General features: G+C 57.7%; 1 protein-coding gene across 1 annotated transcript; it reads left to right on the top strand.

Moving 5' to 3' along the window:
• Positions 1 to 47,484: 47,484 nt before the first annotated feature.
• On the top strand, positions 47,485 to 128,807 carry SNX29 (sorting nexin 29). The gene is made up of 20 exons (XM_056107415.1): positions 47,485 to 47,550; positions 48,530 to 48,582; positions 59,439 to 59,563; positions 63,965 to 64,145; positions 66,055 to 66,125; positions 66,913 to 67,161; positions 69,158 to 69,530; positions 73,724 to 73,839; positions 74,550 to 74,616; positions 75,832 to 75,914; positions 78,003 to 78,066; positions 78,182 to 78,310; positions 93,591 to 93,673; positions 103,167 to 103,273; positions 113,777 to 113,893; positions 114,511 to 114,566; positions 116,546 to 116,627; positions 126,372 to 126,512; positions 127,892 to 128,031; positions 128,656 to 128,807. The coding sequence occupies exons 4-20, from the start codon at positions 64,117 to 64,119 to the stop codon at positions 128,783 to 128,785; spliced, it is 2,037 nt and encodes a 678-aa protein (XP_055963390.1). The 5' UTR covers positions 47,485 to 47,550; positions 48,530 to 48,582; positions 59,439 to 59,563; positions 63,965 to 64,116; the 3' UTR covers positions 128,786 to 128,807.
• Positions 128,808 to 135,670: the final 6,863 nt, after the last annotated feature.

The raw sequence follows: 135,670 nt of genomic DNA, 5'->3' as shown, positions 1-135,670 counted from the left end.
TAACTTAACAAAATTTTTGTTTATTTAGGTTTTTTAAGCTACATCTGTGGTGTACAGGGCTTACTCCTGGCTCTGCATTCCTGGAGGGGTTTGGGGGAACCATATGGGATACCAGGAATTGAACCCAGGTCGCCCGCAAGGCAAACTCCCCACATGCTGTGCCATTGCTCCAGTCCATGATCTGAAATTCTTACTCATTCTCATCCTTGTTACTCATCCCCTCCTGCTGGAAAAGAATTCCTGGAGTCTGTGTTAGTCAAGGTTAGGTTCCAAACTCCTACCCTGTCTGAGACAGAACAATAGGCCAGTAAAGTTTGTCAGAGAAAGAGACACATGTATCTCTTTGAAATGGTAAAAAGGTTTTAAGAGCTTGGAGAGTTACATATTAAACAGTACATAGAAGTTGTATTTTGTAGGTGGGTTTGGATATAGAGTGTAGTTGCAATTTTTTTCTTTCTGTTTTCTCCTTGACAATAAACAAATTGTTCTTTTGTTAGTTCTAGGTCACAGCTGAGTGCTAGAGGACTTTTTTTTTTAAATTTTTTTTTGCTTTTTGAGTCACTCCCAGCGGTGCACAGGGGTTACTCCTGGCTCAGCACTCAGAAATTACTCCTTGCTTTGCTTGGGAGGCCAGACGGGGATGCTGGGAATCAACCCCGGTTAGCTGTGTTCAAGGCAAATGCCCTACCCGCTGTGCTATGGCTCCAGCCCGCCTAGAGGCTATTTTTGACGTGCAAAATTCCCCATTTTTAGCGACCTCTCTGATCCCAATAATAACCTTTCCATTTTTATTTTGGGGAAGAGTTGGACCACACTGGGAATGCTCAGGGGCGATTCTTGGTCTGTGCTTGGGAGGACTCTGTGTGTTGCTCGGGGGTTCAACCCAGGGTGAGGCCAGTGCAGCTGCTTGCAGGGATGGTATCGTGAAAATCAAATCCTGTGACGAGGTTGGGGAGAGAGCGCAACACAGCTGGAACTTTGGGACCTGAGCCATAGAACAGCGGGGAGGGCATCTGCTTTGCACGGGGGCGGATCTTGGTTCAATCCTCAGTGTCCCATATGCTCCCCGAGCATTGCCACGAGTTAATTCCTAACTGCAGAGCCGGGAGTAACCCCTGAGCAATGCTGGATGTGGCCCAAAAACCAAAAAGGGAAAAGGGAATAAAAAGACTGGAACTTCCTTACTGGAAACCTCAGGTTGGATCCCCAGCACCCGCACGGTCCCCAGGATGTCTCTGGAGTGACCCCCGCACCACACCACTTATTAGATGTAGCCGAAAAGGCAAAACCATAAGGTCAGGGTAAGGACAACGGACAGTTCTGTCCTAAGGAGTCCTGCCTCTTGGTGCCAGAGATGTCCTCTGCCTCTGTCCTGTCGCCTCCTCTGCGTCAACACTCTTCCCAGGGTTGCAGCTGGGAAAACCAGTTGTGTTACTTTTCCCGGGAACCAGAGATGCTTCCGGGAGTAAATCTGTCCCTTTGCAGCCTCTTCCAAGCGCCTGTCTGTGTCTGGAGAAAGTGCTGGGGTCCTCACAGGCACTCTGCTCTAAGATATAATGATCATGGCCCCCTGGGGGTTTCCCTCTCAGAGAATCGCCCCCTCCTCTGCCCCCCAAGAATAGAGCCTTGGGACCCCACTGACAGCAGCCCGGATTCCCAACTCAGTTCTCTGATTAGCATAGCTCTCCCCTTAGAGGGTATCTTAAGCAGGCCTGGGGGTCCGCTGCCTTATTTATTAATTTACATTTGGTGCCTTGGTGCTAGACATGGGCCCCCTCCACCCTCCTGTGAATGGGAAAGAGCCCTAGCGAAGGGCGCTGAGTTCCTTTGATGATAATCAGTTGACAAAAGCCATTCTCCAGGGGTGGAGTTATAGCACAGTGGCCATCTCTGGTTCGATTCCCAGCATCCCATAGGGTCCCTCGAGCACTTCCAGGAGTAATTCCTGAATGCATGAGCCAGGAGGAACCCCTGTGCATTGCCAGGTGTGACCCAAAAAGCTAAAAAAAAAAAAAAAAAAAAAAAAAAAAAAAAGAAAGACATTCTGCAAATTTCGGATTTATTATTCCCGAGAGATCAGCGTCCTGCTTACTAGGGTTTTCTTTCTTTTTTTTTTCTTCCTAGTTCTGGGCCACACCCAGCTGTGCTCAGGGTTTCACCTGGCCCTGTGCTCAAGGTCACCCCTGAGGGTGCTCAGGGAACTCTGTGTGGAACCAGGGATGGAAGAGAGGTCAGCCACGTGCAAGGCCACACCTCTTGGTGGCTCCTTCCTATCAACGCCTGGGGAAACCCCACCGGGATCTGGCAAAGCATATGTGCTCCAGGCCTTTGACTATCTCCAGCCCTACCCAGGTCAGCCGGTTTTGTTCGCTCTTTGAGTCTTGGGGCCACACTTGGCGGCACTCAGGGGTTACTTATGGCTCTGTGCCCAGGGATCACTTCTGGAAGTCCTCCTGGGGCGTCCAGGGATTTGAATCAGGATTTTAGCTACCACAAGGCAAGCGTTTGGCCTCCTGTACTATCTTTCCAGCCCCAACCCGGAGAGTTTTAGCTGAAAGGTCATCCTGTTAAATAATGCATGTAACGTATGAATATGTAATCACAGCATTTACATATACTAAGAAGCCATTGGGTTATCTTCACTTTTTTCCTTTTAGCCTGGGGATGTAATTCAGTGGTAGGACTCATGCTTCCCGTGTCTGATGCATCAAAGGATTATGAACCTTTCTTTTCTTTTCTTTTCTTTTCTTTTTTGGGTCATACCCAGCAATGCTTGGCAGTTACTCCTGGCTCTGCACTCAGGAATTACTCCTGGCAGTGCTTGGGGGATCCTATGGGATGCTGGGAATTGAACCCAGGTTGGCCGCGTGCAAGGCAAACGCCCTACCCGCTGTACTATCACTTTGGCCCTTTCTCTGGTAGAAAAATACACACCAGTTCACTTGTTCATTCATTTCAATGTACAGAGAACCATCAACCTTGGCGTTCACACAACCGGTGCGCGTGATTCACGACATTCTGGGGTCACATTCCCTCCCGGACTTCTCACCTCCCCAGATGTGAGGGGCTTCCATTACTGTATCCTCTCTGCAGAGGTTGTGACGAGCTCTGGAGCGGGTGAGGGAAAGAGGTGAGTTCTTTCCATCTGTCCTGCGTAATCCTCCATAAATCAGACAGAGGCAGTGGAGGGTTCCCCAGGAACCGGACGGCAGGCGGAGACAGAGGCAACACTGAGATGCCGCCTGATGACATCCCGTGGGTATTCATCAGCCGGCCAGCGCCCTGATACCTTTCTCAAGGGACTTCGCGTCCATAGATGACCCTCCTCTGTCCTGTCTTCATTCTAGAACACGGAGGAAAGAAAGGGATCAAGGACATGCCTTTGGCTGTCCATTTATATATTACTTGTCTCTACGCACTGTTATTTTGGGGGGTCTTTTTATTTTTTATTTATTTACTTTTCTGGTTTTTTTTTTTTTTGAGGGTTACATCGGCGATGCTCAGGGGTTACTCCTGGCTTTGCACTCAGGAGTTACTCCTGCCTGGCGGTGTTTGGGAGACTAAACGGGGTGCCGGCAATCGAACCGGGTTGTCCGCGTGCAAGGCAAATGCCCTTCCTGCTGTGTTATCACTCTGGCCTTTTAGGGGTCTTTTTGAAACCAGGGATCGAACCCAGGTGCTGCTGCATGCCACACATGTGCAGAAATGCTCTGAACTATTTCCCCAGCTCCTTGTACCCATTGGGTTGCTCGGGGCTGACTCAGTGTTCAGGGATCATTCCCGGTGGTCTTGGGGGACCATATGGGTTGTCCGGGATCGAATCCAGGTCAATCTTATGCAAGGCAAGTGCTCCCTTGTGGCCCCATTGCTGCAGCTCCTCTCTCTCTCTCTCTCTCTCTCTCTCTCTTTCTCTCTCTCTCCCCCCCCACCCCTATTTTTGCCTGTCTCTGTCTATTCACTCAGCCCCTTCCCATCTCTCTGGCGTTGTGATGAGCAGGGCTCACAGGACCTGGTGGGGGTGTTTACACACAGTGGGCTGCAGATGGAACATTCTGTCGTGCCACCAGGGTCCTGGGCTGCAGTGCCATGGGGATCGAACTTTGCATGCAAGGTGGCGGTGGCGGGGATTGAACTCTTGTCTGCAAGGTCTGCGAGAGATCTGCGAGAGATCACTGCTTTCACTGAGCGTTCCACAACACCTTTGAGAATTTGAATCCTGTCTTAGTGCTCAGGGGTTTCAATCCCACGGTGGGCCTGTTGGTGGGTGCTCTCCCCCCCCCCCCGGGTGTTTCCTAACATACCCATATCGCTGACCTAATTACAAAAGCAGTGTTGGCAGTGTTTAAATATAGTGTAGAGTGGAAAAAAGTTTTTTTTTGGGGGGGTCACACCTGGCGGTGTACAGGGGTTACTCTTTGCTTTGCATTTAGGAATTTCTCCTGGCAGTGCTTGGGGCATCATATGGGATGCTGGGAATCGAACCCGGGTCAGTACAAGGCAAACACGCTACCCTCTGTGCTATCACTCCAGTCCGGAAATTTTTTTTTTTTTTTTTGCTTTTTGGGTCACACCCGGCGATGCACAGGGGTTACTCCTGGCTCTGCGCTCAGGAATTACCCCTGGCGGTGCTCAGGGGGCCATATGGGATGCTGGGAATTGAACCCAGGTCGGTCACGTGCAAGGCAAACGCCCTACCCGCTGTGCTATTGCTCCAGCCCCCGGAAATTTTTTTTATGCATGGAGGCCTTACGTAATTTGTGTAAACTCTAAAAAGATCACAATTTTTTTAAATGCTTACTAATGACAGGTAAGGCATGATTATTACCATAATAAGATTCAAGTACAAAATAAAATTGAATGCCATAAAATTTAATGGGATATATTTTTAGATTCCAGAGTTGAAAGCTTACTTACGTAAATGAGAATAGGCTTTTCATTATATGGTTTATAGCACTGCCCTCCAGTTCATCGATTTGCTGGAGCGGGCACCAGTAACATCTCCATTGTGAGACTTGCTGTGACTGTTTTGGCAAATCGAATATGTCATGGGTAGCTTGCCAGGCTTTGCCATGTAGGCAGGATACTCTCAATAGCTTGCCGGCCTCTCCAAGAGGGGCAGAGGAATTGAACTTGGGTTGGCCCGGGTTGGCCGAGTGCAAGGCAAACGCCCTCCCCCCTGTGCTATTGCTCCAGCAATAAAAGTAAGTAAAGTAAAGGCCCTCCCGTTGGTCATCGATTTGCTCGAGCGGGCCCAGTAACGTCTCCATTGGAGACTTTGTTGTTACTGTGTCTGGCATCTCGAATACGGTATTGAAATATGGTATTGAATGGTTTTAATTGCCTTATTTACATAGGTGACCATCATATAGCAATCATAAGTTGGCTTTCACTGATTTACTTGAGGACCATTCTATTGGCCATTTCTTCAGGCTTGATTGGCGCAAACATTATCAAGTGAAGTTAGGAGAGAAACTAGAGACATTGGTGGCGAGAAGGTCACATTGGAGGTGTTGGAACACCAAATACCCGAAGCAAGAGTATGATCAACCACTTTGTAGATCATGGTGTTTTAATAAAAATTAAAAATTAATTCAAAAACCCCAGATAGGCAGAGTTGGCCTGGAGCGAGTGGGTGTCTTATTCCCACCAGGCGCTGCGTCTGTTCACAGCTCAGCAGCGAGACTGGCCACCTTCCAACCAGCAGCCCTGACAAACATTCATTTGCAATGTTTGTGTGTGTGAGCGAAACACTTAGCATTTCCCTCTTTCAGTTTCTAATGAAACATAAAATTGGGGGCTAAGAATTGGCCTGCTATTTTTGGACACTTCCTGGATAAATATTTGCAGGCTCGTTAATGATTGTTTTGAATGCCTTGCTGGGTTTGGTTACCAACCGCCCTGAGCGACCCACCACACTTTTATTTTTTTCTTTTTGATCACACTCAACGATGCGCAGGGGTTACTCCGGGCTCTACACTCAGGACTCACTCCTGGTGGTGCTCAGGGGACCAAATGGGATGCTGGGAATCAAACCTGGGTCGGCCGTGTGCAAGGCAAACGCCCTCCCCGCTGTGCTCTCGCTCCAGCCCTGACCTTCAACACTTGTATCTGGCCAGTTCTGTTTGGATGACAGTGGCTTTGTCCTGGTGGTTTAGTTCCGCGTAGTACTCGGGTCACCCTCTTGGAAGTGCGATCTAGGAAGATAGTATTTAAAACAACAACAACGACAACAAAAAAGCAGGGGGGTTAGAGATAATATTTTGCACTTCCCTAACCAGAGTACCCCCCTTTTTTTTTGCTACACCTGGTGGTGCTCAGGAATCGCTTCTGGCAGTCTTGGGGGACCATCCAGGCTACCAAGCACCAAACGCTGCATGCAAGGCAAATGCCTTTCTATAGCTCTGACCCCACCTTTTTTGGGGGGTGCCTTACCCATAGGTGCTCAGGGTTCAGGGATAACTTTTGGCAGGGCTTGGAGATCCAAAGGTGGTGTTGAGGATTGAACCCAGATGTCCCCCCTCGGCCCAGAGACGGGTCTCCCTGGGACAACTCAGCAACTGGACGTTCTTTCGAGTTCTGGCTCTGAGCCATTCCTATGCTGGCTGTGTGTTTGCTTGTTTTTGCTTTTTGGGTCACACTCGGCAGTGCTCAGGGGTTAGTCCTGGCTCTGCACTCAGGAATTACTGCTGGTGGTGTTTGGGGGACACTATGGGATGCCAGGAATCAAACCTGGGTCGGCCACATGCAAGACAAACACCTACCCACTGTACGATCACGCTGGTCTGGCTGTGGCTTTTTTTTTTTTTTAACTGCATGAATTTTAGTGGATCTCACTTTTTTTTTTTCTAGGCAACCTCGTGAAATCCACAACACCGAAGTGTTTTACCGAGGAGATAAAAGAAGCTCAGGGGCATGAGGAATGCTTTGGGGGAGAACAACACACATCTGGGTGGCTGCCTGGCTCGGACAAATATTCACTATATCACTGTCATCCCGTTGTTCCTTGATTTACTCGAGGGGGAGCCAGCAATGTCTCCATTCGTCCCAGCCCTGAGATTTTAGCAGCCTCTCCTTACTCCTCTTTCCCAATGATTGGACGCTCTTTCAGGGTCAGGGGAATGAGTATTTTGAATACGCCATGGGGAGCTTGCCAGGCTCTGCCTGTGAGGACAAATATTATCACGATCACAGCCATCCTGTTATTCGTCGATTGCCTCGAGCAGGCCCCAGTAACTTCTCCTTCATCCGGGCCCTGAGATTTTGAAGAAAGTGCCATATTCAAGGCTCTTTAGGAGAATGAGACCCATCATTGTTACTGGTATTTGGCATATTGGGGACGCCACGGGGAGTTTGCCAGACTCTGCCATGTGGGCAGGTTACATTCGGTAGCCTGCCAGGTTGTCCAAAGTAGGAATGAAATAATAAGACGCCATAATAAGATGTCATTATGGGAGCTGGTTTTTATAGTCTCTGAGTCTTGGCCGTTGATGGGATTACACGGCGCCAGGGGGCCAGTTGGTGGGTGTGACCCCCGCCTACTGGAATTTGGAGGATCTGGGTGGAAGATGCTCAGCCCCGATCCGAGCAGGCTTGGAGATCTCGGCCCCGGGACCCGCATGGCTTTGTCCCTCTGCCAGTACCTTCATGTGTGCGGAGAGTGGTCTCAGCATGGTGGTGGCTGGTCCTGGAGGTCTTCCGCTGCCAGAGCCCTGGTCGGGGCGGGGAGGAAAGCTCAACCCGCTCCCCTCCAACGGGCCCCAGCGAGGACAGCCAGGCGCAGGGGCAAGAGACTGCACTGGTCTCATCCGGGAGCTGGATTTTATAGTCTCTGAGTCTTGTCCACTGAGGGGATTACATGGCGCCAGGGGGCCAGTTGGTGGGTGTGACCCCCGCCTACTGGAATTTGGAGGATCTGGGTGGAGGATGCTCAGCCCCAATCCGAGTAGGCTTGGAGATCTCAGCCCCGGGACCCGCGTGCCATGACAAATATTAATTCCAAGGAAAACCTTTTGCCCGCATTCGCATCTTCTCCTGCAGCGTCTGCTATTCCCACAAACGAGCTATGTGGTCAGGAAGGACAGAGAAAGTTCCGAGAAAGTGGGAAGTGAGATCAAAGAAATGGCCCAGAGCGTCTTTGAAGAAAACTCCAGAATGACCTAGAGGGACCCGATAATTTGGCTCCTTCCCCGGCCGCCCTGCAAGACCTCCATGCAGTTCCCCAGAGTGACATTGGGTGTCACCTGCGAGTTGTCTGAAGTTCATCTTCCCTGAACCGGACAAGCCACAGCAGCTTCTGGTTCCTTACTGGAAGCTATTCCTGTGTTTTGGGTCACACCTGGCGATGCTCAGGGATCACTCCTGGCTCTGCACTCAGGAACTATTCCTGTGTCCAGTGAACCATATGGGATGCCGGGGATCGAACCCGGGTTGGTTGCGTGCAAGGCAAGCACTTACCCGCTATACTACCTTCCTTCCTTCCTTCCTTCCTTCCTTCCTTCCTTCCTTCCTTCCTTTCCCTTCCTTCCTTCCTTCCTTCCTTCCTTCCTTCCTCTCTTTCCCTTCCTTCCTTCCTTCCTTCCTTCCTTTCCCTTCCTTCCTTCCTTCCTTCCTTCCTTCCTTCCTTCCTTCCTTCCTTCCTTCCTTCCCCTTCCTTCCTTCCTTCCTTCCTTCCTTCCTTCCTTCCTTCCTTTCTTCCTTCGTTCTTTCCCCTTCCTTCCTTCCTTCCTTCCTTCCTTCCTTCCTTCCTTCCTTCCCTCCTTCCTTTTGTTAAGGCGCAGATCGTGATCTCCCTTTAACGACAAAGAGACTCCAGAGACTGCAAACAGCAAGCAAGGTTTATTGTGAGACTGGCTAGCCAGGGTCAAGCCGCCTACACAGACACGCAGGTCAGTTAGGTGAGGCAAGACCCCGAATTTCTTCAAAGGGGATCTTATATAGGCCTTCACTGGCCGTTACAGCAAAGCCCGCGCATTTCATAGCCAATAGATTTGTAACGACATATGCTTTCTTAACCAATCCAATTAAGGGTACATCACTTCTTAGCCTATAGTTTAAAGATCAGCATTTTGCGTCGGTGCTTAGGAACTGACAGGTTTTTAGGGCAGTCCTGGTCTTGCAACATGGGTCTTGTGAGAGACATCCGGTTATCTGGTCTGACCCCCACCCTTCGAGTACCTGTATCTGAATTCCTTGCTCAGGGGCAGAAAAACCAGTTATTTTGCAGTGCAGGCTCCTATAAAGCGGATCTGAAAAAGCTTATCTAGACCTGTTCCTCGAAAAACCAGTTATTTTGCAATGCAGGTTCCTATTAAGCTAAGCTAAATTAATTCTGGTGGTGGTCCGTTTTGGGCCTGTCCCTTACATTCCTCCCTTTCTCCTCTTCATACTGAGGAATCTTCCTCAGCAGGCTGTAAAATCTGATACTGTTGTTTTAGTACCAGTAGCTGGACAGTGTTATTTTGGTGCCTAACAAAGTTCACAAAGCAGTTGAGGACCCAGGGACCAACAGTCACCATGAGGGGATGACAACCAGTCTGCCTGGAAGCAGGATGGTGGCGGCCTGAGTGGGCCGGCTGGGCGTCTGGGTCACCGCAAAGCCATCTCTTCAGAACTGTCGGCAGCGTTGTCGGACAGCAGCTTTGGGCCACTCACCGTCTGCTGGGGGACTGCGGGTGCACAGCTCCTGCCCGGCCCAGCCGACCATGGCCTGCAGACTGGCCCCACTCGGCAGCCCGCTTGCTTGCTGCCTCTGGCTCCTGGAGCTCGGGCTGTTGATGTGCCCCTTTGCAGAGCCTGCCAACCACTCTTCTGCTCAGGACCGAGCCAGCAGAGATGAGCACGAGACCCTGCCCCCCAACCACCTGTCCGGGGTGAAGCTCGAGCTGGACGGGCACCTCAGCCAGGACTTCCATCAGGAGGTGTTCCTGGGGATGGACACGGACGAATTTGAGGAGGACACCGAGCCGTGCTGGAGCAGCGGGAGCTGATGGTCATCTTCTCCAAGGTGGACGCTGACACTGACAGGAGGGTAGCTAGCCAAGGAGACTGGTTAAACCAGGACTTGTGCCAGCTTTCCTGGGCCTCCCTTTCTCTTCGGCGCTGCTCAAGGCCCTCCCCGAGCTTGGCCGTGGAGACTCAGACCATCCCTGTGTGACCAGTATAGAGAAGCAGCATTTTTCTCCCAACACCACACATAAATCCCCATTCTTCATTGCCTTGGGAGGGGGCCTTCCCTGTCTACCTGCCTACATCCTATTGCCCCCCCCCCCCCCAGAGATTCCACCACCTTGAATCTTTAAGGGAGAATGGCAGAAGGTCCGTCTTCTGGAGCTGCTTCATGCTGACAATGGGGCGCTGGCCCTGTCTACACAAGGGGTGAAATCTCACGCTACTTCATCTTTTTAGTGGCCCTCAGCAATGAATTGGTTGGGTTCCTGAAAGAAAAAATCAGTTCGATTAGACTGAGGGATATCACTTTGAAAGGGTTAGACCCTGGAGGAGTAGAAGTTCCTTTCTGACCCAGTAAGGACAGAGTTCTCTACCCACAGGTTTGGCTGATAGAAAAATGACTTCCTGTGTCCAGATTTTTCTACTGGACACAGAAACACCAAGCCATTCTCTGACTTTCTCAGTGCAGATTGGAAAAGCTTCTGCCCATACACTGAAGCTATCAATAAGAACCAACAGATATTTATACCTTGAACATATGAGCATTTGATCATTTGCATAAAGCCAAGCTGAGATCCTCCTCTAAGTTCCTTGATGCTGAACAGGTGTTAGGAGAGGAGGATCAAGATTTCCACTAGGTTCACTAATGGCACAGAAAGCACAGTTCTGAGTTACTTCTACCTTACTTGCTACTGAGTCCCTTTAATAATATTCCACTGCATTGGTTCAGGAGTTAGCAACTTTGCTTGTTGGTAAATCATCCATCATCTTCCTTTTGGAAACCTCCAATGTCCATCGTTCCTCTTCTGCAGAGCATTCTGGCTTAGAGGAAATATTCTCTGGTGTTAACCCCACGATGCAACAAAAATTAAGAGCTGTTAATATCCTTGTTCTCTCCAAATGACTGTTCACAGAAAATGAGATGCAATACAGAAAGTATAGAAAGAAAATTCACAGTATTTTAGAACTAGATATTAAAAGGTAAAAGGTAAAGGCCCTCCCGTTGATCGTCGATTTGCTCGAGCGGGCCCAGTAACGTCTCCATTGGAGACTTTGTTGTTACTGTGTCTGGCATATCGAATACTCTCGGTAGCTTGCCGGGCTCTCCGAGAGGGGCGGAGGAATCAAACTCGGGTTGGCCATGTTGGCCGCTTGTAAGGCGAACGCCCTACCCGCTGTGCTATCGCTCCAGCCCTAGCTAGATATTAATCCATTCTAATTTAACTAGTTTAGATGCCCTTTCTTGACACTTTGGCCAATTCACAAACTGGGGGGAAGCAATTCTGCATTTTGAGATGAGCTTCACCCTAGTAAGGCTCTGGCTTCCAATGCTCAGATCAGACAAGTGACAGCATGTATAACATTGAATTCCTTTATAGATTAGGCTGTTTTCCTACAGTCAGTAAACCAAGTTTTATCTAAATTTCCCAAAAGAGGGGGTATCTTTCAGATCAAGATTAGGATACATTTATTCAATCACCTCTGTAGAATTAGAAGCTGGTTCTTACAAAAAAACGAGTTGCAGAAACATGGTTTTCTCTTCACCTTCTTTTTAAAACTTTGCAAGATAGTTTAACAAACCTGGCTTGTTCTTTTGCATAAACACAGTAAGATTAGAGAACTCTCCATTTGGGATACCCCATTATTTACTGAGAAGTCCTGGGGATCGGCTAAAGACAGGAGACACACCAAAAGTGGCATTAATCTCATTTGGCACGTCTGAGCTACCCAGGCCTGGCCAGATGTCCCGCAATGAACTGGATGGATGGCCTCAAGCCTTCAGGTTGAGCTGGATGTAGCTTTGGGCCTCATTTTCCACAGAGATGTCTTGGCAGAAAGGAGTCCATCCCATCCCTTCTTCAGGGGTGGGAGAAATCCAGGTTTCCAGGCTTTTCCTTGACACTGAGAGTAGGCCCAGTCTGAGTTAGTCATTGCAGAGTCCTAGATTCCTCATTCTCCATAGCAGTGATAATTTCCAGTCTTTTCTTGAGCCAGCCTTCCTCTAGGGTCGCCCTGAGGTTTGTAGGGTACTTGAAACAGTACCTGTTAAGTCCCTACTCCTGTCATTTAGACAGATCCCCTGACTGTTCCCTGAAAGAGGGCTTTGGGGTCCCACAGTTGTTTTTTTCCTGTCTGCATGAGGGGTAGACCCTATTACAGAGAGGAAAGACTTATCTGGATTTATGCAAACCAACATAGAGCCATGAAACATCAAAAACATACTGAAGGTGCAAAAGAAGAGAAAAGCAAGCATTTCACTTTACTCACAGAGATGTAATACACCTGTTTGCTGTGGGTCCTAGTCAAAAGAAGCTAAAATCTGTAGAGATAAAGCATACCATTTAACATGTTTTCAATCCCATGTCAAAACCCTTGATTGCCTGCAACTTTTGAAAAATTCAATTATCTAAGAGCACTGTAACAGGAGTCCGGATAATCCACCTATCGTCTTTTCCATAGATCTTACTGAAAAGGTACTAGAACAATTCTGCATGTGATTTAAAGAGTTTCTCATAACAAAACAATTTGATCAGTTCCTTTTCTTAAACCAACCTCAAACCTCAGAATGTTTCCTTTTACAAACATTCTGTAACTGGATTCCTTTCCTTTTCCCCACTGATATCTCCATCAATTATCTTTCCGACTTAAGACACACACCTATATTCCTAATAGTCATCCCACAAGTTTAAACTCTTATTTTACTGAACTTAGTACAACATGATCTCCCAAGTTTAGACACTAGTTACCAATCATCTCATTTAACATTGACAAAAATACTCTGAAGTACCATTTCAAAAGCATTACATCAGTTCTAGAGATATTTTAAAAGGCTTTAGAGATGCTCACAAAAGTTCTTACAACATATATTCACTAGGTAAAAGTTCACATTATAAATGAACCAAGAGACATCTTAGAATTCTGATTTCTAGGAAAACACAAATACAAAAAGATTAAAACACTCATAGATGACGATGAAACGGAAAACATTTCACACTTAGGTACAAAGTTCTGTGAAGGTCAGGACTAGGTTGATACCTGGAGACAAAGCTTGGCATGAAATAAAATTATCAAAATAATAGCATGCACTTTTAAGCAATAGACAGGCTGATTAACAACATAGTAAAATTTCCCACATTTTCGATGTAATTCTCCATTCTCAGAAACTATTACAGAAGGCTGACATCTGAGGTGAACCCATTTTATAACTCTTAGTAGTTCTAGAAATTTTAGTTACCAAGAGTCTCAGAGATCAGATAGAGCACTGGTAGGACAAACTTTGCAACCAATTTTTTAACTCTAGAAACTCATGATTAAACTAAACCATTACTTTTTGAACCTGTTTTCATGTGTCATAGTTTTTTTAACTCCTTCTAGGTCAAATATTCTAATCCAATGCAGATACAAATATGTACATTAACATAACAGCATAAGACCTATAAATAATCAATTTTTATAAAACATGATAAAACCTTCTTTGGCTTAATTTCAATAGTTCTTGTACCTTAATTATTTAAAATCATGAGCTTTCTACACCAGATACTTTTTAACAATTCCACAAAAATACAAACATGCTTTCAGACACAGAAAAAGCCCTTTGGATTTTTTTTTTTTACCAAACTTTGATATCAGCATAAGAAAATATTTGAATTGCTGTGTGAGCACAAAAAGGATGGCAACAATCTATCTTTCCCACCGCCAGCCTTCTGTAGTTTCCCCCACTCCAGGGAGGTAGATGGAGATGGGCAGGAAAAGGAAGGAAACCTTATGGCCAGGCTGCTTGATCTTAGTTGCAGTTTATTCCAATCCTCTCTCCACTCGTAACTCTCCTGCCTCTCCTAGCCGCCCATTCTTACAGTCTCATTATATCCCATAAAAGAAACTCAGGTTCTCTCAAGCTTGTTTTCCCCTGTTCTCTCAGACCTCCTAGTAGAGAGCCCCAAAATCTCATGGTACTTCTAAAGGGGCAATACAGTGATGTCATCAAAAGGAGAAAGAACATTGAGGCAGCAAAACATACATTGCTTCTTTACATCTGCAGGCCAGTACCAAAGACTAGCCTGGCTAGAGCTGGGAATCTACATCCCAAAGATCAGGCCTGGTTAGCACCTGAGATCTGCGCTGTGAGATAAGGGAAGCTGCCTCTTGCAGTATACTGAAATTATTTACTGAAGGCAGTTTGAAAGGGAAAAATGTTTAACCTCATCCAAACTAGTCAGGACATTCTTCTAGGACAGATTCTCACTTAGCAGATCGACTCACAATTTACAATACAAGTTCAGTGTCCTGGAAGGATCTGGTCTTACAAAATAACAGATTCTGACTAGGGTGAAAGCTGATTAACTGGTTGGGGAGGAGAGCATAGAGAAGTGGTTACAGAAAAACAAAGGAATGGAAGTGACTCAGGAGCACTGTGATGGGTGTAACATGATAAACCTTAGCTCCTTCTGTCAAGGGAGAATGGACAAATCCAATTGTTATCCTATAAATTGCCACTTTTTAGGAAAATAAGGAAACTTAATTTTAATGGATTCTGTACCTCTGTAGTTTGTAAAAGCGGCCTAATTTTTCATTAAAGTTAGCTGAGGCTTGTAAGATAAGGTCTTGCTTTCTCTGAACTCTTATTTCACTTTAGTTTCAGTCTCTAGTTCCATAGCTCTTCTAGAAAGAACAAGATTCTTAAGTTCAAAAGGATTTCACCTGTTAATCACATAATCATTAATGTTCTCCTACCAAGAAATCTAGATTGAGAATTCTACTCTCTCTGTTGGCTTAACCTTCTGATAAGGATTCTTCTTTTAACCCTTGTCTGACAGGTTCCAAAAACAACTGCATTTCTTAAATCACTGGGTTGCATATCACTAAGTTCTCTAAAATGTCTACTTCTGATTTCAGCCTGGTTCCAACACTCGAGTGTTCCACATAGACAGACAGACAGACAGACAATGAACTGACTAAAACACCACACATACATGTGCACACATCTGTAGTTGATCGATCAATCTGACCCTTCAAAAAAACGGCAGGGAGAAACTGATGGACTGAGAAAGGAAGGGACTGTCCCCAGGGCGAAGAAACCTTATCGCTGATTGGGAACTCTGCTCCCCATTTCCCAGCCTGACCAGCCAATCTCCCGCTTGTTAAAAATGGGTCAAGAAAGCGCTTTTGTTGATATAAGCCGGCAAAATAAACTATGACAAAGATGTTACCATATTTTGGTCAAGGCTAGTTCTGAGGCAGGGAGCTATTATGATCTTGCATTTTCCTGCCTCCTCTGCTTTGATAATCCTATTTCTTTTGTTACCTACAAAGATTTGACTGCAGAATGATCTGGTAATGCAAACTGCCATTCACTGTATATCCTTCCCAATATTCTAACTTATACTCAGGCCACGTCGTGTTACAGAGGTCAACAAGATACTCCTTATCTAAACCACCTACTTGGAAGCTCTTCTGGTGTTTTAACGAGCAACCCAAAGGAGAATATTTAGGTACTGATGTAGAATTTCCCATACCTCCTAAGTGTCAGCAATAACCTAAGAAAGGGAGGGAAAAGAAAAATCTAGGGTAGGATAATTCCTTAGCAAGCTCTCCTCCTAATAGTTTCTAGTGTTGTGGTTCTAGAGAGAGCACGGACATGACCACAACTGCATGCCAGCCCCATCAGAAAAATCTCTCTTTAAAGGATGTCTCCTTTAGAGATTCCTGAGTCACCCCAGGCGTTCCTGGGTCCTGCCTCCCGAGCGTCCACACAACCATGGCTTGCACATGTGGAGCCATACCTAGAGTGCCATGGGTTTCCAAGAAGCCTATTAAGGGGAGAAGAGAAAAGTTCTGCCTTTCTTAGCTTGCCACATATTCCAATGCTCCCTGCTGACGCTTTCTTCCACAAACTTCTTGCCTGTCTTTTTACCTCTTTTTTCTTTTTTTGCTTCACTTTGCCTAGGGCTAAACCTGCTGACTGCCTCCATTAGCATTTGAATTGACCTCTAGCTGATTCTGCTGGTTAGAACGCTTGGGGAAAGGAATTTCTACCTAGAAATTGATCTGCCTTAGTTTCCCAGGATCTTCTCACTAGTGGGCTCTCCTCCTATTCCTCCCATAGTGGACGGTGACGCGAGACAGACAAAGGAGGGGTGCCTCTTTGCAGAGACCATTCAGAAGTTTGCCTGGCCGGTGGAGAACTTAGCCTTAGTGGTTCAGCGTTGTGACTTGCGACCGGCAGCTATACCAGTGCCACCATTGACCGTATGTTCTCCGTGGAGTCGCAGGCAGCCCTCTCGAGCTCCGTGACTTTAGAGGGACTTTAAGAGTGCCAGGTCGTGGAGCTACAAAATCACGCCCGACAGGCGGACCTACCAGGGTGCTCAGACACACACGCATTCACACAGAGGTTATCACATTCCTCCCCCAGTCCCCCTAGAGATTTCCAAGGGAGCATACCTTCACAGCAGATCTTCCACAGATTGCCTCCTTTATCCGAGCCACAAGGTTTGGAGAGAAGGGACCTCCTGGGGGCCAATCCACACCAAAGGAAGGCCATTCTGATGAACAATAATTGGCAAACTTACCTTTCTTGGTCATCAAGCCCAGATTCTGAGCTTTCCTGTGGATCTCAGAGAAGTGATCAAGAATTAAAGCTTTGGGGGTCGATTGATTCTGACCCATATTAAACAATCTTAATAAACAGAACTAAGAGAAGGATAATAAGGCAAATACACACACTAAGGACACACGCACAGATCACACTCCTGCACTCGCTCGGACCGGTCCACTCTCTCACACGGGTGCGCACCACACTCACCAGTCACCCTGGGACTCCCGAATATGCCCAAAGGGCGTGCACGTGATTTTCACCTCCCGAGGGTTTAGTTCTTCCAGGTCTTCTCCCGGCGCCGGATTTTCCAGAACAGACGAGGCCTCCAGAACAGACAGACGAGGACCCGAGGAAACCCTATGTCCCCCCAAGTCCTCCCAGTCAGGGTTAGCTACTTTCCTGCCGCGGTCCAGAAGGGGACACCGTCCCCCCAGAAAACAGATGGAATATTCCCCAGAATTTTTTTAAGGCCTTTTCAAAACCCGCTCTCTGGGCCCGTTTGCCGTCGGGAGATCTCACTGGGGCCTCCAAATGTTAGGGCGCGGATTGTGATCTCCCTTTACACCTTTCATCCATCCCTCCCTCCTTTCTTCCCTCCCTCCCTTTCCTTCCTTCCTTCCTTCCTTCCTTCCTTCCTCCCTTTCTCTCTCTTTAGCCCTTCTGCTCTTCCTCCCTCCTTCCTTCTCTCCTTCCTTCCTACTTCCCTCCCTCTCCTTTTCTCTCTCTCCCTCTCTCTGCCTTTCTTTCATCTCTCCTCTTTCATCTCTCCCTTCCTTCCATCCTTCCATCCTTCCTTCCATCCTTCCTTCCTTCCTTCCATCCTTCCTTCCTTCCTTCCTTCCTTCCATCCTTCCTTCCTTCCTTCCTTCCTCTCTCTCTCTCTCTCTCTCTCTCTCTTGCTTTCCACTCTGGGCACCCACAAGGCATGCCATCCCCAGTTCAATCCCATCCCTGCATCCCTGACCCTACCGTTTGGATTGAGGCATAGAACCCTCAAATAAAATGAGTTCTTTGTGGGTCAGAGAGACAGTACAGCGGGTAAGAGGCTTGCCTCACACATGGTTGACCTGGGTTCAATGCCCGGCACTGTAGTTGGTGTCCTGAGCACTGCTGGAAGTAATCCCTGAGAGAAGAGCTAGGAGTAAGCCCTGAGTGTCTCTGGGTGTGGCCCCAAATCCACCCCTCCAAAATAGATTCCTCTGGGCTGGAGAGATAGTACAGGAGTTAAGTTCAATCTCTTGTGAGCCTGAGTTCCATGCTAGCATCATGTGGTCATCACATGGTCCCGAGCATCACCGGGCACAGCCTGGCGGCCTCCGAGCAGTGCCAGCCTTGCCTGGGTAACCCACACTCAGCAGCGTATCCTCAGAGCTGATCCAAGAATCACTGAGAGGCCCATGGGCTCCTGAGCACTGCTTGGGGGATTCCATGCCCCTCCCCTTGTAGCACTGTAGCACTGTCCTCCTGTTGTTCATTGATTTGCTCGAGTGGGCACCAGTAATGTCTCCATTGTGAGACATGCCGTTACTGTTTTGGGCACGTTGAATAGGCCACAGGGAACTTGCTAGGCTCTGCAGTGCGGGTGGGATACTCCCAGTAGCTTGCTGGGCTCTCTGAGAGAGGCGGAGGAATTGAACCCAGGTCGGCCACGTGCAAGGTAAACGCCCTACCCGCTGTGCTATCGCTTCAGCCCGGAGCCCTTGTCACAAATCACAAATCATCCTGTTAATCGTCGATTGCCTTGAGCAGGCCCCAGTAACGTCTCCTTCATCCTAGCCCTGAGATTTTAAAAAGTGCCATATTCAAGGATCTTTCAGGGTTAGGAGAATGAGACCCATCATTGTTACTGGTATTTGGCATATTGGGTATGACACAGGGAGTTTGCCAGACTCTGCCGTGTGGGCAGGTGACATTCGGTAGCCTGCCAGTTTGTCCAAAGTAGGAATGAGATAATAAGATGTCGTAATAGGATATCGCATGGCACGAATGCGGCCGCGTGGTTCCGGAAGCTGGTTTTTATAGTCTCTGAGTCTTGGCCGCTGATGGGATTACACGGCGCCAGGGGGCCAGGTGGTGGGTGTGACCCCCGCCTGCTGGAATTTGGAGGATCTGGGTGGAAGATGCTCGACTCCAATTCGAGTAGGCTTGGAGGTCTCGGCCCCGGAACCCGCGTGGCTTTGTTCCTCTGCCAGTACCTTCATGTGTGCGGAGAGTGGTCTCAGCATGGTGGTGGCTGGTCCTGGAGGTCTTCGGCTGCCGGAGCCCTGGTCGGGTCGGGGAGGAAAGCTCAACCCGCTCCCCTCCAAGGGGCCCTGGCGGCGAGGAGCCCTTGTAATACTAGAGAAAAACATTTGAAAAACCACGCATGCAGCTGGCTTGCCCTGTATTCGTGCAAAGGATGGGAAAGCAGAGCTCACCCAGGATTCCGTCCCGCTCAGGTTCCGCAGAAGTCTCGGTTTGGAAAGCACGAGTCTGCATTCCACTGCGCCCAGAGTGAAAATATGGAAGTGAGTCAACTAAAGGGGGCTCTCAGGTATCTTCCAACCCCTCATTTGTACCACAGAAATCATCTGAGCGGCGGAAGAGAAGGAGTTCATTTCCTTCACAGTTCTCAGAGCTTATGCCCTTGATTGCTGAGAACCTTTTAATTAGGCACATTTCCCCCAAACGCTTAACATGCAGAGTCGCACCGTTCAGAGCGATCACAAAACGTAATGGGCGCAGATTATTCACGGAGTCGTCATTCGATTTTAGCACGTGAGATTTGGCGGCGCAAGCACAGGGCAGAGGGAATAGCCATTAAGTGCTCAAGAGGAAAAAGGCCGAGAGTGCAGTGAATTGTAAAGTCCTTGCTCTTCTCCTTTGGATTCAGTTCTCACCCTGCCCCAGCTACTTAATATGAATGCAAGTGCTCCTGGATTCCGAAGGCTAAAGGACTGGGAAGCGCCTTTCAAAGAAGCTGCCTTTCAGAAGGCAGAATTGGATCAACGACCGGTCCTTGATATAGAATGGATCAGTTAATAGTGCCGGCCTGCAATGCTCCCTCTCTCTCTCTCTCTTTCTTTCTCTCTCTCCTTCTCTCTCTCATTTTCTTTCTCAACTTCCTTCCTTCCTCCCTTTCTTCCCTTCCTTCCACCCTCCCTTCCTCCTTCCCTCCTTCCCTCCCTCCCTCCCTCCTTCCCTCCTTCCCTCCCTCCCTCCCTCCCTCCCTCCCTCCTCCCTCCCTCCCGCTTTCTCTCTCCTTTTCTTGCTTTTGGGTCACACCCAGCGATGCTCAGGGCTCACTCCTGGCTCTGCACTCGGGAATTACTCCTGTCGGTTGCTCAGAGGTCATCTTGGGTTGGCTGCCTGCGAGGCAAGCGCCCTCCCTGCTACACAATTTCCCCTGGCCCCACAATTCTTTCCATCGAGGTTGTGAAAATGGGCCGACAAATGTGCCTCTGTAATATTTAGCTGGCCACGGAGAGCTCCCTGCAGAGTGAGTGTGCTGCTATTTACAATTTATTACAATTAGAAATTCTGGGGCCATAGGGCCGGGGACATAGCAGTGGGGAAAGTGCTTGTCTTACACACAACGCCCTGGGTTTGATCCCCGGCACCCCATCTGGTTCCCTGAGCCCACCAGGAGTGATTCCTGAGTGCAGAGGCAGGAGGAACCCCTGAGCATCGCTGAGTGTGGTCCAAAAGGGAAACAAAAAAAAAAAAGAAAAGAAGAAGAAATTAATTCTGGGTCCAGAGAGACAGTACGGGAGGTGACGTGTTTGTCCTGCACAAGGTCAGCTGGGTTTAATCCCAGGCACCACCCAGAGTTCCCCAGACTCTTGGGGGGTCACTCCTCAGCACAGACCCTGAAGCACCCCAAGGCCAGAGTGATAGGACAGCGGGTAGAGGACTTGCCCTGCACATGGTCAACCCAGGTTTGATTCCCTGACACCCTAGAGGGTCCCCCAGCTCCACCAGGAATGATGCTGAGTGACCTGAGCACTGCCTGGGGAGGGGCAAAACAAAATCAAATGAAAAAAGAAATAGTGCAAGGGCTGGAGCAGTAGTACAGCGGCGGGTAGGGCGTTTGCCTTGCACACGGCTGGCCCGGGTTCGATTCCCAGCATCCCATAGGGTCCCCCAGCACTGCCAGGAGTCATTCCTGAGTGCAGAGCCAGGAGTAAACCCTGAACATCTGGGGCTGGAGCAATAGCACAGCGGGTAGGGCGTTTGCCTTGCACGCGGCCAACCCGGGTTCGATTCCCAGCATCCCATATGGTTCCCCTGAGCACTGCCAGGGGTAATTCCTGAGCGCAGAGCCAGGAGTAACCCCTGTGCATTGCTGGGTGTGACCCAAAAAAAAGCAAAAAAAAAAAAAAAAAAAAAACAAACCCTGAACATCGCTGGGTGTGACCCAAAAAGCCAAAAAAAAAAAAAAAAGTGCAGCTCCCCCCCACCGCCTCCCAGTCACTGGGTGTGGCCCAACCCCCACCACTGGAAAAAAAAATTAGAAATTCTCCTTAAAATAGTAGAAGAAATGGATGAGCAAAACAGGTTTTGGCCAGCCCTGGCCGGATGGGACCGACTACCAGTTCCTGTGGGCCAACCCTCCTCCGCCTGTCTCGGGTTACTGACCTCCCCATCCTGCAACATTGTCGTTTTCTGGTCCCATCCCTGTCTTCGGCTTCCTTGAGTCACTGGGAGGAGGGCGTCTCTGGAAGGTTTCTGTTCGTTTATTTGGGGGCAAGACGATGGTCAGGGCTGACTCCTGGCTCTGTGCTCAGGGATCACGCCTGACGCTGCTCGGGAACCATTCAGGGTGGCGGGGATCGAACCTGGATCTGCCTGGACTCTCGTCCCAATTCTCTGGAGGTCCGATGCCTTTTGGGCTAAGGCTCTGACTCCAGGGTAAAGCACCTGCCTGGCATGTGTGAGACCAGAATTTGGTCCCTGGCACATGCAACAACCCGCAACAAACTTTCTGGGATGGGGGCCAGAGAGAGGAGACGGAGGGTGGGGCTCCTGACCTGGGATCAAGCCCCCAGCACCTGCCAGGAGGGATCCCTGAGCACAGAGCCAGGAGTAAGCCAGGTCTGACCCAAAACACCAAACCCAAAACCAAACCCCAGACCTTCTGAAATGTGCTGGTAGGTGAGAAACACCCCTGTACGCTGCCCCACAAGGAGTTCCCCCTCCTCCAAGCACAGCAGAAGCTGGGGGTGGCCTCTGAGCACCCCTGGATGAGTCCCCTACATAGAAGTGCGACAGGGGACTGGAGAGATAGCACAGTGGGTAGAGCGTTTGCCTTGCACTCGGCCGACCCGGGTTCGATTCCCAGCATCCCATAGGGTCCCCTGAGCACCACCAGGAGTAATTCCTGAGTGCAGAGCCAGGAGGAACCCCTGAGCATCGCCGCGTGGGACCCAAAAAGATAAAAAAAAAAAAAGAAGTGTGACAGCTTGGCATCCGCATCCCAAGAATGGGTCACCTTGAATCAAGGCAGAGGTCACTTTCCATGAAGCCTGGGGGGTTTCAGGGCTAAGAGGGGTGGTTTCCAGGAGCTCAGCTGATCCCGCTCAGAGCTCTGCGTTCCTCCCAACCTGGCTGTGCCTCAGTCACTATCCTGAGGAGGGAATTGTGAAAAATGAGAAAATGTGCTTTTCTGACGGGGCCGCAGAGGCTTTGCAGAGGTCACGACTCTGGTTTGTGCCTTGCTGACCCAGGCCGGGTCGCCAGCCTCCGGAGTCAGCCGTGAGTGCAGAGCACAGAGCCAGCATGCCGGAAACTCTGAGTGCGTACTGGGCAGGGGAGAGTTAGCCTCCAGACAAACAAAAGCCCTCATTTATTTGGGAAAGGGTCACAGCCAGCGATGCCCAGGGGTTGAATTACTCCTGGTGGTCCTTGGGATCCATATGGGATGCCAGGGTTTGAACCCGGGTCGGCCACATGCAAGGCAAATTCCCTCCCCGCTGTCCTATCACTCCGGCCCCACAAAAGCCCTCCCTGGAGCTGTTGGGTTCACAGCAGGACCGAGGGGGGCTTCATTCCCCACTCCATTCCCTGCTCCCCACAATCACGTCACCAAATCAGAAATGTTTACTTCCAATTTATCTATACTTTGTCACTGTCACTGTCCTCCTGTTGATCATCGATTTGCTCGAGCGGGCCCAGTAACGTCTCCATTGGAGACTTTGTTGTTACTGTGTCTGGCATACCGAATACTCTCGGTAGCTTGCCGGGCTCTCCGAGAGGGGCGGAGGAATCGAACTCGGGTCGGCCATGTTGGCTGCGTGCAAGGCAAACGCCCTACTGCTGTGCTATCGCTCCAGCCCATCTATACTTTAAGAAACTATTTTCCTGGACTGGAGAGATAAACAATAAGTTAAACCATCAGTCCATCTTCCACCAAACTAAGTGACAGGCTATTTATTTACTCATTTGTCTATTTAATTTTGGGGACACCACCCAAGTGGTGCTCAGGGATCACTCTGGGGAATTCAGGGGACTTTGTATGTTACTGGGGATTGAACCTGGGTCTGCTGCATGCCAGGTAAGCACCTTCCCCTGTGTATTATTTCTCTGGCCCAGAAACGAACTTTTCTAGAGCATATTTGAGAGCATATGTACAGTGAGCATTTATTTAAGCATAAGGAGAAGTATTAAAGAAAGTGCTCAGGGCTGGATTGATAGTACAGTGGGTAGTGCATTTGCCTTGCACACGGCTGACCCGGGTTTGGTCCCCGGCATCCCGTAGGGTCCCCCGAGCACCACCAGGAGTAATTCCTGAGTGCAGAGCCAGACTAACCGCTGAGCATTGCTGGGTGTGACCCAAAAAGTCAAAAAAAGAAAAAAAGCGCCCAATAGTACTGACCTGAGTACTGCTTCAGAATAACCCTCAAGCACCTCCACGAAAGTCACGAGCAGTAAAAATAAAGAGTTATCATGCTGGGGAGACGGCATAAAGCCCTCCTGCATCTAAAGCGTTGGTCCAGCTCTGGGAGCCATCTCCCTGGCCTGAATTTTAAGGGGTTTTTGTTTGTTTTGTTTTGGGGCCAACCTGGTGATGGTCGGGGTTAGTCCTGGCTCTGGGCTCAGGAATTACTCCTGGTGGGGCTCAGGGGATCCTGTTGGGTATCAGGGATGGAATCTGGGTGGCCACAAGCAAGGTGAGCATCCAACCTGCTGTGCTATTGCTCTGGCCCATTAAGTTCTTTTCGGTTTTTTTTTTTTTTGGCCACACCCACACGGCAGAGTCTGGCAAACTCCCCGTGGCGTACCCAGTGATGGGTCTCATTCTCCTAAAGAGCCTTGAATATGGCACTTTCTTCAAAATCTCAGGGCCAGGATGAAGGAGACGTTACCGGGGCCTGCTCGAGGCAATCGACGAACAACAGGATGGTCGTGATCGTGATCCTGATTTTGGCGTTTTGGGCCACACCCAGTGGTGCTCAGGAGTTACTCCTGGCTTTGCACTCAGGAATCACTCTTGGTGGGCTTGGGGGACCCTATGGGATGCCGGGGATTGAACCCAGGCCAGCCTTGTGCAAGGTAAAAGCCTTCACCGCTGTACTATCACTCTAGTGGTCCCGTCAAGTTCTTACATAAGGGGAAACTGATGCCATGACAGGCGGCGGAAATGAGAAAAAAATCAGCTAGGGTTAGGGTTCAGTTCCCGGAACTGAAACAGATTCAGTTTCCCCGCCATGAAACAACGCGTAACTAGACAACCTGAACCCACCTGGGAAAATTCCTGGGCCCAGCAAGTGGGCTCAATTAATCAATTCTCACAACACTCCAGAAGTTGCTTTTTGTTAACCCTAAAAGAACAAGAAGTCTATGTAATCACAAAATTGGTACTGATACTGGAAATTATTGTTTAATTGTTGCCTCCCCACTGTTACCCTAGACGCTTGCCAAAACACCTTTGTTTGGTGTTTAAGTAAGATTCTTTTCTGAAACAATAAGGCATATACTGCATATGCAATCAAACCCTATAGAAACTGCTTGCTGCCTGAAGTCGGGGTCGCTATCAAGAGACCACTCTGTGAGTGAGATGGTTGACCCCAGGATACTGGAACAAAACCCCTACTGCTTTTGCATTATTAAGTTAGTGTTTCTGTCCATCTCGTCGCTTGACAATCCAGGATCCCGGGCGGGCGTAACACTTAAAAACAACAACAACAAAACAAAGGCCTGCACTTATTTATTTTTATTTTTATTATTATTATTATTATTTTTAATGTAGGCGCCCGCTCGAGCAAATCGACGACTAACGGGAAGTTAAGTGATTAAGTGATTAAGTGAATGTAGGAGTAGGGCTGGAGCGATAGCACAGCGAGTAGGGCATTTGCCTTGCACGCAGCCAACCTCGCCGACCCGAGTTCGATTCCTCCGCCCCTCTCGGAGAGCCCGGCAAGCTACCGAGAGGATCTCGCCTGCACGACAGAGCCTGGCAAGCTCCCCGTGACGTACTCGATATGCCAAACACAGTAACAAGTCTCACCATGTTACTGGGCCTGCTCGAGCAAATCGATGAACAACGGGAGGACCGTGACCGTGAATGTAGGAGTACTGCTATTTATTCAGCCACTGATTAGGCTGATTGAATTGGGCATGAACTTCACCTTACTTTTTTTTTTCATTTTTTATAATTTTGTTTATTGAATCACCATGAGAGCAGTTACAAAGCTTTTGGGTTTAAGTCTTGGTCATACAATGAAACACCCGTCCCTTCACCGGTGCCCATTCTCCACCACCAAAAACCCCAGTATACCCCCATCCCACATCTGTGGGGCAGATGATTTCCACATTACTCTCTCTCTACTTTGATCACATTCAATATTTCGACACCAGACCCACCATTATTATCTGGGATTTTTACCCCAACACTCAGATCTGCTGAAAAGGCAACAGTAGACAATTTGTGTTCTCTTGCTGGTTATGAATAACATATGATGTTGCGTGGCTGCAGTAGTGGCTGCGAGATTTTGAAATTCCAAAATTTTAACAATTAAATCTGGAGGGATTTTTACCAAAACCTGCTGGGTTCCAAGATTTGTTTCTGAGTCTCTGGGATCACAGCTGTTAAGCAGCTTGATCAGGAGCCAGAGAGGCCATTTGTGGGCGACGCCTCGGGGTCTTGTTGGAATGGGGAGGAAAGGGCCGGTTCCACCCCCATCCCATGAGGCCCCACGTGTCTCCTCACTGCAGGCCCAATCCTGACTGTCCAATGGCCTCTGGAGGATGGCGGCCACCGAGCCGCCAAGGGGGAGCAAGTGGAGGGGATAGCACCCTTTCCTCCCTGGAACGGCCCAGCGACAGTAACCTACTGCAGGGTTCAGATGCATTTCTGCCAAAAGCCACTGGATTCTGAGATTTGTGTCTGAGTCTCTGGGATCATGGCCGTTAAGCACCTTAATCAGGAGCCAGAGAGGCCGTTTGTGGGTGACGACTTGGGATCTTTTTGTTTAGGAAAGGGCTAGCTCCACCCCCATCCCGTGAGGCCCTACGTGTCTCCTCACTGCAGGCCCAATCCTGACTGTCCAATGGCCTCTGGAGGATGGCGGTCACAGGGCCGCCAAGGGGAACAGGCCAAGGCATGAAACCTAGTCCCACCTGGGGTGGCCTAGCGCTCGTAACCTATTGCAGGAATTGGACGCGTTTCTGCCGAAAGCCGCTGGGTTCCGAGATTTGTTTCTGAGTCTCTGGGATCAAGGCCATTGAGCGGCCTGATCGGGAGCCAGGGAGGCTGTTCGTGGGCGGCGATTCGGGGTCTCGTTGGGACAGGGAGAAAAAGGAGGGCTCCACCCCCATCTCGTGAGGGCCCACGTACCTCGTCACTGAGGCCTGCTCTTATTAATATCCTTGGCCTTGTCACATACGTAGCCCAGCTGTTTTTTGGTTTTGCTTTTTTTTTTTGTGAGGAAAGGGGCATGCCTGGTGAGGCTCAGAGCTCCCTCCTGCTCCGGCACGCGGGAGTTACTCCTGGCGGTGCTGGAGGGACCATAGAGCCTGCCAGTGATGAGATCTGCTCCTCTGGCCCAGCTCTTACACGCTGAGCATCTTAGCCCAGCCAGGACGCTCAGCTTGAGGCCGCTGGCTTGTCTGTCTCTCGCAATTGCCACCTGCCTGAGAACTATTCTCTATAAATAAGCAGTTTCCGGTTCAGCACTCCCTCTGGGGCACACATTCTTAGGAACTGCAGTTAGAGTTGCATTCAAATCGTCCACCACAAGGAGCTGGTCATCGGCCATCAATGTGAACTTCCTTGTCCCTCTGGTGTCCTCGCTGCCAGGGGAATTCTCCAAGAGGTCGTGACTTGTCCCTCCAAGCTGTTGGTTTTGTGGTTTCTGTGTTTCTCCCGAGATCCAGTTCCAGATGGCCCAGCAGTGCTCCCCAAATGAGTATTTTGACAGTCTGCTGGGCGCTTGCAAACCGTGTCATCTGCGATGTTCCAATACCCCTCCCCTGCCATGTCACGGGTACTGCAATGCAAGTAAGTGATACGGCTGCAGGAATAAGGATGCTTTGGTGTGAAGTCTTCTCTGTGGACCGTTTATTTATCTACATATTCGGTTTGGGGACCATATGCGGCGATGCTCAAGGGTTACTCCTGGCTCTGTGCTCAGTGTTCTGCACGCAGGAAGGCAAGTGCCCTGTCTGCTGTACTATCTTTCCAGCTTCTGGACTGTTGACTAGAACAACAGGTACGGAAAGACAGTGAGATTCTTTGGAAGCTGAGCAAGAAAATTAAAAAAGGTCATTATTTAAATGTCAACAGGAACAAAGTAATTACTCAGAACTGGACACTGTTTTATTTAGCCTATTAGCAGTAGACACTTTTGCTGTTGTTGTTGTTGTTGGGTTTTGTTTGTGTTGGGGCCACACTCGGGAGTGCTCAGGGCTTCCTCCTGGCTCTGCGCTCAGTCTTGGTGGTGCTTAGGGGACGGATAAGGGTGTCGGGGATTGAACCCGGGTTGGCCACATGCAAGGCAAATGCCCTCCCCTAGTGGACCTGAGTGATGGTACAGCAGGGAGGGCGTTGACCTTGCACACGGCTGGGTTCAATCCCCAGTATCCCATATGGTCCCCTGAGCACAGCCAGGAGTAATCCCTGAGCATCACACCATGAGGTGTGTGTGTGTGGGGAAGGGTGCACACACACACACACACACACACACTCACACATTCATGTTTAATAGGGGAAACTGAGTGGCAAAAAGTCCACACTTGGTGCACTGTTTCAGCTCATTGTCTCTCTGCCCTTCTTTGGACTCAGTGAAAGGAACAAACAGCCTTCTCTGGACCTGTCTGGGGTTGAGCCTGATCACGTCTGTGACCGTTGTTGTGCTGATGTTCTTACTAAGAAAGAGGCGAGTCGAACCACAAAAGGACAAAACTGAAAGCACAGGTGGGTCTGAGGGTTACTCTGAAATCTATTTTCAAGAAGTGGCGATTTCGAGTTTCAATTCTTTTTCTGTCTTAATGCTGAGTGTTTCTTTCAGTAGGACCCTTTTGGGTGTGTTAGAACAGAGTTATTTGTATTATTATTATTTTTTTCTCCACACCTGCCGTGCACGGGGCTTCCTGCTGGCTCTGCACTCAGGGATCGCTCCTGACAGGGTCTGGGGACGCTGCGGGACGCCACGGATGGAACTCGGGTCCGCTGTGTGCAAGGGAAGTGGCTGACCCTCTTTATCGTCTCTCTGGTCCCCAGAGTTATTTCTGTCGTAAGGCACAACTGACAAATGACATGTTACTGAGTTCAGATGTATAGTAGAAATAGTGATTCGACATGTGACTTCACTGGAAATGATGATGAGGTCAGCTCTGTTAGGTGAATTTCCTATAGGACAATCTTGTTTCTTTCTGCACACCTTTGTGGGCACCTGCTACCTCAGCCTTGCCCCAGATCATTTCCTCTGGGTAATCCACGAGACTCTGTCCTGAGGCTCTCTTGGGAGGCATCTGGCTCTTGGACAAGTTAGCCTGGAAAGATGGATGGCCATACTTCAAACACAAATACAAGTGTCTGGGGGCTGGAGTGCTAGCACAGCAGGGAGGGCATTTGCCTTGCACGCAGCTGACCCAGGTTCGATCCCAGGCATACCATAGTGTTCCCCGAGCACTGCTGTTAGGAGGGATTCCTGAGTGCAGAGTCAGAAGTAATTGCTGAGCATCGCTGGGCTGGGTGTGACCCCAAAAAATAATGTTTGCTTAGGGAAATACTTCAGTGTTGAAAAATGCTAGCAACGAACTGGTTGCACTTGAATCATTGGAGCGTTCCTCGGAAGAGCCGTGTCTGAAGCCAGGGAGACCAAGAGCAGTGACTGGTCTCCTTCGGGGCCCTTCTGGATACGAATATTTCTGCAGAACTTTACTGTTTTCTTTCTGGGTCACACCCAGTCATTCTCAGGGTTACTCCTGGCTCCGCACTCAGGATTTACTCCTGGTGATGCTTGGGGGACCACATGGGATGCTGGGGATTGAACTCTGGGTGGCTGCATGCAAGCGATCACCCTCCCCACTGTACTATCGCTCCAGCCCATAATTCTGCAGAACTTTTGCCCAAGATCTGACTCTTGGACCTTAGCCATCACCTGATTCCTGTTTTGGGGTCACATCCTGGGTTGCTCAGGGCTTCTCTGTTCCTGCATCACTCCTGTTGGTGCTTTTTTTTTTTTGGGGTGGGGGAGAACCATACGAGGTGTGGGGGCTCAAACCTGGGTTGCTATGGTGCCTTATCTGCTGTCCTATCTCTCCACCCCCGCCAGATTTCTGGTTTTGTCTTTTGGGCCACACCCGGGGATACTCAGGGGTGACTCCTGGCTCTGCACTGGGGGATTCCTGGAGGTGCTCTGAGGACCAATACGGGATGCTGGGAATTGAACCCGGGTCAGCTTCGTGCAAGGCAAGTGCCGCACCTGCTGTCCCGGCTCTTGATGCAATCGCTTTCAGTGCATTAACTCGCAAGCTGCCACCCCGTTGGCTTTCTCATGCAGTAGATGTAACAGTGAGCAGACCCCTAAAATTTACTTGTTTTTCTCTTCTTTTTTTTGTCTTTTTTTGAGATCATGTTTTTCTCTTCTTTAATTTTTTTTGGCCTGGGATCTGACAGGCAGGTAGGAAGAAATTTTATCTTTTTTTTTTTCTTTTTTGGGTCACACCCAGCGATGCACAGGAGTTACTCCTGGTTCATGCACTCAGGAATCTCTCCTGGCAGTGCTCGGGGGACCACATGGGATGCTGGGAATCGAACCTGGGTCTGCCACGTGCAAGGCAAACACCCTCCCCGCTGTGCTATTGCTCCAGCCCCAGGAAGCAATTTTAAATGTGATCTTTTTTTGTTGTTGTTCGGGGGGGGGCAGAGTTTGGGCAACTCTTGGCAGTATCCAGGGATTGAACTGGGGTCCGCTGCATGCAAGACCAATGTCTTAGCCCCTGTACTAGCTCTTTGGCACCACGTAGGATGTACTGGGGCTATGGCTCCAAGGGCTGCGTGTGGGAGCCCCAGCCTCATCTCTGCCACCACACGGTTCCCTGAGCCCTTCCAGGAGTGATGCCCCAGCACAGAGCTGGAAAAAGCACCCAGATGCCGCAGGGTGTGCCCCCAAACCAAACCAAAGTAGAGGAAAGCTCATGTTCCTGAGGATGACAGGTTCCCAGACAGCCAGGAGGACTTACCGGAGGAACACCCCAGCCACTGGGCTGGCTTCTCTCTCCCCTGGAAGTCTATCACTGGGATGTGCTTGTGAAACCATTGACATTGCTTCATTTTTAGTGAAGCAAATAGTCTTGTTTTTCGGCCACACCCAGTGGTGCTCAGGGGTTATTTCTGGCTCTGTGCTCAGGAATCACTCCCGGGGAGACCAGATGTGGTGCCGGAAATTGAACTTGGGTCGGCTCCATGCAAGACAAAAGCCCTACACGCTGTACTATTGCTCTGGCTCCACAAAATAGGTGTGTTTTTTTGGGGGGGGCTGTTTGGGTCATTTACACCCGGCGATGCTCAGGGGTTCTTCCTGGCTCTGCACTCAGGAATTACTCCTAGTGGTGCTTGGGGGGCGGGGTAGGATGCTGGGGATTGAATCTGGGTTGGCTGCGTGCAGGCCCTACCTGCTGTACTATCACTCTCGTCCCGAAGAATAGTTTTCTTTAAAGGAATTTACTTAGAGAAAGGTGAACAAGAAGAGAGCAGGGAGTGGGGTGGGAAGAGAGAGAGCGAGAGAGCAAGAGAGCGAGTGAGTGAGCAAACGAGAGAGAGAGAGAGAGAGAGAGAGAGAGAGAGAGAGAGCGAGAGAGAGAACATGGACCTTCTCCAGAGGGGAAAAAGAAAAGAATGAAAGCACTGGTTTTCATAAGCGAGTCAGGGCTGGAGTGATAGCACTCCCCAGCATCCCATATGATCCCCTGGAGCACTGTCAGGACTAATTCCCGAGTATAGAGTCAGGAGTAATCTTGGGCATCTCCGGGTGGGTGGTCCCGAAATATAAACAGAAAGAGAAGCAAACAGACAAAAAAAAAAAAAACCCAGAGAGACGCAAACAAGCTTTCACCCCAGAGTGGCTGGTGGTCTGTCATTGCCTGTGCTGACTTCTGAGGGATGGCTCAGGGGAGAGCACTTGCACGGCAAGGCAGAAGCCCCCGGTTTGGTCCCCTCACACTGGAGAATCCAGGCCAGGAGTATCCCCTGAGCCCCATCCTCCAAATACACGGTTGGACTTAGGGTGGGTCTGATGGAGCCCGACTTGCTTTTTCTGCATCCTGATGTGCGTCAGGCCATCCGTGGCGAATTTCAGTGACCGTTTCTGTTTCTGCACAATCAGGATTGTCCCCCCAGCACCAGGTGAAGGCCGACCCGGAGTCCGGTTGGTTGGAGGCTGAAACACGCCCCCAGCGAGGTCGCCGGGAGTACACCGTGGAAGAATGTACCTGTGACAGCTGTGACCCGGGCAGACCGTGGGCTGACCCCGAGTCCCTCTTCCCACTCCCTGTCATGGAGGAAGGCGCCGCCATGCCTGTCTCCGTGAAAGCCAGCGTTGTGGGCAGCGGCCTGCCCGGTGCAGAAGCCCCCGGGGCCAGAGAAGTCTGCTTCTACTAACCCGCCCTGGCCACTGGCCCAGGGCCCCACAGAAATGCCTGTGGTTGCCCGGAGGCCCCAGGGGTCTCTGCCGTGCTAGTGCTGCAGGTTGTTCATGCAACACTTCTGCGACACGGTTTCTTCTGCCGTGTAGAGGGAAACGTCCCTGTGCAAACTTTCTTTGGTGTCGTAATAAATTCGGAACCTGCTGAACAAGTGCACTGTGCATCTTTTCTAGACTGCCACAGGTTTCTGCATCATCAGTGAAGCTCTGTTGTGCTCTGGCTCCTGTTGCGCTGACAGGGAGGAGGGTCCAGAGATGAAGGTGTGGCTCTGGCTTCCTGCATCTTGGCTCAATTGCTAGGAATCAGGCAGGAGGGAGTGCAGATGCGAATTTAGGGCTCGCCTTGAATGCAGTGACCCCTGGCACAGAGTTAAGCCTTGAGCGTCAGTGTCCTAGCCAACCTGCCCTCCCCTGCCAAAGAAAATAGATTTATTTAAAAAAAAACTGCTAGGAAGTTATGGACCTTATCAGTAGTATTATGCTAGCATTCCTTCTGCGCGCTGTGAACCCCGAGGCCCTATTCTGCGGCACCCGTGTCCGGCTGCCACACGGCAGACAGTCACTTGCTGCAATCTCTTGGAGCGTTGAGCTTCCAGGATCGGGCTGTGCACATGTGGGGCACCAGACACTTAAACTTGCAACCAGTGTTATGTCCCCGGAAGGGAGTTTCGCTCGCACGCTCACCAGACCAGACTCGAGGACACAGAACGCAAGGCACTCACTCTTGCTAACCCAAGCCAGGATCCAAGCCTCATTTGGTAAAGTCGAGTCTCGACAAGGACCCCAGCCCAAGTTCCCGAGAACATTAGATGGCATATGGTTATCACATAAGCAATGCTGGCAGATTTCTCAAGAATTTCGACGAAGCGGCCACGAGAAACAGTCACAAGTCTGTGAGCTAATTGGTCATGCCCACCTGCTGTGTCCAGATATTCTACTTGTCATAGGACTAGCTAGAGGCGTCTAGGGGATTCCCAGCTTCAGCCAAGGTCAGTCTCAGGGAATGTTTTTTTTTTTTTTTGGGGGGGGGGGACAGAAACTTAGGCTTACTGTTTGTTTTGCTGAAGTGCAGCAAACGTAAGAGCTTCTTTCTTGGCCTCACACCAGGAAAACCGACCCCTGCCCACACGTCAAACAAACTAACCAGAAAGCAGGCAGCTGAGTCTGGATGACAGAACAATGCATTTGGGATGTCCTAGAGAGGATCCTTGCTTTGTCACCTTAGGAATCTGGGTATGTCCTCTAAAGGCGCTCATGTCTTTGAGATGATGTCACTTCTGCTTTGCAGATGACACGCTTGAGAATTTCTGCTTCTGTTCTCCCGCTAGCCTCCTGATAACGCCCCAGCCTCTGCCAGATACTTTATAAAGGAATTCTGAGCTCATCCCTTTGTTTGGGGCCCAGTCTCTGGAGATAGAGTTCACATGATTAAAACAGCCCTCCCACTTCTTTTTTTTTTTGCTTTCTGGGTCACACCTGGCAATACTCAGGGGTTCCTCCTGGCTCTGCACTCAGGAATTACTCCTGGTGGTGCTCAGGGGACCCTATGGGATGCTGGGAATTGAACTGGGTTGGCCACGCGCAAGGCAAACGCCCTCCCCGCTGTGCTATGGCTCCAGCCTCCCTCTCGCTTCTTAAACATGCCACTTGGTTTTTCACTGGCTGTTGGTGAGAATTCCCACCACCTTTTAAGCCCTAACCTATTTCCTCCACTCAGGAAAAGAGGTGGCACCTAATTTACTCTGCTTAAACGCTTGCAGAAATTTCCTTCCAGGGGCCAGAGCTACAGGACAGCAAGAAGGGCATGTGCACTGCATGTGGTCGACCCAGGTTTGATCCCCGGCATCCCATATGGCTCGCCAGGCTACCAGGAGTGATCCCTAAGTGCAGGGCCAGGAGTCAGCCCTGAGCACCACCAGGTATGGCTCCCAACCCCCAAAAATATACACTAAAAAAAAATTAACTTCCCTGTTCAGCTAGAGAAGCCAGTCGTGACCCACCCTTCTCCTGGGCTCCCCACCTGCAAAGCCCTCCAGCCCCCTCTTCCATGTCCCTCTGTGGCCACCCTGTGCTCAGCCTCCTTCTCCCTCCACTTGCCACCCCACCCCTTTTTTTTTGTATGGAATCACTGTGGTTGGAGTGATAGCACAGCGGTAGGGCGTTTGCCTTGCATGCGGCCAGCCTGGCCGAGCCAGGTTCGACTCCTCCGCCCCTCTCGGAGAGCCCGGCAAGCTACCGACAGTATCTCGCCCGCACGGCAGAGCCTGGCAAGCTCCCCGTGACGTATTCGAGATGCCAGACACAGTACCAAGAAGCCTCACGATGGAGACGTTACTGGGCCCGCTCGAGCCAATCGATGAACAACGGGAGGACAGTGACCGTGACAGATGTGGGCTGGAGCGACAGCACACCGGGTAGGGCATTTGCTTTGACTTAGCCAACCCAAGTTGCATTCCTCTGCCCCTGCAAGCTACCGAGAGTATCTCGCCCGCCCGGCAGAGCCTGGCGAGCTCCCCGTGAGGTATTCGCTATGCCAAACACAGGAACAACAAGTCTCACGATGGAGACGTTTCTGGGCCCGCTCGAGCCAACTGATGAGCAACGGGAGGACAGTGCAACTGTATCTCACTGTGAGATACAGTTAACTGTAACTGTGAGATACAGTTACAAAGCTTTCACGTTTGAGTTTCAGCCCTACCATGCTCGAACACCCATCCCTCCACCAGGGCACGTTCTCCACCACCACCAATGTCCCCAGTGTCCCCTCTCCCTCCACCAGGGCACGTTCTCCACCACCACCAATGTCCCCAGTGTCCCCTCTGCCCCACCCCAACCCTCCCCCGCCTCTATTCGGACAACCTCCCCCATCCTCGCTCTCCTCTGGGCATACGGTCTGCAGGAGACACCGAGAGCCCATCACGTCTGGCCCTGTCTCTACTGTCAGCTCCCATCTCCCGTCCCGAGGGATCCCCCCCCAACCATCCCCGGCTCAGGGACCCCCGCTCCAGCCCGGCCCCCGCCCCCCCTCCCCACTAGGCTGCCAACCAGTCGCCACCCCTTCCAGTCCAGGACCCTTCCCCACGGACCATCCGGGTCCGGCTCCTTCTTTCTCATCAGCCACGGACACGGCTCCAGGCGGCTTTCCTAGCTCGGCCCCCTCTGCCGGGACAGGGGCCTCGCCGACCCCAGCCGCCGCCTGCCCGGGCTCTCGCCGCTCAGCGCTCGGCGCCCCACTTGACCTTCCGGGGCGGGGCTTCGCCGGCACTTCCGGGGCGGGGCGGGGCGGGGCGGGGCGCGCCGTCTCCCGGCCGGTCCGGAGCGCGGCGGCGGCGGCGGCGGCGGCGGCATCATGAGCGGTGAGTCGCTGCCACCCGTCCGCCCGGGCTCTCCGTCCAGCCCGCGCGCCAGGGAGCCGCTCAGCTCTCGGCGGCCGCGCCCCCGTTGACCTTCCGGGGCGGGGCTTCGCAGGCACTTCCGGGAAGAGGGGCGGGGCCTCGCGGGCACTTCCGGGGCGGGGCGCGGCGGGGCGGGGCGGGGCGCGCTGTCTCCCGGCCGGTCCGAAGCGCGGCGGCGGCGGCGGCGGCGGCGGCGGCCCCGGTGGCGGCGGCGGCGGCATCATGAGCGGTGAGTCGCTGTCACCCGTCCGCCCGGCTGCACCCCGACCCCCGGGAGCGCTCCCCGGGGCCCCGGCGCGGCCAGCGCCCCCCGATCCTCCCTGGGGGGCTCTCACCGGGAGCCCCAGCGCCCCGGGGCCGCCTGTCCTGGCCGCATGGACCCCCGCCCCTGGGCTCTGAGCGTGCAGACCCTGCAGCCCCCGCGCCCCCCAGCCCGCCGGGACCCAGTGTCCACCCGCTGTGTCCACCCCTGTGCCCGCGGCCCCGGCCCTCCCGCCGCTCGGACCTGCCCTGGACCCCGCGCTCCGGCCCCTGCGTCGTTGCCAGGGTCCCCCGCCCCGCCCTGCCCTGCCCTGCCCTGCCCTGCCCTGCCCCGCCCAACCCTGCCTAGCCTGGACCCTCCCCAACCCCGGATCCCCGAGGGCAGGAGGCCGGCCTGGGTGGTCAGGGCCTCTGCAGTTGGGGCCCCGGCTGTCCGTCTGGAGGTCGCTCCGCACCCTCGGGCGCCTGGTGCTAAGTCATGCCTGGGTGCTGAGTGTGGACACTGGCGGTGACTCAGGGACCGCCCCGGGGAGGGAGGGGGGGACGGGACTTAGGGGACCTGCAGATACCCCTGAAATGCAAGTGCCTGCAGCTCCCTCCGACACGCCTTTCCTTCCCTCCCTCCCGCCCCCTCCAGAGAGAGAGGCCTGGGGGCCAGGGCCAGATGGACAGTAGGTGTCCTTGCATTCTCAGCTGGGAGGTTTGTTTTTCTTTTTGGGTCCCACCCCCATGATGTTCAGGGGTCACTCCTGCCTGTGCACTCAGGAGTTCCTCCTGGCTGTACTGGGGGGACCCTCTGGGATGCTGGGAATGGAACCTGGGTCTGCTTGTGTGCCAGGCAACGTCCTCCCGGCTGGGCGACATGCCGCTCCTGCCCCTGACCTTTGAGGTTTGCTCCCACTGGAGGGACTTGGGAGACCGGGTTGGAGACAGGGATGGGGCTGCTGATCATCAGGGGTGTGTGTGTGTGTGTGTGTGTGTGTGTGAGATTTGGGGTGTGAACTTTCAAGACCTGGAATCTTATTTATTTATTTATCTTATTTTTAAATTTTTGGGGTCACACCCAGCGGAGCTCAGGTTGTACTCCTGGCTCTGCAGTCGGGAATTACTCCTGGTGGTGCTCAGGGAACCAAATGAGATATGGAGCGATAGCACAGGGCTGGAGCGATAGCACAGCGGGTAGGGCGTTTACCTTGCACGTGGCCGTCCCGGGTTCAATTCCTCTGCCCCTCTTGGAGAGCCCGGCAAGCTGCCTAGAGTATCCTGCCTGCACGGCAGAGCCTGGCAAGCTCCCTGTGGCGTATTCGATATGCCAAACACAGTAACAACAAGTTTCACGATGGAGACGTTACTGGTGCCCGCTCGAGCACATCGATGTACAACGGGAGGACAGTGCTACCGTGCTGTGCTCAGGAATCCGTCCTGCGGGGCTTTGGGGCAGGTATTGGGTACCGGGCATCCAATTGAAGCTAGCCGTGTGCAAGGCCTCCCCGCCTCCCCCCTGTCCGATCGCTCTGGCCCAAGTCCTTGGACCTTTACAGGAGTTGTCCAGGAGGCAGCCCTTTCCAGTCTGGCATAATTTGGTTTGGGAACTGGACGGTCTTAGTTCAGTGGTTCGGATTCTGGCCTCTGTCGCACCAAGTTGTGGGCTTCAGAGCGTGTCCCGGGATCCTTCTGAAATCGCTGCAAAAATGGGGCCATACCAGACACCCTGTGTCCTCGGCCTAGCGCAGTGACTAAGTATTACCCAGATGAGGTTATTAGGACTCAGCCCTCACACTCAGGGCCGTGTAGTCAGGAGTGTAAGTTTTTTTTTTTTCTTTTTTTCCATAAGGATCCAGGTGCGGGGTTGTGTTTTTTTTTTTTCCCTTATATTTTTCTGGACTGGTGCTGGGGCTCAGCTCTCTTCTTTTTAAGTTATGCAGTGCTGGGACCCACGACCTCTCACATGCACAGCAAGTGCTGTGCCCAGGAGTCTGAGTCACTGACCCAGTCCTGTGGTGGGCCGTTCTCGTGCCACCATCCTTGCAAGGAAAAGAACAGCAAAGATGATAAATGCCCAGGGAACTTGATCCATGGAACCCCTGGGTATCAAAGCTCAGGAATTTCTGTTTGTTTGTTTGCATTTTGGGTCACGCCCAGCGATGCACAGGGGTTATGCCTGGCTTGTGCACTCAGGAATTACTCCTGGGGCTGCTCGGGGGACCCTATGGGATGCTGGGAATCGAACCCGGGTGGGCCGCATGTAAGGCAAACACCCTACCCGCTGTGCTATCGCTCCAGCCCCCAAAGCTCAGGAAGTTTTAAGATGTAATTTAAAAAAATCATTGCAACAGCAAATGGCTTTATTTATCGGTGAAAGCCTGAGGGTCAGAGGCTTCCTCTGTGATGGAGAATATCACTGAGGACAGCAGGGAAAGTCCGCGGGTTCATTCTTGGAGAGACAGTTGAAATGGGGGATTTCCTTTGGGGGGGATTGATGGTTGGCAAACAGCACAATGCGGTGGGGTGAGTGCATTTCCTCTTTTACATCTGTCCTTTTTTTTTTCCTTTTCCTTTTGGGTCACACCCGGCGATGCTCAGGGGTTCCTCCTGGCTCTGCACTCAGGAATCACTCCTGGCGGTGCTCGGGGGACCATATGGGATGCTGGGATTCGAACCCGGGTTGGACGCGTGCAACGCAAACGCCCTACACTCTGTGCGATGGCGCCAGGCTCCCCCCCCTTTAAAAAAAAAATCATAAATACTGCGAAAGTGGAGAATACAGTCTAATGAGCCCCGTGTACTATTAGCTTCAACAAGTATCGTGTGTGTGTGTGTGTGTGTGTGTGTGTGTGTGTGTTTCAGCCATACCCGCTGCTGCTCAGGGACCCTGGGGATGCCATGACCCAGGGATGGAACCGGGGTCTCCTATGTGCAAAACATGTGCTCAGCCCTGTGAGCCATTTCTTTGGCTCCAAATATCAACTTTTTTTTTCCCTCTCTTTTGGTGTTTGGGCCACATCCGGTCGTGCTGAGGCTTGCTCGGGGCTCTGTGCTCGGGACCACTCCCGGGGAAGCTTATGGGTTGATCCGTGAGAGGGGCCAGAAATCCAATCTGGGTGGTCTGCATGCAAGGCAGACACCCTCCCTGCCCTGCCATGGTTCTGGTGCTCCTGACACTGGTTTGCCTTTTGAAGTCTTTCATTTCCGCTTCCTGAGTCATGTCGAGAGGTTCGTTGTACACGTGCACTGTTGCCAGTGTCAGGCCCTTTTCGTGACTGTGCAGAGAAACGCACGTCGGTGGGTGTCTGCTCGTTCCTCTGCCAGGGCAGCCTCAGCTCCTTTCTGTCGCCCTGGAATGCCCTGTTCTCCGTGAACGGCTGGAGAAACAAAATCAGACACAGTGTGGTCTTTTGTGTGGGCCGCTTCCCCGGTGTATGGTGTGTCAGGGTTCCCGCCCGCCGTGGCCTGTGTCAGGCGCGTGGTGTGTTGGGGTTTCTGTCCACTGTGGCTAGTGTTGGGGCGTGTAGTGTGTCGGGTTCTCCCCTGCCGTGGCCCATGTCAGGCGCGTGGTGTGTCGGGTTCCTGCGTGCTGTGGCCTGTGTTTGGCATGTAGTATATTGGGGTTCCCACTTGCCGTGGCCTGTGTCTGGCGCGTGGTGTGTCGGGTTCCTGCCGTGGCCGTGTCTGTCGTCCTCCACGTGGCTGTGGTGGAGGCTTGCACTCTCCTTGTACGGACAGCCCATGCTGTGGACCCCTGCCAGTTTTCTCCTTCCTTCCTTCCTTCCTTCCTTCCTTCCTTCCTTCCTTCCTTCCTTCCTCCCTCCCTCCCTCCCTCCCTCCCTCCCTCCCTCCCTTCCTTCCTCTCTTTCTCTTCCTTCCTTCCTTCCTCCCTCCCTCCCTCCCTCCCTCCCTCCCTCCCTCCCTCCCTTCCTTCCTCTCTTTCTCTTCCTTCCTTCCTTCCTTCCTTCCTTCCTTCCTTCCTTCCTCCCTCCCTCCCTCCCTCCCTCCCTCCCTTCCTTCCTCTCTTTCTCTTCCTTCCTTCCTTCCTTCCTTCCTTCCTTCCTTCCTTCCTTCCTCCCTCCCTCCCTCCCTCCCTCCCTTCCTTCCTCTCTTTCTCTTCCTTCCTTCCTTCCTCCCTCCCTCCCTCCCTCCCTCCCTCCCTCCCTCCCTCCCTTCCTTCCTCTCTTTCTCTTCCTTCCTTCCTTCCTTCCTTCCTTCCTTCCTTCCTTCCTCCCTCCCTCCCTCCCTCCCTCCCTCCCTTCCTTCCTCTCTTTCTCTTCCTTCCTTCCTTCCTTCCTTCCTTCCTTCCTTCCTCCCTCCCTCCCTCCCTCCCTCCCTTCCTTCCTCTCTTTCTCTTCCTTCCTTCCTCCCTCCCTCCCTCCCTCCCTCCCTCCCTCCCTCCCTCCCTCCCTCCCTCCCTTCTTTCCTCTCTTTCTCTTCCTTCCTTCCTTCCTTCCTTCCTTCCTTCCTTCCTTCTTTCCTTCCTCTCTCTCTCTCTCTCTTCCTCCCTCCCTCCCTCCCTCCCTCCCTTCCTTCCTTCCTTCTTTCCTCTTTCTTTCTTTTCTTTTTGGTTTTCGGGCTAACACCTGGCAGTGCTCAGGGATCACTCCTGGCGGGGTTTGGAGGCCAGCGGCAGTGCTGGGGATTGAACCCCAGTTGTCCACGAGCTTGGCAAGCATGGGAAGAGGTAAAAGGTAAAGGCCCTCCCGTTGATCATCGATTTGCTCGAGCGGGCCCAGTAACGTCTCCATTGGAGACTTTGTTGTTACTGTGTCTGGCATATCGAATACTCTCGGTAGCTTGCCGGGCTCTCCGAGAGGGGCGGAGGAATCGAACTCGGGTCGGCCATGTTGGCCGCTTATAAGGAGAACGCCCTACCCGCTGTGCTATCGCTTACTGGGCCCGCTCGAGCATGGGAAGAGAATAGGTAGGAAAGAGTCGATTTGCAGGAGACCCTCTGAGGAGCTGCTGCACTCTTGCCCGAAGTGGCTGACCTGCTGACCATTCCCGTGGGCACTGCCCGCAGGCATGGGCACACCCCTCGCCCCCCAGAGATCTTAGGACAAGTGGGAAACGCTGTCTTGCATTTTCCTGATGGTCAGTAATGCTCATATTTGGGGCAGCCCTGCAGGTGCTCGGCGTTGACTCTGCACTCAGAAATCTATTTCCTTTTTGCTTTTGAGCATCACCCAGGGATGCTCGGGGGTTCCTCCTGGCTCTGTCCTCAGGAATTACTCCTGGCGGTGCCTGGGGGACTATATGGGATGCCGGGGGTCGAACCTGGGTCAGCTGCGTGCAGGGCAAATGCCTTCCCCGCTGGACTGTCGCTCTGGCCCTGACCAGTTGAGCTTTGTGTCCTTCTTGGCCTTTTGTGCCCCTTTGGAGACGCATCCACTTAGACCCTTTGCCCATTTTGACAAGCTACTGTGTCATGTTCGATATGCCAAAACCAGTATCAAGTCTCACAATAGAGACCTTACTGGTGCCCGCTCGAGCAAAGCGATGAACAACGGGAGGACAGTGCTACAGTGCTATTTTTTTTTTTTTTTTTTTTGCTTTTTGGGTCCCACCCTGCGATGCACAGGGGTTCCTCCTGGCTCTGCACTCAGGAATCGCCCCTGGCGGTGCTCCAGGGACCCTTTGGGATGCTGGGAATCGAACCCAAGCCTACCGCGTGCAAGGCAAACGCCCTCCCTGCTGTGCTCTTGCTCCGGCCCCTTTTGCTCATTTTTAAATTGTGTCCTTTGCCCTCGCACTGTTGAGCCTGAGGGTTCTGTCTGATTTCTGAACCCGGGCGCCGCATGCGACGAGCCCCAGCCAGATTTTCCTCCTGTCCTCTGCTTGCTTGCCCACTGTCTCCATGGCAGCCTCTGAAGCACAGTCTTTGTAGTTTTCATTTTTATTTTTTTTTTTCAAAATTGGAACATCCCCACCCCTTCCTCGGCGTCCTGGGCACCTCGCCGGTGGCTTCCCTTCCCTGGGCCGTAACCCTGAGGGAACGATACCCGGTGTCTTGTCCGCTGGTAAACTGGCAAATAGAGGCCTCTGTGCCCAGTAGCTGAGAGAAACAAGCAGAGTCCAGGTCGGAGGCGCTCAAGGGGTTCGTGACCCCCTTGGTGCTGTGGACATAGGGAGGCCCGCGGCTGCAGCGGTGACCGCCTTCTCTTTTATGCTTTTTGGGTCACACCCGGCGATGCTCGGGGTAACTCCTGGCTCTGCACTCAGGAATCACTCCTGGCAGTGCTCGGGGACCATATGGGATGCTGGGGATCGAACCCGGCTCAGCCTCATGCAAGGCAAACACCATCCCTTCTGTGCTATGGCTCCAGCCCCTGTGACCGTGCTCTTTCTGGGACCCTGGGGGACCTGGCAGGCTGTCGAGTTGCTGTTACCTTCTAGTAGTATCTTCTTTTTTTTTTTTTGCTTTTTGGGTCACACCCAGCAATGCACAGGGGTTACTCCTGTTTCATGCACTCAGGAATTACTCCCGGCGGTGCTCGGGGGACCATATGGGATGCTGGGAATCGAACCCGGGTCGGCTGCGTGCAAGGCAAACGCCCTCCCCGCTGTGCTATTGCTCCGGTCCCCTCTAGCAGTATCTTCTGGGAGACTTTGTATCCGCACATCCTTGGCTCTCCTGTCCAGCAGCGGCCTCTCCCTCAAGAATCCCTCAGAGGCTGGAGAGAGAGTGCAGCAGGGGAGGGGGGGCACTGACCCGTCCAGGGGCTGACCCCGGGTTAATCTCTGACCCCTGCCAGGAGGGATCCCATGGCCCGGGACCCAGGAGGAAGCTTCAAGCACCACTGGGTGTGGCCCCCAAACAGACATAACAAGAATCTGTAACAGGAATCTGTCCTTTAGAAAGACACTAGAAAACCAGGCCAGAGTAATAGTTCAGCGGGGAGGGCCTTTGCCGTGCGCAGGTTCAATCCCCGGCATCCCTTGTCGTCCCTCGACACCGCCAGGAGAAACCCCCGAGCATCGCCAGGTGTGACCTCCTCCCCCACAAAGAAAAGCCAAAAAATAGAGGAGGGTCGGGCCAGGCCCAGAGAAGCCCAGTACTGCGAAACGGTCTCCAAGGCCTGGGCATAGCCGGGGTGGGGCTTGGTGGGAGGCTGGCTGCGAGGACCCTGCGGCCTCCTTCTCCCAGAATCATGAAGGTCACGTTCTCCCCTGGCGGTGACCCAGCCCGGTTCAGCCGCAACTTGTGTTTAAATGAAGAGTAAGTGGGAGTGAGTGAATGGACAAAAGAGAATTCGTGTGGGACCGGTGAGGTGATACAGGGGCCAAGGCACTGCACGGCCCAGTGGGATCCCTGACACCTCGGAGCATCTCTCTGGCCCCACCGAGAGCCAGGACTCAGCCTGAGCGGAACTGGGTGGGGACCAAAAAAGATAAAAAGGAATATTTGTGGCTCTCTCTCTCTCTCTCTCTCTCTCTCTTTCTCTCTCTCTTTCTCTCTGTCTCTGTCTCTGTCTCTCTCTCCTTTTTGGGTCACGCCCTGCGATGCTCAGGGGTTCCTCCTGGCTCTGCACTCAGGAATCACTCCTGGTGGTGCTCAGGGGACCATATGGGATGCCAGGGATCGAACCCGGGTCATCTGCATACAAGTAAGTGCCTTTCCTGCTGTGCTGTTGCTCTGGTCCCTATGTGTGGTTTTCATTCGAATCAGGGAAGAATGTGACAGTCAGTTTTATTTGTCCCTAATGACATACGTGACATATGGGGGCAGATTACAAGTATGGATCTTAGAGCCACCTAACTCCATAAGAAAACCCAAGATTTGATGGACTTACCATCTTGTATGTGTTTAGGGTTCTCTCTCTCTTTCCCTCTCTCTCCCTCTTCCCCTTCTCTCAGGAATTGATATGTGATGCCTTACTTGTTGTAGTATCTCTCTAACCCCCAGGCCTTGCTTGGTTTTTATTTTTTGAATCACACCCAGAATGCCTAGGGGTTCCCCCTGGGTCTGTCCTCAGGAATTACTCCCGGTGAAGCTGGGGTGAGACCCATATGATTTGGGTTGCTTTGACTTTTTTTTTCGTTTGTTTGTTTTTTTTTTTGGGTCACACCCAACGATCTCAGGGGTTCCTCCTGCCTCTGCACTCAGGAATTACCCCTGGTGGAGCTCGGGGACCATATGGGATGCCGGGGATTGAACTCGGGTTGGCCATGTGCAAGGCAGACACCCTCCCCATTGTGCTATTACTCCGGCCCCATGGTGGCATTGCTTTGACTTTTTTTTTTTTTTTTTTTGCAAAGCAAACTCCTTCCCCGCCATACTGTCACTCCAACTCTGGCCTTCCCCATCTTGTCACACCCCTCCATGGAGGGAAGTTTGGTCCTGGGAATGGAGAGAAACCTTTCCCGTCCCTCGGACGTGCCACAGTGTAGTCTCTGTGTCCCCGAGGGAGCAGAGCAGAGCGAGGGCCCTAGGGAGAAAGGTGGTGGGTGACAGCGGAGTGGCGAGGGTGTGTCCTCCTGCATCTGCTCCCACCCCCAACTCCTCTCCGAAGGGGCAGGAGAGACACGGGTTCAGGGCCAGCCTCGTGTTCAGCACCTGGCCGGACCGCCCGCCCACTTGCCTCTCCGTTTTTCCTCATCTCTGTGTCTTTTGTTTGTTTTTCCTCCACAGCCCCAGGAGCTCAGGGTTTACTCCCAGCTCTGTGCTCAGGGCTGGCTCCAGGCCTGGCTGGGGGACCAGGTGTGAGTCCTTTAGCCCCTGACGGTCTCACCCGGTCTGTCTCAGAGGCTCCCTCCTCCCCCATCAACGGCGATAAAGAAGTAGCATCCGAGGCCGTGTGGAAGGGGGGCTGTGCCTCCCAGCAGGCCTCGGGCTCGGTCAGCGCCAGCGTTTCCGACACTCTGGACACTCTGGACTTCCCTGGCCCACGCCTGTGCCATGTACGTGGTGGCATTGCTTTTTTATTTTATTTTATTTTTCTTTTTGGGTCACACCCAGCGATGCACAGGGGTTACTCCTGGTTCATGCACTCAGGAATCACTCCTGGCCATGCTCGGGGGGGGGGGGGACCCTATGGGATGCTGGGGATTGAACCCGGGTCAGGCTACGTGCAAAGCAAACACGCTACCTGCTGTGCTATCGCTCCAGCCCCTGCTCTTTTTTTTCTTTCTGGGTCACACCCAGCTGCTCTGCTGGGCAGTTGCGGGTTCGAGTGGGAAGAGCTTGGGCCAGTCCTGGAGTGAGCGAACCCCCTGGGTGATGGGTGCAGCGCGGGCTGGGCCAGGTTTCCCCGGAGCGTTGGTGATGGACACGGATGCAGCGGCAGAGTGCTCGTGCCTCAGTGGCTCCGCGGATGGAGAAGGGTCCTGGGAGCACTCAGTGCTCCTTCCTTCTCCCCTCCCGCCCAGGGGCCGTTGGTGTCCTGCCGCTCTGCTTTTCAGAACATCCTACAGTGAGACTTTGCCCGCACCATGCAGAGTGTTTCCGCTCCGTTGCCCTGCAAACCCAGCGAGGTTGTTTTCAACCTGCACCGACCTGTGATGGGGGCGGTTGCATTTCTCCAGCTGAGAGAGGAAGATAGACCTTTGCTCCAAGAAGTTTGTACAGTGCCATTGGTGTGTGTGTGTGTGTGTGTGTGTGTTATTATTTAGGGGCTGGAGAGATAGTACAGGGGTTAAGGCTCTTGCCTTGCTGTGCGGCTGACCCTGGTTTGATTCCCGGCACCCCACATGGTCCCTGAGCACTGCCGGGTGATTCCTGAGCACTGAGCCAGGGGTGATTCCTGAGTACCAAGTCAGGAGTGAGCTCTGAGCACTAACCCAGGAGTGAGCCCTGATCACCAAGCCAGGAGTGAGCCCTGAGCACTAAGCCAGGAGTGATTCCTGAGCACCAAGCAAGGAGTAATCCCTGGGCACTAAGCTAGGAGTGAGCCCTGAGCACCAAGCCAGGAGTGAGCCCTGAGCCCTCTCTCCACCCCGTGTGTTTCTCTTCTGCCCAGCTGTTTTCCTGCCGGGTGGAACACAGAGAGTCATTGACGATTGTCCGATTGCCTTCGGCCCACGATGGCCGTACCAAGGAGCTGTGACGGAGGATTCGCCAAAAAAGGCCTCAAGTACTTACTGTGTGTCTGTTTACTGAAACATGTCTGCTGAGCACCTTGGAGTCACCCCCTGTGTTTGGAAGGGGGGCCCCGACCCAGCAGTGCTCAGGGCTTCCTCCTGACTCTGTGCTCAGGGATCACTCCTGGTTCTGTGCTCGGGGATCACTCCTGGGGCTCGCACGTGTTTTTGGTGCCGGGGACAGACCCGCACCTACCCACTGGACTATTTCCCTGACCCTTATTTTTTTTCTGCTGTTAAGTTTTATTTGTGATTCTGCCAAATCTCCTGCCCCCGTCCCCCTCGGAGAGCCCGGCAAGCTACCGAGGGTATCCGGCCCGCACAGCAGAGCCTGGCAAGCTCCCTGTGGCGTATTTGATATGCCAAAAACAGTAGCAATAATGGGTCTCATTCCCCTGACCCTGAAAGAGCCCCCAGTGTGGCAGTGTTGGGAAGGACGAGGAAGGAGAGGCTGCTGAAATCTCAGGGCTGGGACGAATGGAGACGTTACTGGCGCCCACTCGAGCAAATCGATGAACAATGGGACGAAAAGTGATACAAGTGATACAAATTTTATTGGTGGGGGGCCACACCCCACAGTGCTCAGGGTTTACTCCTGGCAGGGCCCAGGGGACCCCAGGTGGTCCCGGGAAGAGGACTGGCCATGTGCCCTGTACTCGCTCTCGGCCCCAGGAGCGGGTCTTGTGCATACATGCAGTGAACACACGTGTGGGCCTGAGAGTCCTGCGGGGCTCTGGGTGTGTGGCGTGTTGGCCTGTGACTGCCATGAGCCACGCGTGTGTGCGGCCACCATCGGCCCGTCGCTCCAGCCGGGGGGCTGCACGGGCTGGTCCTGGGGGAGCCCGAGTGGCAGCCACGAGACGGGACGGTCCCAGCTCCACAGAGACTGTCTGCGTCACGCAGCGGGAAGGGAAGGACGAGGATGGGGGGAGGGCGGAACGGGTAGGGCATTTTGCCTCGCACGTGGCTGACCCGGGTTCGATCTCCAGCATCCCATAGGGTCCCCCGAGCACCGCCAGGAGTGATTCCCGAGTGCATGAGCCAGGAGGAACCCCTGAGCATTGCCGGGTGTGACCCAAAAAGAAAACAAAAACAAAAAATCACACAGGGATGTGGGCGGGAGGGCCGGTGGGCGGCTGGAGTGGCCGCGAGAGGCCGGAGGTCCGAGTGGGCCTCTGGATTGGAGCTGCCTGTGGCCATGGTCCCGGGGCGCTCGATCGTTGCTGGGAGCCCGGGGTTGGGACCTCCCTGGGCTCGCCTCAGATGCTGCCCCTCCCTGTAAGCTGTGACGGTTTCTGCATGTGTTGCCAGGTGTCCAGTGTGTGGGGGGGAGGGGAGCACCGTGTCAGCAGCGCCCCCGTCTTCCTTCCTTCTTGGGGGCCCGCTGCCCAGTACCCGGGGAAGGGGGCGGCCACCTTCCCCTGCAGGGCTGGTGATCACGCTGTCCCCTGATCATGGTCGGGCTGCGCCAGGCGCTGGCCAGGGGCCTTCGTGCAGCCACGTGGGGCTGTGTCCGGCGCTTCCTGGGGGCCTGACCTCGCACCCTGTCTCCCAGGCTGGCCTCCGTTGCTCTGACCTTGCCGAAGGCCGGAAGGAGGCGGCTGGCCTCTGTTCGCGGCCCTTCCCCCGCCTGCCGGCCGGCAGCACCTGCCCAAGCTCTTCTCCACAGCTTGGGTTGTGCTTTGGGTCACGCCTGGCGATTGCCCCGGGGCTGGTCTCAGCGCTGGGTGCTCTCAGGATGCTCCCGGTTGGTGCTCTGGGGCCAGGTGGCGCGTGCAGTGCCCGCACTCAGCCCTTTGGCGTCTCTCTCGGGGGCCCTTGCGCCCGCGACTCGGGGCCCTCGCGCCCGTGACTCTGCCCCACCTCACTTTCAGGGCCCCAGAACAGTGACCTGAAGAGGCAGTGTCTGCTGGAGCGGCTGCTGGACGCCGTGAAGCAGGTGAGGCGTGTGCTGCCCGCTCACTGCTGGCCTCTGCGTGCGGGTGGGAACCTGACCTCCCGCTGGCCGGGCAGTGTCCGGCCCCGCTGTGGGTGGTTTCCCCGCTCTGTACCGCGGGAGAGAAGGGCTTCCTCTCCGGGGCCGCCGCAGACGGGGCTGCTGTCCCTTCTGGCGTGGGTGACGTTCTGGGGTACAGGGACAGCCTGACTCCGCACCCAGCACCCTGACTCTCAGGCCTCTTTCTTGAGCCTGCAGGCTGTGTTGTTAGTTGGTTCTTTTTTTGGGGGGTGGTGGTGGTGGGGGAGCATACCCAGGAGGACTCAGGGCTTACCCCTGGCTCAGCACTCAGTGCTCAGTCCTGGCTCGGGGGACCCTGCAGGGTGCCAGGAATTGAACCGGGTCAGCTGCGTGCAAGGCCGGTGCCCTCCCCGCTGTCCTGTCCTTCTTTTTTTTGGTGGGGGCCACTCCTGGTGATGCACAGGGGTTCTTCCTGGCTCTGCACTCAGGAGTCACTCCTGGTGGTGCTCAGGGGACCTTATGGGATGCCGGGGATTGAATCCGGGTTGTCTGCGTGCAAGGCAAACGCCCTCCCCGCTGTGCTATGGCTCCAGCCCCTGTCCGGTCCTTCTGGCCCCTTGTCTCCCCTTTCTTTGGGTCATGCTTGGGGATGCTCAGGGACCGAGCGGGGCTGGGATGAAATCCAGGGCTCCCCTGCTCTTTTGAGTTACCTCGCTGCAGTTTTTGTTGTTGTTTTGTTTTTGTTTGTCTGGCATCGCACCAAGAGGTGCTCCAGGCTGCTCCTGGATCAGTGCTCAGGTGCCCTATCTGCAGTGTTGATTCACCCTAGGGCCAGGTGCTAGCTGCAAGCCAGGCAGGCGCCCGAACCCCTGTGCCGTCGCCCCGGGCCGTCTCCCCGTGTTGGTTGAGGTTTGAACTTCCTTTGCCCACCGGGTGTCCTGACCTCCCTCTCTTCCTGCAGTGCCAGATCCGCTTTGGAGGGAGAAAGGAGATCGCCTCGGACGCTGACAGCAGGTACACATGTGCTACCCCGGACCCCGGGGACCCCCGGAGCCGAACGGTGGCGGGAGGGGCCTGGCCGGGGTGTTGGGCCTTGCGACCCTGTAATACGGCGATGGAACCTGGGCCGTGGGTATCATGACAGTTGTGACTGTATCATTGAAAGAACTTCCAGGCCCCCTGATTGAGGGCGTCCCTGCCGGGGGTGGGTCTGTGTAAAGTCGTCTCCAGGGCAGCTTGTAACAGCAAGCAAGAGCTTGGAGATCAGGACTGGGAATTGGGAAAAAAACGGTGAATCCAGCGGCGTGTAGCGTCCGACAGAAAATTAGCACGGCACCGTCGGAAAATCAAGTCTGCGAAGAACTTGTTTTAAGCAGAAAAGGGACATATTTCTTTAATTATTTATTTATTCTCTTTTTGGGTCACACGCGGTGATATCAGCTCAGGGGTGTCTCCCGGCTCTGCACTCAGGAATGACTCCTGGTGGTGCCGGGGCGGGGGGTGGGGGTGGGGACACCCTATGGGATTCTGGGTCAGCATGCAAGGCAAAAGCCCGACCCACTGTGCTGTCGCCCGACCCACTGTGCTATGACTCTAGCCTCTGTATTTGTTTTTTCTAGAGGGTTTTTATTTTATTTATTTTTTTTTGCTTTTGGGGTCACACCCGTCGGTGCTCAGGGCTTCCTCCTGGCTCTGTGCTCAGGGGACCCTATGGGACGCCGGGGGGTCGAACCTAGCTGGCTGTGTGCAAGACAAGTGCCCTCCTTGCTAAACTAAACTATATTGCTCTGGTCCCAAAGACATCCCTCTCCAGCGTAGCCACAAAGAGCTGTTGCAGAGGCCCTTGGCTTCGGGGGACCTTGACCCAGAGGCAGCAGTGACACTGGGAGAGACCCCAAAAATGCCTATGGGTAGTTTGGGGCAGGGGACGTTGGGACCCCGTTATTTGCTCTGTCTTGGTGCTGGGCCGTACCAGCGACTCCCAGTTTGGGGCGTTGACGGTCGCCCCTGGGGTGTTCAGGCGTCCTTAGAGCACTGAGGATGGAGCGTGAGGCGCCTCCAGGCACGGGCTCGGCTCACGCCTTCCTTCATGCCACTCTGCGAAGTTACTGAGGCTGGATGCCCCCGTGGGCCATCTGGCGGGCAGGTGGGCCTGTGGTCACACAGCAGGTTGCCTGGGCAAAGCCAGTGTTGGGTACAAAGTTCCCTTTTCCAGAAGTGTGGGCCCCGGGTCACCCTGGACCTTCCCTTGGCCAGTGACAGCCCGCCTCTGTCTCCTGCGGCCCCCCTGCTCGTGGCTCTGTGCCAGGCCAGCGGGCGTCTCTGTTCTGGTTTTCCCTGTTGGTTCCTGGCGTCTTTGCCTGCTGCCCCTTGTGCCAGAGGCCGGTTCTCGTTGGCCGCGGGCCCCCCAGGCGGTGTTGGCTTCCGAGCACACACTTGGGTGGGTGGGTTTGGGGCCACACCCGGCGGTGCTCAGGGCTGACTCCTGGCTGTGTGCTCAGGCGTTACTCCTGACAGGGCTTGGGGGACCCTGTGGGACGCCCGGGGTTAAACCCAGGTTGGCCCCACGCCAGGCCAGTGCCCTCCCTGCTGTCCTGCGACTGGCCAATAGTCGGGTGTTTTTGTCGGACACTTTAGAAAACGGTTAGAAATGTTGACTTCACACTCTCGAAAACTGATTGTTCTTCCGATTCGCGGTTGCCCCGGAAGACTGGCACCTTGATCGTTACCCGTGCCCACCTGCCAGCCTCAACCCTGCCCACTCCCACGGGGGATTTGGGGAGCTTCTTTCTCTCTTGTGAGTTCTCGTTGCTGCCAGCTCGCTTCCCCCCACCCCCCCTTTCTGGTTCTTTCTCTTTTTTAACTTTTTCCTCCCCTGCCTCTTGTATTTTTCTGCTGCCATGTTCTCTTCTCCCTCCTTTTGGGTCACTGATGCGACCGATCAAGAATTATCTGCTCCACCCTCACGTAATCACATGCAAATGTAATACACACGTGTGCGCACTCATGCTCTCACACACAGATCTTTATCGCGTTATTTTTACCAGTTGAATCATTCAGAATGTCCTACATCATCGCTCTTTTTCCCCCTGGGGAGCACCCTGTCAAAAATTTTCCAAGTTACATATCTGATCATTTATTTTTTGGGGGGGTTTTGTTTTGGGGCCACACCCAGCCGTGCTCTGGGCTTACCTGGACACTCGGGACCAGGTGTGTTGCAATTGAACCCAGGTCGGCTGCGTGCCAGTCAGGGGCCTTCCCACTGTACCATCGGCCCGGCCCCCTATTTATTCTTTCAGTGATTTGTTTATTTTGCCTTTTTGGGTCACACCCAGCGATGCTCAGGGGTTCCTCCTGGCTCTGCACTCAGGGATCTCTCCTGGCAGTGCTCAAGGGCCCCTCTGGGATGCTGAGGATTTTGAATTCCGGTTGGGCAGTTGCAGGGCAAATGCCGTCCCCACTGGACTATCACTCTGGCACCCCGAACAATTCTTTAAAAAGGCTGTGTGGTGTTGTATGACGGCTGGCCTCAGGGGAATGCTGACTAGCTCCAAGTTTTACAGCGTAAGGATAAGCATCCCTGGACATTTTTTTGTTGCTGCTTTTGAGGTGGTTGGGTGTTTTTTATTTTTTTTCTTTTTGGTGGCGGTCACCCCTCGCGATGCCCAGGGATCACTGCTGGCTCTGTACTCAGGAATCACTCCTGGCAGGACTTCACGTCCCAGCGTGTCTCGAGAAGAGACACTGTCGCCTCTCCCGATGGCACCCTCGAGACCGTCTGCTGGCGGGTGCTGGTCGCACACCTGCGTCGGTGAGGAACTGCCCAGTTGTTTGCCTGGTACTTATTTGGCCGCGTTTTTCATCCCCGCCCGTGGTGGAGAAGCAGCCCTGCCCTGCACCCAGTTGGCATTTTCTGTTCCTGCAGAGGCTCAGCATCAACACGGGGTAGTTCCAAGCTGTGTTTCTCCAACGGCTAGCGATGCGAAATGTATTTCCACTTGCTTCCACCTGGACCTCTTCTTTGCTGTTTGTGGTTCTCTTTTTTTTTTTTTCTTTCCTTTTTCTTTTGAGTCACACTCGGCGATGCTCAAGGGGTTCCTCCTGGCTCTGCACTCAGGAATTAACTCCTGGCAGTGCTTCGGGGACCCTGTGGGATCGAACCCGGGTCAGCCGCATGCAAGGCAAATGCCCTCCCGGCGGCACTATCACTCCCGTTGGTCTCCTTTTGCTTATTTCCTAATGAGCCCTGCTTTTAGAACTGTGGGATAAATTCTTTGTGTTTTTGTTTTTGTGTCACACCCAGCTATGCTCGGGGATCACTCCTGGCGGGGCTGGAAGGTCCGTAGCGGATACTAGGGATCGAACCCCACATGCGAGGCAAGCCCCTTACCTGCTGGACTGTTGCTCTGACTCTAGCATAGATTTTTTTTTTTCTGTTTGGGTCACACCTGGCGATGCTCAGGGGTTACTCCTGGTTCATGCACTCAGGAACTACTCCGGACCGTGCTCAGGGGACCATATGGGATGCTGGGCATCGAACCCGGGTCGGGCCACCTGCAAGGCAAACGCCCTACCCGCTGTGCTATCACTCCGGCCCCGGATTTTCTTTTTTTTAATTGCTTTTTGGGTGACACTCAGCGATGGCCCCTATAGCATAGATTCTTAGAAGGAGGGTTTGAGGGGTAGGTGCTGGGGCGACGGCCCCGAGGGTGGAAGGCATGCTGGGCAAGCAGAAGGCCCAGGGTGGATCCTGGCACTGCTGGTCTTCTGGGGACCCAGAGGGGCCCCCAAGACTGCCAGAGTTCCACGGGGTGGGAACTTAAAGGAGAAGTGGCACTTCCTGACCTCTCTGCAGTTCACATTCCGCTGCTCTCAGTTCTGTGAGCGGGCTTCAAGTTCCTTGCCCTAGACTGGGACCTCAAAACTGCATGATTTTTGGGGCTGGAGCGATAGCACAGCGGGTAGGGCGTTTGCCTTGCACGCAGCCAACATGGCCGACACAGGTTCGATTCCCAGCATCCCATATGGTCCCCCGAGCACCGTCAGGAGCAATTCCTGAGTGCATGAACCAGGAGTGACCCCTGAGCATCGCCGGGTATGACCCAAAAAGCAAAAAAAAAAAATTCCTGAGTGCATGAGCCAGGAGTAACCCCTGAGCATCGCCGGGTGTGACCCAATAAGCCAAAAAAAAAAAAAAAAACCTGCATGATTTGTTTGCCTGGGAGGGAGACTCACCATTCAGTGCTCACCGTTTCCCTTTGTGGTTGGTTCATTTACCTTCTTTAATAATTTTTTTAAAAATGTCATAGGATTGCTTATTCTTTTCCTATAGAATAAGGATGTAGGCCCATAGAATAAGGCCTTGTAGGGGGCCTCCACATACTATGAATATGAATCACTTCCTAGCTATACGTGCCAGAATTTTCCCCTCTGATTTGTCATCTACTGCTTTGCTATGCCAGTGAAATGCTGCCATCTAGTAGTGAAGAGTTTCTGTGGGGCTGTTTCTGTCAACTTTAACATTTTGGTTTTAGGGCTGGAGTGACAGTACAGTAGGTCGGGCACTGGCCTTGAACGTGGCCAACCCGGGCTCAATCCCTGGCATCCCATGGAGCCCCGCAAGCACTGCGAGGAGTGATTCCTGAGTGCAGAGCCAGGAGGAACCCCTGAGCATCGCCGAGTGTGGCCCAAAAACATCCAAAAAAATTTTTTTTAAAAGAAATGTTAGGATCGGAGAATTAGAGCAGTGGGCAGGTCAGTTGCTTTGCATGCAGTGTACTTGGGTTCGATGCCCAGCACTTCCTATCATGCCCCGAGCCCCTGCAGGAGTGACCCCTGAGAGCAGGGTCAAGAGTAAGCCCTGAGCACCACCAGGTGGCCCCAAACCCCCAAACCAAATAAAACTTAAAAAAAAAAATTTAGACTATTCTTTTCTAAGATTCTATATTTCTGATTTATTATTTTCCGATTTATTACTATTATTTTAAATTTTATGTATGCTTTCAGCACTCATAGATTAAAAAATTTTTGGTCCTCTGAGATTTTGTTCTGTGGTTAATGAAAGGGGTTTTGGGGGCCAGGGGGCCAGGTCTGCATACGGTTTTGCAGTCCAGGTGCTGAGAGGTTGTCATGTCTGTCCCTTTATCTCCTCCCAGCACTCAGCTCTTTTTTTGGTCGTTGCTGTTGTTTACAGTGATTTATTTCATTCGATATTCCAACACCAACTCCCCCACCATTATACCTTCCCACCGCCATTATTTCGAATTTTCCCACCGTCGTCCAAGCCTGCTCCAAAAGCAGGTCCTAAGTAATTTATTTTGTGTTGCTTGCTATGAATAATCTGCTAAAAATGATCCAACAAAGTTCCCTTAGAGGAGAAGATTGTTGTGTCTCATCCTGGAGCCATTAAGCCCCGTTGAGTCTTGTGCGCACACACACACACACACACACACACTTTTTTTCTTTTTTTTTCTTTTTGGGTCACACACGGCAATGTTCAGGGGTTACCCCTGGCTCTGAACTCAGGAATCCCTCCTGGTGGTGCTCGGAGGACCATATGGGATGCTGGGAATCGAACCCAGGTCGGCCGCGTGCGAGGCAAACGCCCTCTCCGCTGTGCTATCGCTCCAGCCCCTATATACATCTTTTGATCAAGATTAGTTGCCGAAAAAGTATCGTCGAAGTGACATCTGCACTTGTTTGTTCATTGCAGCACTCTTTACAATAGCCAGAATCTGGGAAAAAAACTGAGTGCCCGGGAACAGATGACTGGTTAAAGAAACTTTGGTACATCTACACAGTGGAGTACTATGCAGCTGTTAGAAAAGATGAAATCATGAAATTTACATACAAGTGGTACTACATGGAAAGTATCATGCTAAGTGAAATGAGTCAGAAAGAGAGGGATAGACATAGATTGCATTCATCTGGGGAACATAAAGTAACAAAATAGGAGACTAACACCCAAGAATAGCAGAGATAAGTACCAGGAGGTTTGCTCCACGGCTTGGAGGCCAGCCTCATAGGCTAGGGGAAAAGGCAGCTCAGATAGAGAAGGGAGCACCAAATAAAGGGTGTTGGGAGGATCCACCCAGGATGGGAGATGCATGCTGAAAGTAGACTATAGACCAAACATAATTGCCACTCAATGCCTCTTTTGCAAACCACAGCATCAAAAAGGAGAGAGAGAGAAGAAAAGGGGCAGGGTAGGATGGTGGGTTGGGGGGTGGGAGGGATACTGGGATCCGTGGTGATGGAGAATGGGCACTGGTGGAGGGATGGGTACGCGATCATTAGGTAAAGGTAAAGGCCCTCCCGTTGATCGTCGATTTGCTCGAGCGGGCCCAGTAACGTCTCCATTGGAGACTTTGTTGTTACTGTGTCTGGCATATCGAATACTCTCGGTAGCTTGCCGGGCTCTCCGAGAGGGGCGGAGGAATCGAACTCGGGTCAGCCATGTTGGCGGCTTGTAAGGCGAACGCCCTACCGCTGTGCTATCGCTCCAGCCCTCGGATGGGAGACGCGATCATTGAATAGCTGAAACCCAAGCACAAAAACTTGTAAGTCCACAACTGTACCTCATGGTGTTTCATTAATAAAAATTAAAAAACAAAAAAACAAAAAAATCTTTATGGATTAAAAATAGAACCTTTCAAGCTAGAAAAAAAAAAGATTAGCTGCTGTGTCCTTTTCACTCCATCAAGTGTTGTGCGTTAGTCTTGGTACGTCCATTGCCTAGAGTGTGAGATGTCACGCGGCCATGAACGATTGCCGACAGTGCTCAGCTCTTACCCTGCTCTTACCCAAAAACATTTCCAGCTCCTGGTAAACGCTTTTTAGGGCCTGAACAGCCCTGGGCCCTTGGCTCTGGGTATCATTTGTGTCATCAGTCACCCAAATGTTAAGTACTTTCTACTGACGTCACTAATGTTGTTCTCAATCATTTTTTTTTCTCTTCTTGTAAATCTTTATCTGCCCTTTAACTTAGCCCAGGATTGATCTTTCCTGGGCAAAGGGTGAGAACCTTCTTGAAAATGGAACTAATATCCCACCAGGGGGCCTGGGGCCTCCAAGGGTTGTCCTGTGTGGCTTTGCGTGGGCAGTGCCGGCGATGGAGCCGTGGCCCTGGCCAGGGCCAGAAATGGGCTGCTGTTACGGGCACCGCCGACTGCAGCCTCACAGATGGGGCCGCTGTTGTCCACTGAGGGTGCTTCGGACCCTGCCTAGGACCGGCCCAGAAGATCCCCGTCCAGCTGGAGCCTGATAAAAGGATTTATTCATTAGGATCCGCCTGCATGGGGCCGAGCGATAGCACAGCGGGGAGAGCTTTTGCCTTGCACGTGGCTGGCCCAGGTTTGATTCGCAGCATCCCATAGAGTCCCCCCCACCCCCGAGCACCGCCAGGAGTGATTCCTGAGTGCAGAGCAAGGAGTCACCCCTGAGCATTGCCGGGTGTGACCCAAAAAGGAAAAAATTAAATTAAAAAAAAAAAAAGAATCCGTCTACACATGGGATGGCTCGGTTGCCATTACCGCTGGCCCTGACTCTTGTTCAGACACCGGAGCAGAAATGGGATTTTCCCAAGGCTCATTAGAGGGTCCGTGCAGGCCAGGTGGGCCTGAAGTCTAGGGCAGGATGCCGGCGAGCAGTGCTTGGTGCTTGGTGCGTGTGCTGTCCACTGCTGGGAGACAGATCCAAATGCACCCCAAGTGTTTGGTTTTGTTATTGTTTGGGTTTTCCAGCACTCCGAGTACGTGGGGACTGGCTGCTTGCAATCAAGTGGCCGGTCCCTTGGGCCCCAGCAGCTGAAGTTCTTCACTTAAATTCCCAACTCCTCCTCTTCAGACTTTGGCCATCTTGAAGGCAGTTTAAAATAACAAAAGCAGGGGCCAAGGGCTGCAGTGGTCTGTACTGGCAGATCCCAGGGGATGGGAGGGAGTTCGCCTTGCACACGGCCGACCTGGGTTCCATCCTGGACCTGGGTTCAATCCCTGGCATCCCACATGGGCCCCCGAGCACTGCCAAGAGGAATTCCTGAATGCAGAGCCAGGAGTAAGCCCTGATCGTTTTTACTGGGTGTAACCCAAAAAGCAAACCACAAACAAAGAAATAAAAATAGAGCTTCTCTGCCCCCTGCCCCGGGAGTTCTGACAGGGCTCAGCCCCAGCTGCCTTCGAGGGAGGCCCCAGGGGCCCAGGACTCTGGGGTGGAGCTGTGCACGGCCCCGGGCAGGGCTCGGTAGGCAGATAGCTGTGCCCAGGATGGGCGGGACCGACCGTGGCTGATTTGTTGGTTTTTGGGGCCAAACCTGGTGGTGCTCAGGACTGAGTCCTGCCTGGGTGCTCAGGGATTCATCCTGATGGGGCTCAGGGGACAGTCTGTGGTGCTGGAACCCAGGTTGGGCCACGTGCAAAGCCAGCGGGCAGCAACCCCGCGTGCTGGCCCCCTTCCTGCAGCTGTGCTGATTCCTCCAACACACCGTGTCCACGTCCTGCTCATGTTCAGGGACCCGACTGTGCTGGCAGATCGGCCTGTGTCTAGGGATCTCTCTGTGCCCAGGGATCTCTCTGTCCACGGATCACTCTGTCCACAGATTTCTGTGTCCACGAATCTCTGTGCTCACAGATCTCTCTGTGTCCATGCCCTCTGATCTCCAGCTGGGAGGGCGGGGGAGCCCTTCTGTGACTGCAGCTTGTCCTGGGGCTCTGGGATGTGGCGGGAAGACCCCAGCACATGTGTGGCCACGGCACCGGAGCTGAGTGTGCCCTGTCCTCAGGGAGCCCCGGGGAAGCCTGGAAAGCTCCTCACGTGTGACTGGAGCCCACAGCACTGGCCCCACTGGCCCCACCGGCCCCGCCAGTGTCATGGGTGTGAAATGTGACAAGCACCTGCTGTTATTAGTGCTGGGCAGGACAGGAAACGCCTCTGGGCAGGCGAGGTCCAGCGGGGGCGGGAGCCACAGGGCCTTTGTGCTTGGCTCTGTGCTGCCCGGCCTGCTGGCTCGTGTCAGGTCCACGCAATGGTGGGAGGGCGCCGCCAGCCAGGCCCCTTCCTCTCAGCCCGCCCTGTGTCTCCACCGCCCACTGCAGCTGGCTTCAGGCACCGCCCACTCACCCGCCTCCCTCTCCGTGCTCCCGGGAGGCTGCAGCTGCGCCCGGCCTGTCTAAGCGTGTGTGTGTGTGTGTGTGTGTGTGTGTGTGTGTGTGTGTGTGTGTGGTGCGTGTTGCATGTGTGCAGGGACAGGGCTCCGAAGCCCGCAAGCCCAGGAGGGACCCAGGAGCCCCGGAAACCCGGGCCAGAATGGAGGCAGCTGCTGTGATCCATGTGGATGCAGTGGGGAGGAGGGCGTTTGCCTTGCGTGTGGCCGACCCGGGTTCAATTCCCAGCATCCCATCTGGCCCTCCGAGCACTGGTAGGAGGAATTCTGAATGCAGAGCCACGAGTAATCCCTGAGCATCGCTGGGTGTGATACACACACACACATACGCGTGCGAACACACACACACACACACACACACACACACACACACTAAGCCGTGTGGATGCAGAGAGGGCTCCTGCTCTCGGGTTATGGGGGAAGAAACCCACCCAGACCCATGGCCTTCGCTGCAGCCTAAGTGAAAACTCCAGCCGGGCCCGACTTCCCGATGCGACCTTTCACAACTCAGCAAAGAACAAGGGCAGAATCTACATACACACGGGGCTGGCGTGATAGGACACAAGAAAGGGCACTTGCCCCGCACAAGGCCGACCCGGGTTCGATCCCCGGCATCCCATAGGGTCCCCCAAGCACCGCCAGGGGTGCATGAGCCAGGAGGAACCCTTGAGCATCGCCGGGTGTGGTTCAAAAACAAATCACGCGCATATATACACATACATGTATACATGCATAGACATACGTGTATGTCTATTTAGTGTCAGGCACAGGCCACTGGATCACAGTGTTTCCAGTGTGGCAGGCGGGTGGATTCAGTCCCCTGGTGCTCCCCTCCTCGGCCCCCGGCCACGGTCCTGAGACGGGTGTGAGTGAAGCCAGGGCCAGATCCCACGGGCCACGGAGGAGCTGGCGTGTCAGGCTGTGGTGGGGCCTGAATCCGAGTCCAGGCACATCGATCAGACATAGTTCGGGGTCCAGTGGGGCGGACTGCACCGGAACTGATCGGTCTGCAAATCCCTCTGCCCCTCTGCCGCCTCTGCTTTCTGGCCAGCCTCAGTTTTTTTTTTCTTTTTTTATTAGTGAAACACCATGAGGTACAGTTATAGGCTTACAAATTTTGTGCTTGGGTTTCAGTTATACAATGATCAAGTGCCCACCAGTGCCCGTCATCCATCACCACGGGTCCCAGCATCCCCCCCCACCCTCCATCCCCCCCCCCCCCCCGTCCCACCCTGCCTCTGTGGCAGGGTATTCCCCCTTGTTCTCTCTCTCTTCTTTTGGGTACTGTGTTTTGCAAGAGAGGCCTTGAGTGGCAATCATGTTTGGTCTATAGACTACTTTTAGCATGCTTCTCTCACCCTGGGCGGGTCCTCACAACACCCTTCATTTGGTGCTCTCTTCTCTATCTGAGCTTCCTTTTCACCTAGAACGTGTGTGGCCAGCCTCAGTTTTGTGTCCATTTCAGGTTGCCTGTGATGGTCACTTTGCTCCTCACTGAAGGCAGGGGAACGGGTTGCGGCTTCTCTGCGTCGCGGAGAAGGAGTGGAGTAGCGGGGAGGCGTGTGGGCAGCCCCCGTGGGCTGTGGGCGGGTCACCTGCCCCTCCCCGCTGGGTCATGGGGTGCTGATCTCCCAGACCCCGCCCCTCCCTCCCTGCCTCGGGCAGGTGGCGTCTCTGTCCCCAGCGTGGACTGACAGCCCCTGTTCTCCCGCAGGGTGACCTGCCTGTGTGCCCAGTTCGAGGCTGTCCTGCAGCACGGCTTGAAGAGGACGCGGGGCCTGGCCCTCACGGCCGCCGCCCTCAGACAGGCTGCGGGCCTGTCCAGCAAGACCGAAACAGGTACCCTGGGCTGGTGGCCACGCACGCCCCCACACGCCTCTCCCTAGCTGGTGAGGCGGGCGGTGGGGGGGGGGGGCGGCTTTGGGAGAGGCACGGACGGGGGCACCCACATCCGTGGGGATGCTGGTGGCGTCTGCGGTTCTCTGGGGTGGGTGGGGTGGGGTGTGGGGCGTGGCTGTGCCGATTTTGAGGGGCGGGGAATGGACGTGCTGTCACCATTAGTTCCTGTGTCCAGGCATCCGGAGGCTTCGCTTTCCACTGAAGAGTAACAGGAGAGTGTGGCTGCAGTGGCCGTTTCCGTCGGTCCAGCCTGTCCCGGGGGACATCCAGGCATGAGCCACCGGAGGGACATGCTGGCATCATTTTTCTGATGTCTTGGGGTCGGTCTGACAAGTTGGAATCAATTCCCACTTATTTTTTTCTTTTTGGGTCACACCCGGCAATGCTCAGGGGTTCCTCCTGGCTCTACACTCGGGAATTATTCCTGGCGGTGCTCAGGGGACCCTATGGGATGCTGGGAATCGAACCCGGGTTGGCCACATGCAAGGAAAACGCCCTACCTGCTGGACTATTGACCGGCCCCTCAATTCCCTCTTGAGCAAGCGCCCGACCCGGGCCACATCTGAGCTTCGAGGCCTCCGTTCAGTCAGTGTCACTTTTCCTCCTGCCGACGGCTGCCCCGCCAGCCTGACTCTCTCCTGGCTGTGGGGGCAGATGAGTCAGGCCTCACCAGCCCCAGCCCAGCTGGGACCTCCCTGTTGCCCGTCCTCAGACGCCCAGGTGCCGTGCAGACGGCCCGTTCAGCAGACTGCAGGATACGCTGCCCACTTGCTGCAGGGCCAACACCCCAGCCCTCTCCTGGCTGTTGGAAACAGGGTGGCATAAGTGATCGCCTCGTCTCTCACAGGCGACAGACTTGCTTCTCTGGCCTCGAGGGCCTCTTTTTCTTGGGGGGGGGGGTCACACCCGGCGATGCACAGGGGTTACTCCTGGCTCTATACTCAGGAATGACTCCTGGCGGTGCTCTGGGGACCCTATGGGATGCTGGGAATCGAACCCGGGTCGGCCGCGTGCAAGGCAAACGCCCTCCCCGCTGTGCCATCGCTCCAGTCCCAACGAGGGCATCTTCGAATACGGCTGATCACGTTGTACTCTGGCGGCTCGGGGTCCCTGGGGTCTGGGTGGGGGAGGCACAAGTTTATTTCTGTCTTAAAATAATTTCTAGTGAAGCCTCACGTGCTGGGAGCGCCCCGGCCCGGCCCCCGATGGGCGAGAGGAAACCCTCAGTCCCACGGGGTTCTCGGTTCCCCTTTGGTGTCTCTCGGGTGCCGAGGGAGTCATTGGTCAGCGCATTGAGGGGCAGGAGGTTGCCTGGGGAAGTCAGGGGAGAGGACCACGCCCTGCCCCCCGCCAGCTGGGCGAGGAAGGCCTCCTTCTCACCCGGCACCGCTCTTCCCCACTTCCAGGAGGAAGGAAGCCGGGGGATGGCTTTGGGGGCCTGAAGGCAGAGGCGGGGGTCAGAGAGGCTCTGCAGGGCCTCTGGTGGCCGACTCTCCGCCCTCTTTCGTTTTTATTTATTTATTTATTTATTTATTTTTTTGCTTTTTGGGTCCCACCCGGCGATGCTCAGGGGTTCCTCCCGGCTCTGCACTCAGGAATGACTCCGGGTGGTGCTCGGGGGACCCGATGGGATGCTGGGGATCGAACCCGGGTTGGCTGTGTGTCAGGCCAACGCCCTCCCCGCTGTGCTGTCGCTCCAGCCCCCCCTCCGTCTTCTGTTTGTGCCCTTGGCCGGTGGCTGAGTTGGCTGCTGCCCTCGGCCGTGTCCAGCTGGCCCTGGCTCCTGCTTGGGTGCCGTCTTCACTTCCTCCCCAGCTTCCTGCCGGGCTTCTGCTTTCGTGGAGGTGGGGGCCGCAAAGGCCTGGGGAGGGGGCCGCATGGGGGTGGGGGACTGGGAGGAGAGGCATCATTCAGCCTTTTTCTTTTTTTTTGCTTTTTGGGTCACACCCAGCGATGCACAGGGGTTACTCCTGGCTCTGCACTCAGGAATGACTCCTGGCAATGCTCAGGGGACCCTATGGGATGCTGGGAATCGAACCCATGTCGGCCGCGTTCAAGGCAAACGCCCTACCCGCTGTGCTGTCGCTCCAGCCCTCATTCAGCCTTTTGTGTGTGTGCATGTGTGGTGCCTGGGACAGACCCTTGAGGCCTCACAGATGCAAGGAGAATGCTTCGCCCTAGGCCGCACCCCTGCAACCCCCTGCAGGAGACTTTTCCCTTTTTGCTTGCTTGATTTCGGGGGGTTTCCCCCCGGCCTTCCTGAGACCGCCGGCATTTGCCGTGCAGAGTAAGTTGGGATGTTAGTGGGTTCATCGGTGCTGGGGCTTGAAGTTGTGTCCGGGGGGCTCAGGCCCACGGATCCCCCCATGCCGTCTCCGAGCTCTGTCCTGGACTTTGATACTCGGTCTCTGCCGGAACCTTCAGAGCCTGCCCAGCTGCCCCAGGCCTTCCCTCATGCCATGAGAATGACGCCATGTCCTTGGATGAGAAGAATTTTAAATTGAGTTTGTGATGATTAAATACATCTCTCTCCAGGGGTGGGATGGGGTGGTGGGAGACGCCTCAGAGGGCTGGGGTACGTGACTTTACACGCAGGAAGCTGGGTTTGACCCCTGGCCTGGTGCCCCCCAAGCACTGCAGGAAGTGACCCCAAGCCACGAGCCAAGAGTAGCTCCCAGCAACGATGCCTGCCCCAAGCCCACAGCTCCGTGAAATACCGCGTCTGTTTTCACACAGTTCCAGGCACTGGCCACTCCGGCCCATGTGTCTAAGTTACAGGCCAGGCTGGCTCCATGAACTCAGACTCACGACAGGCACTTCCTGTAGCAGATTTTTTTTTCTTTTCTTTTATTTTCTTTCTTTTTTTCTTTTTCTTTTTTTTTTTTTTGCTTTTTGGGTCACACCTGGTGATGCTCCGAGATTCCTCCTGGCTCTGCTCTCAAAAATTACTCCTGATGGTGCTAGGGAGATCATTCTCGGGATGTTGGGAATCGAACCCGGGTCGGCCACGTGTAAGGCAAATGCTATCGCTCCAGCCCTTACAGCGGATTTTCTGCAGTGGCCTCAAGGTTGGGGGCCAGCCCGAATCTGCTCTGCCCGCGAGATGGACCCTGCAAAGGTGGTGTCTGTGCGACCGTCTGAAAAGCCTCAGTAGCTAAGGGCTGTCCTCTCCCTCGAGCTCGTCCGCGGTCCGCTTGACGTAGGAGAGACACCAGCGGACCGCGGGGATGCAAGGAGCCCGGTGCGGGCACACTTGGGGGATGGAGGGAGAACGAGTCTCCCAGGGCCGTGGAGTTTCTGTCACTTGCTAGACTGGAGATTAAATTGCTCTGGGCTTTCTCGGGAGGGTTGAGGAGGTCCTGGAGGAGGCTGGCAGCGAGGCCCGGTGACGCCCGAGCATGCCGAGGGAACGGCCGGGACAGCCAGCCCCCATCTACCACCCTGCAAACCAAAGGAGACACAGGGAAGCACTGAGCCGGCCCCAAATGTCGCCTCCAGCTGTTCCCGGGATGCTCATTTAGTTTTAAGAAATTTAATTTCGTTTTGCTTTTGGGGTCACAGCCAGCAATGATCAGGGGTTCCTCCTGACTCTGCACTCAAGAATTACTCCTGGCGGTGCTGGGGGGGAAGCATATGGGATGCTGGGAATCGAACCTGGGTCAGCCGGAGTGCAAGGCAAATGCCCTACCGGCTGTGCTATCGCTCCAGCCCTCTGGGTGTTTTGTTACTGTTCCTATTTGTGTGGGGGCCTCGACTGGCCAGGCTCCAGGGCTTCCTCCTGACTCTGCTCAGAGGTCACTCCTGGAGGTGCTCAGGGCACGCTCTGTGGTGCCGGGATCAGACAGACCCAGGTGGGCAGGCACCTCCCCCAACCTTGGGTCGCTCCCGGGTGCTGGCTGTGAGGAGGTGGTTGGTTATCAAGCAGGGGTCGTGGCCTCCGGCCACCAAGCTCAGCACTTCCCTCCCTTCCCTCCAGCCCTGCAGTGGTCAGGGCTCACTCCTGGCTCTGTGCCCAGGGGTCACTCCCGGAGGCGCATGCCCGGTGCCGAGGCTCGCACCTGGGTCTGCCACGAGCAAGGCAAAGGCCCTCCGCTCCGTGCTGGCGCTCTGGGGGGCTGGGTTTGAGCCTGTGGGCCGCTGACCTGTCCAGGCTTATCCTGCGAGTGACCTCCCGGGTTTGGCGGGTGCCTGAGACTGGACCGGCCCTCGCTGGACCCCAGGCGGGACGCACAGAGGTGGGCGGGGTTCAGGCGCCGCGCGCGGGCGGTGGTGCGGGGCCCGGCCGCGTCCAGGCCCTGGGCTGCCCCGCGCCGGCCCGCGCTGATGGACGTGTCCCTGCAGAGCCCGTGTTCTGGTTCCACGTGAAGGAGCTCCTCAGCAAGCACGAGCTGCAGCGCTTCGCGTCCCTGCGCCACATCGCCTCGGACGCCGGCCGGGGCCGCGCCTGGCTACGCTGCGCCCTCAACGAGCACTCGCTGGAGCGCTACCTGCACATGCTGCTGGCGGACCGCGGCCGCCTCGGGTACCGCCCGCGCAGGGGACCGGGGTCCGGGGCGGGGCACAGGGGCCCCGTGCCGCTGGGTGTGGGGGTCCCGGGGCGGGCACCAGAGCCCCTGCGCGCGCCTGGGTCTGGGGGTCCCGGGGCGGGGGTACCAGTGCCCCTGCGCGCGCCTGGGTTTGGGGGTCCCGGGGCGGGGCCCAAGTGCCCCTGCGCGCGCCTGGGTTTGGGGGTCCCGGGGCGGGGTACCAGTGCCCCTGAGCACGCCTGAGTCTGGGGGTCCCGGGACGGGGCCCAAGTGCCCCTGCGCGCGACTGGGTTTGGGGGTCCCGGGGCGGGGTACCAGTGCCCCTGCGCGCGGCTGGGTTTGGGGGTCCCGGGGCGGGGCACCAGAGCCCCTGCGCGCGCCTGGGTCTGGGGGTCCCGGGGCGGGGTACCAGTGCCCCTGCGCGCGCCTGGGTCTGGGGGTCCCGGGGCGGGGTACCAGTGCCCCTGCGCGCGCCTGGGTCTGGGGGTCCCGGGGCGGGGGTACCAGTGCCCCTGCGCGCGCCTGGGTTTGGGGGTCCCGGGGCGGGGCCCAAGTGCCCCTGCGCGCGCCTGGGTATGAGGGTCCCGGGACGGGGCCGAAGTGCCCCTGAGCACGCCTGGGCTTGGGGGTCCCGGGACGGGGCCCAAGTGCCCCTGCGCGCGACTGGGTTTGGGGGTCCCGGGGCGGGGCCCAAGTGCCCCTACGCGCGCCTGGGTCTGGGGGTCCCGGGGCGGGGCCCAAGTGCCCCTGCGCGCGCCTGGGTTTGGGGGTCCCGGGGCGGAGTACCAGTGCCCCTGCGCGCGCCTGGGTTTAGGGGTCCCGGGGCGGGGCGCAAGTGCCTCTGAGCGCACCTGGGTTTGGGGGTCCTGGGGCGGGGCACCAGTGCCCCTGCGCGCGCCTGGGTTTGGGGGTCCCGGGGCGGGGCACCAGAGCCCCTGCGCGCGCCTGGGTTTGGGGATCCCGGGGCGGGGTACCAGTGCCCCTGTGCGCGCGTGGGTCTGGGGGTCCCGGGGCGGGGCCCAAGTGCCCCTGCGCGCGCCTGGGTTTGGGGGTCCCGGGCGGGGTACATGGGCCCCGTGCAGCTGGGTATGGGGGGTCCCGGGGCGGGGCCCAAGTGCCCCTGTGCGCGCGTGGGTCTGGGGGTCCCGGGGCGGGGCCCAAGTGCCCCTGCTCGCGCCTGGGTTTGGGGGTCCCGGGGCGGGGCCCAAGTGCCCCTGCGCACACCTGGGTATGAGGGTCCCGGGGCAGGGCCCAAGTGCCCCTGCGCGCACCTGGGTTTGGGGGTCCCGGGGTGGGGGACATGTGCACCTACGCATACCTGGGTATGGGGGTCCCGGGGGCGGGGTACAGGCACACCTGCGCGCCGGGTATGGGGGTCCCGGGGTGGGATACACACTTACAGACACATGCCCGGGTCTGGGGATCTCAGGGCAGGGTATGCGCGGTGCCAGGCACGCTTGGGTATGGGGGTGGGGCAGCAGGCACCTGCGCATGCTCGAGGAGGGGGACCCTGGGGGCGGGGTAGACGCTCACAGGCGCATGCTCGGGTCTTGGAGTCCCGGGGTGGCAGGGTAGACGCGCACCTGCGCTCCCTCGGGACGGAGTGCGGGGGGGGGGGGGGGGGGGGGTGGTGGTGTTCGTGAGCTCACCTGCTCATGTAGGGGGTGCCGGGGATACGCTCTCACCTGCATGCTCAGGTGGGGGTGCACACCCACATTGGTCCCTCTTGGAGCCGCAGGCTGTGAGGAGCACGGTCTGGAGAGGACCCTCAGGACACTGGCTCCTCCAGCCTTGGGAGCTCCCCCGTCTCTGGGCCTCTGGGATGGACAGGGCGGGGCACCCACACGAGGGGCCACCCCAGGGAGATCCCGCTTCAGGGCCTGTCCCCCTCCCTCCCCCCGGCAGCACTTTCTACGAAGACTGGTCCTTCGTGATGGACGAGGAGCGGGCCAGCATGCTGCCCACCATGGCGGCCGGTAAGAGCCAGAGGCCTTCGTCACTCCCAGAGCGCCCCCCCCGGCCTGGCCCTGCGCCTCGCCACCTTCTGAGTCACTGCCCGGCATTTCCGAAGTGACCGGAGCGGGCAGCGCGGTTCGCTCGACTTTGTCACTCTGCAGGGAGTCCACGGGGCTGTGGCTGTGACGGTGCCTTTGGGGTGCAGTGAGAGACCCGGGGAGGGGTCCCCGCAGGGGTGGCCAGGCCTGTCCCACACGTGCTGTCCCCTCCCTGGCCTCTGAGGGGCCACAGTCTCCCCAGGGCCATACTGGCGGGCCCGTGCACCTGCTCGCCCCTGGGGGTCAGGTGGACCCTGAAATCATGCCCCTCTGACGTCAGCCTGATAGAACTGGGGGCAGCTTGCTGCCAGGTCCTCCCCGGCCCCCCTTTCTTTCCTGAACCTTCACCTCGAACCCCCGCACCGGCCTGTTCCGAGGAACCGGGTTTCCCCACAACCACCTCTGGCCAGCGACCCAGGCAGCTGTGGGGCCGGCCCTTCTGGTCCTCCCCCTGTTGCCCCCGGATGCCCGTGTCCCCTCTTCTCAGGGCAGGCAACCAAGCCCAGCGGGGCCAGCCCTGACTGACCACCAAGGGGGGTCATGCTGGGCTCCTGTCTGGCATGTCCGAACCCTGAGTTTCTGCCTTCACCATGCCCCGATCCATGGCTCCATCTGCCCCGTGGACGGGTGGGGGGCAGGGAGGCGCGTGGGTTTCTGGGGAACGGGGCCCTGAGCGGCCCGGCCCTCCCTGTCCTCCGCCCCTGCTCAGGCCTCAACTCCATCCTCTTCGCCATCAACATCGACAACACGGACCTCAACGGGCAGAGCAGGCTGGCGCCCAGCGTCTCGGACCTGCTCCGGGAGTCCACGCAGAACGTCAGCGCCCTGCTGAAGGGCCCCACGCAGGGCGTGAGCAGCCTGCTGCGGGAGATCACCGCCTCGGCGCCCGTGGCCATCCTCATCCGGCCTGACCAGGACTCCGAGCCACTCCCCGTCGTGACCCGGAGCCTCAATGCCGGTGAGGGAGGCCGCCGGTGCGGGGGGTGGCGGGCGGGCCGGTCAGTGGTGCTTCCACTCCCTGAGCAGGGGCTTCAGGAGGGCCTGCCCGAGCCCACCCTCGGCCGCACGCCCGGCCGGGATGCGTGAAGCATCTGACACGCGGGACGCATCCCCGAGGACAGAGGTGGTTCTTCCCACGCAGCGGCCAGTAGCTGTGACGTGGCGGCTTCTCCCGTGGCTGCTGTGTTTTCATCTGTGTTTATGCTCAGGGGCTGCCCCTGCCTGGGTGCCGGGGGCCATGTGGTCCCCACTGTGGAACCCGGGGCAACATCGTGCATCACGCCACGGCTGCCCAGATACAGGGGAGTGCTGAGTCAGCACAGATACACGGGTATGCTGAGTCAGCACATATAGGGGAGTGCTGAGTCAGCATAGATACACGGGGGTGGGGGGTGCTGAGTCAGCACAGATATGGTGGTGGGGGCTGAGGCAGCGTGGATACAGGAGATGCTGATTCACTGCAGATCCAGGGGGTGCTGAGTCAGCACAGATTGGGTGAGAGCACTGAGCCCAGATGGAGGGGAGAGTGTGACTCCGCTCAGATGGGGATGTGGGGGGGGGGGGGACCGGGAGCAGCTGGACGGTGGGTGTGAGGCAGCTGTGTGGGACCAGGCCTGCGGGTCTGTTTGGTGCCCCTGGTCTCCACCAGCCGCAGGTCTGTCAAGGGCAGAGGGAGGTCGGCAAACCGTGCGGGTGTCTTTTTTTTTTTTTTAATTATTTATCGAATCACCGTGAGAACTGTTACACAGCTTTCAGGCTTAAGTCTCGGTCATACAATGATCAAACACCCGTCCCTTCACCAGGGCGTGTTTTCTATCACCAAGAAGCCCAATGTACCCCCCCATGCCACCCCTCCCCGTGCCTGGGAGGCAGATGATTTCCACTTCACTCTCTCTCTACTTTGATGACAGTCGTTATTTCGACAAAAGATGCACCATTATTCTTTGGAATTTTCCTCCAACAATCAAAAAACTGCTGAAAAGGCATCGTGAAACAATTTGTTTTCTGTTACTGCTTGTGAAGACCATCCGATGTTGCGTGGCTCTGCTGCGCGATTTTGGGTTTCTGATATTTTACGAATTAAGTCTGGAGGGATTTCTTCCAAAAGCCAGATCGTTCCGAGATTGGTTTGCGTGCCTCTGAGTCCATGGCCATGCCAGAGAGCCGCTTGTGGAGGGCAACTTGTGGTCTCGGCAGGGCAAGAAGGACGTGCCGGTTCTGTCCCCCATCCCATGAGGTCACAGTTGGTCCATCACTGCCGGCTCATACCTGGCTGTCCAATAAGCTGTGAGGTGGTGGAAGAGACAGATGCCCTTTCCCTCCCAGGGGGACACGGCGCCATAGCTTACTGCATAGTCTATTCACCTTTCTGCCAGAAACTCCATGTGGGTGTCTTTAAAGCAAGTTGCTAGAAGGGACAATTTATTTTTTTTTGTGGGGGCCACACTTGGCAGTGCTCAGGGGTTACTCCCGGCTTTGTGCTCAGGGATCATCCTGGGGGGTCTTGGGGGACCCTCTGGTTGCTGGGGATCGAACCTGGCTTGACTCAGGGAAATGCTCTCCCCGCCGTCCTCGGCAGTCCTGGGGTGGGTGGGTGTGTGGGAACCATGAAATGCTGGGGTTCCCCCAGGCCAAAGCACACGGCCTCCCCTTTACGCCTTCTCTCGGGACTCTGTTTTATAGTCCACCATTTGCTTTTGTGTCTTGTGTTTCGGGCCCTCAACTGGTGATGTTTGGGGCTCCTCCTGGCTCTGTGCGTGGGGGTTGCTCCCGGTTCAGTGTTCGGTGAACCGTGCGTTGCTGGAACCATGCGGTGCTGGGGACCATACGGGATGCTGGGACTTGAACCCAGGTTGGCTGCGTGCAAGGCAAACGCCCTACCCGTGCTATCGCTCCAGCCCCCATCATCTCCCTTGCTTTCTCTTACCATCTTTTTTTTTTTTTTTTTTTGCCAGATGCCAAAGGCAGAAAGGAGCGGAAGAAGAAAAAGAAAGTGACCAACATCATCTCATTCGATGACGACGAGGAGGAGCCGCCGGGAGATGCACCGAAGAAGCCGCTGGGGGCCGGGGAGGGCTCGGAGGAGAACTCGGACCGTTCCTCCCTCAACGTCTCTTCGGCCTTCGAGAGCCCCTTCGGGCCTCCCTCCACCGGCAGCCGCAGCAGCAGCTCCTGGAAAATGGACTCGCTGTCTCTCAACGGGGACTCGGGCTTCCCCAGGCTCGACGTGAAGAGCATCGACGACGAGGACGTGGATGAGCCCGAGGACCGCGTGTTCGGGACCCCTGCGGTCAGGAAGTGTGTCAGCCCCTCGGGGTCTCCGGAGAAGTGAGTTTCCTGGCGCCGCTTGGGTTTTCTGTTTGTTACTTGGGGGCCACGCTTGGGGGTGCTCAGGGCTGACTCCTGGCTCTGTGCTCACGGGTCACTCCTGTCTGAGGCTCCCGGCTCAGGTGCCGGGAGTCGGATCGGGACCTGCAGCGTTGCGAGGCAAGGACGCTTGTGTCCTCTCTCCCGCCCCCAAGATTCTGGAGGCTTGATTTTTTTTTCCTGTTTATTTGGAGGGTTTTTTTTGTCCACGCCTGGTGGTGCTTGGGGGACGTATACATGGTGCCGGGGATTCCTCCGTCCTCCAGCGACTGTGCAGCAGATGATAACAGCTTGGGCGGGTGGGATCCCTGCCCGCCGGACGGAAGCAGATTCTGCAGAGACTGAGCCCGGCCCGACGTGGGCCAGCTGGAACCGAGCTTGGGACGTGCCGGGCTCCGCGGAGCTCATGCTCTGGCGGCCACCTGCTGGAGCCTGACGGGGATGGGTGACAGACACGCGTGGCCGAGGGCCCCAGACCATGCCTGCAGGTTCTTGCCTCTCTGCTTGTTCTTGCACCTGCTTGTCTGCAGCCCGCAGAGTGCAGTGCCACACGCTGCGTCTCTCTCCCAGGTGCTGGCCCGGTGCCACCCGCCCGATTCCTGCTCACCCACTAGGGCTGTCGCGTCCCCCGAGACCCACATCTCGGGGTTTGCCAGATGACCCAGAGAAAATCCTTGCATTGGGCTGTGTGTGAGAGGGATGGAATGTGGGCTCCTGGACACGTCGGTGTCTGTGTGCATGGGTGCCCAGGATGTATGCTTGCCTGTGTGCACACATGGGCCAGTGTATGGCCGTACACACGAGCACACGCCTACATGCACGTGAGTGTGGACACCGTGTGTGTGTGTGTGTGTGCACACGTCTTGTGTGTGCTGACCATGCATGCCTGTAAAATCTTATCACGCTGAAGGTTGTGTGTTCACGGGCTCACTGGATGGCTCTTTCTCACCGCCTGCGTTCGGTGCTCTTGAGCCCTGTGTGTGTCTGGATCGGGACGGCGGTTCTTTCTCTCAAGCTTGAGCCCCTCTTGCTCTGACTCTGGATCTCTGGAGCCCGAGCTCTCTCGCTTCTGACTCTCCTCTCCGAGCTTACGTCTTAGTTTATATAGCAGTCACATAAGGCGGTGACATAAGGTGGGTTGAATACTGACGAGTCAAGAAGAGAGGTAAGACCACTCCTCCAGGAGATTAACTCAAGGATAAAGTCTCATCTACAGAGATTACTCCAGGTTACTAGGAGATCCACCCAAGGGTGAGATCCCAACAAGGGTGTGTTCTTCCCTCAGTTAGTGATCTACTTAAATAGTTGTAATAAATCTACTTCTAATATTTCTAGCAATGTCATTCTGTATGAGCACAGCAAGAGATATAAATTTAGTTTGGTTCTTCCCGAGAACATCTCACTATACATTCCGCAATCCTCAGGCCAGGTTAATCTTCCTAGCTCCAGCAGGGTCCTAGTCTCGTCGTTACTTACTTTTGGATCAGGACAGCATTTATCCATGATCATGCCCTCAACTTATAGTTGAGTATCGTGGCGCTTGGGCCTGGCCCATTTCACTGCCAGGGTAGCTCACCGCTTGCCCTGGGTCCATTCAGTCCCTCGTCGGGACCCTGCTTTTGGGGTGCTAGGAACTAAGGGCAACTGAGTCAAGAAAGCAGATGCCCAGGAGTAAATATTATTCGGAGTCAATCAACTCCCAAGTTATTAACTGTCTTCCTGTGTCCACACAGAAAGGACATTGCTTACAATACAAGTTCAGTGTCCTTAGATGGGTGTGACCTGACCAACCTAAGCTACCTGAGGAAGGACAAAAGAGTGTTATCCTGCACATGCCTATCTCTGCCTCTCTGTGCACGTCGTATGTGTATGTGGTCGTGCATGTCTGTGCATGTTGGAAGTCTACACGAGGGCATGCAAACGTGTGAACACCACGCGTGTGCACATACATAGGGCACCTGTGCACATGCATGTACGGGCGTGCACTGCATGTATATAGGTCCATGTATACGCACGTATATGGCTGTGTACACTTTGCATGCGGACGTGTGTCTGCACGTATACTCATGGGTGTCCTGTATTGCACAGGGCATGTGTGCGTCCGCATGTGTGCACACACGTTGCAGTCTTCGTAGACACACACGTGCAGCTCCCTTTGCTCCTGTGTTTGTCTACCCCGTGCGTCCCTCTGCTTTCTGATCCGCATTGACTGGAGAGAACGACTTGTGTCTGCTCTGGAAGCGCAGTGCGTTCGTGCCCGAGGGCCAGCTGGGCCCTGCTGCCCGGGGAACATTGCAGGGCGAGTTTCTCCTTGGGGCCCCCACGATGGGGTCGGTGCATTGTTCGGAGTCACTCTGGGCAAGCTTGTGAGGCCATGCAGTGCCCCGGGCTAGGCGAGCTCGTAAGGCCTTGCAGTGCCCTGGGCTGGCATCTGCTCATGAATCCAGCCTCAGCCCCAGAGGGCGGTTCTTTCTCCGGAGTCTGCGGGCCTCGTGGGCACATGGAGGCATCTGGAGTGAGCCAGCGTCTACCTGTGTGGCCGAGCTGACCCCGAGGCCAGCGCCACCCCCCCCCCTCCCCCCGGTATCCTGAGTCCTGGTCAGGACTGGCTCCGTTCTGTCTCTGGGCTCAGTTTGCCCTGGCCCTCGGCTCCTCTCTGCCCGCTGGCCGGGAACCTGGAGGGAGGCCAGCCCTGCGGCATTGTGATGTGAGGCCTGGAGCAGAGCTCTGGCCTGGGCAGGGCCTGGCCCTTCACAGCCACTGGACCTCTGGAGGGTCAGGGACAGCCTCTCACTGGCCCGGAGTGGGGATCGCAGCCACGCCTCCCACAGAGCACCACGGGGACAGAGCTGGGGCCATGCGGTGGCCGGCCGGGTAACTCCCGGGGAGTCGAGCAGCCGAGCGCAGGCACCCTGACCAGCCGGGGCATTGGCCAGGCTCCTGGGGGGTGGGGGCAGGTGGCTGGGCTTGTGGCCGCTTGGGCTTCGTGGCACAGAGCTGGGTTGTCGCCTCCGTGTGGGGTCCTGCAGCCTCTGCTCCGACGCCCACCGGAGTGGGGGAGTGGAGTCCTCCGCCCATGCTCGGCGACAGTGGTGGGGGACGGGGCGGGAAGCCCCGCTGGCTGCTCGGGGGACGCAGAGCTTATGTCTGCAAACGGGCAGAGCGAGGGAGGGGGAGGCTGCGGGGCCCCGTCCTCAGGCCTGTGTCTGGCCACTGCTGGGCGCTTAGCCCGGGGTCAGGGCCGCCTTGGGGACCACCGGGCTGGAGGTTGCTCAGAGCAGACCATCTGCGTGTCGGGTCAGAGCAGGAAGAGGCGTCTTCCCCTCCCGGGTCTGTGGTGAGGCCTCGGGCTGCTCCCAGGGGCAGGGACCGTGTCCACCCCAAGTCCTGGCCCTGCAGCCAGGGCAGCACAGGGCCGTGCACAGTGTGACCCCGAGCCCCTTCAGGTGTGCGGGGCCTGAAGCGTGGCTTGCGCACATTCCTGGGACACCCCCCTCTGCCGGGGAAGGCCCAGGAACGGAAGGGCCACCGTGCCCCGGTCACCGCCCCGGGTGTGCCCCTCCCCCGCCCCCCACTGCGGGCACCCGCCTGCGTTGATGGCACCAGCTGTTTCCGTGTTTTGCGGGTCCCATGACAGAGCAGCCCGGAGAGGCCGGTTCCTCTGGGAGCGGGTCCAGCTCTGGTCTGAACTGTCCCCGCTAGGGCACAAGGGCCAGCAGGGGGTGGGGCCCAATGCCCCAGGGCCTCACTGCCCGTGCCCGTCACCTCTCCTGGGTGCCCCTCAGCCGCTCCTCAGACCCTCCTCAGTGAAGCCTCACAACCCCCTTCCTGGTCCACCCGGCCCTTGCTTCGCCTCTTCCAGGAGCTGCTGGCCGGGGGGCGCTGCTGGGCTGCTAGTCATTGTGGGCTCCTGGTCTCCATGTGCCACTGCCCAGTGCCAAGTGGGCCTGTGACCCGGACATGCAGCACGGCCTGGCACCAGGGGGGCCTCCCTGAGGGCCTGCTGGCACCTGCCGGCCGTGTGTGTGTGTGTGTGTGTGTGTGTGTGTGTGTGTGTCTGCGTGTGTGCGCACGCATGCTGGCTGTGGGACTCCCCAGAAGAGAGTGCTGGGGGGAGTCAGGGCCCCTCGCCTGACTGCTCTCACCCGCCCCAGGCTGGACGGGACCCCCGACCTGGCCCCGCTGCATGGCTGGGCCCCGCTGCAGATGCTCCACGGAGACGCCGGCGTCCTCTTTCCAGTTGGCAGCTCTGGCTCCTATAGCCCTGCAGGTGCGTGGGGCAGCGGGTCCCCTGGGCGGGGGGACAGGGCGCGAGGGGGGCCCTGGGTAGGCTCACGGGCAGGCGGCTTTGCTGGGTCAGCCGCATGGCCACCAAGAAACAGGAGAAGGTTCCAGAACTTTCCCTCTCAGCCTCCCGACACTGCACAGCAGAGTGTGTGTGTGTGTGTGTGTGTGGGGTGGGGGGTGTGGAGGGGCCGGAAGCCGCTTTCTTCAGGCCAGTTTGGGAGAGGTTCAGCCCTCGCCTGCTGCTCCCCTGCCCCACTGGGTCCCTGGACTTTCTGGCCTGTTCTGAGGCCCCGAGGGATCGGGTGATGGTGGCAGCTTTGCTGGGGGCTGCCGGCGTCGCGCCAGGCGGGGAGGGGGACACCCCAAGTGAATCTGGGGAGGCGCCTCCGAGGCCCTGGGCACCTGGTGGGCTCAGCGCTGGGTGGCGCCCTCTTGTGGCCATCCCGGGCGGCGTCGGGCGGGAGCGGCTGGTGGCCCCGGGGAAGCCGATTTCAAGCAAACCTCCCTGGGCTTTGAGGTTGGCAGCGACGTCAGACTTCACGGAGGCTCCAGGAGGCTCGGGTCAGAGGTGAAGCCGGAACCTGGGCCCGGGCCGGGCACCGCGACCGTATGTGAGGGTGCTGGGAGAAGCCGGCCCGGAGCCGAGGAGCCGATTCCCTGCGGGGCCTCGACTCCCTGCGCTTGTCTCTGCAGACGCGGCCCTTGGGAGCCTGGACAACGGCGCGGAGCCCGCGGACCCCGAGCCGGGGCCTCGGCGCGGGTGAGTGACCGGCCACCTGCGGGGCCAATCCCTGCTGGGCTCTCCACGTGCCTCTGTGCGACGGCCACGTGTTCTCTGCGTGCGTGTGTGTGTGTCCTTTGTGTATGTGGGTGCGATGTGTGTACAGGTGCCTATGTTCTCTGTGCATTTGTGTGTAGAGGTGTGTATATATGCTGGGCACATGTGTGATGTGTTGTGTGTCTGTGTGTGCGTGTGTGTAGATACGTTCTCTCCCCATGCACCCGAGCATGGTGGACGTGTGAGATGTGGACCCTGTGACTCCCTCCCCCGTCCCTTCCGTGTGTGTGACACAGACAGTCCCCACATTGCACGTGGTGTGAAATCTGGGCGAGGCCCCCCAGCGGCTCCCAGGGAAACAGGGTCCAGTGCCCCAGTGTCTGACCCCGGCTCCTTTTTCAGAGGACTAGGACAGAGGCGTGTGTGAGCATGTGCACGTGTGTACGCATGTGTGTATGCGTGTGTATCTGTGTGCATGCATGTGGATGTGTAAGCGTGTACACGTGCGTGTATGTGTGTGCGTGCGTGTATGTGTATGCGTGTGAGTGTGTGTGTGTGTGTGTGACCTGGCACCCAGTGTGTCCCGCTGTCCGTTAGTTGTCTGTGCCTCATACTTGCCCTGTGCCTGGTCCTCGCATTTCTCCTCCGTGGGACTCTCAGGGCGCAGGAGCAGAAGGCAGCCTTACGCTGGACGTGGGACTTCCTGTTTGTGGTTTTGGGGACCCCCGGCTGTGCTCGGGGCTTACTCCGGCACTGCAGTCAGGAGTGATCCCTGAGTGGTCGAGGGAGGGCGGTGGTACGTGCGGTGCCAGGACAGGAAACAGTCAGCTTGAATGCACGGCCAGAGCCTTACCCCATGTCCTGTCTCCCTGGCCCTTGGGGCCATTTGAAACTGAAAAATTAGCCCCATAAATGCACAAGAAATTTGTCCCCCCCAAACTCCCCCCCCGCCATGCCCTGTGTGTGTGTCCTGCTGGCCGGGACAGGCACCCATGCATCTGCTCTGCTGTCAGTCGGGGTCCCGGCAAGTGTCATCCCTGCCCAGGATGCAGTGCCCTGGCCCCACCCGTGCTCTCCTTAGCGTCCCTGTATCTTCCATTTTCATGAGTGGTGGCGTGAGGGGGAGTGCCCCTGGCTCAGCGCCACGTCCCGCCTCCTGGTCTTCAGGCCGTGACCCTTCTGCCCTCCCCTCTGCAGCGTGGATGCCAGCCCCCCGGGCCCGGGATGCCCACCGAGCTGCCTACTGCCGCCCGCCGCTGCGCCTGAGACCATGACCATGAGTGAGTGCTCCCGAGGGGGTGGCGGCAGGTGGCCGCGAGTTCGGGGGAGGCCTCGGCTCCCCTCCTGCACCCTGTGGGGCTCGGGGCACGGTGCTCACGGGGATGCAGGGAGGCTCGCCCCTCCTTGCTCTGCCTGACCCCCCCCCCCCCCACTTCCTCCTCCTCTGGGCAGCGAAGGACCCTCCGGGATGATAGGAGGGTTCTGGTCTGATCATGTGGAGAAAGGCTTGGGGGTGGGTGGCGGCCTCTGGGCTGCAGCAGGGGCATCCACTGTTCGTGGGGTCCCTCGCTGGCCCCCAAGTCTCCACGGGAGGTGACGGCACGATTGCTGGGGCGGTCGCATGCCCACAGGACTTGCTGCCTCTGGGGGCTGCCGAGGGCTCCCCTTGCAGTGGCCTCTCTGGGCCTGCTGGGAGTGCCGGGGGTGGGGGGGTGGGGTGGGGGGGTGGGGAAGTGGTGTCGGGTTCAGGACCAAGGACAGAGCCCCCAGTGGAGCTTGGCACGTCCCTGCCAGCGCAGAGGTCCCCCAGCGCAGGGTCTCACAGTGACCCTCCGGCCGAGGCACGTCCTAGGGGACACCCGCATCCTGGCCCTGGCTCTGCCTTTCCCCGTGGGGCTGGACCCCGGCAGCCCGGAAATCACCTTTCTGAGCACTGTGAGTCTCTTCCATGCGTCTCAGCCTGGCCCCACCCAGCTGCCCCAGGACCGAGCCGGCTGGGGACGACCCTCGTCTCCGTCCAGACGGTGCGAGGGGCCCTCGCCCTCAGGAGGACGGGCTGGGGTTCACTTCTGTCCCCAGTGCTTGCCCAGGGTCCCACCCCCGGGGGCCAGTCCAGGTTCCAGCCCCACCTGCCGCAGAGACGATTTCATCCAGGGTCCCCTGGTGCCAGAGCAGATGGGGGGTGGGGGGCGCAACAGCAGCCGGGCCCTCCCCAGGCGCCGGTGACGGCTGCTGCTGTCCTGGGGGCAGGGGCTGGGGTCCTTGGGTCTTGCACACACTGTCCTGTAGCCCACTGTGAGGAATCCCCAGGCGGGCAGAGGGGCGGGGGGAGAGGCAAGGCGGGAGGGAGGGAGGGAGAGAGAGAGAGACAGAGAGAGAGACAGAGAGAGAGAGAGAGAGAGATACACGGGAGGGGAGAGAGAGACAGGCTGGAGAGAGACACGGGACAGGAGGGAGAGGAGGCGGGAAGAGCCCGAGCCGGCCTCAGGGCAGCAGAGGATCCTGGCACTCGTGCTGGTGGTCGCTTCTTTCCTTTTCTTCCCAAAACCTTTCTTGGCACAGCCCCGGCGAGTTTCCCCTTGAAGAGCCTCAATCGCGACCCAGGGGAGGGTCTGAAGCCTGAGTAGGACCTGAATCTCTGACCCGACCCCCGAGGCAGAGCCCCCCCCCCCCCAGCGCCCCCGTGTCTGCCCGGCTTGGCGGGGCCCCCATCGGAGAGGGAAGGTCCCGCAGCACCGAGTGTCTGGGGTGGGGGCCGTGGCCGGCCCCTGCTGAGCCTGTGAGCCGAGCGCCGAGGGCACAGCCGCCTCCCTCTGGGGTCCACTGCCCACTCCCCCCCACCCCCCTAGGCTTAACCTCCACATGGGGCCACAGCACAGGGCCCTCACGCTTAGGGGGCACAGCCAGTGCTGCAGGGAGGCTTGCCTGCGGAGCAGGGGTGAGTCGGGGCTGCCCTCTGCCAGGCCCTTGCGTGCTCCCATCCTCTGGGGCATCCTGGCTGCCGAGGGCAGAAATCACAGCCCAGTGCAAATGGACTCCCGGGGGGACGTGGAGTTGTGGTGGTGGGGTGGACGGGTGTGCGGATGGGGCCCTGCGTGCAGGGGCGGGGCGTGGTGAGCAGCAGCCGGGCCGAGGAAACGGGCTCGTGGAGGGGGTCTCCGCCCCGCGGGCCGCTGTTTGTGTTGTGGGGTCCCTGGTGGGCTCACAGACCCCTGCAGATCACCCGTGGCCAGCCCTGAGCCCCCCAACGTCCTAGTGCAGGTCCTTGTGCCGACGGGTCGGGCTGCAGCGGTCTAGGGAGTGCGAGGAGGGTTGGGTGGGGGACGGTGGTCCCCGGTGGCCCCGCGCTCACGCCGCCCCGTCCCTAGGCGAGCTGCGGCAGGCCACGGTGGCCATGATGAGCCGGAAAGACGAGCTGGAGGAGGAGAACAGGTACGGCCGGCCCGGGAGGGTCTCACCGGTGCCGATTCCCGGGAGTCCCCGCCTCGCGGGGGAGGTGAGGGCCGCCGCCTGCGCGGGGCTGAGCGTTGGTCGGTCACCCACCCAGGTCCCTGCGGAGCCTGCTGGACAGCGAGATGGAGCACTCGGCCGCGCTGAGGCAGGAGGTGGACAGCCTGAAACGGAAGCTGGCCGAGCAGGAGGAGCGCCACGGTACCAAGGTCCAGGCGCTGGCGAGGTAGGGGCGCGGGGGGCGGAGGTAGGGGTGCGTGGGGCTGGGGTGGGAGGGTGGAGACCAAGGAAGGGGCGTGTGGGGCCGAGGCGGGGGCCCGGGGGGCCGAGGTAGGGGCGCAGGGTGCCCCGAGGAGGGCTAGAATCCACAGCACATCTCCCCCCTGTGATTTTTTAAGTGGGAAGAAAAGTGTCCATCAATAACGGAAAACACCCGTGAGCGTTTCCGTTTGAGTTGCACAGTTGGAGTCTGCAGGCGTGTGGGCTGGGATGCCGAGGGGGCAGGGGGTTAAGCTGGGGACTAAGCAGTGAGCACCGCCTGGTGTCCCCGGCCCCCTGACTCTGTGCTTGCTGGGCTCGGGGCGGGCATCGTGGCCTCCCCGTGTTGCCGCCCTGATGCCCGTGCCTGGCCCTGGGGTCGCCTCTGCCCTTGGCCGCTGCGAAAACGGCCGCAGCCAGTCACTGCGCGTGTGGCTCTTTGTCCCTGTCCTCGTTCCTCGTGGAGGACGCGTTCCTGGGAGCACCCTTGCCAGAGGCTCTTCCGTCCCTTCCCGCCCACAGGGGGTTCTGGAAGGTTCCAGGCGCAGAATGGCCGTGGTGCCACCGGGGGCAGCAGTTTCTGTTTCTTGCTTGGGAGGGTTGATTTCCAGGAGTCGCTGAATAATTTTTCCCCCCCTGGGGAGAGTGCCCGTCAGTTTGGGTGTGTCTGTGCTAAGGGTGGGGGGCAGACCTGCCGTCTCCCCACAGCTGGTGGCAGGGGCCCAGGGCCGGAGCTGCCCTGCAGTGAGGAGACGGGGGAGGTCCCCTCCTGGTGGGGCAGGGGTCCGGCCACCTGGGTGCTCAGGGGCCTGTCACCCGGGACCTGGCCATCACCCCTCCCCCAGCTCTGCTCTCCAGCCCCTGCTCCAGGGCCTGCCGTACTCCGCTTCCCAAAGGCATCTCCCGGAGTGACCCTGGGGGGCCCCAGGCCTGGTTGGTTGTTCTTTTTGTTCCTTTTTTTTTGCTTTTCGGGTCACACCTGGTGATGCTCAGGTGTTACTATTGGCTTATGTACTCGGGAATGACTCCTGGCACTGCTCGGGGACCATATGGGATGCTGGGAATCGAACCCGGGTCGGCCGCGTGCAAGGCAAACACCCTCCCCGCCTCGCCGTTGCTCCAGCCCCGTGTGCCCATGCCTGATCGTGTCCCAACCCCTCCCCTGCCTCGCCGCCTGTCCCCTCTGTGACCGGGCTTCCTCACTGGGGCTGGATTGGCGCGGGGGCGAGGGGCGGGCGGTGGGGTGGGGAGAGACAGCAGTGCCGGCCGCCTCGGCTGCTTGCGGCCCCCCGGCGCTGACGAGAGCCCATGGTGCTGGCCGCCCAGTGGCTGTCCCCCCAGAGCTTCCGGCCACTCCCTGTCCCGGGGCGCCTCCCGTGGGGCTCCAGCCCTGCTCACGCCCCTTCGTCCCCTTCCTGTGTCTGCCTGTCCGTGGGGGGCTGCCCAGCCGCATCTGTGTGACCGTGTCTGTGTGAGGCAGAGTGGCACGGTCTGTGGGGACGTCCGGCACCCTCACGGCCTCGCCGTGTCCAGCTCTTCTCCCGCAGCTCTGGCGACGGACCCTAAACCACCCGCCACTGCAGTCCCAGCTCTCTGGCTGTCGCTGGCTCCATGTCTGGAACTCGCCACCAGGGGGCAGCAATGTCCCCGGTGATGCCCGAGCCTGGCTCCCTCTCCCTCCCTCCCTCCCTCTGTTTCTCTTTCTCTCTCTCTCTGTCTCTCGCTCTTCCTCTCTCTCTGTCTCTCTCTCTTTCTCTCTCTCTCTTCCTCTCTCTCTCTTCCTCTCTCTCTGTCTCTCTCTTCCTCTCTCTCTCTGTCTCTCTCTCTTCCTCTCTCTCTGTCTCTCTTCCTCTCTCTGTCTCTCTCTCTTCCTCTCTCTCTGTCTCTCTCTTCCTCTCTCTCTCTGTCTCTCTCTCTTCCTCTCTCTCTGTCTCTCTCTCTTCCTCTCTCTGTCTCTCTCTCTTCCTCTCTCTCTCTTCCTCTCTCTCTGTCTCTCTCTTCCTCTCTCTGTCTCTCTCTCTCTTCCTCTCTCTCTGTCTCTCTCTCTTTCTCTCTCTCTCTTCCTCTCTCTCTCTTCCTCTCTCTCTGTCTCTCTCTTCCTCTCTCTCTCTGTCTCTCTCTCTTCCTCTCTCTCTGTCTCTCTCTCTTCCTCTCTCTGTCTCTCTCTCTTCCTCTCTCTCTGTCTCTCTCTTCCTCTCTCTCTCTGTCTCTCTCTCTTCCTCTCTCTCTGTCTCTCTCTCTTCCTCTCTCTGTCTCTCTCTCTTCCTCTCTCTCTCTTCCTCTCTCTCTGTCTCTCTCTTCCTCTCTCTGTCTCTCTCTCTCTTCCTCTCTCTCTGTCTCTCTCTCTTTCTCTCTCTCTCTTCCTCTCTCTCTCTTCCTCTCTCTCTGTCTCTCTCTTCCTCTCTCTCTCTGTCTCTCTCTCTTCCTCTCTCTCTGTCTCTCTCTCTTCCTCTCTCTGTCTCTCTCTCTTCCTCTCTCTCTGTCTCTCTCTCTTCCTCTCTCTGTCTCTCTCTCTTCCTCTCTCTCTCTTCCTCTCTCTCTGTCTCTCTCTTCCTCTCTCTGTCTCTCTCTCTCTTCCTCTCTCTCTGTCTCTCTCTCTTTCTCTCTCTCTCTTCCTCTCTCTCTCTTCCTCTCTCTCTGTCTCTCTCTTCCTCTCTCTCTCTGTCTCTCTCTCTTCCTCTCTCTCTGTCTCTCTCTCTTCCTCTCTCTCTCTTCCTCTCTCTCTGTCTCTCTCTTCCTCTCTCTCTCTTCCTCTCTCTCTCTTCCTCTCTCTCTGTCTCTCTCTTCCTCTCTCTCTCTGTCTCTCTCTCTTCCTCTCTCTCTGTCTCTCTCTCTTCCTCTCTCTGTCTCTCTCTCTTCCTCTCTCTCTCTTCCTCTCTCTCTGTCTCTCTCTTCCTCTCTCTCTCTTCCTCTCTCTCTGTCTCTCTCTTCCTCTCTCTGTCTCTCTCTCTTCCTCTCTCTCTCTGTCTCTCTCTTCCTCTCTCTCTATTCCTCTCTCTCTTCCTCTCTCTCTCTCTTTCTCTCTCTCTCTTCCTCTCTCTCTCTCTCTCTCTCTCTCATCCGCAAATGTGCCTTTGGAATTTTATGCTCAGGAGCCCCAGGGTCACTTCCAGCCCCCCACCCCACCCCAGTCCTTCAGAGCCCTGGTCCCGGCCCTCAGTCCTGCCTCCCCTAACCCTCCCTGGCCTGCCCACTCTCCTGTGCCCCTTTTCTTTCAGGCCCAGTTGTTCCCCCATGAGCCACCTTCCTGCAGGTGGGGGGTGGCGGGGTGGGGGGGCTCCTGCCTCCTGGCGGCTGCGTGGGAAGCCCCCTGGCCGGGTGTGGCCCTGGGCGCTGCTCTCCCTGTTTCCTGGTCCTGCCACTGAGTCCAGGGCCTTCCCCCACCTCGTCCCAGCCCGCGAGCCTGTTTGTCTTCTTAGCAGCCCACCCAGCCCTTGGGAATCGTTGATGAACTAAAATTCTTTTTTTTTTTCTTTCTTTTTTCCCTGGGGGTTGGTGGATCACACACAGCTGTGCTCAGGGCTGACTCCCGGCTCTGTGCTCAGGGATCCCACCTGGCGGGGCTCAGAGACCAAACGGGATGCCGGGATCAAACCTGGGTCAGCCACGTAGGAGGCCAGCGCCCTCCCCGCTGTGCTATCGCTCAGGCCCCAGAAATCCATCCTTATATATGTATTTTGTTTTGTTTTGCTTTTTGGGTCACACCCGGCGATGCACAGGGGTTCCTCCTGGCTCTGCGCTCAGGAATCACCCCTGGCGGTGCTCAGGGGACCAGATGGGATGCTGGGAATCGAACCCGGGTCGGCCGCGTGCAAGGCAAACGCCCTCCCCGCTGTGCTATTGCTCCAGCCCCCTACATATGTGTTTTTAAAGTGGAATCACTGTACGTGACAAAGTGACTAAGATGCTGAGGATTGGGCTCCTGGCATGCGATGCTGAGACACACCTGTCTCCCCACCAGTGAGTGACCAGTGCCCATCCCTCCACCCGTGTCCACTTTGAACTGAAGTTCTTGGGGTGTAAGTAGCGAGGTGGGCTGGCGTGAGTGCCCGCACGGAGAGTCTTCTGCTCAGGGCCTGGAAAGTGCGTGTCCTGCCTGGATCAGGGCTTGGGGGGGGTATGTAGTGGGGGGAGGAGGGGGGAGACGCTGGGGCTCAGCCTGAAACAGGGAGAGGAAGAAGGGCTGCCACCCCTCAGTGCGCTAGAGCTCTCCTGAAGTGGGGTGACCAGCGGCCCCTGGGGAGGGAACGAGCTTGCCCCGTCCACCCTGTCTGCTGTCTCTGGTGGTTGTCAAGAAGCGGCGAAAGGGAAATCTTTTATTTCTTTTTCATTTTTGTCTTTTTGAGTCACGCCCGGCGATGCCCAGGGGATACTCCTGGCTCTGCACTCAGGAATCCCTCCTGGCGGTGCTTGGGGGACCCGATGGGATGCTGGGAATCGAACCCGGGTCGGCTGCATGCAGGGCAAACGCCCTCCCCGCTGTGCTGTTGCTCCGGCCCCCGAGAGGGATCTGGTGTTTGAAGGGGGTGACCCACGGGCCCAGGACCAGCAGAAGGGGGGCCAGGAAGGAACCGCTTGCTCTCCTGAGCTCCAGAGGCCGTGTCCCTTCTCCCCGGGGACGGGTCCGGTTTGGCGGAGGTGGGGAGTGGGGTGGCTTTGTTGTCTCTGCATAAAGCCAGTCCCCAGCCCTCGGCTTTCTGGGGCCAGCAGTTTCCGTGTCAGGGGAGGTGAAGCCGGGTCCCAAACTGGGGCGCGTGCCCGCGGGCTCCGACGGCAGCTGACGTCAGGGCTGGGCTCGGCCTGGGAGGTGTTCTTGGCTGAGAGACGACGGCTGTCACGTCTGGTGACGCCGGCGCTCTGCAGAGTTCCTCTCGCTCCCCGAGGAAGGTGAGTTCAGTGGGGCTGGGGGCGGGTGCAGACGCGAGAGACGGGCGCCGGGGCTGCCCCCTCCCTTCTCGGAAAGGGGCTATTTTCAGCAGACGTGTTCCTTCAGACCTGCTGCCTCACTCGGAAAGCTTGGAGGGCGAGCTCCTGGGAGCGAGTCCGGGTGCTGGCACCCCCAGCCGGACCTAAAAAAGGCGATTGAAAAGGGTCCTTTTAGGGGGCTGGAGCGATAGCACAGTGGGGAGGGCATTTGCCTTGCACACGGCTGACTTGGGTTCTATTCCCAGCATCCCGTAAGGTCCCCCAAGCACCGCCAGGAGTGATTCCTGAGTGCAGAGCCAGGAGTGTCTCCTGGGCATCACCGGGTGTGACCCAAAAAGAAAACAAAGGAAAGAAAAGGTTCCTTCTAGGGGCCAGCGTGGGGTGAGGTGAGGGCTCAGTGCTGAGCGTAGGGTTGCATATGGGGCTGGGTTCGATCCCCATCACTGCAGGGCCCCCCCCGGGCACTGCTTGGGAGGTCACTAAGTAAGTAAGTCCAGCCGGGAGAGTCTGGCCTGGCACGCTGATTTGATTCGATCAGTGACTGATTTGATCCCCGGTGTCCCATAGCGTCCCCTGAGCACCGCCAGGAGTGATTCCTGAGTGCAGAGCCAGGAGTGTCCTTCTAGGGGCCAGCGTGGGGTGAGGTGAGGGCTCAGTGCTGAGCGTAGGGTTGCATGTGGGGCTGGGTTCAATCCCCATCACTGCGGGGCCCCCCCGGGCACTGCTTGGAAGGTCACTAAGTAAGTAAGTCCAGCCGGGAGAGTCTGGCCTGGCACGCTGATTCGATTCGATCAGTGACTGATTTGATCCCCGGCGTCCCATAGCGTCCCCTGAGCACCGCCAGGAGTGGTCTCCGAGTGCCGCAGAGCCAGGAGGAACCCCTGAGCATCGCTGGGTGTGACCCCAAACCGAACAGCATGTGTGTGGGGGGCCCACGCAGCTGCGTGTGTGCAGAGCATGTGTTCGGCCCTGTCCAGGTGGGTCTCTGTCTGGCCGCGGTGGAGCGTGAGTCGCGGAGCGGATGATTCTTCTCGGGGCTCCTAAGGCGGAACTGCCCGAGGTGTTTGCCGGACGTTAGGTCAAAGCGTTGAGGACAGTCAGCCGGCTGGTCCCTCTCGCCTGCGCAGACTCTGACGTGGGAACGATTGTGGGTTCAGCACTTTCTCTGCTCCTTCTCAGACCCCAGCAGGGAAGAGCAGGCGGGTTTCAGGGTGTTTGATGGCCCCGTGGGCCAGGGCGCGTGCGCTTGCAGTGGGGGCTGGGTGGGAAGCCGACCCCCGACCCCGTGGGCTTGGGAGTTGCTGCCCCCTCCCCGGCCCTGCCCGGCCCTGACTGGTCCTTCCTCTCTCCGGAGCCCACGTGGGGCCCTGGAAACCACCAGAGAGGCAGCTGGAACCGGGGGACCCGGACTGTGACCCCCCTGGCCTGCACCCCAAGCCTGATTCCTCCAGGGCCTGGGAGGAGGCCGGGGCATTTGTGGTCCCCCGGCCAGTGCCCTCCCAAGGCTGTGGACACTCACTGGGCCGCGGCCCCGCTTCTGGGTGACGGTCAGTGGCCGGGGACCACAGTGGGCTCGGGCTTTGCTCTCGCCGCTCTCCTCCCCTCCCCTGCCCTGCCCTCCCCTGCCCTCCCCTTCCTGCAGTGCCCTTCCTTCTCCTTCCCTCTTCTTCCTCCCTTCCTTGCTCTCTTCCTTCCTTTCATTTCCCTCCCTCCCTCCCTCCTTCCCTCTTTTCCTTCCTTCCTCCCTCCCTCCCTCCCTTCCTTCCTTCCTTCCTTCCTTCCTTCCTTCCTTCCTTTCTTCCTTTCCTCCCCCTTTCTTCCTCTATTAATCCTCCCTTCCTTCCTTCCTTCCTCCTTCCTCCCTCCCTCCCTCCCTCCCTCCTTCCCTCCTTCCTTCCTTCCTTCCCTCCCTCCCTCCCTCCTTTTCTCCCTTCTCCCTCCCTCCCTCCCTCCTTTTCTCCCTTCTCCCTCCCTCCCTCCCTCCTTTTCTCCCTTCTCCCTCCCTCCCTCCCTCCCTCCTTCCTTCCTTCCTTCCTTCCTTCCTTCCTTTTCCTCCCTTTCTTCCTCCCTCCCTCCGTCCCTCCCTCCCTCCTTCCTCCTTTCCTCCCTCCCTTCCTTCCTTCCTTCCTTCCTTCCTTTTCTCCCTCCTTTTCTCCCTTCTCCCTCCCTCCCTCCCTCCTTCCTTCCTTCCTTCCTTCCTTCCTTCCTTCCTTTTCCTCCCTTTCTTCCTCCCTCCCTCCTTCCCTCCCTCCCTCCTTCCTCCTTTCCTCCCTTCCTTCCTTCCTCCCCTTCCTTCCTTCCTTCCTTCCTTCCTTCCTTTTCTCCCTCCTTTTCTCCCTTCTCCCTCCCTCCCTCCCTCCTTCCTTCCTTCCTTCCTTCCTTCCTTCCTTCCTTCCTTCCTTTTCCTCCCTTTCTTCCTCCCTCCCTCCTTCCCTCCCTCCCTCCTTCCTCCTTTCCTTCCTTCCTTCCTTCCTCCCCTTCCTTCCTTCCTTCCTTCCTTCCTTTTCTCCCTCCTTTTCTCCCTTCTCCCTCCCTCCCTCCCTCCTTCCTTCCTTCCTTCCTTCCTTCCTTCCTTCCTTCCTTTTCCTCCCTTTCTTCCTCCCTCCCTCCTTCCCTCCCTCCCTCCTTCCTCCTTTCCTCCCTTCCTTCCTTCCTTCCTTCCTTCCTTCCTTCCTTCCTTCCCTTTTCCTCCCTTTCTTCCTCCCTCCCTCCCTCCTTCCTTTCCTCGCTTCCTTCCTTCCTTCCTTCCTTCCTTCCTTCCTTCCTTCCTTCCTTCCTTTTCCTCCTTCCGTCCCTCCCTCCCTCCCTCCCTCCTTCCCTTCCTTTTCCTTCCTTCCTTCCTTTCTTCCTTCCTTCCTTCTCCCTCCCTCTCTCCCTCCATCCCTCCCTCCCTCCCTCCTTCCGTCCTTTCTTCCTTCCTTCTTCCTCCCTCCCCCCGCCCTCCTTCACCAGTGGGTGCTGTGAGAGGGGAAATGCAGCTTGGCACTGAGGTGGCTGTCTGTCCCGCTGTCTCTGTTTACATGGGGAGAAGTCGGTCATGTGAGCATCTTCAAATAACGGTGAGGTGGCAGAGCCCCGGGGCACATGCGTGGGGTGGGGGCCAAGGAGGGCAGGAGCAACAACCCAGCAGCAGGAGGGTCAGCGTGGGGACAGGACGGAGGTCGTTGGCACGTGGGGGTCTGCCTGCCGCCTCACTGTCCTGCTCCTTCTGTCCTCTGAGCCCCCAGACCTGGTTTAGCACAGGTCACGGCCCTGATCCTCAGTGTTTTCATCTGTGAGATGGATCTTTTGGGGGTGGGCCCTGTGAGGACCGAGGGTGAGGGTCAGCAGAGGGCTGAGGCGCTGCCCAGCCAGCACGGAGACTCTGGGCACTGTCTCCACGTTCGCACCCTGTGGTGACAGCCCCTTGGATCAGGAGGCAGCACGGCCACCAGGAGTGTGGGCGCTGAGATCCCCAGGGAACACGACTGCCAGGAGCCTCCCAGCAGGGGCCCAGTGCCCCCTGGATTGGCCTGCCCATCCCTGTGGGCACGACTCCACTTAGCTGCGGGAGGGAATGTCGCCCTCCAGACTCCCGGTTTCAATAAAACTTCATTGGCAAGAAGTGGGCAGGGGCTGGGAGGGGCCCGAGCCTCGCTTTATCCTGCCTGTCCTCGCAGACCTGCAGGGCTCTGGGGGCCGGACCCGGTCTGACCCTCACTCTGGGCCTTTGACTCCTGAAGCTTCTCCGCGCCTGCCTGGTGGCCGGGGGGACGCTGACCCTGCGCTCCCAGCTTCTAGGGGTCCCTCCAACTGCTGAGAGGCCGGAAGAGAGCCCCCTTACCCGCCCCATGACTTCCTGGTTCAGGTCCCCTTGACCCTACTTGGGGGTGCCCTGGTGGGCACCGTGCGGGACCCCTGAAAATCGGTTGGCCGCCTCCGTGTACCCTTGACACCCACCGAACCCTACGGGACACCCCTCCCGGGAAGGTGATGGGGGCATCTGCCTGGGACCCCCAAGCTGCCGAAGGACGGGGAGCCCCGCGCCCTGTTGGGTGGTCCAGGGCCGGCTGGCAGGGAAGTCGGCTGTGGCGGCCTTGGGGTCATTGCTGTCTGACAGGGCCAAGCTGGGCAGGGGCTGACCGATGGCCTTGAGCTGCCTGCCTGACTCCAAAGGCGTAAGAGAATTCTTGGAGCAAAAAAAAAAACCCAAGCAACGGATTTCTTTTCCCCGAGATATCTCTGTGGGCGCCTCATAAATAATAAATCACGCGGGGATCAGGAGCTGCAGGGTTAAGGCGGCTGCTGGGGCCGGCGGGCTGTCTGCTTCTCCCGCTCTCTGCCCCCCGAGGCTTCTCCCCTTCGCATCTCGAGGCGTGGGGTGAAGGCAGGAAGGAACGTTTCTCTGCGTGGCCAGTCGTGTTGCAGTGTACCAGAAAAAATCTCAGATTTTGGGGTCTCCACGGGATGAGGGCCGGTCAGTAGTCAGCTGTTCTCTCCTCCGGGTCCTAAGGAAAAAAAACCAAACAAACCCTTAATTCTTTTCCGTTTCCCGTGCAGGTGACTTCTAACGGGAGATGGGCTTGGGCACCGTCCCTTGGGGATTATGCTATTTTTAGGGACGCTCTGGAGGGGTGATCTAAGCCGTCTCTAATCTGCTGCAGCCCACGTGCTCCATGACAAGCACCAGCAGGAGTTTACGCCCTGTGGGGGGATTTGGCTGGGGGGGGGGGGTGATGGCTCCTTTAAGGAGACCATGAATGGGCTGGAGCGATAGCCTGGCAGGGAGGGCATTTGCCTTGCACGCGGCCAACCCGGGTTCGATTCCCAGCATCCCTTAGCATCCCCCAAGCACCGCCAGGAGTCATTCCTGAGTGCAGAGCCAGGAGGAACCCCTGAGCATTGCCGGATGTGACCCAAAAAGCCAAAAAAAAAAAGGAGGCCACAAAGGTCGAACGAGGTTGGGGTGCCTGGGGGCGCCTGCTGTTGAGGGCACAGTGCTGAGGCTGATCCCCAGAGCGTCTGTGAAGGCACCCCTGTCTGGCAGCTGCCTGCCCTGGCCTCCCCAGCCCAGGAAACGTGGCACCCCAGTCATCGAGGGCCGGCACGGTGAGTGCCTCTGGGTGCTGGGTCACGCCTGGCCTGGTGTGTGGGGCAGATCCCAGGGTGCCTGGCGCCTCCCAGCATCAGGGCCAGGAGGGAGCCCTGAGCACTGCTGGGTTTTTCCCCCACCTGCCAACTGCCCGTCTCCGGGGGGCGCTGCTGCTGGCCCAGCGGGCCCTGGTGCAGGATGCTGTGTGGGTCTCATGGCCCTGTCTTGTGGGCACATAGCCGGTGCACGATTGTTCTTGGTTTATCTTTTTTTTTTTGCTTTCTGTGTCACACCCAGCGATGCTCAGGGGTGACTCCTGACTCTGCGCTCAGGAATCACTTCTGGCGCTGCTCAGGAGTGGGATGCCGGGGACGAAACCCCGGTCAGCCGCATACAAGGTAAACACCCTACCCACTGTGTCACCTCTCGGGCCCCTGTCCTGGTCGCTGGACACGACTCCCACCTGCCTGAGAATGCTGAGCGTGGTTCTCGGCACACAGCCGAGCTTCTCGGGAGATGAATGCACGAATTCTTCGTGGGAGTCCTGGCGTCTGTGCCCTGGCATCGTTGTCTTGGCACTTGCCAAGCACCTGCCGTGTGCAATCGTGGTTTCACCCCCTGCCCTGTCAGCTCAGGGAAAGGTCTGTCTGCCCGGAGCCGGTGGCCAGTAAGGACCTGCTTCCTTCTGACCATTGCACAGAGCTGCCTGGTGCCACCGTAGCCCTTTCTTGGGTCTCACCCGCCCGCGGTGGCTGATATTTCCCAGGGCACAGAAGCATTTTGGGTTCCTAGCCAGGAGCATCGTGAGGGCGTCTTGCTGTGCTTTTAGTTTGCATCTCCTGAACGAATGAGGCGGTTCTGCATATCCGTTATTCAGTTAGGGGGCCACGCCTGGCGATGCTCAGGGCTGATGCCTGCCTGGCTCTGCGCTCAGGAATCCTCCTGGCGGGGCTCAGGGGACCCTTTGGGATGCGGGGGATGGAACTTGGGTTGACTGCGTGCAAGGCAAACGCCTTCTCCGCTGTGCTATCGCCCCACGTGGCGTCTTTCCTGTTCACTGTGTATCTTTGATAAAACGTCCCGACAAACACTCCCTCCCCCACCCCCGCCTCACACTTTGTTTCTCTTAGTTTGGGGGTCACGTCTGGCAGTGCTCAGGGCCACGTCCTGGGTTTGCATTTGGGAGTCTCTGCTAGTGCTCTGGGGACCATGGGGGAGGCCAGGGACCCACCCAGGGTTGGTGGTTTGCGAGACGGGGACCTTCCCTACTGTACTGTGCCTCTGGCTGACCTGACCTCCCCCGCCCCCCCAGTTCATTATATTGAGACCTTTGAAACTAAATCTCAAGCATTGTCTATCACTGTATTATCACTGTCATCCCGTTGTTCATCAGTTTATTCGAGCAGGCGCCAGTAACGTCTCTGTTTGCCCCAACCCTGAGATTTCAGCAGCCTCTCCTTGTCTTTCCCACGATTGATGGCTCTTTCGGGGTCAGGGGAATGAACCCGTTATAGTTACCGGTTTTGGCATATCGAATATGACATAGGGAGCTTGCCAGGCTCTGGCAAGGGATGTGTGGGCGGGATACTCTCAGTAGTTTGCCGGGCACTCCGAGGCATATATATATATATATATTTTTTTTTTTTTTTCTCTATGATCTGTTGCCGATTGTCTGAACGTGTGGTAATCATGGACCATGGATAGGAAATGTCCCATGATGTGTCCAGAAAGTGGCCTGGAGCTTGGCGTTGGTGGGGTAGTGGAGGTTGACTGCTGGGGCTGGGTCCCTTGGGGTAGGGAGAGCTCTCGCCCGCCGGCCCCTGGGGTGCCCCAGAGTGGAACAACTTGTCATGGAACATTGTCTGTGCACTGTGGATAGAAGGCCTTTGTCGTGCGCGTGACCCAAAAGCATTTTCTCTCACTGGGAACCTTCTCCACCCACCCTCTCCTCCACACCCTCAGTCAGCGGGGCCCAATGAACGTTTTCTTTATTTCCTGTTGCAGATAAAGCTTATGGCCATGGGGGCCAGAGCGAGAGTTCGGCAGGAAGGGCACTTACTTACCTTGTACCTGGGCAACCCAGGTTTGATCCCCAGCATCCCAGAGGATCTCCCCCGAGCACTGCCCGGAGTAATTCCTGAGTGCAGAGCCAGGAGGAACCCCTGAGCATCGCCGGGTGTGACCCCCAAAGCCAATAAATAAATAAAATCAAAAAAGACTTCCGGTATCATCTCGGGGCTGAGCGGACCATCCCCATGAAGGTCAGGCAGTGGGACGTGCACCAGAGTCTCGTTTCTCGGGGGTCCGGGGCCATTTGGAATCAGTGTTTGTCTCGGCTTTCTCTAAGGCCTTTCGCTCGTGAGTGGCTGGCGGGGTTTGTTTGAGAACGAAGCGGCCCAGGAAAAAGTACAGACCTTCCTTCCAGCTGCGTCTGTACTTTGGCCAGGCGTTTCTTGGCCACGCTCGTGAATTTCTTTCCTGGCCCCTTGTCCTCCCGTCTTGCTCTGTGTTCCTTTTCCTGCCTCTGACACGTCCTGGATCGCCGTGGCTGGATTCGAAGGCTTGAAGCTGGATGGCGCGAATCTCCGAAATTTTCGGCTCTTTTGAAAAAACCGTTTTTGGCACGATGGTTTCTTTCCCTTCCCGCTGGCAGGTCAGAGTTGGCCCTTCTGGAGCTAACTGGGGAAACCTCACTGGAATTCTCACTGGGTTGAGCGTCCACCGTCCCTGACCCCAGCCCCACCTCCCCCGCTTAGTGCTGGTTGCTGGGGTTTTGTGGTTTTTCCGTTTTTTTGAAAACTTTTCAATGGAATCACTGGGGGATAGACCCAAGTGGGAAATCCGAGCTGTTCATGATTGGCGTTCAGTCATACGGTGTTCCAACACCCACCCCTCCACCAGTGTCCATTTCCCAGCACCAGTGTCCCCAGGTTCCCGCCCGTCCTCCTCCACACCCCACCTCCTGCCCAGTTTTAAAAATTTTTAAATATTTTCATGAGTCGCCTTTGACCCTCTGCTTTCACTTCCGGCCAGGGGTGCCGCTCTGAGCAGGACCCCGAATGAATGGGTGGGAGGTGTGAATAGCCACCCCCCCAGTGGAGAGCACCAGGCCCTATGTGGGGGGAAGCTGCAACCCAGCAACCCCCCATGCCTGCAGGGTGCAGAGACGAGGCAGTGGGTGACATCTACTCCGGTGACATTTGGGGAGAGAGAATTCAGGAGTTTTTTTTTTTTTAATTTAAATTTTAATTATTATTTATTATTTTTTTTTAATGAATCACCGTGAGATACAATTATACTTACAGACTTCCGTGATTACGTTTAAGTAATACATACAGTGATCGAGTACCCATCCCTCCATCAGTGCCCATTCTCCACCACCAGTGTTGCAGTGTCCCTCCTGTCACCCTCATCCCACCTCCCCCCGCCTCCCTGGCAGGCACAGTTCCTCTTTCTCTCTCCTTTTGGGTCTTGTGGTTTGCGGTATAGGTATAGGTAGGGGGCAGCCAGCATGTTTGGTCGTCATCTGCTTTCAGCACGCGTCTCCCGCCCCGAGCATGTCTTGGTGGTCCCTTCTCTGTCCCAGCTGCCTTTTCCCCCAGCACATGAGGCCGGCTTGGAATGATCCTCCTGGCCCTTATCGCTACTACCCTTGGGTGTTAGTCTCCCATTCTGTTACTTTCTATTCCACAGATGAGCACAGTCAAGAGAATTCAGGAGTTACTGGGGCGCAAGTACTGGGGGTGGGAGCACTTGCTTTGCATGCGGCCAACCTAGGTTCGATCCCTGGTACCACCAGGCGTGATCCCTGAGCACAGAGCCAGGAGGAAGCCCCAAGCACCACCGGGTGTGGCCCCCATAGCATAAAAGAGACATGAGAGAAAATCCGAGGACGCAGCTGATCAGCCCCAAGAAAGGGCCATCGAGGCACTGTGCTCTGCCGGGGGGCCTCCCGCTGTGTCTTGGGCCTGGGGGCGGGATTCGGAGGATGAGCTGGCCCGCCTGCAGGACCCCATGGACACGGAAACACGGGGACGTCAGAGCCAGAGCTCAGGGCCACGATGGGGGCTTCCCAAGCACTCGGTGACTCTGAGAGAGTTTCCGGCCCCTCTTGTCCCACATCGCCGGGCCTCGATGCCAACCTGCAGGTCGGACACCTCAGCCCTCCGCAGCCAGGAGCCGCGTGTGCTGGTGCCGCGCCGTGTGGCAGCCAGCCGGGCCCTGCAGGCTCAGCGGCGTTGGTGCTGGGCTGTTGAGAGCCCAGCGCCGGGGGGAGTAGAAACGGTGCCCTCTGGGCGGGTGGGATTCTCGGGGGACATCTCAGCCCCACCGTGGCAGCTGGCCTTGGGGAGCATAGGAAGAATCTCACGTACGTGCTCCCCCGTCCCCCATGTGTGCTCTGGCGATTGCAGAATGGCCAGGGGCCATGTGAGCAGTGGGGCGGGTGGACTGGGGTGCAGGGATGTGGGGGTGAGCCTGGCACCCCCCAGATACAAAGCAAAGAAAAGGAAGCGCCTCGGCTGGCTGGGCCCTCCCTGCCTCTGGCCCCTCGGAGTGGCCCGGGGCCTTCAGAGCATGGGGAGCACTGAGGAGTAGAGCCTCGTAGCTGCTCCCAGCACTCCCCCGCTACAGAAGGGCGGGTCTCTTGGGCCTGCAGATGCCCTGGCAGAGGAAACTGTGGGGCGCGGGCACTGGGCAGGGACTGTGATAAGAGGTGTTTGTCCTTGGGCCAGGGTGATAGCACGGCAGGGAGGGCGTTTGCCTTGCATGCGGCCGACCCGGGTTCGATTCCCAGCATCCCATAGGGTCCCCCGAGCACTGTCAGGAGTAATTCCTGAGTGCAGAGCCAGGAGCAACCCCTGTGCGTCGCTGGGTGTGGCCCAAAAAGCAAAAAAAAAAGTGCCTTCCCAAGTAGGGCTCAGGTGAGTCAGCTGATGTGAAGCCGGAAGGTGGAGTATGTGTGTGGGGGGGACCCGCCTTAAGCTCCCGGTGCCGAGGGGTCCCTGGGCCACTGCGCGGAGCTCAGGGTGCCTCCAAGGCTGCACCCGGAGATTCGGGTGGTGCCGGGAAAGGAATCAGGGCCTGCGCCCCAACCGATGTCCTACGTCCCAGCCCCTGGAAGGCGTGACGGTTTGTAGGGAGCACCAGGGGTGGTTTTCCTGCACCCGGATTCGATCCCTGTTTGGGTTGTTGCCAGTTTAAAAAATTCTTAATTTTTTTATCCTTTTTTCACATGTTCCTGTTCCTGCAGAGAAAACGAGGTGCTGAAAGTCCAGCTGAAGAAGTACGTGGGCGCCGTCCAGATGCTGAAACGGGAAGGTCAGACCCCCGAAGGTGAGGGGCGGGCTAGGGCCGGGGCGGGGCTGGGGGCTGGGCTGGGCTCTGCCATCTTCTCCCTGGCCCCCTGGGGGTGTGGGACCCGCTCACCAGGCGCCCGATCCTGCTAGAACCGGGCTGGACGGCAGCCCCGGGCGGGATTCTGGGAGATCCCCGGGCCTGCCCCGTCGTATCAGGGTCTTCTTGCTGAAGGTGCCTCAAGGGGTTGTTGTTAGTGGGGGTCCTCTCCCCCGGGGGTCCTGCTGCCTGTCACATCCCCCAGCGTCTCCGCACAGCCGATGTCCTCCGCCGACTCTGACGTCTTTTACCAAAGTGGCTCTTACTGGCCCATGGCGAGCAGTGTGCTCCCAAGCTGGGGCGCGCACACACACACACACACGCACACACATGCACGCCCACACAGGCACACACATGCACATGCACACACAAACACACACAAACACAAGCACACACATGCACATGCACAGACACACACACACACACACACACGCTGAGACGCAGCCTTCACGGCGCCTCGTTCGCCGTGACACGCAGCCCTCGCCATGGAGGCTGCTCCGACAGGCACCGCCCGTGACTCACCGAGCTATTTTTGCCGACTCGCTCAGGGAGGCCCAGGCCGTGGGCACAGAAGGGGCAGCACTCGGGGATCTTGACACTCAGGTGCTCGAGGGTCTGTCTGTCCAGGCCCATCTCTCCTGCCCCACTGCCCTTCGGAAAGTATCCCTCAGAGTGAAACTTTTGTTTGTTTGGGGGCCCTGCCTGGCGATGCTCCGGGGTCCCTCCTGGCTCTGCGCTCAGGAATCACTCCTGGTGGTGCTCGGGGCACCCTGTGGGATGCTGGGGATCGAACCCGGGTCGGCCGCAGGCAAGGCAAACGCCCTCCCCATTGTACTACCATTCTGGCCCTCGTAGTGAAAATTTCAATACTGTTAAAAATTTGCTATTTTTAATGCTGTTTAAAACTCTACTGTCACTCTGGTGCCTGACTTTACACACACACACACACACACCCTCTCACCTGGGTCTCCACCTCCTGCCTAGCCTCAGCTCCCACTGTGCCCAAGACTTTGGCTTCAGACGTCCTGGGAGTTCTGGTTCTGGGATTCTCTCCAGAGGCTTTATTTTCTTTTAGAGATAGAACCCCCCTCCCCACCCCCCAACCCAACTCGGTTGTGTTTGCAAACAGTGGAAATGAAAGGACGCCAACGAGAAAGCGGATCCCAAACAAAGAGCTGGGATGCAGGTATGGCTGGATCCAGGTGCAGTTTTCCAGGACAATGACGCCCTGGCCCCGGGGCCTGTTCTCAGCTGAGGGTTACCTCCCTGAAGGGGGGCCGAGGCCCACGCCCTGTGGCTGGCCCAGAGACTCGGATCTTGCTCTTGGATGGGGAAGCCGGAGAGAGTCCCGGAGTGGGAAGTGATGTGTGGGCGGGTCAGCGGGTCCCCACCCCCACAGGAAGCTCCGCCCCTCGTGCCTCAGTGTTCTGGCGCCCGGCAGAAACGCGTGCCCTGGGAAAGGGTCGGTCCCTCACAGGCACACGCAAGTCTTCCTCCTCCTTAGAAAAAATCCCGACATTGTTTGAGTTTAATGATTCATATTACGAATTATTCATGAAAATGATCTTTTAAGCTTCTTATAATAGCTGAAATTATCCTTCATTAGATACTGACAGTTCCTGTGATGGGTGTAATTATAAAAAAATATTCTTAGGCCGGCTATATTCTGCAGTGTTAAAATTACGCAGATGAGCGCCGGGTAAGAATAGCTGCCGGGTGGGAGGGTCCGGCCCGCGGGAGGGGGCGGCCTCCTCGCGCCCGCGAAAACGGTTGGTCCACGCACTGCACGTTCCCTGCGGGTGTGTGACGGCAGCAGAGGCAGCACCCGCACGGAGCACCTGCCCGGGAGCGGGAGCGGGAGCGGGAGGGACCCCCCTCCCCCCCCGCCTGGCAGCAGCAAGCCCCCACGGCGGCCTCAGGGTGGCCGGGCCCGATGGCCGTCGGGCTGTTCGTGGGCCAGCGACTCAACTCTGCCCATCAGCTCGCACACTCGTGCACACACAACCCCCCCCACACACACCACATACACACACCACTCATACACACCACACACATACGCATACACACCACTCACACACACACACCACTCACATAGATACGAACACCACTCATGCATACCGCACACGCACACACCCCACTAACATGCATACCACACACGCACTCACACACACACACACACCACTCAGATACGAACACCACTCATGCATACCACACACGCACACACCCCACTAACATGCATACTACACACGCACTCACACACACACACACACCACTCAGATACGAACACCACTCATGCATACCACATACACACACACCCCACTAACATGCATACCACACACGCACTCACACACACACACACACCACATACACACACCACTCATACACACCACACACATACGCATACACACCACTCACACACACACCACTCACATAGATACGAACACCACTCATGCATACCGCACACGCACACACCCCACTAACATGCATACCACACACGCACTCACACACACACACACACCACTCAGATACGAACACCACTCATGCATACCACACACGCACACACCCCACTAACATGCATACCACACACGCACTCACACACACACACACACCACTCAGATACGAACACCACTCATGCATACCACATACACACACACCCCACTAACATGCATACCACACACGCACTCACACACACACACACACCACATACACACACCACTCATACACACCACACACATACGCATACACACCACTCACACACACACACCACTCACATAGATACGAACACCACTCATGCATACCGCACACGCACACACCCCACTAACATGCATACCACACACGCACTCACACACGCACTCACACACACACCACTCACATACACCACTCAGTACATACGAAGTATTCACCCCCTCTGATACACATACATAGCACACCCCAGATACTTAAATCACACACACATACACCACACACCTCATCTGTGCACACACATATCACGTTCATGCATACACGCACCCCACATACGTACACACATACACATGGGAATTATACACAGCACACAGCAACTCCATACATGCCACACACACATGCACCACGTAACATATATCCCACCTGTACCTCACACACACACACACCCACACCCACACACGCAGACACCCACATTCTCACACACCCCTGAATGCACACCTCCACGCACACACCCCCACTCACACTCACTTGTCCCACCACACACTCAGTCATACACATACCCGCACACACACTCTCACAGCGCCCTCTGGACGCACACATCTCCACACTCATCCCCATTCATGAGCACACACATATACCACCACACACTCACAGCCATCCACACACAATCACACAAAAACACCGCCACGCACTCACGCCCATACACACGCGTAAGACACCACCACACACTCACACGATACACTACTACACAATTATATATACTCACATGCGCCACCACACACTCACAACCACACACATACACTCACACACATACGTCACCACACACACACAGTCAGACGCATTCACTCACGCTCCCCCGGAACGCACACACCTCCACACACATCCCCAGCCTTAAACACACACTCACACACGTCACTGCCCGCTCACAACCATACACACACACTCTGAACGCACACACCTCTACACCTCCCGCTTCTCGACACACACTCCTACAAATACACTATCATGCACAATCATACACACTCTCATGGCCCCCTTTGAACGCACACACCTCCACGCACACGCCCCTACTCACACACACACAAACACCACCACACACAATAATACACACTCTCACACCCCTGTACCCCCCACTCATACACACACCCCCAGACTCCCCCACACACTCACAGCCACACACACCCCCCAAACACACACCTCCACACCCCCACTCACATACACTCTCACACACATGTACTCCACACAGCATACACACACACACACACACCCTGAATGCACACCTCGCCCTCCCCCCACTCGTACGCTCACCTGCACTGAGTTCAGGGGAGATGCTCCCTTGCGGTGGTGGCCAGGGACCCCGCTGGCCCTGCCCCTCCCGCCCTCAGGGTCCCGTGGCTTCTGCTCCTCTGTCACCCATAGGGGCTTCTCCCTCGGGGCCTCCGAGGCTGGGGCCCTTTGCCACGGGGAGGCGCTGGCACATGGCGGGCAGAGGGTGGCCCAGCATGGTTCCCGGTGCTTCCCACTCTGGCCGTCCCCTCCGAGGCTCGGCCTCTCTCCCGGCCGGGCCCCATGGCGTGTCCATGCTGGGGTCCAGAGCGCCCCAGCCCTGTGCACCCAGGCCCAGCCCCCGGTGTCCCCTGAGGGTCGCCAGGAAGCGCTCCTGAGGGTAGAGGCGGGAGTAGCCCTGAGGACCACCAGGTGAGACCCCCCTGAACCAGACTAACAGACTCAGGTGCCAGGTGGGAGCCAGGTGGGAGCGCCCTGGAGCCCATCGCTGGGGGGGTCTGCCGAGCCCTGGGGACTTGGGGCTGCCCTTCTCAGCCCGCCTTCACCCCGAGCCGTTTCCCGGCGCCTTCGCCCAGCCCCCCTCCTCCCCTGCACCCACCCCCACAGCGGCCAAGCAGCTGGCCTGTCGTCTCAGGAGAGATGAGGTGCTTCCCCAGCCTGTGAGGGGAGCCCCCACCTGGCAGCAGGCTGGCAGGGACCCCTGCACCCCACTTCCCCCCACTCCGTCTGTGCCTGGGGCTGCCTTGCCGAGTCCCCCTGGGAAAGCGGCGGAGCGGGACAGGAGGGAGGGGGCTGCGCGGGAAGGAGGGACCCAGAGCCAGAGCACAGCGGGGACGGCCCGTGAGAGCCACCGGTGGCACGCGGCCGACCCAGGTTCCGTCCCCGGCATCCCGTAGGGTTCCCCGAGCACCGCCGGGAGCGATTCCTGAGCGTCGCTGGCTGTTTCTCAGGGCTTGGCTCCTGCTGCTCTCCCCTCTTGCCTTTCTCCTGCCCACACCAGCGCGTGCCACCGGTGGCTCTCACGGGAATGTGGTCGCTGTGCTCTGGCTCTGGGTCCCTCCTTCCCGCGCAGTGGGTATTAATAGCGGGAGGGAGGTGGAACCTGAACCTGACTTTTCTGTTCAGTGACGCTGTGTGCCCTGCTGGCCGAGGTCGCCCAGGGGACCAGCTGGCCCGCTGCCGTCCACGTTTTCGGCCCCCGCCCCAGTCGCGGGGCAGAGGCCCGTGGTGCCCGCGGGAGCTTGACGGGGCTCCCCCGTCCGCCGTGTCCTCCTGCCCGGCCCCTCTCTCCACGTCAAGCTCACCGCAGGGTTCTGGCTACTGGTCCCAGCTGGAGACTCGGAGGAGCCCCGAGCAGGGACGCTGAAAGGTCTCTGGGTAGGACACAAGGAAAAAGAGAAAGGTTCGTGCCCCATGCTGTCACCCAGAGGGAAACGCAGCTCGCAGCTGGCTCCGAGCGGGAGAGTCACACCCACTCCAGGCTGGGTGCGAACATAGGCCACAGACTCGGGCAGGGAGCTTGTGGGGCGCGTTTTTTTTTTTTTTTTTTTTTTTTTGCTTTTGGGTCACACCCAGCTATGCTCCGGGATGACCCCTGGTTCTGCACTCAGGAATCACTCCTGGCAGTGCTCGGGGGACCGTGTGGGATGCTGGGAATCGAACCCGGGTTAGCCGCGTGTCAGGCAAACACCCTCCCACTCCAGCCCTGTCATTCCAGCCCTCGTGATTGAACGTCCCAGTGGTGGGCGCCGGAGGGAACAGGGTGGGTGCGGGGAAGGACCCAGATCAATCACCATCTGGGCCTTATTGGGAAAGGGCAGTTTCCTCCTTCCCTGCCTGGTCTTGGCCTGGAGCGGGGCCCGTGTGTGAGTTCTCGGCTGCTGGGTCTCCTGCTTCTGTGGCAGGGGGCACCCACACTGATGTCCTGCGTCCCGCCAGCCCGGCCTGGCCTGTCGCAAATCTCATTAAAAGCATCGTCAGTTCTGTTCTGCCGACCGCTGCAGGGCCAAGCAGAAGTCTGGCTGGAGAAAGGCCGGGGTGAGGTGGTAGGTAGGTGGGTCCCAGCGTTTGGGACCTTTGCTCTCCGCCATGTGGGGACCGCTCTCAGGGGCCAGGCCACACCCAGGGGTGCTGTGGTGTGTGTGTGGGCGGGGGATGGGGAAAGTTTGTGTGATGCGGGGTCAAACCCCTGGCCTCACGCACGCACACCCCTCTGAGTTTGGCCGTGAGAGCAGAGTTCTAGGCGGGAAGTGGGGTCAGGGGGAGGGTTGGGAGGGGCTGATGTCCAGGCGTTTTCTTGCAAGTTCCACCCCCACAGCTCATGCTGGCCTCTTAGGCCTGGACGGTCGGCACTTCCTGGTGTGAGGGACAGTCTCAGGGCCCTGGGGCTGGGGACTGTCTCCGGGTAGAGCTGGCTTCTGCTGCGGGCGGCATTTAGAGACCCTTGTTAAATAGTCACTGTAAGCCAGCAAATGGTCACTGCACCCCCCGAGCTGGCAGGTGCGCCTGCCCCCGTCCCCTCGCTCACTGCGGCCTCTGCATGGAGCATCTGATGCACCAGAAGGACTCGTGTTCATATTTCTCCTCTCTCTGTTTTTCGGTCATGCTTGTGGTTGTCTAGAGGGTTTTAAATGTCTGGAACCGTTTCCTGGGTGTCCCCCGACTCACCGGGCTCTAAAGTGCGCGAGCCTGTCCCCTAGGCTTCACCCCCCCTCAGGCTGCTGGCTCGGGCGGTGCCAGCAGTGACCGGAATGCAGGGCCGGTCTCCGAGCCCTCACTGTCACTGCAGACAAGTGCGTGTCTGTGTCTGTGTGTGCGCGTGCGCAGAAGGACCTGCACGCTTGGACCAGAGTCACGGGACACCAGGTGTGGCCACGCCTGCCCAAAAGGCATTCGAGGTCACTCCGAGTGGACCTGGGGAACTGTGTGGGGTGCCTGGGCTTGAGTCGTGCTTGGCCGTGTGCCAGGCAAGTGCCTTCCCCGCCGTGCTTCTGTGTTGCCACTCGGGTCATTTTTTTATTATTATTATTTTTTTGCTTTTTGGGTCACACCCGGCAATGCACAGGGGTCACTCCTGGCTCTGCACTCAGGAATCACTCCTGTCAGTGCTCAGGGGACCATATGGGATGCTGGGAATCGAACCCGGGTTGGCCGCGTGCAAGGCAAACGCCCTCCCCGCTGTGCTCTCTCTCCAGCCCCTATTATTTTTTTTTTAAAGAATTTTTTTTCTTCCTTTTTTTTTGCTTTTTTGGGTCACACCCGGCAATGCACAGAGGTTCCTCCTGGCTCTGCACTCAGGAATGACTCCTGGCGGTGCTCGGGGGACCCTATGGGATGCCGTGAATCGAACCCGGGTTGGCTGCATGTAAGGCAAACGCCCTACCCGCCGTGCTATCGCTCCAGCCCCAAAAGGATTTTTTTTTTCTTTTCATTTGTTCTACTTCTACTCGGGGGCCACACCAAACGAAGCTCAGGGCTTGCTCTTGTTTCTGCACTCAGGATTCAGTCCCGGGGACCATCTGGGATGTGGGCGGGTCAAACCCAGGTGGGCTCATGCCAGGCAAGCTGCCCGACCCAGTGTGCTCTCTCTCCGGCCTCTCAGGCCCCTTGGTTTTCGACTTTTCTCAGAGCTCATGACACGGCTTCCCTATGTTTGAACTCTGGAGGGAGGCGCGGAGCGAGGGCTGAGCCCCCTGCGCCCCCACTCCCCGCTCCCCTGGGTGAGAGCAGTGCTGTTCTCCGCTGCTCTCGGTCCTTCCTCCTGTAGCGGGTCGTGGGGTTCTGCTCTTCTGGGTAACAGCGTTCACGGAAACTGCAGGGCCGGGCCTGCCTGGGCGCTGCTCTTCAGAGACCCCGGCGGATGCCGAGGGCCGCCCTCTCGGAGGGTAACTGCAGTAACTCCACGGTCTTCTGGGCACGAGTCCCAGTTTCCTCCTCCTTAGAAATTACCTTGTTACTTCTCCATGGTCCCGGGGAGCTCTGAACCCCAGCCCTGTTTATAAACAATTGACTAGATCCTAGGTGACTCTCGTAACACACCCAGTGGCACTCCAGACGTTTGAGTGGGAGGAACTCCTCAGGCTGGCCCTGGTGGTCTTCAGACACTCGTGTTGTGAACAAAGGGGGCGCGTTGATTCCACCTACCTCGATGATGGCTCGTCTGTTTATTGTCTGGTGCCCTGCCTGTTGGTGCTCAGGGTTCCCTCCGGACTCAGTGCTCAGGGATTCCTCCTGCCGGGTCTGGGGTCCCCACAGGGTGCCGGGGATGGAACCCCCCGGCCAGCTGCCGGCCAGGTGAGCGCCCTCCCCGCTGTCCCGTGGCCCCGGCCCGGGTGGTTTGGCACTCATTCCTGTGGCGTGGGAGGTGGTGCCGAGGTGAGGACATGCGGGTCCGGGACAGCCCCCGCCCATGGCCCCTGTGGCTGAGCTTGTCTGTCCTTCCTCCCTGTCTGTGAGTCCGTCCTGCCTGTTCTCCATCGCCTCTGCTGTCAGCGACCGGTGCCTGGAACTGGCCGGGAGGGTGGGAGCCCCAGTCCCTGCCATGAGGCGTACCCCGGTGTTATGGGGCCACCCCCACAAAGTGCTCTCAGAGACCCCCCGCTGTCCATGCTGGGGGGGCCCAGAACTGGGGGAGAAACGCAGGGATTTGTGGGCAGAGCAGAGCAGCTTTCCGGCTACGTGGTGGGGACACCGGCCTGGCCCCTGAGCTCCCTGGAAGTGGTGGTGTGTCTACAGCGGAGATTCGGGCCGTTGCCCCTGGGACCTGGCTCCGCCTTGGGGCGAGTGTGTCTGAGAAGTGCCTAGGTCGGCAGGAGGGTGCTGGGTGCCCGGGGAGAGCCCACACAGGTGCCCCGCCGCCCTGGCCAGGCACTTCACCATCACTGCTGGCCACACCCAGCAATGCTGACTCCTAGCCCTGCACTCAGGAATCACTTCTTGGGGGGCTCGGGGGGACCCTATGGGATGCCGGGAATCGAACCCGGGTCTGTCACATACAAAAAAAATAAAAAGCAATTAAAAAACAACCAATTTTTATTTTTATTTATTTTTATTTCATTTTTTTTTCTTTTTGCTTTTTAAGTCACCCCTGGCGATGCACAGGGGTGACTCCTGGTTCACGCACTCAGGTATTACTCCTGGCCGTGCTTGGGAGACATATGGGATGCTGGGAATCGAACTCAGGTTGACCGCGTGCATGGCAAACACCCTACCTGCTGTGCTATCACTCCAGCCCCCAGAAACTAATTTTCAGAATACTGATGGGAGGGGAGCCGAAGTGAGGATACAGTGGGGAGGGCACTTGGCTTTGTGTGCGGCTGAGCCCCTTGAGCCCGCCAGGAATGATCCCTGAGCATAGTGCCAGGAGTCGGCCCTGAGCACTGCTGGGTGTCACCTTCCCCCTTCCCCCACCCAAAGTAAAACAGAACAAAGGATGCTGATCTGTCGTGTTTCTTCTTTCCCGAAGTCACTCCCAGCCTCTGGAGCGTGGATGGCGAGGTCCCGGTCTCGGAGCAGAAGCCGGGGGAAGTGGCCGAGGAGCTGGCCAGCTCCTACGAGAGGAAACTCATTGAGGTAAGTGTGGTGGGGAGACCACAGGGCCAAGCGGCCACGGTGCGCCCTGCACCCCCTCCCAGGGAACAGAATTTGGGGTGGTAGGATCCAGGTGCTCGCGGGGGCGTCAGAGCTGGCTCCAGCATGTGGGCGAGAGATCATGTGTGCCGAGGTCGCTGTACACGCGGGCGGTGGCCTCAGTCTCGGGGTTGAGGTGACCGGAAAGCGGAGAGAGATTCGGTGCCCTTGGAGCTGGGCGGTGCCGAGAGGCGGGTGAGACGCGCCTTCCATGTGACCGACCCTGGGCGTGGGGGACACCCCAGCCGCATGAACTGAGCGCCACATACACGTGCAGAGATCTGTATTTGGGGGAGTTTCTTTCTTTTTCAGATCTATTTATTTATTTATTTATTTTCTTTCTGGGTCACACCCGGCGATGCTCAAGGGTTACTCCTGGCTTTGCACTCAGGAATCACATCTGGTGGTGCCTGGGGGATCCTTTGGGATGCTGGGAATCGAACCCGGGTCAGCTGCATGCAAGGCAAACGCTCTGCCCGCTATACCATCGTTCCGGCCCCAGCGTCTGGATTTCTTTCTTTGTCTTTCTAATCACCTTCCTCCCCAGCCAGCGCCTCCCTCCCAGGTCTGTGTGTTTCTTTTCTCCTCGACTGAGGTGCTGTGATCTCCCGTGCTCTTCACGATCCTTTCACGAGCTCGTCATTCCAGTGCGCAGCCCGGCCCCCTGAGAGCCCCGCCTCCTGCCCCAGTGTCCCCGAGACCCCTCCCATCCCCAGCGCTCCCAGAACAGCTCAACATGTCACCTTAGGGCGTGTGTCGCCCCCTTGCTATGTACTGTAATTGTTTTCGAGATGAGACTATAAAAACTAGCTCCTGGAACCGGAACTTTTATGACAACTTTTTTTTTTTTCATTTTTATTTATTTATTTTTTTACAGTTGTAGATTTACAATTTTTTTTTGTGCTTGGGTTTCAATTATACAATGATCAGATACCCATCCCTCCACCAGTGCCCGTTTTCCACCACCATGGATAATATCCCCCCACCCCCATCCCCCCATCCCCCTGCCTCTGTGGCAGGGCAATCCCCTGTGTTCTCTCTCTCCTTTTGGGTGTTGTGGTCTGCAAAAGAGGCATTGAGTGGCAAACATGTTCAGTCCATAGTCTACTTTCGACATGCATCTCCCCTCCTGGGAGGATCCTCCAAACACCCTTTATTTGGTGCTCCCTTCTCTATCTGAGCTGCCCTTTCCCCTAGAATGCCGGGCTGGCCTCTAAGCTATGGGGTAATCCTCCTTATGATAACTTTTTATGACATCTTATTTTCTCATTCCTACTTTGGACAAACTGGCCGGCTACCGAATGTAGCCTGCCCACACGGCAGAGTCTGGCAAACTCCCTGTGGCGTACCCCAATATGCCAAATACCAGTAACAATGATGGGTCTCGTTCTCCTAAATAGCCTTGAATATAATCTCAGGGCTAGGATGAAGGAAACGTTACTGGGGCCTGCTCGAGGCAATCGACGAATAACAGGATGGTCGTGATTCGTGATTCGTTTTGGGGCCACACCTGGCTGTGCCCAGTTCCTGTCCCTGGCTCTGTGCTCAGGGATCACTCTTGGTGGTGCTGAGGGGACCCCGTGGGCTGCTGGGGATTGAACCTCGGCCAGCAGCATGCAACGCAAGCGCCCTCCTCGCTGCCCTGTCTCCCTGGCCCCAGAGATTGTTTTTTGACTCTTGTTTTTGGTAGTTGCCACAGCTCTGGGCCTTCTTAGCAAGCCTGGCAGGGATGGAGCGGGCCCTGTCCCCGGAGGCTGTGTGTGTGTGTGTGTGTGTGTGTGTGTGTGTGTGTCCAGCCCCGCCAAGGGATGCGCTGTCTGTATACGCAGTGACCTCTCACTGGAAGATGGTCACCGTGGAAGAACCTTAGGACCCTGGTGGCTTTGACTGGGTAGCAGCAAGTTCCATCCCAGTGGGCGTGTGGCCTGGACTGGGGTCCGACTCAGCGCTCCCACCAGGCGTGACAGAAATGGTTGGTGGTCACTAGGGGGCCCTGTAGCGGGATCCTGGCTGGTCCTGCTCTGCCTGTGTCCTGTGGAGTTTTCCGGGGCCCACTGGGGTCCACTCCCCCACCCCCACCCTAGGGCCAGCTGGGATTCACTTTCCCCTGGGCCAGTTGGGGTCCACTTCCCCCCGGGGTCAGTTTCCAGGTTCTCCCCGCCCCCCCCCCCCCCATTCTCCTCCTTGGAAGCAGTTTGTGGCTGAGAGACTGCGTATATGCCTGGGGTCCTTCCTGTCACCCTCCCTGCATCCCTGCCCACCTCTGAGGGGGGAGGGGCACACATCCACCATGTGTCCTCCCATAGGTCAGCAGTGCCCAGCGCCCTAAGCCCACAGCTCCGACTTCTTCCAGGCTGGCAGGACTGCAGGGCTCCGTGTTCAGGAATATTTACCATCAGCGGGATGAGTGGGGGAGGGTTTTCTGCTCCCCCCCATAGAATAAACAATGTATCAAGCACATTCATTCTTGTTACAGTGGCAGAGTCACTCTGATCTTGTTTATTTTTCTCAAACAAACAGCTCTTGGTTTCATCCATGTTTTGGATTGTTTTGGGGGTTTCCACGTCATTCATTTCTGCTTTAAGTTTTATCATTTCTTTCCCCTTGCCTGGCTTGGGCTCCTCCTGTCAGTCCTTTTAGAAGACCTTGAGCTGTGAAGTCAGGTCATTTGTGTGGGCCCTTTCTTCCTTCCTGAGAAGTGCTTGCAGAGCTACACATTTTCCCCTTAGCACAGCTTTGGCTGCGTCCCACGGCAGCGTGAGTCTGAACGGACACGTGAGCTTCAGTGTCAAGCAGGCAGAGAAACACACGGAGATTCCCGATCACGAGCTCTGGGCCGCTGTGGGCGTGACAGTCATTTCTATGGCAGGCAGGACTTCCTCAGGCTGTGGGGGCCGGGGGGCACGTGCACCCCACCCCAGTGGTGTCAGAAGTCGACACCATGGTCTCTGGCAAATTCTGTGACCACTGAGAGGTCGTTTTTCCCACAGAAGAAGCTTCCCAGTAAAACACAGTGTCGGATTGGGAGTGGATCTGTGTTCCGCTGAGGCTCAGAAATGGGAGGTCTTGGGGCCAGAACACTATGACAGCAGGGAGGGCGCCCGCCTTGCATGTGGCAGGTCTGGGTTCGATCCCCGGCACCTTAGAGGGTCTCTCGAGCACCGCTGGGAGTGACCCCTGAGCATTGCCAGGTGTGGCTTCCCTCCCCACCCCTTGCAAAAAGTGAAATGATGGAAATCGTTCTGAGCCTGGCAGTTTGGAAGCAGACTGTTACTGCTCTGGTAAAGGGCTATTCCCAACACAGACACCCGGCTCTGAGGCTGGAGAAGCCGTGGGAAAAACCTGAAGGAGCACGTGACCGCAGGAAGGGCCCTCGGGCCGGAGGTGGGAGTGCAGGAGTGGGTGTTTCCGGCAGAGGAGGCAGGGGCAGGCGAGGGACCCACCGAGCCCAGACCTGCTTGCTGTTATTCAGCATGGAGCTGCCAGGACCTGGGTGAGGCGGGTCTGTGTGCCCCGCCCCCTCCCTCATCCTCCTCACGGCCCCCAGATAGCCTGAGTCAGGCAACAGGGTGTGGGGTGGGGGGGGTGTACAGGCTAAGCTGCCAGCTCTGGGATGCCAAGGGGGGCGGCGGCATCTGCCCATCCCCTCGCCCACTCCCTGGCTGTCCTCATGCGGCACCTGGCACTCTTCTTCGGGGCTTGGAACGACACAGAACTCAGCGTGGGGCTGTGCCCGGCCCGGGCTGCTTCTGAGTTCCCGGGGCCGCCCCACCAAGTCCCGGACCCTGCCCGAGGGCTCTGTGTCCGGGGGAGCTGCCCAGGGGCGAGTCTCCTCACCTGGTACCCAGGAGATCCTTCGGATGCCGGGGGTGGCCACGGATCCTTTGCTCTCTCCAGAGGCAAAGGTGGGTTCAGCTCAGCCAAAGTGGGGGGCCTTGTTGGAGCGATAGGGCAGCGGGGAGGGGGCTGGCCTTGCACGCGGCTGGCCCGAGTTCCATCCCCGGCATCCCATAGGGTCCCCCGAGCACTGCCAGGAGTGATTCCCGAGTGCAGAGCCGGGAGCAAGCCCTGAGCATCACCAGGTGTCCCCCAAAGCCAAACAAAGGTAAAAGGTAAAGGCCCTCCCGTTGATCGTCGATTTGCTCGAGCGGGCCCAGTAACGTCTCCATTGGAGACTTTGTTGTTACTGTGTCTGGCATATCGAATACTCTCGGTAGCTTGCCGGGCTCTCCGAGAGGGGCGGAGGAATCGAACTCGGGTCGGCCATGTTGGCCGCTTGTAAGGCAAACGCCCTACCCGCTGTGCTATCGCAGACAAATGAACTAGCCAAAGTGGCGGTCTTGGGGCTCCTGTTCTCAGCCCCCGCCCGCCGTGGCTGTGCTGCTTCCGCCGGCCCCTCCCAGCCTCCTCGCCGTCGCGCCGTTCCAAGCCCCAAGCTCCGTAGCGTACCTTTTCCTAGGTGGCAGTAACCGTTTTTTTTTTTTTTTGGTAGGGGGGAGTGAAGAGAGGGGGATTTAGATGATGAACTCTCGTTTGCCCAGAATGAGGATGGCAAGCTTTGCAAAGAACATTCTGGAACGCTGAGCTCGATCCAGAATGTTTTATTCACAAAGCTGCCTTGATCATCGATTTCAGTCATGTGGGTTACTAATTTTCCAAGAATGAGAATATAATTAAAATATACTTAACACTAAGATGCAACCCAACATAATTTGATCTTTGATAATTTAGAAGGCAGTTAAGGAGCCTCAGGGCCGTAATTACAAACATCAATTATCATAGTGTGATACTATAAAAAAATCTGGTTATTTCAGCGTTCTGGTGATTTGAGAGCTGTAGAAACGAGAATCTGGAGTGTGTGCGTGAGGCGCATAGATGGATCTGTTGAACCCCCGGCCCCCCGAGGGGCTGATGTGTGATTCCGCCCCTGACAAGTGTCAGAGAAGGGGAGGCGAGGGTGCGGGAGAACCCGATCTTGAGTGGCGTGCCAGGTCGCGCTGGTCAAGTGCCGAGTGCTTGAAAAACCTTTGCTTTTGGTTGCTATCTCTTATTTATTTGGCTTTTGGGGTCATACCCGGTGATGCTCAAGGGTTCCTCCTGGCGGTGCTCGGGGGACCCTATGGGATGCCGGGGATCAAACCCAGGTGCAAGGCAAGTGCCCTCCATGCTGTGCTCCAGCCCCGCTAATTTATTTATTTATTTTTTTACAAAAGTATTGAATGCCGTGGCAGCACAGACCGATGGGGGAGGTGGGTGGGGCTGTTGGCGGAGGCTCTGGTGGAAGCAGTGATGGGGTAGGAAGGGATGGCGGAGGGTGTGTGGAGGACATGGTGACCATGGTTGACCATGGTTGAAGTGCCCTTAGTGAGGAAGAGGAGGGTGTGTGTGTGTGGGGGGGGTGGTGGTGGTGTGGTTCCGGCCATGAGGTTGCCACAAGTCCTGGGAATGGTGACAGGGGACAGTGAGCAGACCCTCGCTCTCTGGGAGAGATCTGGGGTTGCCGGGGCTCAGCCCACATTGGATTCTGGAACCTTCCTCCCTGCTCCAACCCCAGCTCTGAGGAGCCCGTTGTCTAGCCAGGCCTGGGCTGATGTCGGTTCTTTGGTGAGTGAGACAGGGCAGAGGGGCTGGATGCGGCCTCCAGGAGGGAGGCTCCTGGCAGGCCCGGGGTGGCCCCGAGCGGCCCTGGGGGTCACCCCCGCCGGCTTGGCCCTGGAGTGGGTGGGGAGCCCCTTGCCTGAATTATAAGGGGTCTTGCGGGTTCGCTGGTGGAAGGCCAAGGAAGGGCAGGGAACGGAGGCAGAGATTCAGATTCATGTGGGCAGCAGCCCTGGGCCCGGGTCCGAGTCCCCTGCCCCGTCTCTCGCGCCTGCACGTGGGCATGGACAGGGCGGAGGGCGCCTGAGGATCCGTGTCTGGCCCTGAGCACCGCAGGGGTGGGGGCGGCCGTGCCCCCCACCCGGGGCCTTCCTCATCCTTCATCGGGACCGCTGTCCCTGCTCACCGCCGGCAGCTTCTTGGTTTCCCATCGGGCCTCAGTTTCTACGGAGGGGAGGAGGAACAAGCAACCTGTAGAGGAACCCAGCTCCCGGGCATCCGGGGCAAACAGATGCAAGCGGGAACGGGCCGAGAACAGCTGGTCCCAGAGTTAGACACATGCCTGGAGTTAGGGCCCCCGGAGTCAGGAACCTCCAGAGTTAGGGCCCCCAGTTAGGGCCCCAGAGTTAGGGGTCACAGAGTTAGGACTCCCAGAGTTAGGGACCCCAGAGTTGGGGACCCTCAGAGTTAGGGACCGCAGAGTTAGGACCCTCAGAATTAGGGACCTCCAGAGTTGGGGGCCTGGAGAGTTAGGGACCCCATAGCAGCTTGTCAGGTCATGGGTATGTCATGAGGCGCTCGAAAGGGTTTGTTTCTCCTCTTTTTTAGGTGTGTTTGTTGGGGTGGTGTCACACCCAGCGATGCTCAGAGGTTCCTCCTGGCTCTGTGCTCAGGAATCACTCGTGTTGGTGCTAAGGGGACCCTATGGGATGCCAGGGATGGAACCCAGGTCGGCCTCCTGTCTGGCAAACAGGCGGTCTGCCTCCCTGCTGTGCTCGGGCCTGACAGAAGGAAGCTGTGCCCCCTGGGATGTGGTCTGCAGAGCCGTGAGGGATGGTGCGGGAAGGCCCTTTGCTTTGTAAGAATCAAGGTTGGTTTTTTTTTTTTTTTTTTTTTTTTTACAGCTGGTTTTTACATGCATCCTGGCAGCTCTTGTTTAAAGGTTAATTGAGAAACTATAAGGAGAATCGACTTTCTAATGGGGGGGGGGGGTTGCTACATTTAAGTAATAATTTAAGTCATCTTAAGGTTGTGACAGGCACTTTATAAAGCCGAGGCTTAAGCATTAAGGCTCAGCCTCCCCCCCTGGCCCACTGTTCACTGTTGCGGCAAAGCAGATCAAATGCATTAATTAAATATTTGGGAAGTGCCAGGCCCATTCTTACTTATTATCTCGCGTGAGGTTGACATCTTGGCAATCTCTGAGAACAAAAGGATCCTCCGAAAATGGGGTTTGCGCTTTAATTTATCAGCTGGATTACATAGAGCTTTAATTTGTCTTCTTCCCCGAACCCCCAGCAGGAGGGGAGAGCCTCGGGGCCCTTCCTGTGGCCGGTGACACCTTCCCTGTCCCCACTCAGGCTGCCTGGCAGGGAGGTTGGAGCTGTCTGTCCCTTCTATCTCTTCCTGGGCTGGCTCCATTGCCCGGCACTCGGGGCAGGGCGCCTGCTCTCCCAGGCCGAGCTGCCCTGGATGCTCTGGGGGAGCATGTGACCCAAAAAAGCAAAAAATAAACAAGAGAAAGGACTGGGTCCTCCCTGCCTGTCACAGGACGCTGCCAATGTGCGGGTGTGGGCTGCCCTGACTCCAGCCCTGAGCGTCTGCCTCTCCGATCTTCATCTTGTTTGTGTTTTGGGTTACACCCGGCGATGCTCGGGGCTTCCTCCCGGCTCTGCACTCAGGGGTCCCTCCCAGTGGGGCTCAGGGTGATGGAACCCGGCATGACAGCGCCCTCTGCGCTGGCTGTACTGTTGGCCGCTCACCTCGGGGCACCAGAACCTTGGCCCTGTGGAAGGCCTCCTTTGTTTGCTCTGTGCCCCTGGGTGCTGGCGTGGCACCTGGGAACCTTCCACCGGCTGGAGACTAGTGTGTACCACAGCCCCAGGCCAGCACTAAGGCCCCTTTTCACAGCAGCAGAAGCTGAGGCCCAGAGAGGTCAAGCAACTTCTCTGGGTCAACCAGGTGGCAACTGGCAGGCGGGGTCAGCAGTCCCCAAGGCTAGCGTAGCCTCCAGACCACGGCTCACACCTCCAGCCTGCCCCTGGCACCTTCCTGCCCCCCTCCCTCCCCGCCCCCCAGCTCTCCCTGGCAGGCAGGTGATGGGGACCCCCGGGGAGTTGGCCACTCTCTGCCGCTCCCAAAATTGAATGTCTTTCACTTACTGGCTCTGGGAGCCTGAGCACAATTTATTGAGCCGCCTTAGAAGTATTCAGGAGGTCTCTGCGCCTCCCAGGAGAGGGCTGGAAATGCGTAGCACGGGGTCCCCTTCCAGCCTGGGGGGGGGGCCTGCATGCTGTCCCCCACAGCGCCTGACCCCCCCCCCGGGCTCCCGGTGGCCAGTGCGTGAGCAGTGCCAGAGACGGGTCCTCATGGGGGACCCTGAGCTCAGCCCCTTCAGTCCTTGCTCCTGGATCCTGGGTCCCTCCTGCATTTGGTCAGGCCGAGCCATGGCCACCCCGCCCCCCGCCCCCGCCAGGTGACCGTCCTGTGATGTGGGCAGGTAGACGGGGACGGGCCCAGGGCGGTGGGGTTCCGAGGACTGTCCTTCCGCTGACGTCCCTTGGCCGGGAAAATCCTGAGGTCAGTGGAGGGGGGCTTCTGACCTCGGCAAGGGCCCGATGAGGTGGGGGGGGGGTGGCAGGAGGCCCTGCACGCTCAGGTGTGATCTGGGGGAGGGCGCGAAGGAGCCCCGGGGTGTGCCTGGCAGGCCCAAGAGCTTTTTCGTTCTCCCTGGCGCTCCCTGAGGCTGGAAGGAGACCCCTCAGACACCCGCTGAAGCGTGGAGGCCCGGCCCTGCCCTGTCCCCAGGCTTCCTGTGTGTGAGCCTGTAGGGGGCAGCGGGGCCTCTGGGGCCAGCCCACCACAGGGGGGGCGGCTCTCTGTGCGGAGATGGACTAGTGATGTCTGCCAAGCAGCAGGTGGACAGGGGTCTGCCCTGGGGAGAGAGAGGGAGGGGGAGGGGGGAGGCCAGGACCACTCTGGTTCTGGGCCCGGCCTGGGGGTGTGACTGCAAGTTTGATGTCCGTGGACCTCTGGACTGAAGCTTGCGTCTCTTCTGCCCTCGTCTCCAGCCCAAGCTCCTGGCCCAGCTGACGGCGGGCGAGTGGGCACCTGCGGCCGCCTCCCCTCTCCAACTGCCCGAGACCCCGGGCCAGGCGGCCACTCAGCCCCCCTGCCCCCGTGCTTGTCATTGTTGAAGCCCCTCTAGATGGTTTCAGCTGGGGGCTGGCAGCTGCGGAGGTCAGGACCGAGACGGCCGCGGTGGCAGAGGCTGGGCCGAGGTGGGCGGAGGGCGCGTGCCATGTCCCCCTTCCTTCCCCACGTCGTGCTCTCGGCCTCAGGTGTCCTCGGCTCAGCCCTGGGACACGCATTCCGGGACTTGCCTGCCTGACCGGAGTGTTTCCCTGGATGCTGCTTTTGCTGTGGGAGACGGTGCGTCCCCTCGGCTGTCCGGCCTGTGGCACCGTCCTCGGGGTCTTTTCTTCGGAGCCCACGTGTGTGCCTGTGCCACAGTCCCCCCATAGGGCACCCGCGCCAGGGCCACAGCCTGTTCCCGGGCGGGCGTTTGTTCCAACCGGTGGCAGGTCCGGCCGGGGTCTGCTGGGGACCCAGGGAAGGAGCGTGTGGCTTTAGCCCGGGGTGGACAGGAAGGCGTGAGGGGGCTGGGAATTTAGGAGTTAGCCCTGAGCACTGCCGGGTGTGACCCCCGGGCTATAAAATACAGAAAACTTAGGACGTCCAGGGAGACCTTTTTTTTTTTTTCTTTTTGGGTCACACCACTCAGGGATCACTCCTGGTGGTGCTCGGAGGACCCTGTGGGACGCCAGGGATCAAGCCTGGGTCGACCGTGTGCACGGCAAATGCCCTCCCCGCTGTGCTATCACTCCGGCCTTTGAGTGTCCTCAGAACCTCATAGATTCCTGGTTGTGCCACCTTGCTTCTCTGGGATGATGGGAGCCGCCGGTGGGCCCAGCACGCTGCTCAGCCTAGAGCAGACAGGAGTTGGGTGTGAGCTGGTGGCAGCCAGGGAAGGCCGCCTGGAGTGCGGGAAGGGGCGTCTCCCCGCTGGGCTGCCTCACTGACGGCTGTGGGACGCGGTTCCAGCGACTGTCTGCCGACTGTCTCTGCTTACCCCGGCCCGTGGGGCGGCTGCACCTTCTAAGGTGGGTCTGCCTGTTCCGACGGGGGGACTCGGACAGCTCCTGGGAAACGCCGTGTGACCGGGTGCTTCCACGTTTCGTGCATTTATGGCAAGTCGTTTCAGCACCTTTCTCGGCCCCCACTACAGGAAAATAAAACAAAAACAAAACAAGGAGGCGGAGGGAGCTGCTGGGCCTGGGCAGAGTTGCTCCTGGACAGTGCTCCTGCTGTGAGGGGCCGCTGACCCAGGACTCAGGACTGGCCTGGGCGTGGGGTGGGGGTCGGCACTGGGGGGTCCCGCTAGCCCGTGCTCCCCAGATGCAGACAGGGCGGCTCGGTGTGCTCTCGGCAGGGGGCGGGAGACGCAGCAGCATGCTGTTGTGTGTGTGTGTGTGTGAGTGTGTGTGCATGTCTGAGTATATATGTGAGTTGTGTGTGCGTGTGCGTGTGCTGTCCCGGCATGGCAGGGGACTCGCTGGTGTGTTGCAGGTGGCCGAGATGCACGGGGAACTGATGGAGTTCAGTGAGCGTCTGCACCGTGCGCTGCTGGCCAAGGAGGCCCTGGTGGCCCAGATGCGGCAGGAGCTCATCGACCTGCGGGGGCCCGTGAGTGTCGCCCCGCCCGGGAGAGGGGGAGGCGGGGGCGGCTCTGGGGTGTCCCTGACGAGGGGCTTTGCCCGCCAGCCTCTCCGCCTGTTGCCTCTTCTCTAGTGTGAGGCTGAGCGTGCGTGAGAGCGTGTGAGTGTGTGTGTATGTGTGTGTAAGCATGTTGCATGCATGTGTGTGCTTGAATGTGAGCATGAGGGTGCGTACGTGTGGAGGCGTGTGTGTGTGATCATGAATGTGTGTATGTGAGTGGGGGTGTGGGGGGAGCATGTGAGTGGGTTTATGCATGTCGGAGAGCATGTGTGTGTCTCTGTGCTTATGCATGTGTGTTTTGTGTTTTTACATGTGCGAGCATGTGTGTGTGTGTGTGTGTGTGTGTGTGTGTGTGTGTGCGCGCGTGCAGCGTGCCTCAGTCCTAAGCACAGACTCCAGCCCCTCTTTCTCCCAGAGGACCCTGTTCCTGAGGGAGCCCCTTCGAGTGCCCTTTCCCGGGACCCCTTCCTGTCCTCCAGAAGCCGCTTTCCTCCCCGCATCCTCCTGATGGGGGTGGGGCTGGGGGCCACGGTACGCACCGCCCAGTGCCCACCTTCCTTTGCTCCTGCCCCTCCTGCCGGCAGGTGCCCGGGGACCTCAGTCAGACGTCGGAAGACCAGAGCTTGTCGGATTTTGAAATGTGAGTCCCGGGTGGGGCGTGGGTGCCCCCTGTGCCTCCTGCCGCTTGGCCAGGCGGGAGGGGTTCCCGCCCGCAGACAGACCGGGCGTCTTATCTTTCCCTTCCGGGACTGGGAAACAATTGGGTTTTTTTTGGCTGGCATTTCAGACAGAGCCCATAAAAATGTAAATGTCCCTGTTTCCTCTGAAAAAAGCCTCCAGTCCCCTCAAAGCTGGTCAGCTGCCCCCAGCCGCCTGCTGGGCCCAGCCTGGACCGCGGTGCCCACCCCTCCCACTGCCCCCTGGGGCCAGGGGTCTGTGTGGCCCCGTGCCCGGGGTGAGACTTGCACCCCCCAAGCCTACCCCTGTTGCTCTGGTGCTGCAGCCTGATTTTTGTGCGTTTAATTTGGATTCGAAGCTGACGCACCTGTGAACGTCAGCCTCTATTTCTGACCGGATTGGGGGTCTGGGGAAGGGGGCAGAGACACGGCTGGCTTCTGGTTCCCCCCAGGAAAGGGCCCCCAGGAGCGAGGGAGGAGGTTGGGGCTGGCCTGGGGTGGCGGGGGGCGGGGGCCCTGGGTGACCTGGCTGGCCTGCGGGTCCTCTGGGCTCAGCTGCTTGTGACCTTGGGCAGGACCTCGGCCTCTCTGGGTCAAGTTCTCCTATGGAGGGTGAAGGTCAATCCTGGATCTGCTAGGACAGGGCCCCCTCACCTACCCCACACTGGGGGATCCAGCGCCCCAGGCCCTTCCCCCATGCATAGAGCTCGGACCCCTGCCCCTCCCCGTCGCTGCGGGTGCTCTGCCTGTTGGCCTGGTCCTAGACCCTGAGCCCGGTGAGGCGCCCAGACCAGAGCAGGGTCTGTGGGGCCCCAGGGAGAGGCCGGTCCCCACAGACCCGGTGCCTCCTGTGTCACTGTGGTCACTGTCCTTTCACGTGTTGAGACAGACCCTGGCGGACTGGGGATGCTCTGAAAGGGGGACATCTGCCCCCTCCCCCAGCCCAGGCCACTCAGGGAGATCATCGCAGGAAATGTGTCCTGGTGGCCGGGTTGATGGTCCTGGGAGGCCCCCCACATCCTGACCCTCGGGGCTGCTGCTTGGAGGGACTCGCCCCAGGGCCCGGCCGAGCACTGTGGAACCTGCAGCGCTGAGACCTCCAAGTGGGCTCTGACCCTGAGCGGGCCAGTGGGTGGGGACAGGCTGCTGCAGGGCTGCAGGGAGGCTCCAGCCAGGCTGCTCCGCCCTGTGGGGTGTGGGGCCTGCTGGGCTGGCCAGGCTGTCATGGGGGGGAAGAGGAAGAGGGAGCGAGGTGGGGGAGGGGGAGGGGGAGGGGGGGGGAGAGGGGGGTGGGAGAGGGAGGGGGGAGGGGGGAGGCCCAGTGACCCCAGGTGAAGTTTAAACCTCCAAAGTGGGGCGCCCACCCCTGGCGACGAAGCTTTGGGCTGACTCCCAGCTCTGCCCTCAGGGGCCCGTCCTGGTGGATTTGGGGGGCCACAAGGGATTCTGGGGGCGGCCTCAGGGCAGCGGAGTCAGGCCAGCGCCCTCCCTGTGGTACAATTTGAGCAGAGGTTATATTTCCAGCCATACTGAGGAAAATATGTTAAAAAACAGAGAAAAAGAAAGTCGCCCCAGGGCAGAACTATCAAGAACCCAGAAGCGGAATTCCCCCGAGGGCCCGCTCTGCGGCTGGGCCAGGGTCTGGCCTGGTGGGGACCTGAGCAGGCACCCGTTTATCTGTGCCCACGCGGGTGCCTTTGGGAGAGCCGAGAGAGGCACCTTCTGGTCCCACGGCGGGCTGGGGGGCTGTTCTCCCCCTCCCCGCTGCCCCGCTGTGGGCCTCAAGGGGGCCTTGCTACCCCCGAGCTCAGAGGGAGAAACCCGGGCGCGCCCGGCTGAGAGCGCAGCACTAGCCCACCCGGCTGCCCTCTGGCCCACGGACGGCGCCCGTGAGCGTCCCCGGGGCCCAGGAGTCACGACTTCCTTCTCCGTCCTCGCCCAGATCCAACCGCGCCCTCATCAATGTCTGGATCCCGTCCGTGTTTCTCCGGGGCAAAGCGGCCAACGCGTTCCACGTGTACCAGGTAGGTGCCCCGTGCTGTGTGCGTGTGCGTGCGTGTGTGTGTGTGTGTGCAAGTTTGTGCTTGTGTGTGCATTTGTGTGTGTGTGTGCCTGTGTGTATGTGTTTTGTGTGTGCGTGCGTGCGTGGCCGGGTCCCAGGCATGGCCAGAGTAGAGGTAGAAGTGTAGGCCGTTTGCACTGTGCAGGACCTCAGAGTGGGCCTGGCTCAACCGTTCCAGGCTCGGTTGGCTCATCGGCTCACCCCAGTTCCAGAATGAGCTTCCCCGAGGCCCCCGCACCCCCAGTGCTCCTGTCCTCCCGGCCGCTTCTCTGTTCACTCCCATTCTTGCTCCTTGGCTCAGTTAGGAACGCCCCAACTCCCCAGGTTGCACCCGTCTTCCTCAGACCCAGGGAGGCCCCAGTGGGTCACTCCCACCTTCAGCTTCCGGGTTGCCTGGCTGTCTCCCTCCCTGTCTCCTCTGGGCTAGGAAGGGGCAGATGGGAGAAGGGGGGTGGGTCCAGCCCTCTGCACCGGGCGTTTGGAACTGGGCCAGCATCCCCAGTTCCAAACCAGCCGATACTCCCCCCCCCCCCCAACCAACCTTCCCCATGTGAGTTAACCTCACCTGCCGGTCCCGCAACCAATTAATTACTCTTCACAGGTCTGGCCCAAATGTTAATTGGCGGTGTTTTTATTTTGAGGATGTAAGAACGCTAAACACGGCTTTTCATCCTCCGCTGTCGAACCATATGCCCAGGGCCCCGAAATTAACGCCACCGCAGAAGAAAACATCTCGAGTGGGCCGTGGGGCTGTTCGCGCGTTCCCCGGAGAGACCTGAGGGCGTGGGGCTTGGGCCCTCCAGCGGTGGCGAGGACACTCCCTCTGTGTGTCCAGGCTGTGCTCTGGGTCGGGGCGATGGGGGTCCAGGGAGTGACCCCTGGCTCCCTGGGGGCCGTTTTCTTGCTGTCACCTGGAATCGTGGGGAATCTGCCCACTTGTCCGATGTCTTGTCAGAGAGGGAGGGCAGGAGTGAATGGGGAGGGCTGAGGGGAAGGGGGTCGGCTTTCAGCATCCCGCTGGCTGCGGGGGTGGGGGTCCTCGCTGGACGCCTGCCGAGCGGGCAGAGGCTGCGTGAGCAGTGTCGTGCAGAGCTGAGGTGGTTTGGGGACTCCGCGCTGTTCCCCTGCGCAGAGCGACCCAGTGGCGGGGATGGAGGGGGACGGCCCGCTGCCCATTCCTCAGATGGTGGAGGTGCAGACAGCCCCAACCTGGGAGCCAGGGGCAGAGACCACGCCCCACACTGCGGACCCCCGGGCTCGCGCCCCGTCTGCGGAGTGCAGCTCAGCGCTCGCCCCGTGCCCGCTGCTGGCATACAGTGCCAAGACCAGCCCTGACCTGGGGTGGGGGGGGGAGCAGACAGCGGCGTCCTGGGGGTCGCTTACAGTGGCCGGCTCCCCACGGCCTATAGGGGGCAGTGTGGAGACCAGCGGGAACCAGGGAGATGGAGCTGCTGCCCCGTGGCAGTGGTCAGCGTCGGGGTGTCCCCAGCTGTCCCTCACTCGGTGCTTGGTGCCAGGGACAGTTTCCATGGTCAGTTTCTTGACCCGGGATTGGAGATAGAGAGTTGTTTAAACGAGGCTGCCCCTAACAAGGGCTGATCTCTTTCCTGTGTGTTGGGAGGGGATTCCCCCCCACCCCCCACCCCGCTCAGGGCTCATTCCTGGCTCTGTGCTCAGGGGTCGCTCCTGGCAGTGCTGGCGGGGGCCCGTCCAGGGTTTCCGGGTTTCTGTGCTCACTTGACCTGTTCATGTCACCTCGTGCTCTCACCCCCGCGAAGAGGGGACTCGCCTGTGCCCGGGGATGGTGACTCAGAGCGCGGGGTGGGGGGCGCGGTCGTGGGGTCGTGGGGGGCAGCACTGGGGCAGAGCCGGCGCTGCTGGCCTCGGCGTGGCCTGCATGTAACCGCGTCCACCCGTGGGAAACGCTTGTGTGTGCGCACGCTTCTCCAGCCAGGGCTGCGTGTCAGGACCCCGTCTGCGGCCCCGCTCACTCCGACCGACCGCGCCAGAGCTGTGACCCCAGAGAGGCCCAGACTCCTCCCCCCACCTCGAGCCAGTTGCCGGTTCTTTCTCCCCCAAGGTGGGCGCCCACCTGCGCGCTGCCTGGCCCCCCGCGGGGAAGCCAGCAGCAGCTGCTCAAATGTCAGCGCCGTGATTTCTTGTTTACGGGATGAGTGTTTTCCTGGCCCGCGGCGGCGGAAGCAGCGCTTGGTTTTATTTCTGGGTTTGTGATAGCAACTGTGTCTGCTGATGGGGGCCGCCTCCCCTCCCCACCACCGAGCCCCCATCCCGGGCTCCCTGAGGGTGTCCCAGGCCACCTCTAAGGGCCCCTGACCCCCTCACCTTCCCAGGGCCTGATTTGTGGCCTCCAGCTGTGCGTCCGCAGCCCCCGTCTCCGGTGCCAGGGCTGGGCTGTAGCTTTGGCCCCTCTCCTCGGTGCCCTCTGGCCCGGCTCGCGCTCTCCGTGCTCCCAATGACGCCTCCCTCCGCCGCTGCTGCCTCTGCCAGACTTTCCCAGGAAGCAGCCAGACGTGTCAGACACCCGCTGCTGGGTGGGCCAAGGGCTGGCAGCAGCCTGCGTCAGGCCGGGTGGGCCCTGGGCCTGGGGAATGTGGGGAGCGGGCAGTGCCCCCGCATCCCACCTGCTTTGGCAATGGGCAGAGGGCCCTGTGGGGATGCCCCCTGTGGGGATGAGGTTCCAGCCCTTCTGTTCCCAGAGGCTCAGTGTCTCCGGGCGAAGCTTCAGGCTGGCCCCGGGCTGGGGTCCTGCTCCCAGGCCCCCCCACCGTGCTGGGTTCCTCAGGGCCACTGAGCTCTGTGCTTCGGATGTGGTCCAGGCCTTTCGCACACTGGGTCATGCTCCCAGCAGGACCCCGCCCCCTCCCTTAGGTTTCTGGGGAGAATTTGCTGCCCCCCCACCCACCGCCCCCTGGCCCTGGCACACACACACAACTCCAGTTGTGTGGAGTGTGAGGCTGGGTGTGGACTCCAGATCCTTGCCGGGTACCTCAGGGGCGGGGGTGGGGGTGGGGGCTCAGATTCTGCTTACTGCAAACAGATATTCGAATTTGAGGTGAGTTCTACTGAAAAATTCACATGGAGGGGAAGGGGGGGAGGGGAGTCCCGGGGTTGAGGTGCTCGCCTCGCGCACTCGACTGGTTCTGTCCCAGTGCTGCGTCCTTGGACCCTTCCAGTGACTTCCGGGAAGCGCCCCCAACTTGGTCTGAGAGAAGGGCCCCCTGAGGTGTGGCTCTGGGGAGGGGGCTCTGTGCTCACATGGGGGGGTGGCTCCAGCTCTCACTGCGTCGCGGTGTGTGGGTGTCGCAGAGCCTGTCGGCTTGGGAGGTTATTTCTCCCGTTAAGCCCCGGACTTTGGGTTCCCCAGCAGCGAGAGGGACAGAAACGCGAACACGATCCTGTCCAAGCAGAAGGGGTTTAATTCCAGTATCCTGGGGTCAGCCATCTCACCCACAGAGTGGTCTCTTTTATTTATTTATTGCTTTTTGGGTCACACCCGGCGATGCTCAGGGGTCACTCCTGGCTCATGCACTCAGGAATTGCTCCTGGCGGTGCTCGGGGGACCATATGGGATGCTGGGAATCGAACCTGTGTTGGCCATGTTGGCTGCGTGCAAGGCGAACGCCCTACCCGCTGTGCTATCGCTCCAGCCCCCAGAGTGGTCTCTTGATCGCGACCACGACTTCAGGCAGCAAGGAGTCTCTAGGGGTTGATGACGTAAGCAGTACCTGCCTTATCGTTTCAGAAAAGAATCTGAGTTACCAAACAGGTGTTTTGGCAAATGCCTGCGGTGACGGTGGTCAGGCAACAGTTAAACCGTAGTTTCCACGAGCAGCTTATGGTTACGTTCTTTTACTCATTCTTTTAGGTTTAATAAAAGACAATTTCTGGGGCGTAGTGATTGATTGGGTCCACTTGCTGGGCCCAGGAACTTTCCAGGTGGGTTCAGGTTGACTACTCGCATGTTGTTTCATTTGAAACCGTTTTAGTTCCTTAAGGGAACCTGAGGCCTGGCTGATTTTGCTGAATTCCGCTGCCTGTCACGGGATCAGTTTTGCCTCATGTTCCCATGTGATAAAACTTACGGGGGTGGGGAATGCAGGTAGCCCAGATACACAGTTCATTTGTTTTGGGGCCACACCTGGCGGGGCTCAGGGCTGACTCCTGGCTCTGTGCTTAGGGGTCAGTCCTGGCAGGCTCAGGGGACCACATGGGATGCCGGGGATAGAACCCGGGTCATTCGTGTGCCAGGCCGCCATCCTGTCGCCCTGACTCCCACATTCATTTCTGCTTAAAAAATAAATCCAGGGGGAGGGCCTTTGCCTTGCACGCGGTCGACCCGGGTTCGATTCCCAGCATCCCATAGGGTCCCACGAGCACCGCCAGGAGTAATTCCTGAGTGCAGAGCCTGGAGGAACCCCTGTGTATCGCCGGGTGTGACCCCAAAAAGCAAAAAAAAATAAATAAATAAATTCAGGGGGTGGGAATGTGGTTCAGTGGTTTGGGCAGGGGCCAGGGATCTGGCTCAATGGTTCGGCACTAGCCAGGCATGTGTGAGACCCTGGGCTTGATCCCTGCCACCATCCCTACTCAAAAAAAAAAAAAAGAAAGAAAGAAAGAAAGAAAGAAGAAAAGGCCTCCACATAAAGAAGGAGTACACTCACGTAGGGGGGCGAAATGATTTGGAGCGGCCTGGGGCCACACCCTCCCCGAGCCTCCCTGCCCACGGCCCCCGGGAAGAACCGGGCTCACCAGGGGCTCATCTCTCAGGATTTCTTAAATGGGGTTGAATGCTGGTAAGTTTTGTTTCTTAAGATATAAGCCTTGCCTCACGCAGCTCCTGGCGAACAGTGCTGAAGGCAAATGAGAGACTCACCGTCCCAGAGTTCTGCGGGGGCCTCAGGTGGCATCTGTGTTAGCTCCAGAAGATGCGCTATGGCCCAGGGAAACGGACCCCCGCTCCAGGGGGGGCTCTGCACACTCCTCGAGGCTGCGCCCAGGAGGCCTCGACCCTGTGTCCGCGGGGAGGATTCGCCCTGGGTGGCGGCATTTTCCGCGGGGTCCACCTCTGCGAAAAACTGGGGGGGGTCCCCGAAAAAAGCGGGCGTCGAGCTCCCTGTAGACCCCGTGAGCCCCCTTTTGGCTTCTGTCCCCCAACACCGAAACGTTCGCGCCCGCCTCTTCTCGTTGTGGCGCTCAGTGCCAGGCCAGGACGTGGGAACCACCAGACGCCTGGGACCACAGCCAGCCCTGGCGGGCCACGTCCACTGCGGAGTAACTGTGCAGTGGCTAGCGAACGTGAGCGCCAGCTGTCCGCGCTGTGGGCTGGAGCTCGGCGGCCTGAGCATCTGTCTGGAGAGGCAGCCCGGGATGGTTTCTCTCTTGTCCTTGCAGAGACCCGGGGAGGGGGCAGAAGGAGGGTTGTCAGAGCGCTCAGCTGAGCCGGGTCCTGGGACTGGGCAGGAGGAAGCAGCCCTGGCGCTGCTGGAGACCGTCCGGACCGTGTTGTACAATCCCGGTAGAGATGGGAGGGGCAGTAACTCCGGTGCAGCCCTCAGCTTCCTACTCAGCCTCCCGCAGCCGCGCGGCCCCAGATGGGGCTCTGTGAGGGGAAGCTTGTTTGCTCGAGTCAGTAGTATCGCTGTTGAATATTCAGGCGTTGACTTCCTTTTGTTACTGTGTTTGGCATATTGAATATGTCTTGGGGAGCTTGCTGGCCTTGCTGTGCGGGCGAGATGCTCTCAGTAGCTTGCCAGGCTCTCCGAGAGGAGCGGAGGAATCGAACCCGGCTCAGACGGGCTGGCTGTGTGCAAGGCCAACCACTGTGCTATCGCTGCGGCCCGAGCACAGCGGTAGGGCGTTCGCCTTACAAGCGGCCAACACGGCCGACCCGAGTTCGATTCCTCCGCCCCTCTCGGAGAGCCCGGCAAGCTACCGAGAGTATTCCATATGCCGGACACAGTAACAACAAAGTCTCACAATGGAGACGTTACTGGGCCCGCTCGAGCAAATCGATGAACAACGGGAGGACCGTGACCGTGACCCTTACTTCCTTTTGCCAGCTCCCTGGCCCCCTACCGCCACACACGGTGATTCCCAGCTGCTCTCACCCTCCACGGAGATAGGATTCTCGGGCACCCTCCGAGGTTGCCCTCTCCCAAACAAGCAAGTGAAACAAGGTTTGGAACTGTGTGCGAGCTGAGTGTAAAATGCAACTCTCTGCTTCAAAAGCATCAACAGAGACCATTTGGCCCCAGGAGAGGCTCGCCCCTCCCCACCCCGCCTTACGCACGGCGCCTGAGGAGCTTGAATAGGGGGAGCCGGGGGAGCCCCAACCTGTGCCTCCCCAGGTTTCACATTTGAGCACCTAATGCTCCTTTCTGGAACTTTCCTCGTCTCGTTCATCTGCTCACCTTCCAGCTGCAGATGGGACCCGGTGCCCAGCCTGTTCCCTGGACACTGCTCCTGGCCCAGCGGGCTGAGAGGCCTGAGCCCAGAGCCCAGAGCCCCCCGCAAATCAGCAAGTCCGGGCGCTGCTGGCCGGTGCTCTGTGGCCCACCCCTGGCCCCCGGTCTTGTCTGAGCACTCCCCCGATGCTGGCAGCCGGGGCCTCCCTGCCCCTGAGTGCTCTCCCTTCTAGAACATTCCCCTCTGGTTCGCTTTCTGTCCCAGGGCTGAGGCTGGAGAGATAGCACACAGCAGGTGGTACGGGGGTTGCCTGGCTCGTAGCTGACCCAGTTCCACCCCCCAGCACTGCATATGGTCCCCCGAGCCGCGCCGGAAGTGACCCCTGAGCACAGAGCCGGGAGTGATCCCCGAGCACTGCTGGGTGTGCCCTCCGCCCCCCTGGAATGCTGCCAGTGACTGAAAAATGTTCCTCGGGATAAGTATGCCTGCCAGTTGCTGTCCTTCCTGACCCGAGCTCCCAGGAGTTGGGGGGGGTGGCTGTCCACCCCCAACTGTGTCCCCCACGCCGCCCCGGGCCCTGAGCTGGTTACCTAGAAGATTGCTGGCTTCTTGGGGGGAGAGGGAAGATGCTGGATCTGACTGGTGTCTCGGAGGAGGCGTAGGGCCCTCAGCATGCAACGAGGGGGTCTCGGGATGGCCGGTGGGCAACCCACGGGAGCACTGAGGTCAGAGTTCGATCTGCTGAGGCAGCAGAACCAGGAATGGCAGGTGCTGCCCCCCACCCCCCGCATGGGTGGGTGGGCCGGGTCTGTGCCGTGGCCGTGGGCTCCGGGCCACTCTGATGGGTGTCCTTCCCCCCTCCCCCCCCGCCCCCGCTCGTCCACGCAGCCTGGCCGTGTTCCTTGTCCCCTTGCTCTGTGTTTGGCGCCCGTGCGTGCCCCCCCCCCCTTCCCGCCTTCGATGTGCCCCGGCATGTTGTTCTCACAATGAAGACACAGCTAATGACACACGGAGCCATTTCATTAAAAGCCGAAGTTTTGTTCGGAGACATTAACGCGGGCCGCCAGCCGGAACGTGAGTCATTTCAGCACTTGAATATGAAGGAGGCAAAACAAATTAGGAACCTGAAGCCATTTTTCTTTCTTTCCTTTTTTTTTTTTTTTGTGTGTGTGTCCTTTGTTTCTGGGCCACATACAAAGGTGCTCAGGACTTACTCCTGCCTCTGTGCTCAGGGCTCACTCCTGGAAGGCTTGGAGGACCATCTGGGGTGCTGGCAATGGAACCCACGTGGTCAGCCACGTGCAGGGCAAGTGCCCTCCCTGCTGTACTGTCGCTCTAGTCCATCTGATTTTTTTTTCTTTTGGGGTCACACCCAGTGATGTACAGGGGTTCCTCCTGACTCTGCACTCGGGAATTACTCCTGGTGGTGCTTGGGGCACCCTATGGGATGCTGGAAATCGAACCCGGGTCGGCCACATGCAAGGCCAACACCCACCCCTCTGCGCTATCACTCCAGCCCCAAATTCATCTGAATTTAACCATTTTCTTCGTCTGCATTGGTGGGTCGCACCAGGCGATGCTCAGGGCTAACTCCCGGCTCTGGGCTCAGGGATCATTCCCAGCCGGGTCCCAGGGGACCCTGCGGGGTGCCAGGATTTAGCCCCGGTCTGTGACTTGCAGGGCAAGTGCCCCCTCACCGTATGACCTCTTTGGCCTGAGTCCGCTTTTCCAGAGAGGCTTCACTGGCCTCACGTCCGGCTTCGTGTCGCCTGGCTGTCTCTGCACCTGTCACACCCTCCGGCCTCAAGACCATCGGGGGCTGGAGTTGCAGGGTGCGGGGGCCTATGCTTTGGGGGTCGCGTTGCTCTCGGCCCTGGGCTTCTGTGCATGAAGGGAGCTTTGGTGATGGCTGAGAGGTCAGGCTCGGCCTCCGGGGACAGCATCGTCCAGAGTGCGGGAGACGCTTGCTCCCTGGGTGGGCAGAGTCCTTTGGGCCCTTGCTAAGCAGCAGGAAGTTCGGAAGGGAACAGGGGAATGCTGTGGCCGGGGGGACCGCGGCTGGGCTCCCTGACACTTGGACACGGCCCTGGGCTCTCTCTGGGCATCGGTCCCGCTGTCCCCTGCGTGCCCCCCCCCAGTGTGTGTGTGTGTGTGTGTGTGTGTGTGTGTGTGTGCGCGCGCGCCAGGGCCATCCAGGCATCCGGTGGAGGGGGGAGCAGGCGGCCACCGTAAGCACTGGGGGTTTGGGAGAGCGGCGGGGAGGGTGCGTGGCCCGGCCCACGCTGTGCATTGTTTGTGTTCTGGGGCTGCCGTCCTGTGACAATTAATCAGGCATGGTAATTACCTGCTGTAATTGGTGATTGCACGTCCCCTAATTACCCCTAATTCTGTAATGGGGAGGGGCGGGTACACACCAGCAGCCGCTGCACAGAGGTGGGGGGGGCTCGGTCCCAGCAGCTGCCACTGCACCCCCCCCCCCCCCAGCCCGCCAGCCCTTAGGCCTGGCTGGTGGAGACTGGACCCGGGGGAGCCCGGGGGTACAGCCCTGAGGTCTGTGATCCTCTGGGGCGGTGGGGGCGTGCCTTGGGCAGGAGCCGACCTGCAGGGGCTGAGGGGCCCGCCCCTGGCAGACCCTCCGAGACCTGGGGCTCGAGCGGATTCTGGAAGCTTCTTTATCTTCTTTACCTGTGTGTGTGTGTGTGTGTGTGTGTGTGTGTGTGTGTGTGGTGGTAGGGGCAGGGGGTCGGGCCACACCCAGGGGCGCTGATTCTGGAAGCTTCTTTGCCTGTGTGTGTGTGTGTGTGTGTGTGGTGGTAGGGACAGGGGGTCGGGCCACACCCAGGGGTGCTGATTCTGGAAGCTTCTTTATCTGCACTCGTGCGCGCGCGTGCGCGCGCGTGTGTGTGTGTGTGTGTGTGTGTGTGGTGGTAGGGGCAGGGGGCCGGGCCATACCCAGGGGCGCTGATTCTGGAAGCTTCTTTATCTGCACTTGCCTGTGTGTGTGTGTGTGTGTGTGTGTGTGTGTGTGTGTGTGTGTGGTGGTGGTAGGGGCAGGGGTCGGGCCACACCCAGGGGCTTCAGGGCTCACTCCTGGTCTGCCCTCGGGGACAGCAGTGCTCCAGGAACTGTGCTTGACTTGATGGGTTCGGAAATCGGTCTCCCAGCCCCACCCCGAAGCCCCTCATGTCCAGGTTGCTGCTGGCTGCTGCGCTGCAGGGATGGGGGCCCCCTCGGGGCTCGGAGGGGACCCTGAGCAGCCCTCGCCTTCCTCCGCCCCCAGGTCTACGTCCGCATCCGGGACGACGAGTGGAACGTGTACCGGCGCTACGCCGAGTTCCGGGCACTGCACCACGGGCTGCAGAGCAAGTTCGCTCAGGTGCGGGCCTTCAGCTTCCCGCCCAAGAAGGCCATCGGCAACAAGGTAGGCCGCCCTGCCCGGGCCCGCCGCACGTGGCGGGGACTCGGGCTTACCAGCTCCGGCTGGCACCTCGCGGGGCTCCTGGGAGATGCAGCTCCAGGACGGGCTGCCGGGAGGAAGGGCGGGAGCAGCCTTGGCCTGGTCCTGGCTCTGGGTGGGGCAGAGCCTCCGCGGAGGGTGCAGGGTACGGAGCATCTGTGGAGAGTGCGGGTGGCAGGTGGCAGCAGGGTGCCAGGCCTGCGGGGGTGAGTTTGCTGACTGCTGCCGTGGACGAAAACGCTTCCCCTCCCCTCCCCTCCCTGCCTGTCACATTCGGAGGCGCCCTGCGGTGGGCCTTGTTCCTGGGGGGGGGAACGGTGCGCGTGTCTCTGTGCGTGTGTGTGTCTGCGTGTCTAGTGTGAGCGCGCATGTGTTATGTGCCTGTCTGTGTGTGTGCATGTGTGCCTGTGTGTGTACACATGCATCTCCGTGTCTATGTGCGTGTCTTTGTGTATCTGTATCTGTGCACGTGTGTATCTGTGTGTGTGCCCAGGTGTGTCTCTGTGCGTGAGTGTCTCTCTGTGTATGTCTGTGTGTGTGTCTGTGTGTGTGTGTGTGTACGCGCGTGCGGCATCCCCCTGCCGTCTCTCCTGCTTCCTGTGTGTTCGGCTGAAGGAGGTCAGTTTCCGGGGTGCCGAGGGCATTCTTTTCCCTGTGAAGGGGGTCGTAGGCAGAATATACTCGTGGGTCCCTCTACCCGTGGCCCCTGCCTCTCGCCTCGCCGCTCTCCTCAGGGTGTTTGTGATTCTGTGGGTCGGGAGTGCGTGGGGCCATGCGGGGGGACCCAGTCACTGGGATTTTCAGGGGATCACAGGCGGAGCACCCTCAGCTGTGCCAGACCATGGGCACAGGCGTCCTGGGACGAGGCTCTGGCCAGCGCCCCCCCCTCCCCGCGCCCCCTGCTTTGTCCACGAGTACCTGCAGCTGCCCCACTTCGCAGACGAGCAAACTGAGGCTTGGGGAGGGGCTGAGGCTGAGACCCTCTCCCAGGCCCCCCGGAAGCTGCGCCCAGCGCCGGGCGTGCGTGTGACAGTCTCCTCCCGTGCCTTGCCCGTGCCCCCTCTGTGGAGCAGGTGCTGGATTAATAATGAACAGGGTGGGGGAGATGTGGGAAGGAGCTGGGCGTGGGTTTATTTTAAGCAGCTCCAGGTGCTGCCCAGGTGGGCACGTGGCCGGGCGGGCGGTGGCAGGGTGGGGGCAGGCAGCGCGTGCTTTGCAGGAGTCTAGGGGGTGGCCGAGGGGGGCCTGGGGGCGGCCAGGCTGGGGGGCTCCCGGGGGCTGCCGCCGGCCGGGCTCGCCGTGGTGGGGGGAGGGTCCCGGCTCAGCGCCTGCCGTGCCCACAGGATGCCAAGTTCGTGGAGGAGCGCCGGAAGCTTCTACAGAGCTACCTACGCAGCGTCATGAACAAGGTCATCCAGATGCTGCCCGAGTTCACCGCCAGCCCCAAGAAGGAGACGCTGGTCCAGCTCATGCCCTTCTTCGTGTGAGTGACCTGGGCCCGTGGCCTGGGGGGGGTCCCTTCCCAAGGCAGCGCACGGCCACAGGCTTGGACAGTCCAAGGGGGGTTGGGCACGGGGGACCCCGGGGGGTGTCGGGGCTGGAACACAGGCCGGCCACGTGCACGACTGGCACCCTCCACTCAGTGCCGCAGCTCCGGTCCGGCGCCCGCCATGGTGGTGACCGTCCATGTCCCGAGCTTCCCGTGGCTCCCGGCATCCCTCCCTGTCACGGTCTTGGGGGACGCGGGGCTGGCGTCCCTGCTTCCCTCACCCGAGTCCTTCATGTTTTGGGGGTGAGAGAAAGGGCTGGACGCCCCCCACCCCTTTCCCAGATGGGCAGAGGGCCGGAAGCGTCCCTCACTCCCCTCCCTGTTTGCAGCCTGTGAAGCCCCCACTGATGCCGGTCAGCCCCGTGGGTGACCCCTGGAGGACAGTGGCTCCTCTGCACGGGCCCTGGTCACCGCATGCTGCTCACCCAAGGGGGCACCCAGGTGTTGGCGCCCCCGGCCCCTGTCACGTCATAAGGAAACTGCTCCCAGGGGTCCCCGACAGCACCCCCATTCCTGGAGACCCCCAACTCCCTCCTGCCTCCCCGCTCTGTCTTGCAGTGACGTGCACCCCCCTGGAGAGCCCCCGAACAAGGGCGGACGGCCCAGGCCTGCCTCACGCTTCTCCAAGCTGTCCCGCGGGCACCCCCGAGAGACACGCAGCGCTGAGCCCCAGAGTGGCGACCTCTGACCCCGACGGATGCCCTGCAGCGACTGCCTGGCGACCCCTTCCAAAGCGCCCTGTCCCTGCTGGCCGTGTGACCCCTGATTAAACTGGTCCGTCCCAGCGCACGACGGCTCCGGGGGACCGGACAGAGGGTGGACACCGCCGGACATGCCAGGCCCAAGGCGGGACCCCCAGTGCCCACCTCTTACGTGACCCGGGGGGAGGGCTCAGCCTCTCAGGGCAGCGTCTGGAAGGCTCCGAGGGAGGCAGGCACTGCCAAGGCCTGGGGGAGCCCTGGACAGTCTAGGAAGGGGCATGGGGGTCTTGGCTTCATGAGTCGGGGGTCTCCGGTGGGGCTGTCCCCGTCCAGAGGACCTGCCACCAGCCTCGAGACACGGGCTTGGGGGGATGGCACCCCCAGGTGGATCCCAGGGGTCTCTGTGCACCTCGACCCCCGCACGCCCAGCTCCTCGACGGGGAGTGGGTTGGGGGTCCCTGAACCACGGCCAGACACTCGCCGGGCAGTGCCTGGGCTGAAGAAACTTCCGGAAAGAATCAACTGGACGGTTTATGCCGCGGGACACTGCTAGCCAGAGGGGACGTCCCCGGAGCAGCGCAGGCGGGGACACGGGCACAGGCCTGCAGGGACAGAGGGCGCAGGCGGCGTCAGGGGCCAAACCTACAGCCGACGCTGTTCCATCACTGCCTGGCCGAGCGGGGGGTGGGGGGCTGGCTGCCCACTATGCTGTGCTCCTTCCCAGTCGCCATGTCCCCACCTACCCCCGGGTTCCTTCCTGGGCCCCCCCCCAAGCCCGTCTGGGTGTGCCTGGCCTGGCCTTTTCCCCGACCCCGGAGCACAGACACACCGTTCCCCAGGGACCACCGGCTTTGCACCCAGAACCATTTCCTCCCCACGCCCCTCCCCCTGCCCCTGCCCCTTTCCCCCACGGGCCACCCCCTGGCTTCTGGCTCCCACGGGACAGCGGAGCCTCCATGCCTTAACGTGGCTCCCGGGCAGAGTGTTCTGGCCCCCCACCCCCACCAGCCCAGGAAGCAGAGGACCCCTCTGGCCCAGGAGACTGGCCGCTGCCCAGGGAGGCTGGGGAGAGGCAGGGGGTCTCGGGCTGGCAGGGGCAGGAGCAGCCAGGAATCACCCCCACAGCCACAGTCCGGGGGTGACCCCACACCTGGGTTCGGGGCTCAGTGCAGGGACCCCCTTTTCTCCGCGTCCTGCACCGGGCAGTCGTGCCCGGTGGGCTCCAGGCCTCATGATAGCCCCCTCCTGCTCGCCTGCTCCCCAGCCCCCAGCCCACAGGACCCAGCAGGCACCTCCTGCGCCCGTCAGCCTGGTGGGCGTGGGAGCAGTTTCCTTCCAGAAGCTTCTCTCCGTCCCCGCTAATGGACCATGAGGAACAGACGGGGGTGAGGCCCACTCGGCCCCCACGGGACTCCCCTTCCCCCAGAACCCACTCGGCCCTCCTTGCCCACAGGCTGAGGACGCGTCGGTCTGCCCAGGGCCTGCATGGCCACCATGCATGGCCCTGTGGCCCTTTCATGCCGGAAATTCACGTTCCATCACACGTGTCTCCATGTCTCTCGAACCCCAGCTCCGAGACCAGCAGGAGTGTGGGGTCCTGGTCACCTCTGACCCCTCCCCGACCAGTGTCTGCTGAGAAGGACCGGCTGCTCCTGGAACTCTCCGGAAACTCACCTGATGGACAGAACACGCCCCTGTGGGCCCTGGGCAGCCCCGGGTGGCCTTCAGGGGAGCACTGGGGGGGAGGGCGGGGTGTGGCGTGGGGGCAGAGAGCTGCCCCCCTGCACCCCCAGGCCGAGGGCCCCCCCCATCCGGCGGCTCCCGTCACGGACCAAAGGGGGTGCGGATTCCCCTGGCACCCGCTTCTGTTACGGTTTACACCCCGGGATTTTTAGACAAATGTGTTTAATTTTCTACACACTCTTGTACTCCACTCCTCTTTGGACTCAGCCGCGGAGATTTTGTTGGTCGGACGCACCTTCTTACAAGCACAGAATAAACTTCAGCAACTTTTGTAGACGCTCGGCGTGTGCCCTGACCTGTGTCAGTGGGGGGGGGGGGAGGCGGTCACCTGCACCCGCATGGAGGGGCCGGAGGGGACCGACACCTGCGCTCGCTGAAGGGGACCCAACCCCCATGGTGACAGAACAAGATGCCACTGGCACAGACCCCTGGTGGCTCATGACCCCTGGTGGCTCATACTTTAACGTTTTTCTTTCTTTTTTTTTCTGGCCCACACCGGGTGGTGCTCGGGGCTTACTCCTGGCTCTGGGCTCAGGATCACTCCTGGTGGGGCTTGGTGGACCCTGTGGGGTGCCGGGGATCAAGCCTCGGTCGGCTGCGTGCAAGGCCTGCGCCTTCCCCACTGGCCTGTGGCTCCGCCCCTGTGTTGCTGGTCCCAGTGTTACAGCAACTCACCATCACCAGTGTGGCTGAGGACCCCCCCGACCCTGACACACGCAGCTCGGTCCAAGGTGGGTTTCAAGGAGGATGAGGGCCTGGGGAGAGAGCCGAGTGCCCCGCTCTGCAGCGGCAGAGGGAAAGGACCCCCAGCCGCCTTGCTGTGCAGACCCTCACCCCGGTTTGTTCTCCCAAACACTCGTCAGTGGCCACAGCCGCCAGAACAGCCCCGTCCTCTCCGCCCCCCATGGCTCCTACAGGGCCATGGGCTGGCCTGCGTCTCTGCCTCCCGAGAGTCCGCGGACCAGTGCTCTAGAGAGGGAGGGAGGAGGGACGGGAGGAAGGAAGGTGGACACAGTGCCCACGGGCCCCACTGCTCCGCGTGTTTCTGGGCACCCGCAGACCGTGGACGCCCCCGGGCAGGTGACACCTCCCAGGAAGCGCGTGCAGCTCCCTGTGGAGTGGCTCCGGCTGTTCGTCTTTGGGAATCAGTGTTCAAGCCCTGGCACAGTGCTCGGAAATGAAATGATTCTTTTCTTTAGAATCACCATTCTCAGGGCTGGAGCGATGGCACAGTGGGGAGGGCGTTTGCCTTGCGTGCGGCCGACCCGGGTTCGATTCCCAGCATCCCACAGGGTCCCCCAGGCACCGCCAGGAGGAATTCCTGGTGAAGAGCCAGGAGGATCCCCTGAGCATTGCTGGGTGTGACCCCCCTCCAAAAAAACAATCACCATTCTTGTCAGTACAGGAGCCCCGGGGGTGGGGGAGAAGCAGAAACCCGGGGCCCAGGCAGAGCCTCCGCCGCACCCCACAGACTCCCCCTGCTCTGTCACCTCCGACTCTGCTCTGAGAACCCCGGGTGCAGGGGAGGGAGGAGACTGTGGCCGGCTCCCAGGGACTCCCTCGGACACGAGCTGCTCATTGGGACTCACCCTGCCTGGTTTAGTTGATGTGTTTTGGGGTCACACAGCTGCACTGGGATGCCCCGTGTGGTGCAGGCGAGTCGCACGCATGGCTGTCTCAGATCGGGGGACAGACTTGCAGGCATGCCTGACTGCACAGCCTCAACAAACAAATGCTCGTGTGTGGGGCCAGGCCACAGTCCAGCGGGGAGGGCGCTGGCCTTGTAACACAGCCTACCCGGGTTCGATTCCCGGCACCCCATAGGGTCCCCTGAGCCCACCAGGAGTCAGCCCTGAGCAATGCCGGATGTGGCCCCTGATGAAAGCAGGTAGATAGGGAAAGGCCCCCCCCAATGAAACAATTCTCAAGCGAGAACCTGTGACCCATTCTTTTAGCTCAGAACTACCGAGATGGGCTTCCGCACAAAAGTGAGTGTGACTTTCGGGAAGGAAAATTGGGCTGAGACTCACCTGCTCCTGCCCCCACGAGCCCGTTCAGTGTCCTTGTCGCGTTTCCAGGGGCCCCAGCTGAGTCAGCAGTGGGCCGCCAGACTCCCGGCCCTCCCTGGACCCCCTGGATGTTGGGTGGGACTTGCACACTAGGGTCAGATGACCAGGCGGGTGGGCTCAGTGACTCTTTTCAGCCAGTCTCTTCCTGTCCCGCATCCTGGGTGAAGGCCAGGGGAGTGTGTGTGTGTGTGTGGGGGGGGGGGAGTTTAACTTCTTCATGCTGGCCGAGTGGCACCATCGTTGGTGGAAGATCGTGGATCTCGGTTGAGGGAGAGAAGAGTCTCGCCCTGCCCCTGGCTCGGGAGGGGGACGGAGGCCTTCGGGCCAGGATGTCAGGCTCCGGGTGGAGAAATGTGTGAGATCAGCGATTTAAGTCTCTCCAGGAAGTGGGGGGAAAGAGAGAGATTTAACCTAATGCGTGCGGAGAAATAGAAATCAATGAAACAGCACGTACCATGTAGAAAAATCGATGGAAAAGAAAATGGTTTCTTGATATGCTACAAGCTAGACCAGGGCAATAGGAATGAAATGAATTGTCCACACACTTAGCTAGGAGACAGCTGCTACGATCTCGGGCATGAAAACAGAGACTCAGAGAATATCACAGTGATTGCAGTAACGGACCACTGTAACGGAAGTTGGTGATCTCCGAGGGGAGCAGATGACCAGGCTAGCCAGGAAGATCCAGAAAAGCTGTGGGGGAAAGCTGCCTATTAAAACAGAGTGCAGGGGCCAGAGTGATAGCACAGTGGGGAGGGCATTTGCCTTGCATGCAGCTGACCTGGGTTCGACCCCCCCACCCCCCGCATCCCATATGGTACCCATGCACCGCCAGGAGTGATTCTTGAATGCAGAGTCAAGAGTCAGCCCTGAGCACTGCTGGGTGTGTCCCCCCCAACAAACAAAAAAACCCAAAATATTGAGTGCATAATGAAAAAGCAGGTCATAGAGAAAACGGCAGACCCCCAGGGCGTCACTGGTAGAATTCAGCCAACATTTCAGGAATTGGGGCAAAAAGTCCAAACACTTCATGGACTCACAGAACGGGGAGAGAATTGCTAAGTCATTCGAGGAGGCAAGATTCTAATATCAAAAAACAAAACAAAGGGGCTGGAGCGATAGCACAGCGGGTAGGGCGTTTGCCTTGCACGCAGCCAACATGGCCGACCCGGGTTCGATTCCCAGCATCCCATAGGGCCCCCAGAGCCCACCAGGGGTGATGCCAAGCCAGAGCCAGGAGTCAGCCCTGAGCACCGCCAGGTGTGGCCCCCAAACCAAACCATAGCACGAGCTTGGCTTTAGGAAAAACCTCTCACGGATAGATCCGCCACTATCCTTAGCCAGACACGCCCAGCCCGAACCCAGCCACCACACGCATGCGGATTCCAGAACGTGACGGTGGTTTCATCTTGGAAAGTCAATATAATAAATCATAATCGCAAATCATCCTGTTAATCGTCGATTGCCTCGAGCAGGCCCCAGTAACGTCTCCTTCATCCTAGCCCAGAGATTATATTCAAGGCTCTTTAGGAGAATGAGCCCCATCCTTGTTACTGGTATTTGGCATATTTGGTAGGCCACGGGGAGTTTGCCAGACTCTGCCCTGTGGGCAGGCTACATTCGGTGGCCTGCCAGTTTGTCCAAAGTAGGAATGAGATAATAAGATGTCATAACAGGATGTTGCGCGGCCGCGAATGCGGAAAGTCAATATAATTCACGACATTCATAAAGGTAAAAGAAAACCCATGTGAGCATCCCAATTAATGCAAGAAAGGGGTCTGGGGCACAGGGGGCACAGAGGGAGGGCAGTAAGGCCTAGAAAGCCCACACTGCATGTTTTGGCCCGAAGCTGCTTCCCCGTAAGCTTGGAAGGAGGTGGGGCTCTGGGCGGGGTTGCTGATCATGTTACCAAGAGGGCTCTGGAGGGTGTCATAAAGGAAGAAAAAGGAAAAAGAAAACAGGCAGAACCAGCAGGAAGAGCTTAAAACTATCCTTACAAATGACATCATGGCCTGTGCAGGAAACCAAAGGGCTTTATCCCCTCCCCAACCTACTGGAACCAACCAGCAGATTCAGCCACACTGCAGGACGTGAGGTCACCCTTCAGAGAGAGATTTGTTTCTCGATCAGCAATGAATAATGGGGAAAAAAGTTTGTTTTCTTTCATTATGATGGTTATTTTTCTTTTTGGGTCACACCCAGCAATACACAGGGGTTCCTCCTCGCTCTGCACTCAGGAATTACACCTGGCGGTGCTTGGGGGACCATACGGGATGCCGGAGATCGAACCCAGGTCGGCCAAGTGCAAGGCAAACACCCTAACCCACTGTCCTATCGCTCTGGCACCTAAAAAGAGTTTATTTTAAATACTATTTGTAAAAGCATCAAAAATACTCGAGCCTGGATTTCCATGGAGATATAAAACCTCCTCTGTCCCCTCTTCCAGAAAAATGAGGTGCATGAATCGGAGACACTGTCACCATGTCAGTTCTCGTCAAATTCACCTCAGGACCTATGGGGTCTCAAGACGCGTTTTGGCTTCCTGTAGAAACTGATGAGCTATGTATAAAAACGTATGATGCAAAGGGCCTGAAATAGCCAGAGTCATTTTTGGAAGGAAGTATGGTTTAGGCCTAGGAAAGAACTACAGATGCAGGGAGCAGAGCAGGATTAGTGTGTTGTTATTATTATCATTTCAGAAGCGCCATAACAATTTCTTGGAACAAAGAAAACCGAGACAAGTGGGGCCAGCCCTGCATGTACCTGCATTCGTACAAAGATGGCAAATCGGGCCCCTCCTGTCCCTGAGTCAGAATCAGATGGAGCAAAGACCTCATGGAACTTGGGATCAAGACAAGGTCGAGAAAACCAAGGAACGTTTCTGATTGGGCCGTAGAGAGAGGACAGCAGGCAGGGTGTTTGCCTGGCACGCGGCCAACCAAGGTTTCATTCCTGGCATCCGACAGGGTCCCCTGAGCCCTGCCAGGAGTGATCCCGGAGGGCAGAGTCAGGAGTCACCCTTGAGCACAGACAGATGTGGCCCCAAAACAAGCAAAAAAA

This window comes from Sorex fumeus, unplaced genomic scaffold (assembly GCF_029834395.1).
Source record: "Sorex fumeus unplaced genomic scaffold, SorFum_2.1 ptg000165l, whole genome shotgun sequence".
NCBI lineage: Eukaryota > Metazoa > Chordata > Mammalia > Eulipotyphla > Soricidae > Sorex > Sorex fumeus.
The sequence above is the reverse complement of the archived record's forward strand: the minus strand, read 5'-3'. Positions and strand labels throughout refer to the sequence as shown.

What these genes read in the sequence shown, in the direction of transcription:
- SNX29 (XM_056107415.1), top strand. Translation starts at nt 64,117, where the DNA reads ATGCTGCTGGCGGACCGCGGCCGCCTCGG. An exon ending in GAGCTGGAGGAGGAGAACAG is followed by an intron (nt 78,067 to 78,181) that starts GTACGGCCGGCC and finishes TCACCCACCCAG; the next exon opens with GTCCCTGCGGAGCCTGCTGG. An exon ending in GGAAGGTCAGACCCCCGAAG is followed by an intron (nt 93,674 to 103,166) that starts GTGAGGGGCGGG and finishes TCTTTCCCGAAG; the next exon opens with TCACTCCCAGCCTCTGGAGC.